General features: G+C 36.0%; 15 protein-coding genes across 17 annotated transcripts; 8 read left to right on the forward strand and 7 right to left on the reverse strand.

Annotated features, from left to right (window-relative positions):
* Positions 1 to 41,985: 41,985 nt before the first annotated feature.
* On the forward strand, positions 41,986 to 44,570 carry LOC131802373 (thialysine N-epsilon-acetyltransferase-like). Its single transcript, XM_059122561.1, has 4 exons — positions 41,986 to 42,288; positions 43,868 to 43,919; positions 43,991 to 44,072; positions 44,213 to 44,570. Exons 1-4 carry the CDS (start codon positions 42,214 to 42,216, stop codon positions 44,526 to 44,528), a joined length of 525 nt encoding a protein of 174 aa, XP_058978544.1. The 5' UTR covers positions 41,986 to 42,213; the 3' UTR covers positions 44,529 to 44,570.
* Positions 44,571 to 45,983: 1,413 nt separating this feature from the next.
* On the reverse strand, positions 45,984 to 51,314 carry LOC101898843 (uncharacterized). The gene is made up of 4 exons (XM_005187444.4): positions 51,028 to 51,314; positions 47,673 to 47,715; positions 46,855 to 46,939; positions 45,984 to 46,733 (listed from the first exon to the last, which is right to left on the reverse strand). Exons 1-4 carry the CDS (start codon positions 51,118 to 51,120, stop codon positions 46,472 to 46,474), a joined length of 483 nt encoding a protein of 160 aa, XP_005187501.1. The 5' UTR covers positions 51,121 to 51,314; the 3' UTR covers positions 45,984 to 46,471.
* Positions 51,315 to 52,417: 1,103 nt separating this feature from the next.
* Positions 52,418 to 56,669, reverse strand: LOC131802378 (trafficking protein particle complex subunit 10-like). Its single transcript, XM_059122566.1, has 7 exons — positions 56,509 to 56,669; positions 56,181 to 56,404; positions 55,849 to 56,120; positions 54,043 to 55,768; positions 53,351 to 53,983; positions 52,920 to 53,262; positions 52,418 to 52,862 (listed from the first exon to the last, which is right to left on the reverse strand). Exons 1-7 carry the CDS (start codon positions 56,531 to 56,533, stop codon positions 52,636 to 52,638), a joined length of 3,450 nt encoding a protein of 1,149 aa, XP_058978549.1. The 5' UTR covers positions 56,534 to 56,669; the 3' UTR covers positions 52,418 to 52,635.
* A 319-nt stretch (positions 56,670 to 56,988) lies between these two features.
* LOC101898508 (small G protein signaling modulator 3 homolog) lies at positions 56,989 to 60,540 on the forward strand. The gene is made up of 5 exons (XM_005187442.4): positions 56,989 to 57,239; positions 57,297 to 57,945; positions 58,011 to 58,486; positions 58,643 to 59,480; positions 59,542 to 60,540. Exons 1-5 carry the CDS (start codon positions 57,174 to 57,176, stop codon positions 59,919 to 59,921), a joined length of 2,409 nt encoding a protein of 802 aa, XP_005187499.1. The 5' UTR covers positions 56,989 to 57,173; the 3' UTR covers positions 59,922 to 60,540.
* A 745-nt stretch (positions 60,541 to 61,285) lies between these two features.
* Positions 61,286 to 62,405, reverse strand: LOC101898331 (DNA-directed RNA polymerase II subunit RPB7). Its single transcript, XM_005187441.4, has 5 exons — positions 62,249 to 62,405; positions 61,923 to 62,192; positions 61,802 to 61,852; positions 61,527 to 61,664; positions 61,286 to 61,460 (listed from the first exon to the last, which is right to left on the reverse strand). The coding sequence occupies exons 1-5, from the start codon at positions 62,258 to 62,260 to the stop codon at positions 61,410 to 61,412; spliced, it is 522 nt and encodes a 173-aa protein (XP_005187498.1). The 5' UTR covers positions 62,261 to 62,405; the 3' UTR covers positions 61,286 to 61,409.
* A 1,811-nt stretch (positions 62,406 to 64,216) lies between these two features.
* On the forward strand, positions 64,217 to 64,750 carry LOC131802381 (transmembrane protein 141-like). Its single transcript, XM_059122571.1, has 2 exons — positions 64,217 to 64,437; positions 64,524 to 64,750. The coding sequence occupies exons 1-2, from the start codon at positions 64,323 to 64,325 to the stop codon at positions 64,718 to 64,720; spliced, it is 312 nt and encodes a 103-aa protein (XP_058978554.1). The 5' UTR covers positions 64,217 to 64,322; the 3' UTR covers positions 64,721 to 64,750.
* Positions 64,751 to 64,754: 4 nt separating this feature from the next.
* LOC131802380 (putative GTP-binding protein 6) lies at positions 64,755 to 66,558 on the forward strand. The gene is made up of 3 exons (XM_059122570.1): positions 64,755 to 65,020; positions 65,093 to 65,710; positions 65,780 to 66,558. Exons 1-3 carry the CDS (start codon positions 64,755 to 64,757, stop codon positions 66,516 to 66,518), a joined length of 1,623 nt encoding a protein of 540 aa, XP_058978553.1. The 3' UTR covers positions 66,519 to 66,558.
* Positions 66,559 to 66,738: 180 nt separating this feature from the next.
* Positions 66,739 to 74,510, reverse strand: LOC131802379 (dihydroxyacetone phosphate acyltransferase-like). Of its 2 annotated transcripts, none has more exons than XM_059122569.1 (6): positions 74,382 to 74,510; positions 70,569 to 71,111; positions 69,962 to 70,512; positions 69,333 to 69,905; positions 69,105 to 69,266; positions 66,739 to 69,041 (listed from the first exon to the last, which is right to left on the reverse strand). In XM_059122569.1, exons 2-6 carry the CDS (start codon positions 71,059 to 71,061, stop codon positions 68,733 to 68,735), a joined length of 2,088 nt encoding a protein of 695 aa, XP_058978552.1. In that variant the 5' UTR covers positions 71,062 to 71,111; positions 74,382 to 74,510; the 3' UTR covers positions 66,739 to 68,732. The 2 variants fall into 2 exon arrangements, with proteins under 2 accessions (XP_058978552.1, XP_058978551.1); XM_059122568.1 differs by lacking the exon at positions 74,382 to 74,510 and adding an exon at positions 74,101 to 74,307.
* A 989-nt stretch (positions 74,511 to 75,499) lies between these two features.
* Positions 75,500 to 77,769, forward strand: LOC101897523 (transcription termination factor 5, mitochondrial). The gene is made up of 5 exons (XM_005187436.4): positions 75,500 to 75,615; positions 75,674 to 75,940; positions 76,003 to 76,981; positions 77,041 to 77,265; positions 77,328 to 77,769. Exons 2-5 carry the CDS (start codon positions 75,811 to 75,813, stop codon positions 77,647 to 77,649), a joined length of 1,656 nt encoding a protein of 551 aa, XP_005187493.2. The 5' UTR covers positions 75,500 to 75,615; positions 75,674 to 75,810; the 3' UTR covers positions 77,650 to 77,769.
* A 123-nt stretch (positions 77,770 to 77,892) lies between these two features.
* On the reverse strand, positions 77,893 to 79,166 carry LOC131802402 (putative tRNA (cytidine(32)/guanosine(34)-2'-O)-methyltransferase 1). The gene is made up of 4 exons (XM_059122593.1): positions 78,980 to 79,166; positions 78,657 to 78,905; positions 78,191 to 78,597; positions 77,893 to 78,132 (listed from the first exon to the last, which is right to left on the reverse strand). Exons 1-4 carry the CDS (start codon positions 79,098 to 79,100, stop codon positions 77,971 to 77,973), a joined length of 939 nt encoding a protein of 312 aa, XP_058978576.1. The 5' UTR covers positions 79,101 to 79,166; the 3' UTR covers positions 77,893 to 77,970.
* Positions 79,167 to 79,420: 254 nt separating this feature from the next.
* Positions 79,421 to 80,680, forward strand: LOC131802384 (ribosome production factor 2 homolog). The gene is made up of 3 exons (XM_059122576.1): positions 79,421 to 79,549; positions 79,617 to 79,832; positions 79,897 to 80,680. Exons 1-3 carry the CDS (start codon positions 79,530 to 79,532, stop codon positions 80,603 to 80,605), a joined length of 945 nt encoding a protein of 314 aa, XP_058978559.1. The 5' UTR covers positions 79,421 to 79,529; the 3' UTR covers positions 80,606 to 80,680.
* Positions 80,644 to 81,545, reverse strand: LOC101897179 (COMM domain-containing protein 2). The gene has a single exon (XM_005187434.4). It carries the CDS (start codon positions 81,367 to 81,369, stop codon positions 80,695 to 80,697), a length of 675 nt encoding a protein of 224 aa, XP_005187491.1. The 5' UTR covers positions 81,370 to 81,545; the 3' UTR covers positions 80,644 to 80,694.
* A 248-nt stretch (positions 81,546 to 81,793) lies between these two features.
* On the forward strand, positions 81,794 to 85,010 carry LOC131802382 (ralA-binding protein 1-like). Of its 2 annotated transcripts, none has more exons than XM_059122573.1 (5): positions 81,794 to 82,051; positions 82,113 to 82,135; positions 82,319 to 82,882; positions 82,947 to 83,255; positions 83,924 to 85,010. In XM_059122573.1, the coding sequence occupies exons 1-5, from the start codon at positions 81,968 to 81,970 to the stop codon at positions 84,798 to 84,800; spliced, it is 1,857 nt and encodes a 618-aa protein (XP_058978556.1). In that variant the 5' UTR covers positions 81,794 to 81,967; the 3' UTR covers positions 84,801 to 85,010. The 2 variants fall into 2 exon arrangements, with proteins under 2 accessions (XP_058978556.1, XP_058978555.1); XM_059122572.1 differs by having other exon boundaries at positions 81,799 to 82,051; positions 82,113 to 82,245.
* A 111-nt stretch (positions 85,011 to 85,121) lies between these two features.
* LOC131802383 (fatty-acid amide hydrolase 2-like) lies at positions 85,122 to 87,023 on the reverse strand. Its single transcript, XM_059122575.1, has one exon. It carries the CDS (start codon positions 86,883 to 86,885, stop codon positions 85,329 to 85,331), a length of 1,557 nt encoding a protein of 518 aa, XP_058978558.1. The 5' UTR covers positions 86,886 to 87,023; the 3' UTR covers positions 85,122 to 85,328.
* Positions 87,024 to 89,439: 2,416 nt separating this feature from the next.
* LOC101896470 (malate dehydrogenase, mitochondrial) lies at positions 89,440 to 92,566 on the forward strand. Its single transcript, XM_005187430.4, has 4 exons — positions 89,440 to 89,613; positions 89,903 to 90,110; positions 91,469 to 91,665; positions 91,728 to 92,566. The coding sequence occupies exons 1-4, from the start codon at positions 89,548 to 89,550 to the stop codon at positions 92,265 to 92,267; spliced, it is 1,011 nt and encodes a 336-aa protein (XP_005187487.1). The 5' UTR covers positions 89,440 to 89,547; the 3' UTR covers positions 92,268 to 92,566.
* Positions 92,567 to 103,523: the final 10,957 nt, after the last annotated feature.

The following is a 103,523-nucleotide window of genomic DNA, read 5'->3' on the forward strand; positions in this document are numbered from 1 at the left end:
TTAAATAGAAATTAGGTTTTTTTTTGGTTCATTCATAAATATATGTTTTGCTTGCAACGAAAATGACGATGATGAGGTGCAGAATGAGATGAAGAGATATGTTATTTGTATAAATAAAAATAAATACCAATGAGCAAATTGCCATAACGAAATAAAAACATATTAATATGCAATTATTTGGAACATAAGTTTCGAAAGCTAATAAGAAACATAATGGGTTTATTGATCGAAAACTATAACCATTATATTGTAGCGGGCGAAGGGCCACTGAATTTTATTTGGGAGGGAAAATTAGAGGATATAGTTATAAATATGGCGCATATAAAAATCAATAGTTTCTCAAATTAATATCGGGGGGATTAGTGGCAAGTTGTCCTTTAGATTTCTTGAAATTCTTCTTCTATATGTATAAGAGAGGAAAATGTTTGTAATTTATGGACTCAAAAACCGCTGCACAGATTTTCCTAAAAATTACCAAGCATAATACAACATCGCCTGATAGAAACATAGGCTATATAAATTTTTTAAATTCCATTGCAACTGGAGATATAGCATCAGAATCGGAGGTATCTCTTAAAAATTTAGTTTTTATATGCACAAATGATCTTTTAATTTGGAATCCGTAACGGAATTTGAAATAAAAATAAATTTGCCAAATTATAATGAAATCGGTTCAGGTTTGAATATAGCTCCCATATATATTTTCAGCCGATTTCATGTATTTGATACACCAAACACTCTATGTACCTTCAATTTCAATGAAATTTGGAAATGTGTGACGGGATTTCATCAGAAAATAAATTTGCCAAATTATATTGAAACCGGTTCAGATTTAGATATAGCTCCCATATATATGTATGTCCAATTGCAATGAAATTCGCACAGAGAGACGAACTTTGGTACCAAAAAAATTTTCCCAGGGTGATATAAAAAAACTGCAACCAACTTCAGACTGCTGTCATTTCTAAGCCACTCATCCGACAGTTGTTAAAATGATACCAGTGGCAGCTCATTATATTGTTTACAAGCGTACAAAAGCTTTTCGGTGAGAACTTCTCAGAAAAAAAGTTATTCGTGATGGAATGCAAGCGTGATAGTGTGATTTCTTTATATTTGGCGGGAAAACCACAAGTGGCTATCGTTAGAGCACTCCAGCATTTAAATGTGAATAGATCTTTTGTGTCTCGTACCATCGCTGGTTACCGTTATATTGGTAGCGTAGCCCGACGTCAAGGAAATGGACGGAAGAAAACAGTAACATCAGCAGAAATGGTTCGAAAAGTAAAGAAGCCATTTGATCGAAAACCGTGTTGCAGTGGCCGAAAAATGGTTCGTGAGCTTAACATATCGCAATATTCCATTCGGCAAATATTGAAAAATGAGCTCGGGGTAAAGCTGTTGAAATTCAAAAAAGTGGAAGAACTTACACCCCAATAGACACAAAAGAGCTAAAGAGTTGCTTCGTTTGGCCGAAAGTGGTGAACTGCCGAATTTAGGTTTTGGCAACGTTCATAAAAATATTTTCTTGAGATACAGTGGAAATAGAGGTTCCTTGTCTTTGGTGGCTTATAGTGAATTTTGACGGAGAATATTTCTTCCTTTGACACTTTTCTCAAAAAGAGAAGTATTACGGTGATTTTGAAGTTAGAATGGAATGGTGTCAAATTATTTATTATTATTATTTTTTTTTTTTTGTAAAATTTAATGAAAAAATTTCTGGGGGTGGGGGGAATTTTGCCGAACTTTAAATACCGTCTACTAGAAAATTGCCAAAAAATTTCGCTAAAATCCCGAATATCAGGTCCTACATTTATATGCTTCGCAAAATTATTGAGTATTGATGCACTTGACTTGATATATAATAATTATTGTACGCTTCTTTATAAATAAGTTTCGTATTTAATTAAAATTTAATACTCAATACTTAGCTTTGTGAATGCAATTAATGACGAAAAAATTGTATTATTCATGCTTGCTGCAGGCATTTGTCGATCATTCGTTCTGCTGCTGTTGTATGTGTCAGTGTAGAGCTTATTTTGCTGAATGTATGTCTGAAAGACGACAACGAATTAAAACTTGAATTAATGTTCATTTGTTTGTGTGTCTCTGAGCCTGCTCGCCTGCTCGCCTGCCTGCTTGCTTGTCATCCAACCCAGACGTGTAATTCGAATTTTCGTACATATATGTACAGTTTGATTTTGTATTTTCTGTGTACCCTCCGTGCCACATACAGACACGTACGTATGTGTACACACATAGATACATAATGCAGTTGTACTTTAAGCACCACTCACCAGCGAGCCAGCCAGCAGAAGCCAGCCAGTCAGTCAATAGTGAATCCACCCATCCAGCCATACCCAGCAGCAGCAAAATTCTTATCAGCTGAAATGGAGGAAAAAAAGAAAAACATTTTCTTTTTGTTGCTTTTTTTTGGTGGGTTGGTGTCAGCAAAGTTCAAAATAAAACTGAATTGAAACAAGAAAAAATACAAAATCGAAATATGAATTTATTTATTTTTTTCAATATTCCATTCCGTTCATTAAAGTGTACAGTTTAGTTTTTTTGTTTTGAAATATGATTTATAATTTTCTCTCAAAATCTAGACAGTCACACTCTATTTGGGTTTCATTGGGAATTAATTAAGATTTTATTTTTGTTTCGTTTTCATTTTTTTTTTTCTTTTTTTTTTTTTTTGAAATGAGTACATGACCCCTTCAAAACATAAAACGAAGACACATTTTCAAATGGCGGTTTTATTGAAATTGTTGTAACAATATTTGCATAATTTACGATGTCAAACATGTAAAAGTGGATAAAGACAGGACAGGAAGGGGCTGGTTGTGGTCTACCTCAGTGCGGGGTGACAATAAAAATGGAATTTAATTCTGTCTTTACGTGGCGTTAATTGAAAACCTCAGTTTTATTTAATTTTAAATTTAATTGTGTGGTTTTTGAGGTATGCTAACCAGGTTTACACTCTCCTTTGGCAAACGTACTGATAACAATTCAAGAGACACCCAAAGAGGTATTTTTACTCTTTTAATCGACGTGGACCTGCATAGGCAACCTTTGTGATAAGTCATTACAACATTCAAATGCGAAACTTGAGAAAAAAATCGGTGAATAATGTAGCTAAAATCATTAAAATACCGAATATAGGGAGGTTCCGTTATAGGGGGGGTCTATACGAAGACGTGAAGCTGCATGAACAATTTTCTGCCATACGCTGTAGTATCCATTACGAACTTCAAATACCAAATTTGAAACAATTCCGGTGAATAATGTCGCTAAAATATCGAATATGTGAAGGTGCCGTTATATGAAAGCTATACGAAGACGTGAACCTGCACAGACAATTTTCTGCCATAGGCTGTAGTACCCATTACGAACTTCAAATACCAAATTTGAAACAATTCCGGTGAATAATGTCGCTAAAATCATCAAAATACCGAATATCGTGAGGTACCGTTATAGGGGGGCTATACGTAGACAAGGACCTGCACAGATAATTTTTTGCCATAGGCTGAAGCATCCGTTACGAACTTCAAATACCAAATTTGAAACATTTCCGGTGAATAATGTCGCTTAAATCACCAAAAATACCGAAAAAAGGGAGGTACCATTATATGGGGGCTATACCAAAACGTGGACCTATATGGCCTATTTTTAATACCAAAAGTCCTTCGGACATAATATACATTTGAGTAAATTTTTATCAACCTACTTTATTTTGATCGGAAGCTAGAATGATGACGAGCGGAGACCGACCATCGGCTGTTATGGCGGCCCACATCATCACCATGGCCGGCGCTTGAGTTCTGGTGGCCAACCGAATGTGCACATTTTCACCTCACCTCTTTGGCAAGTAAACACGCTCATTATGTTTGTTTACAAACTTCTGGACAACGAATTTTTTCTCATCGGAGAAAACAAAATTCGACAGTTTACCACTTTCGGCCAAGCGAAGCAACTCTTTAACTCTTTTGAGTCTATTTTCTTTCTTCGGTTGCGGTGTAAGTTCTTGCACTTTTTGGAATTTCAATGGTTCTCATTTTCAGTATTTGCCAAATGGAATATTTCGATATGTCCAACTCACGAGCCATTTTCCGGCACTGCGACGTGGGTTACGATCTAGTCGCTTCTTTACTTTTCGAACCATTTCTGCTGATGTTGCTGTTTTCTTAAGTCCACTTGCTGGACGTCGGGCTATGCTACCAGTATCACGGTAACGAGCGGTGGTACGAGACACGAAAGATATATTCACATTTAAATGCTGGAGTGCTTTAACAATAGCCAGTTATGGTTTTCCAGCCAAATATAAAGAAATCACACTATCACGCTTGAATTCCATCACGAATAACATTTTTTCTGGAAAATTCTCACCAAAATGCTTTTGTACGCTTGTAAACAATATAATGAGCTGTCACTGGAATAATTTTAACAGCTGTCGGACGAGTGGCTTAGAAATTACAGCAGTCTGAAGTTGGTTGTAGTTTTTTCATTCCACCCTTTATTCGTCAACATATAATTTGCACTCTGAATATATTAACTTCAAACGTAATTTTCTTAAAAACTGTTATTCCTAGATGAATGATTTATTCTGAAACTAGTAACGAAATTTCGTGTAGAATTTTCTGTCTTTTGACACTTTCTGTATAAAATCAAGACTTGCGGCATATTTAGACTCAGATCAAAAGCGTAGAAATTTTAAAGTGCAAAAAACCTTAACATAAAATTTGCATTTTTAATACATACATTTAGAATGCAATTTTCTTAAAAACTATTATATTTAGACATAAGGTTTATTCCAATATTTATAGTGAAATTTTGTGTAGAATATTTTCTTCTTTGGTAGTATCAGCCTAAAATTATATTCTGCAAGAGATTTTGACTCAGATTAGAAACCTATACATTTAAGAGTGAAAAATACGTAAACATTGAAATTGCACATTTAATATATGAATTTGGAATGTAATTTGTTTAAAAACTATTATACCTAGATCTATGACTTGTTCTGAAACTTGTAATAAAATGTCGTGTAGAATATTCCGTCTTTTGAGACTTTTTCTCTAAAATAAAGTTCTAGAGGAGATTTTGACTCAGATTAAACACGTAGAAATGTAATAGTGAAAAATACGCAATTATAGAAATTGTGATTTTCTTAAAAACTATTATACCTAGATGTTTAATTTATTCTGAGACTTGTAATGAAATTCGGTGTAGAATATACCGTCTTTTGAGAGTTTTTGTCAAAAATGAAGTTTTACGGCATATTTTGACTCAGATTAGAAACGTATAAATTTAAGAGAGAGAAAAAACGTGAACACTCAAATTTGCACTTTTAACATATTAACTTCGAACGACATTTTCTTAAAACCTATTATACCTAGATGTCTGATTTAGTCTGAAACTTGTAATGAAATTTCGTGTAGAATATTCCATCTTTTGACACTTTTTGTATAAAAGCAAGATTTGTATCATATTTTGACTCAGATTGAAAACGTATAAGAGTAATAGTGAAAAATACGCAATCATAGAAATTGCCCATTTAATATATAAACTTCGAATGTGATTTTCTTAAAAACTATTATACCTATATGTTTAATTTATTCTGAGACTTGTAATGAAATGTGATGTAGAATATTCCGTCTGTTGAGACTTTTTACCTTGAAGAAAGTTTAACGGGAGATTTTGACTTAGTTTAGAAACGTATAAATTTAATAGTGAAAAATACGTTATCAAAGAAATTGCCCATTTAATATATGAACTTGGAAGGCAATTTTCTTAAAAACTATTGTACCTAGATGTTTGATTTATTTTGAAACTTGCAATAAAATTTCTTGTAGAATATTCTGTCTTTTGACACTTTTTGTATAAAATCAAGATTTGCGGAATATTTTGACTCAGATCAAAAACGTATAAATTTTAAAGTGAAAAAAAACATTAACATAAAATTTGCACTTTTTATAAGTAAATTTCAAATGCAATTTTCTTAAAAACGATTATGCCTACACATATGATTTATTCCAAGATTTATAGTGGAATTTTGTGTAGAATATTTCCTTCACAGACAGTATCTGCCTAGAATATAGTTTTATGGGAGATTTTGACTCGGATTAGAAACGTATACATTTTAGAGTGAACAAAAAAACGTTTATATAAAATTTGAACTTTTAATTTATAATTAATATAATTTAATTTTCTTAAAAACTATTATAGCTAGATTCAATATTTATACTGAAACGTATAATGAAATTTAGTGTAGAATGTACCGTCTTTTGAGACTTTTTGTCTAAAATGAAGTTTTACGGCATATTTTGACTAAGATTAGAAACGTATACATTTAAGAGAGAGAAAAGACGTGAACGCTCATATTTGCACTTTTATTATATTGACTTCGAACGTAATTTTCTTAAAACCTATTATACCTAGATGTTTGATTTATTCTGAGACATGTAATGAAATTCGGTGTAGAATATTCCGTCTTTTGGCACTTTTTGTATAAAATCAAGATTTGCGACATATTTCGACTCAGATCAAAAACGTATAAATTTTAAAGTGAGAAAAACCTTAACATAAAATTTACATTAATATATAAATTTCGAATGTAATTTTCTGAAAAACTATTATATCTAGACATATGGTTTATTCGAAGATTTATAGTGAAATTGTGTGTAAAATATTTCCTTAATTGACAGTATCTTCCTAAAATTAAGTTTTACGGGAGATTTTGACTCAGATTAGAAACGTATACATTTTAGAGTGAAAAAAACGTTAACATAAAATTTGAACTTTTAATATATAATCTTGGAAGGTAATTTTTTTAAAAACTTTTATAACTAGTTTTTTTATTTATTCTGAAACTTATAATGAAATTTGGTGTAGAATATTCCGTCTTTTAAGACTTTTTGGCCCGAATGAAGTTTTAATGGATATTTTGACTGAGATTAGAAACGTATAAATTTAAGAGAGAGAGAAAAAAAAGCGTGAGCTCTCAATTTTGCACTTTTAATATATAAACATCGAATGTAATTTTCATAAAAACTATTGTACCTAGATGTTTGATTTATTCTGAAACTTGTAATGAAATTCCGTGTAGAATATTCCTATTATATCTAGACATATGGTTTATTCCATGATTTATAGTGACATTTTGTGTAGAATATTTTCTTCTTTGGTAGTATCAGCCTAAAATTAAGATTTTGACTCAGATTAGAAACCTATACATTTACATACGTAAACATTGAAATTGCACATTTAATATATGCATTTGGAATGTAATTTGTTTAAAAACTATTATACCTAGATGTTTGATTTATTCTGAGACTTATGATGAAATTTGATGTAGAATATTCCGTCTTTTGAGACTTTTTGTCTAAAATTAAGTTTCACGGGAGATTTTGACTCAGATTAAAAACGTATAAATTTAATAGAAAATAATAGAAATTGCCCATTTAATATATGAACTTGGAATGTAATTTTCTTAAAAACTATTATACTTAGATATTTGATTTATTCTGAGTCTTGTAATGAAATTTTTGTAGAATATTCCGTCTTTTGATATTTTTTGTCTAAAATGAAGTTATGACTTAATTTGAAAAATCGTTGAGAAAAACATAAGAAATACTTTTTATTTTATTTATTTTTTTTTTATTTTCTCAATATAATTTTTTTATTTTCTCAATATAATTTGGAAAACACTCTCCAGAAATAACAAATATTTACACAACAAATTTTCAAACATCAACAAACATTGTTATATGCATCGAAACCCAAGGTATGGAATGAAAATAGTTTTCTTCTTCCTCTTCGAATTTCCACTTTTGTCAAATATTACATCAAACTACGTTACGTGCGGATTTAATCTTTTAAATACACACGAAGAGCCGAGCAATCTTGGCTGCAGCAAGCGTTTAACGTAATACCAGTCTTAGTCTGTTTGTTTTTCTCGCTTAGAGCGGCTCTTTTGGCCAAACCAATACTTTGAGATTTAATAATGAGCCCTAAGCCGGCTTTAGATGACAAATTTGTTTGTTTTCATTTACAAAGTTCCGGACATATGGCGCTTCGTTCGGCTTGTTTCGGATTAACTTTCGGTTTAGAAAATTTTCACATTTTTCGAAAATGTTTTTCTAATAAATTTAAAAATTCCAAAAGTTAATTATTAAATAAATATACAAATTGATGATGATGATGATGTTTGTGTGTTTACTTTGTGGAGAACAAAAACAATGGTTGGTAGATAGAGAGAGAGAGGAAGAGAGTTAATGATGAGATGATCTGCCATTTAATTGAAAATAAACAAATAAATGGGATTTGTAAAACAAAGTGGTTATGTAAGATTTGGAAAAAATTTAAAAAAATTATTTAGAAACTGAAAAGTGTGAAGAAGTGTACGTCTCCCAGACTAAAAGCATGCTCCCAAACTAAGAGCATGTTTTAATATTTATACAGGGTGAGACGAAAAAAAACTGCAACCAACTTCAGACTGCTGTCATTTTCTAAGCCACTCGTTCGACAGTTGTTAAAATTATTCCAGTGATAGCTCATTATATGGTTTGCAAGCGTACAAAAGCATTTTGGTGAGAATTTTCCAGAAAAAAGGTTATTCGTGATGGAATTCAAGCGTGATAGTGTGATTTCTTTATATTTGGCTGGAAAACCACCACAAGTGGCTATCGTTAGAGCACTCCAGCATTTAAATGTAAATAAATCTTTTGTGTCTCGTACCATCGCTCGTTACCGTAACACTGGTATCGTAGCCCGACGTCAAGGAAGTGGACGAAAGAAAACAGCAACATCAGCAAAAATGGTTCGAAAAATAAAGAAGCGACTTAACCGAAACCAGTGGCCGAAAAATAACTCGTGAGCTGAACATATCGCAATATTCCATTCGGCAAATATTGAAAAATGGGATCGGGGTAAAGCCATTGAAATTCCAAAACGTGCAAGAACTTACACCGCAACAAAAAGAAAAAAGACTCAAAAGAGCTAAAGAGTTGCTTCGCTTGGCCGAAAGTGGTGAACTACCGAATTTGGTTTTCTCCGATGAGAAAACATTCGTTGTCCAGCAGTTTGCAAACACGCAAAATTATCGTGTTTACTTGCCAAAGAGGTCAGCTGAAAATGGGCAATGCTGTGGGCCGCCATAACAGCCGATGGTCGCTCTCCGCTCATATTAATAGAATGTGACATCAGAATAAATGCCGAATATTATCGCAAAATATTCTGGAGGGTTACAAAATGAGGTTCCAGGAATGGGACAAAATACAAAATGAGGTTCCTCGCTTCATTTCCACCGCACAATGGCCACCAAAATCTCCGGATACCAATCCGTTGGACTATTGTGTCTGAAGTATTTTGGAATGCAAGGTTGGCAATACCAAAAAATACCAAAGTGTCGATCACCTCAAGCAAGCGCTTGGCCGGGAATGGGTCAAATACCGCAGAGCAACATTCGGGCAGCGTATGACGGTTTCATTGGCCGTTTGAAGACCATATTTCGAGCCAAAGGTGACCAAATCGAACAAATGTAATCTTAATCTAAAATTTGATGATATTTCCGAGATTTTTCGCTTTCATTCAATCAAATTGATGGTCATATTCTGTGAAATTCTCTGACTATTCATATTCACTACAATTCATTCAATATTAGTAGATTTCAAATTAGTTTTAAATTCTCAATTAAAAATAAATAAATCAGCGTTTTATGAGTTGTGGCATTTGTTTCCCCATGGCTGGCAAACATTTAGTTGACAGGTAAAAGCGTTTTGTTTTGGACTCAGTCAACAAAGCGCATTCTCTTTGAGCATGTAACATCATGCATTCTGTTTTGGCCTTTGACCATCTACGTAAACAGGATACACGCGATGTGTGTGTGTGTGCGTGTCATCACATTTTGGTAAATAACAAAAAATCCCAAAACATCAAAACAAATGCTTGTTTTGGTAAACTAATTGTCTGTCTGTTTGTTTGTCTCTCTGTCTTTGACGGCTCGAATTCAAAATTGGAATTCCAAATCCTGTGTTTGTATTATTTTGGTTCAAAAATTAATATCTAATAAAAATAGACAATACAATGTGGTCACCAATTGAAAAGAGATCTTTTAATGAGTGTCCAGCAAAAAAAAATAAATAAATAAAGTAAAATAAAAAAGAAAAAAATTAACTTTACCCTGTGAAATATTCAAAATTGGTAGATGTGACCCAAGGGCCCCAACCATGCCACAAAGTGGTCTTTTTGGTCTTTTTTATTTAAATTTGCATTAAAACTACCCTTAAACGACATCGTAACAAGTCAAAATATTTTACAAAATTATTTATCATAAAATTCTAACATAGGTCTCAGACGACATCAAAACCCTAAAGGGTGAAATACATAAAGGGCTTATCTGGCTGGCTTAAGTCATCGGCTGGCTTCTTCGTAGATGAACAAAGGAGTTTTAGGTTGATCTAGTTCGATTTTGGCCCTAGACTCCTTTGTTCATTTCCGAAGAAGCCAGCCGATGACTTAAGCCAGCCACATAAGCGCTTTATGTATTCCCAGCTTAAATCTTACACAAATGCCAGGAATTTACAGGGTGAGATAAAAAATGCAACGCCACAATTTTTAATTTTTTTTTAATTGAATGAAAGCATAAAATGTCGGAAATAGCATCCAATTGTAGAATAAGTTTAGATTTGTACGAATTGGTCACCTTTGGCACGAATTATGGCCTTCAAACGTCCACACTGCCCGAATGTTGCTCTGCGGTATTTTGCTTGAGGTGATCGACACTTTGGTATTTTCTAGTGCCAACCATGCTTTCCAAAATACTCCAGACACAACAGTCCAACGGATTAGTATCCGGAGATTTTGATGGCCATTGTGTGCTGGAAATGAAGCGAGGAACCTCATTTTGTAACCATTATTGGGTGGCGCGTGTTGAGGGCGATGGTGCTGAGTTCTGTTGTAATGTACAATGTCTGCGGCCAAAATGTTTGTGTGGCCAAGGCTTCAATATACCCTCCAGAATATTTTCGCGATAATATTCGGCATTTATTCTGATGCCACGGTCGATGAATACGAGCGGAGAGCGACCATCGGCTGTTATGGCGGCCCACCGTGGCCAACCGAAAGTGCTCATTTTCAGCTGACCTCTTTGGCAAGTAGACACAATCATTTTGTCAGTTTATAATGTTTTCTCATCGGAGAAAACCAAATTCGGCAGTTCACCACTTTCGGCCAAGCGAAGAAGCGAGGCAACTCTTTAGCTCTTTTGAGTCTACTTTCTTTCGGTTGCGGTGTAAGTTCTTGCACTTTTTGGAATTTCAATGGCTTTACACCGAGCTCATTTTTCAATATTTGCCGAATGGAATATTGCGATATGTTCAGCTCACGAGCCACTTTTCGGCCACTACGATGCGGGTTTCGATCAAAGTCGCTTCTTTACTTTTCGAACCATTTCTACTGATGTTGCTATTTTCTTCTGTCCATTTCCTTGACGTCAGGGTACGCTACCAGTATCAGGGTAACGAGCGATGGTACGAGGCACTGGAATAATTTTAACAACTGTCGGACGCGATGCTTGGAAATGATATCAGTCTGAAATCGGTTGCAGTTTTTTCATCTCACCCTGTATAGGGAGGAACAGGCTGCAAGCTGTAGCATCCATTACGAACTTTAAATAGGACATCTCAAACAATTTCGGTAATTGTACCTAAATCGTGGGGCATATTCGAAGACCTGGACCTGCATAGACAATTTTCTCTCACAGACAGCAGTTCCTATAACGAACTCTAAATACGTAATTTGAAACTACTACGGTGAATAATGACGCTAAAATCATGAAAATACCGAATACAGGGAGGTACCGTTATATAAGGGGCTATATGGAAACGTGGACATGGCCTCTTTACAAAACTTAACCTCCCTACTGGCAAAATAATTCGTTCGAAAGATAGCGTGATTACAACAGACAGACAGACGGACATCGATAAATCGACTTAGTATTTTACGCTGATCGTCTTCGTTGGGTCTGACATAAGTATTTCGAGGAGTTACAAACGGAATGATAAAGTTAATATACCCTCCATGGTGGAGGGTATAAAAATCGAAACAAGAAGATCTGATGCATTTCAGTTTTTTATTGAATTATGGAACGCTAATACAGGCAATGAGCGTGTTTTCGTTTCATTTCATATTGTTTTGAAATGCAATTAAATAAATTAAAATCGAAATCACAGTCGCTACAAAATCCGTGGACAAGCGGCCACAAAATAATGATCCCCCTCCACTCGCCTCGCCTCTTTTTCATTCCATGGTCATCAAAAACTCATAAAATCTTATGAGGCCTCACTAAAGTGGCAATCAACCAAAACGTCGTCTAAAGACGGCAAAAATAAAACAAGAAACACAAACATAAATTACAACAACATCGAGCAACACACACTCTCCGCTCTAAAGACTCAAATCACGAGGGCACTTGAAAACATTCCGGAGCACCGTTCAGAGAATGGCCATTCCGATACGACAATGAATGAAGAAAATTGGAAAATTTGGCGTCACAAAACGCATAAAGTGTGGGAAATTTCTTCCAGAAAAAACAGAGGAAAACTTGTTCATTATTTATGAGTGTTTGCAAAATATGAGAGCATGCGTGGCGAGCAGCCAGCCAATCCAATTTACGGCTTCTTCAAATGTCGGGAGGGAGACACATGAATGGGGTGTTTTATGGCCCGTTTTGCTGCCATCCCTGAAAGTGAAAGTAATAAAATGTTCATTAACAGTAGTCAGCCAGTCAGTCCACTCATATTCATATCCAAATCCATATCTACATACAGTTATATGTATGTGAATGTATGAAATATGATCTCCTGCTCTCCTCCTCTCTCCCTCTCTTTTGCAAATTTTATAGCATTTTTATGGCTTTTCAATGATTCTAAACGATTTGTTTAGACTGTTTTTTAAATGGCGTCAACATTTTCCCGACGAAATTTTCATGAAAATTCAGCGACAAAAAATCCATAAAAATATTTTAATAAATGGTTATTATTTGTTGTCGGTAATAAAAATCAAAAAAAAAAAATTTGAATCCTGTCTCGATGGTGGGTAGTTCTGGAGTCTGTCTCTTTTAGGCGGCAGCAGTTCAGAGAGAAGTTCTCGCCAGGAAAATGATATTAGGGCCGTCACACAGACAAGTGCTTTTCTCCTTAAACACCCAAACCGATGCCATAATCGGGGTGGATCCACTTGATATCCTTGCAATAAAAAAAATATAAATAAAAAAATAGCTCTCCATGGACCATAAACTTATGGCTATGGCAGCAAAACAGAAATTGAATGGAAATTAATTTTGAATGAAAAAAGACAAATCTAGATAACTTTTTTAAGAGAGTTATTAAAAGAGCGGGAAATTAGGCAAATACGGTCCCATGGAAATGAGAAGACATAAAGAAGTCTCCTAAAAGGAATTTTTGGTATAGAAGCCCCCTAGGAGGTCTTATACGTGTAGAAGACCTCTAGAGGGATTTCTATGTGTACAGAAGATTTCTAAAAGGTCGTCTACCAATTGAAGACTTCTAGGAGGTCTAAAGAAGGCTCTTAGGATATCTTATACATGTAGAAGACCTCTACAATGCATTCTACATACAGAAGTCCCCTTATATGTGTAGAAGACATCAAGGAAGTCTTATACGTGTAGAAGACCTCTAAGAGATTTTAAACGAGTAGAAGGCGTGTAAAAGCTCTAGAAGACTAGAAAAATGTTTCCTACAGAAACCCCCTAGGGGGTCTTATACACGTATAAGGGAACTTCTGTACGTAGAGGTCTTCTACATGTATAAGACTTCCTAAGAGTCTTCTTTACTAGAAGAATTCTTAGAAGTCTTCATACGTAGACGACCTTTAAGTGGTCTTCTGTACGCACCTTTAGAGGGGTTTATATGTGTATAGAAGACCACTAAAAGGTCGCCTACGTACTGAAGACTTCTGGGAGGTCTTCTAGCAAAAAAGACTCTTAGGAAGTCTTATACATGTAGAAGACTTCTACAATGCCTTCTACGTACAGAAGTCCCCTTATATGTGTAGAAGACCTAGGAGGTTTTAAACGAGTAGAGGACCTATAAAGGTCTTCTGAGAGTAGAAAACCATTAACTTGTCTTATACGCAAAGACGACCTTCAGAAGGTATTCGATGTGTAAAAGTCTAAAAAATGTATTCTCCGTACATAAGCCCCTTAGAAGTTCTTATATCCGTAAAAGACCTTTAGTAGAGTTTCTATATGTAGAAGACCTCTAGGAGGTCTTATACATCTAAAATGATTTTTATGTGTAGAAGACCACTAAAAGGTCGTCAACCTACAGAAGTCCTCTTATAGAAGAGTTTCTTTGTTTAAAAGAGCACTAAAATGTCTTTTACGTTTTGAAAACCTCTAGAAGGGCTTCGACGTGCCGTGGCCATTTAAAGCTTTTCTACACACCTAAAAGGTCTTATAGGTGTATAAGACCTCTAGAAGGACTTCAATGTGTAGAAGTCCTCAAGGAGGTTTTATACGAGTAGAAGACCTACAGAAAGTCTAGAATACCATTGAAATGCCTTAAATGTATAGAAACCCCTAAAAGAGACCTCTAAAAGATTTTATACAGTTGAAAGACCTCAAGAGGGTCATCTATATGTAGGATAACACTAAGGGGTCTTCTACGCACAAAAGACGTCAATGGGGTCTTATACGTATAAACACCTCTAGAAGTGATTTTATGTTTAGAAGGAGTTCTTATACCTATAGAATACCTCTGAAGGGCTTCTATGTGTAGAAGACCATTTAAGGGTCTTCCACGTACAGAAAACCTCTAAGAGGTCTTATACGTGCAGAAGACCTCTTGAATGACTCCTAGAAGAGTTTCTACGTGTAAAAGACCTATGGAAGGGGTCTTGCCGTCTCCTACACTTTTTTCCTAATTTTATTTTATTTATTTATTTATTTATTTTTTTTTTTTTGAAAAAAGTGGACCCTCCGACAGATTAGTGGGCAAAAGGACAAATGGAGGGGGAATAACGAAAATCGCCTCCGATTTTTTTATGCTCATTAAAAATATCTTTACATTATGGGGTCTCAGATGGGTATTTCGAGGTATTGCAAACGGAATGATAAATTCAATATAGCTTCTACCTACCACCCCCTCCCCCTTTGTCCTATGACGAAGCGAAAAATTAAGCTAACAATGACACAATTTAGTGTTCCCAAAAGCAGGTTTTTTATATGCCCTGTTAAGTGCCACATAACATTTGATAAGAATGCCAAGAAACTCTGCCAAACAAAGGCAAGACAACGCTGCTGTTACAACTTCATAAAAAATATAAGTTCTCTGCCCTGGCACCGCTGTATTTAATATGTAATGGGAGCAACAATTATTTGGTGGGCGACACCCCGAACGATAGTTAGACGAAAAAACCTTTTTCTTGACAAATTAACAGGCCAAACATACGAATTTCCAGAACACCCCCTGCTTCACCTCTCCCCCCTCTCCCAAGTCCAGCAAATGGTTTTCATGTAAACTCGGTTTGGAGACATTCACAGGGGGAATGGATACAAATGGCAGGCAGCCAACCATGAGAATTCAAGTCAAAGTCGAAGTTGATTTTTGTTTTGCTTTTCGAAACCACGTAAACCACAAAAGGGAATTGTGGAACAGCAAACACTTGTTTTTTGTTTTTTGGTAGAGCCAAAATAACTCCACAAAATGCACGACAGGGAAACCAAAAAAAAAAAAACTGCCTCAATAAATCATTAATGAACCATGAATTGACACGGACAAACACACACACACGGACATCATACAAAAGTGTCAATTTATTCGTGTAACTGAGAGAGAGAGAGAAAGAGGGGTTCTCTTGAGACCGCTAATTTCCACGAGAAAAAGGATACCAGAGAATGTGTAAAATAATGATTTATTACTTAAATATTTTTATTGACTTGAACAAAAAGGATTTGCTGTAAATAATATCAGGGATACGGAGGTGGTAGTTGTTGTTGTGGTTGTTGTTTGTCCTCGATTGTTGTGATACGTTTCACACTTGAGTTGAGATATTTGTCAAATACAAATATTAATATTGCTTCCCAGAAAAAAAATCACATAGATCCTGTAATGATTTTCGTAAAATAAAAAACGAAATTAAATTTAAAGAGCAACAAAAGTTTATTAAAATTGTTTGAATCTTGAAACTTGAAAGAATTTTATAAAAAAAAAAAATTAAAAAGTATGCGTCGCCTCCGTTCGATTATTTAAAAAAATTTTGACTTCTGTTAGGATTATTCAAATCGATTCAAAAAAAAAAACTGTGAATAAAGTCCCTAAAATCATCAAAATACCGAATATCGGGAGGTGCTGTTATATAGAGGCTTTATGAAGGCGTAGACCTGCCCGGAAAATTTTCTGTCTTAGGCTGTAGTATCCATTACGAACTTCAAATACAAAATTTGGAACAATTCCAGTAAATTATGTCGCTTAAATCATCATAATATCGAAAATCTGGAGGTACCGTTGTATGGGAGCTCTACGAAGACGTGGACCTGCACAGATAATTTTCTGTCATAGGCTGTAGTATTCATTACGAACTGTAAATACTAAATTTGAAACAATTCCGGTGAATAATGTCGCTAAAATCATCAAAAACCGAATATCTGGAGGTGCCGTTAAATGGGGGCTATAGGAAGACGTTGACCTACATGACCCATTTTCTGTCTTAGGCTGTAGTATCCATTACGAACTTCAAATACCAAATTTGGAACAATTCCGGTGAATAACGTCGTTAAAATCATCAAAATGCTGAATATCGGATGGTGCCGTTATATGGGGGCTGTACGTGGGCCTTCAGAGACAATTTTCTGTCTTAGGCTGTAGTATCCATTACAAACTTAAAATACCAAATTTGAAATAATTTCGGTGAATAATGTCGCTAAACTCATTCAAATAGCGAATATTGGGAGGTGCCGTTATATGGGGGCTATATAAAGGCGTAGACCTGCCCGGACAATTTTCTTTCTTAGACTGTAATATGCATTACGAACTTCAAATACCAGATTCGAAGCAATCCCGACGAATAATGTCGCTTAAATCGCCAAAATACCGAAAATAGGTAGGTATCGTTATATGGGGGCTATACGAAGCCGTAGACCTGCATACGATATTTTTTCAAATCTTCCAATTTGGAAAAAATACGGTTAATAGTGTCGCTAAAATCATTAAAATACAGAATATCGGAAGGAACCGTTGTATGGGGTCTATACGAAGACGTGGAACTGCAGAGACTATTTTTTGTCTTAGGCTGTAGTATCCATTACGAACTTCTAAAGCCAGATTTGAAACGATTCCGGTGAATAATGCCGTTAAAATCATTAAAATACCGAATATGGGGAGGTACTATTATATGGGGGCTATATCAAAACGTGGACCTATACAAACACTTTTCTGTCATAGGCTGTAGTATCCATTACGAACTTCAAATACCAAATTTGAAACAATTCCGGTGAATAATGTCGCTAAAATCATTAAAATACCGAATATCGGGAGGTACTATTATATGGAGGCTATAGCAAAATGTGGACCTACACAAACACTTTTCTGTCATAGGCTGTAGTATCCATTACTAACTTAAAATACAAAATTTAAAACAATTCCGGCGAATAATAACCGAAAATATACCATTATATGGGGGCTATACTAAAATGTGGACCTACATGGCCCATTTTCAATACCAAAAGTCCTGCAGACATAATATACATTTGAGTAAAATGTTATCAACCTACTTCATTTTGTTCGGAAGCTAGAGTGATTTTCACGGACGGAAGGACAGACTGACGGACATCTCTATATCGAGAATATATATTTTTTGTGGGGTTTATATATCTCGAGGTGTTACAAACGTAATGACAAACTTTATATATCCTCCATACTATGGTGCAGGGTATAAAACCCCGAAATTGAGGCTATAAATCTAAGCGACAAATTTAACCGAATCAATGATAATTGGTCGGGGACAACTCTAATACCAAGGTGAGAGAGAGGGGGACAGACACTTCACCACACGCTGTGTCATTGAAAAAACGACAATTACAAACAGAGACAGAGATGGAGAATGTATTGGAGAGTGATTGATTTGGTTGTGCTCTCTTCCATTTACCTGGCTCATTGGCCCATCTCTGTGAATGTCTCGAATGTCTACCTGTCAGTTGGCTCTCTGCCAACTCCAGTTGTTTGTCAGGAGGACAAATACGACCATACAACAATAAAAACAACATGTTGTCTTCTAATTGTTTCGAAAACCCAATTAAATAATTATTTCGTTTTGTGGTTCCTTTGTGTTGTTGTTACTGTTGCTGTTTGTTCGTATGGCGGTGTTGGTGTTGGTGACGGTGGTCGTGGTTTTTGTGAGTGCGGTCGGTACTATTTTTTTTATGGCTTTGTTATTGTTGATTTATTTATTTTGAACACTTAACAAAATTAGGAATTTAGGAAATTCTAGACTAAGTCCAATTTTGAGTCTTTGGCAATTTTATTGGCAGCAGGTCGTCGTCGTCATTGTTCTCGACACGTTCCTCTCTTCCTCTCTCTCGTCTTTGTTTTTTGGGACAATTATTTGAATGGGGTCTGTCTTCTCTCCGGTGTATGTTTGGAAAATTAGTAAAAACCAGTGAATAATGATTTGTTGTTAATGGAAATTAATGAGTGCCGTTAATGTCTGGCACTCATTCATTCATTCATGGTGTTCATGTCAAGGAAAAGGGAATTTCATGAATTGTGGGTTTTCCCAGTAAACAGAAGGAGGATTAATGAGTTAATTTGGAAAGGAGATACATTGATTGATCAGTGATTTGTACATGACTGGCAAAGTGTGCCAGTTTAGTGCGAACAAAGTCAATTTCAACAATGCTCATCAAAGGAGGTCAATTCAATAGATACAAATTTATGTATAATTTTTTCAGAATTTAATTCCAAGGACGTTTTTTTTTTTTGTTTTGCAGAAAATTGTTTGCGAACTAAGAAAATTTTTTTCTATCTGATCAATGATGTGAAGTTATTAAGAAAATAATTTTTAAGACTATTTAAGAATTTTTTTAGAAGAAAGTCAAGAATTTAGATCGGATTCTCCGTGAAATAACTCACAAACTTAGATCAGATAATCCTTGAAATAATTTTCTTGAAAAGGCCACGAATTCTTGAAATAATTTTCTTTAAAAAAATCCCGAATTCAGATCAGATAATTTTTTAAATATTCTATTTTAAGACAAGAAAAAAAGCTATGAGACCAAATCTTGAATACCCTGCACCATTTCGAGCGAATATGGCAATGTAAAAAAAAAATCCGATAAAAAATCTGTCAAAATCTTAAAAATACCAAATGTAGCCGTATTAGGGTCTAAACGACGACGTGAATAGACAACTTTTGCCAAAAGCCATTACAATATTCAAATGCGAAACTTGAAAAAAATAAATCGGTGTATAATGTAGCAAAAAACATCGATATAGGGAGGTACTATTATATGGGGGCTATACCAAAATGTAGACCTGCAGAGACAATTTTCTGTCATAGGCTGTAGTATCCATTACGAACTTCAAATGCCCAATTTGAGGCAATTCCGGTGAATAATGTCGCTAAAATTATCAAAATATCGAATATCGTTATTTACCTTTATATGGGGGCTATACGAAGACGTGGACCTGCACAGACAATTTTCTGTCATAGGCTGTAGTATCCATTACGAACTTTAAATACTAAATTTGAAACAATTCCGGTAAAATCATCAAAATACCGAATATCAGGAGGTACCGTTATTTTTTAAAAAACATTCTTTCAATCATGGATTTTTTAATTTTTTTCCAAATGCAGCTGACTAGAAATCGTGGAATTTTTTTCACTTTTTTTCCCCAAATTTTTAACAAATTTTATTTCAGATTATTAGGCGTTTAGATTTTTGTGAATTAAAAAAATCAAGGACCCACCTACCGTAAAAAGTTAAAGTTTTTAAAGGATCTCCCGAACAAAAGTACTTTTTTTTGTTTTCTTTTTTTTTTTTTTTTTTTTTCTTTGGAACAACCTACTGACAAATAAGCGAGGATTTGTCAGAAACCTCCTGTTAAAAATCGTGTATTTTTTAAAGAAATTCTTTCAAGGACCTCCTCTTTGGAAATAATCGTAGATTTATGATATTCTTACAAGCCATCAATAATCGCGGATTTTCCAAAGAACTTCAAATCAAAAATTGTGATTTTTTAGACAATATTTTTCAAGCATGGACATTTATTCGTTGAGTTTTTTTTAGTTATTGATTTTTTTAATTTTTAACAACATTTATTACAGATTTTTAAGAATTTGGATATTTGTGAATTCAAAAAAAAATCAAGCACCACCAGATATCGATTCTTTAAAAAATCCTAACTAACAGTGTTGGCTTGTTTGTTCGGGATACCATAGTATTTTGTTGTTGCAAAATGGTCAGACTTAATCCCATTATTGTTGTTTTTATAAAAACAACGTTTGTTTATTACTGGAGAAGAAAGGCCTCATCAGTTCCCTCTTTTTTTTGTCTGGAATATTCTCACCAGGAGTTGTTTTATGGCTAACCTTTAGAAATTCTGACCAACAATAAGAAATCGTTAAAATTGACGATTTTTTCATAACTTATTTTATTGTTCTCCTGGGTGAAAATTATAGAAAATCCTTTAGAGATTCTTTTTTCCCACATCCATTTTTCCTAAAATTTATGAGAATGATATAAATCTCCTGCAACCTCCTTGCGAAATCCTTTCTATTGCATTTAACCCATTTCGAAACACAGTACCTATAACAACCAAAAAAGAAAAAAAACACTATTCTTATCACCCCTCATTTATGGGCGAACGGCACATTATGCGGTAGACCTAATGGTTGAGTTTATACTTCATAAAAAATATTGATAATGACCCCACCATCGATTGAAAACAATGTAAATATTTACGGAAAATTATGAAATCCTACTCAGCCCATAAAGTGGACAAGGAAAATGAAAGTGAGAGCCTAAAGTGTTGCTCGATGGGGTTTCTCCGGGAAAACAAAAAAATATTGGGTGCGAAAAAATTCAATATCGTATTTCAAGTGGACATGGACGGAACAAGTGTTGTTGGTTTTGTTTCTGTTTTACAGAGAGAGAGCACACTTTATGAAATTATTAAAAAAAAAAAACCAAAAAGATGAGCTGAGGATGATCTCCATAATTCAATGTAAATAAAACATAAATTTCATAAACCACACAGACGCACAAAAAATATGTTTCAAAAAAATTAAAAAAATACTTTGTGTTTGGTTATTGAAATGCAATTTAAAACCCAAATATTTGTTCGAATCGAAACGGCAATGGTTTGAGTTTGAGCTGGGAAAACTCATAAATATATCAACAGAGATAACATGAGCGGGGAGTTGGATACATTTTGCCTATTGCCGAGAGTCATGTGTCTTATGACACACACGCACACACACACACACAAATACTTATGTATGTGAAGGATATCATCGGTGTGTGTGAATTCATGTTTTCCATTTTTTTTATAGTTCCCAAGAAAGGCTTTAGTTTTCGTTGTCGTTATTTTTTTTAATATTAAGTCTCATTTTCCCTGATGTTACATTGAGACAATTTGAGGTTTTTGTTGCCTCATAAATATGTCAAAATATTCACTTGACTTGTGATTCGGTTTTAACTACTCGCTTACTCGCCATCGCACTGTCATTGGATACCACTTTATGATTTTCCAAGAGTTAACACCTTATTATGACGCGGTTATAGCATCACTTTCGTGCCTTGAGAGAACATTTTTGAGAGCTATTTATTTCGTTTTTTAATAGACCAGTGTCAGATTTTTAAGATTTTTTTTTTTTGAATTGGGTATCATTTTCAATTTTTTAGGGGGGAATTTAACAAAACAAATGAAGTAATTAAAAAAATTGATATTTTCCTTAAACATTGGCCAGTTAGATTGTGGAAATAAATTCCGCAAAAAAAGAGAATATTTCCTACAAAAAAAAATATCCAAGAAATGTGGATTTCTTTAAAGGGCTCGCTGTTCATGAATCCTGGATATTTTAATTAATTATTTTCAAGGACCTTGAATAGGATTTTTTCATGGTGGATTTTTTAGAGCAAAACTCATGGATATTTCAAAGAAACAAGTAAACAAAAGCAGCTTTTATACCCACCACCATTTGGAAAAAACTTTAAAAATTTAAAAAAAAAAAAAAGACAAGTTCAGCCGGGCTGAACTTTGAATACCTTTTACCATTTGGGACGAATTTGAAAATTTTCCAAAATATAAAATCCGTTAAAAATGCTGTTGAAATATTAAAAATACCAAATATAGCAGTTTAATCTTTAAATTTCTTTTTAAATTTTATCAAATGAAAGCAAAAAATGTTGGAAATAGCATCAAAATTTAGAATAAGTTCAGATTTGTTCGAATTGTTCACCTTTGGAACGAATTATAGCCTTCAAACGGCGAATGAAACCGTCACACGCTGCCCGAATGTTGCTCTGCGGTATTTTGGCCCATTCCGGCCAAGCGCTTGCTTGAGGTGATCGACACTTTGGTATTTTTTAGTGCCAACCTTGTTTTCCCAAATAATCCAGACACAATAGTCCAACGGATTGATATCCGGAGATTTTGGTGGCCATTGTGCGCTGAAAATGAAGCGAGGAACCTCATTTTTTAAACATTCTTGGGTAGCGCGTGCTCGTGAGAGCGATGGTGCTGAGTCCTGTTGGAATGTCCAATGTGTGCTGCCAAAATGTTTGCGTGTCCAAGGCTTTAATACACCCTCCAGAATATTTTCGCGATAATATTCGGCAATTATTCTGATGCCACAGTCGATTAATCGAGCGGTGAGCCACCATCGGCTGTTATGGCGGCCCACACCATCACCATGGCCGGCGCTTGAGCTCTGGTCGGAGATAACCAAATTTACCAGTTCACCACTTTCGGCCAAGCGAAGCAACTCTTTAGCTCTTTTGAGTCTATTTTCTTTCTGTTGCGGTGTAAGTTCTTGCACTTTTTGGAATTTCAATGGCTTAACCCCGAGCTTATTTTTCAATATTTGCCAATTTGAATATTGCTATATGTTCAGCTCACGATCCATTTTTCGATCAAGTCGCTTCTTTATGTTTCGAACCATTTGATGATGATGTTGATGTTTTCTTCCGTCTACTTCCTGGACGTCGCGCTACACTACCAGTATCACGGTAACGAGCGATGGTACGAGACACAATAGATTTATTCACATTTAAACACTGGCCACTTGTGCTTTTCCAGCCAAATACAAAGAAATCACACTATCACGCTTGAATTCCGAATTCACGAATAACTTTTTTTCTGGAGAAATCTCACCTAAATGCTTTTGTACGCTTGCAAACAATATGATGAGCTGTCACTGGAATACTTTTAACAGCTGTCGGTAGAATGCCTTAGAAATGACAGCGGTCTGAATTTGGTTGCAGTTTTTGTCATCTCACCCTGTATTTCTTAAAAAATTCATGATTTTTGGTCAGGAGATCCTCCAAATTTTTTTCTGAAAAAAAAATCCATCACTTTTGGGATGGGAAGTCTGCTCGATTTTTTATTTAAATTCCAAATTTTAATTAAAATACAAATTCCTAATAATTTAAAATTTTAGTTATGTTTTGCTTTGCATTAAAAAATCTTTAAAAACCAATGATTGAAAAATATTTCTTAAAATATCCAAGATTGTTGGTCAGGAGGTCTTCTAATATCAGTGCATTTTTTTGAAATAGTCTCCTATTAAGGATAAATCCGATTTCAAGGATTTTTAGATTTTAAGGTAGAAACAAAAACTATTACGCCAGGCTAAAACTAAACTGAAACTGTGTTCAATAATGTTTTTGAAAAATATTTTTATTAAATCCAATAATGGAAAATATCAAAAAAATCCAAAAACTGAAAGATATTTGTTATTTAAAAAAAAAAATAGGAAAATAAAAATGAATTTCAAAATATATTTAACAATCATCCTTGGGTTCTGAATGGTTGGATGGCTCATATACTTTACGAATTCAATATTATCACAACAAAAAATCCATTTTAAGTGGATGTACCACAATTATATATATACACACGTTTGTATGTATGTGTGTATGTATATATGTAATATGTTTATTGCATTTTAACAGCTCATATTAAGAATATGTAAAAAAAAGTTAATTATTTTTTTTATAAAACTACAAAAAAAGAACATGAAATAAATGAAAAAAAAACGCCCAACTGAACTTTGACAGGAAGTGTAGACTACAAAAAAATATAAATATATGAAAAAAACAACAACGACAACAAACAGAAAAATTAAAATCTCGGGGACTCTTTTGTGTTGTCGTTGTTGACGTTGATGTTGGTGATGATGATTTTTGTTGTTGTTCTTCTTTTTTTCTTCTTCTTCTGTTTCACTTCGATTTCATTACATTCTTGAATGATTTATAAAAAAAGAAACAAAAAAAACGAAAAGATTTCTTTAGAATTGTGGAAAAACATATGAATTTGTTTCATTTTTTTAAAACAAAACAAAGTCAAGAAAGTCGCAACGGGCCAGCAACAACAACAACAGCAACAAACCATTATGGCAGGCTGGCTGACCGAGCGAACAAAACAAGTAGACGGAATTTTAAGCGCGTTTTATAATTTTTTTTTATTTTCTTCATTCTTTTGTTTTTATTTTTTCGTTGAGCTCATTGTACATTTGTACCGATGACATTTCCACAAACATACATACACACATACGTACATACATACAACCATTAAACTGGCACTTTGTATGGCTGTTGTTGGCTTCTTCTTCGTTTTCGTCAGCGTTTTGCTGCTGGTTCGAAACAGAAAAAAATAAATGCAGTGCAGGCAGGCAGGCAGGGCTCACAGGCTGGCTTTGGGTTGTTGTTGTCGTTGTTGTTCTTGCTGTTGCTTTTGCTGATAAGAAACAAAATGAACTCGTTGTGTTGTTTTCTTCAAGTCTTTTGGGTTCAAGTCGCGCCACATATGTATATATGTATATTTAAGCTATGTACAATATATGTATGCACATACATACATACATACATATATGTACATTCCCCTGGTTATATACACACCTAATGTATACATGTGTATATTTCACTTGAGTCAACAATATATATTTCTCGAACAAAATGAAACCTATGGTCCGGTCGGTCCCTTCGAAATTCGAATCAAAGAGTATTGAAATGTTGCTTTTTGCCCTGGGGAGCCAAGAATCCACACATTTTTCTTAATTCTTTGGAACGGGTATTCATTGCAGGATTATTGTGGTCCTTCATTTTCTACCCGGTTTAAAATTATGGAAAAACTTGCTAGAGGATCTTCTAGAAAATTGCTAGAGGATCTTCATTCCGTTTGTAACACCTCGAAAAATACATTTTAGACCCCACAAAGTATATATATTCTTGATCAGCATAAAATTCTATGTCGATTTAGCGATGTCCGTCCGTCTGTGGAAATCACTCTAGCTTCCGAACAAATTGAAGTAGATTGATAAAATTTTACTTAAATGTATTTTATGTCTGCAGGACTTTTGGTATTGAAAATGGGCCATGTAGGTCCACGTTTTGGTATAGCCCCCATATAAGGGTACATCCCGATATTAGGTTCTTTGATGATTTTAGCGACACTATTCACCGGAATTGTTTCAAATTAGGTATTTGAAGTTCGTAATGGATACTTCAGCCTAAGAAAGAAAATTGTCTGGGCAGGTCCGGGTCTTCGTATAGCCCCCATATAACGGTACCTCCAGATATTCGGTATTTTAATGATTTTAGATACACTATTCACCGAATTTGGTTTTTCAAGTTACGCATTTGAATATTGTAATGGCCTATACGGGTCCATATCGTAGTATAGACTCTAAAATAACAGCTACATTCGGTACTTTTAAGATTTTAACAGAATTTTTAACGGATTTTAGTGTTTTTGAAAATTGCCAAATTCGTACTTGTTTACCTCTACTTTCATAATCTGGTGGATTTTCCCCGTAATTATTGAAAAAAAGAAAAAAATATTTTGTCGCACATTGTAAACATGAATATTTTTTTTTAAGAAATTTTCATTCACCCTCGTCTGAAGATTTTTTCTTTTACCTCTCAACGTATTTCTGTTTCATTTTTTTTAAGCTATGGATTTTTTAGAGACACATTTAGGTCCTCTCAGAACTTTAAAAAAGATTATAAACGTGGATTTTTTTTAAATAGTTTTGCAATGACACTTTCGTACCATAATCGTATTCAGATCCCTAATAAAGCATTTATTCAAGATCTTTTCCTGTAGTCTCAGAATGGATTTTCTGAAGAATTTTTCCTCCACCCTCAGCGAGTATTATTTTCAAATATTTTTTTCAAGCGCCTTAGCTCACACAATCGCGGATTTCTTAAAGATTTTTTCCTGCTCTTTCTGACGTTAATCAGAGTTTTTAAGAGATTTTTTTCAATCTCTATCAGAGCCATAATTGGGGATTGTTAACGTTTGTTTCAACAACTCTCAGGGATACAACCGTTTATTTTTCCTTGCTCTCTCAGGGTGGATATTTTACAGAATTGTCCATGCTCGAGAATTTTTCAGATATATTTTCCCTTATGATGGATATTTTGAATGCATTTTTCAAGACGTTTCTCCAATCTCTCTCCTCATGGAATTTTTAAAATATTTTCAAGAATGTTTTCTATGCTCTCTCACTCTCTCTCTCTCTTTGAGCCTTAAACCCGGGTTTTTAAAGAATTTCTTTGCAAGAATCAACCGATCTCCGAACTAAATTTGTCAATTTTTATATTATTTTGAAATTGAATAATTTAAAAAAAAATTGTACTTCTAGAAACGCTGCCTTGAAACAGGCATTCCGACAACAACAATAATGGAAAATAATAAAAATGTTCGAACCCGCAGGAATATTAAATTGTTTCCTCCCCTGCAGATTTCCAAATAAGAAAAAAATATTTTTTTCTTATACGCCAAATGGCTGGCTGATTACCTGTGAACCCTTCACCCATAATCGATCTACCAAAGGGTGAAATATTAATCCAAGATTTAAGGTCAAAGTCAAAAATAAATTCCAAAACTTTGGGGATTTTGGCCATAATCACATGACAAATATGGCTGAAAGGACACATCCCTGCCTAGAGAGGGAGGGAGAGAGAGTGAGAGGCAAATGTTAGGGGAAACACACGCTCAATAAAGAGATCAATTTGATGCGGTGTGGATTGCGGTGTGATCGTGAACAAATCGGACGACACCAACACTCATCGCGGTGAGGGTGAGGGCTAATCATTTGCTTTGGCAAGTATCTAAGTGAGAGCTTAAACTGATTAAAGGGGCGTTTGACAAAATGTTTCAATATTCTATGTGCCTCTATGTGTGTTGGTGTGTTTGTGCACCAGAACTTGTTGTTGTTGTTGTTGTTGTCGTTAGCTGAAATCCCACATGGGACAACTCATTTCACATAATGATGATCATCTATGAAATTTTAGATTGTCACCAGAAAAATGAAATCGTTGGATGGATGGACTCTCGGGGCCATGTGTGTTTTGATTTTCGGAGATTTTTTGGTGGTAAACCAAGCATTACATGGATCATTTTATGGGATTTCGTAGGCGTTCTCGTCATTTATGAGCCATAAATGGATGACAACTCTTTCGCTAGTCTCAAGTGCGGTGCGGAGGGTGTGAGCATGAAATATTGACGAAGCCGCTGCTGATGGTTGAGCGTGTTGTTGGCTAAACTGAGCAGCAGGCCTGGTATCTGCCTTTCATTTCTTTTTTTTTCCAACTGGCAAAAGTTTTTCCCAAACGGCAAATTGTCATATTGGACATTGAGACACACACACAGACATTCACTTACCCTCTAACCCACCATATGCAAATGAGTAGAATGGAAACTATTGAATTTCCCTTTGACAAAAGGGTTTTGCACATTTTTCCCCTGGGGTTGGAGGGGAGGGAGAAGTGAAGACTGCAGACTTTATGCCGGCGGGGGAGTAAACCGCAAAACCAGTGACCACCTCCGGGCCGAACAGCTGCAAATGATAAGGCCACTAGCTTCTTCTGCTACCTTTGATAACGTGCTGCAACATGTCATCATAACACGTGAGCTGCCCGCATCATCGCCCTGGCCAATGTCATGGCCCATGACTTTCTAATACCTTTGCGTGTGATGTCCACACTTTCGTTGTACATTTCAAATAAGAATTTTCCAAAAAAAATTTTTCAATGTTTTTTTAAGGTGGTGGGGTGAATGTAATTAAGCTGCTGGTTCTGCTGCTGCCTAAGATCACCCAACGCACAGTTAACTAAATGGAGCGGCAAATGGTGCCACCGCGCTGCTGTTGGTGTTTCCGTTATTCCCACACTCAAAAAAGGTTATCAGCACGATTTCGATTCGAATTTTTGGGAGAATTCACCTTCAAGCGAAATAAAAACTCGAAAAAAATTCCAAATTTTGTTCAACAATTCCTTCTTGGCCTTTTTAGGAGTTGATGCAGAAAAGTAACATAAATATTCGTCTTAGGCAAAATGTGTCAAAAGAAGAAATATTCTACACAAAATTTCACTATGAATCTCAGAATAGACTATATACCTAAGTTCAACAGGTTTTAAGAAAATTTCATTCGAAAAAAATTTCATTACAAGTGAAAATTATGTGTTTGCGTCTTTTGCTGCCAATTTAACATGTTTCCAATCTATGTCAAATTCTCCCTTAAAACATAATATTTTAGAGAAAGTAATTATTGTACACCAAATTTCACTATGGGTTCCCAAAGTAAAGAAATCTATATTTCCATTATATATCTTTAAAATATTTGAATCAATTTAGCCAAAAAATGAAACAAATATTTCAAAAATAATATTTTTTCAAACATTTTTCTTTGACCTTGATTCAAGTTTATGCATGAAAGCAGCTTTAAATTTCGATTAAGTCAAAAAGTGTCAAAGGAAGAATTATTCTACACAAAATTTCACTCTGAATTTCGGAATAAACTATACATCTAACTTCACCAGGTTTTAAGAAAATTTCATTCGAAAATCTACGTATTACAAGTGAAAGTTGTGTGTTGACGTCTTTTACTGTCAATTTAACACGTTTCGAATATAAGTCAGAATTTCCCTTAAAACATCATATTTTGGAGAAGGTATTAAAGGACGAATTATGGTACACCAAATTTCACTATGGGTCTCCAAAGTAAAGACGTCTATATTTCCATTATATATCTTTAAAATATTTGAATCAATTTAGCCAAAAATGTAAAAACATTTTTTTTTAATTTCTTTGACTTTGGTTCAAATTTATGCATGAAAGCAACATAAAATTTGGTTTTAGGCGCAAAATGTCAAAAAAAGAAATATTCTAAACAATATTTCACTATGAATCACAGAATAAACTATATATCTAGGCTGAACAGATTTTAAGAAAATTTCAATCGAAATTTGTGTATTACAAATGAAAATCATGTTTTAATGCCTTATACTGCCAATTAAACACGTTTCCAATCTGTGTCAATATCTCCCTTAAAACATCATTTTTGGAGAAAGTATTAAAGGGCGAATTATTGTACACCAAATTTCAGTATGGGTCTCCAAAGTAAAGTAATCTATATTTCCATTATATATCTTTAAAATATTTGAATCAATTTATCCAAAAAATGCAAAGATATTTAAAAAAAAATCAAAAACATATTTTTGACCTTGGTTCAAATTTATCCATGAAAGTAACATAAAATTTGGATTTAGGCAAAAAGTGTCAAAATAAGAAATATTCTACGCGAAATTTCACTATGAATCTCAGAATAAACAATATATCTAGGTTCAACAGGTTTTATGAAAATTCCATTCGAAATCTATGAATTTCAAGTTAAAGTTGAGTGTTTACGTTTTTATTGTCAATTTAACACGTTTCAAATCTAAGTCAAAATCTCCATTAAAACATCAGTTTTTGAAGAAGATGTTAAAGGAGGACTTGTTGTACACCAAATTTCACTATGAGTCACTGAAGAAAAGAAATCTCTATTTCCATTATTTTAATCAATGTAGCCAAAAAAAAAAAAAAAAAAAAAAAAAAGACAACAAAAATTTCAATTTTTTTTACCAACTCCTTCTCGTTTTTTTACGAATTAATGCAGGAAAGTACCGTAAAATGTCGTTTTAGTCGGAAAATGTCAAAAGAAGAAATATTCTACACAAAATTTCACTATGAATTTCAGAATAAACTATATATCTACGTCTAACAGATTTTAAGAAAATTTCATTCGAAAATCTGTGTATAACAAGTGAAAATTATGTGTTTACGTCTTGTACTGCCAATTAAACACGTCTCGAATATAAGTCAAAATCTCCCTTAAAACTTCACATTTTGGAGAAAGTATTGAAGAAAGAATTATTGTCCATAAAATTTCACTATGGGTTGCCAAAGTAAAGAAATCTATATTTCCATTATAGTACGTTTATATATATGAGGGTTAACCCACTGGGTTTGGATTTAAATTGTCATATCCATTATTTTTACTTCAAATAAATCCTCTCAAAGTAGGTTAACCCTACAAAAAGTTCTAACGTAAACATGGCATTATATATCAATAAAATATTTTCATCAATATTGCCAAAAAAGGTAAAATTATTTCCCATTTTTCATAAAATTTCCCTTGACCTTTTTTGAATTGATGCACGTTAGTAACATAAGATATCCTTTTAGGCAAAAAGTGTCAAAAGAAGAAATATTCTACACAAAATTTCACTATTAATCTCAGAATAAACCGTATGTGTAGGTTTAATAGTTTTCAAGAAAATGACATTCGAAATATATGTATATTACACGTGATTAACAGGGCAGAAATCATGAATTATTTCTTAATATTTTGTTTTTTTTTTTTTTTTTTTTTTTTTTTTTTTGAAGGACTTCCTGCCAAAAGGCTTGAAGAGCCAAAGAGTCTTCTACGACCTCCACTTTTATTAATTTTCCATTCCAAACCTATTGCTATCTCTTTTTTCCAAGTTCAAGTTCAATGTGGCACCAAAAAAAACGAATATTTCTAAATATTATTTCAAACAATAACCGGTCATTCAATAACTGATTAGAAATCATGGGTTGGAAAATCAGGAAACCCCTCTTTGTCATAGTGACCGATCGCAACAGAAAAAAAATAAAAAGCGATAGCACGGATAGATGCAGCAGCCGCAGCAGCGGCACCGGCCATCATAAGGGTACATTATTATTTTGCAAATATGAGGAAGGCATTCCCATACTCTAATTCGCTCTCTCGCTCCCTCTCTCTTTTTTCCTATATAGAATTCCGATAATGGTTATCGCGACGACAACAACAGCAACGGCAGCGATGAAGGAAATCGCCAAAACCCAACCACATCCATCCGTCCATCTATCCGCCCGCTTGACCGCCAACCAGACCAGACCAGCCAGACACACCTCCAAATAATGATGACGAAACTAACCAAACGGACGGACGACACAAATAACATTTTTTTGATAAGGACTCTTTTTTTTTTTGTTTGAAGATAACGAGAATTATCGGAATCAAGAAAAAAGTCAATCTACATATGACGTTGCCGCCCGGCTGCGGGTAGGGTTTACTACCATAGAGGCCATGTTCATATCGCTCAAATAACAACAGCAACACATTGCGGTTATCTACTACTACGAGAGCCGAATGACTTTTCACAGCAGCATTTTGAAAATTAAAAAAAAGTGGATTTAGTACTGCACTCCCATATAAAGCCCTGGGGGATGAAGGGGGAGGGTTGGCGGAGATAAAGCCATTTGTGGGGTCATTGCTTAATAGGTGTAAAAATTTAATAAAATACTAATATAAGGTGTATAAATTTAGGCCATCCAAATCTAAAATGGCGCCCAACATAAATAAAGACTTGATCCGAATAAAATTCTTAGTTAAGTTTAATATGTAACCTGTTTCGTGAATTAGTTTAAATATATTTCTAAGGACCTCCTTTTTTTGTAGATTTTTTTTAATATATTTCAAAGGACTCCCTTTTTCGTGATTTTTTTTTAATATATTTCAAAGACCCTCCTTTTTTTGTTAATTTTTTCAAATATTTTTCAAGCACTCCCTTGAGAAAAATCGCGGAGAATTTCACCTTCCACAGGTTTCGTGCTTTAAAATGGTCTCCATAACACAATATGCTATATTGCGTAAAAATCTGTGAAATGGCGCCCAACGTAAATAAAAACATTAATTCCATTTTCACGGTAAGGAGCGATTTTAGGTGTTGACTCAAAATGTGTTATTGATTTTTTTATTTTTTGAGCTCTAAGGAGTATCTCCAAACTCCTTCGACTCTCGTTACAATTTGTTTAAAATTAAAAAAGGCCCCGTAATATTTATGGCAAATCAAATTTGTAACAGTAGTAGCTGCCCATATTGTGGGATGGACTCCTACACGTGATTAGACAGCGTTTTCTTTTTATCGTTTTTTTTCGTTCAGTTCTGAACCGTTATCGGTTTTAACATTTGTTTATACATTTCAATTCCCGTTTTCATTTCTCGCAGGCGCTACTACCGGCAGACTTGCCGGCAGTTTAAACGACGGCAAAATGATTAAAATTATACAGCAACAAATATGTCTCTATATACGTAGTTTTCAGTTTTTATTATTGTTTTTTTTTTTTATCAGTAGCTGAAGGTCGTTCAGTTAATCTTCTGATAAACCGGCAAATGTAAACTCCTTCAAACACGAAATGAAACGAAGTGAAATGCATTTGACATCTGATTTGATAACAACAGCAGCAGCCAGAGGCAGTAGGTATTTGGATTTTCATTCATAATTTTTTCAATTAAGAGAATAATAAATGAGCGAGAGAGAGAGGGAGAGAGAGAGAATAAAACTAGATTGAATTTATTTTCTATTAAAGGACTTAGGAAAAAATATTATATAACAGGTAATTCGGTGAATAATCTCGCTTAAATCATCAAAATACAAAAAATGTCTCTAAAGTCATCAAAATACCGAATATCGGGCGGTGCCGTTATTACGTTACGAAGAGCCAGACCTGTATAGACAATTTTCTGGCATAGGTTGTAGTATCCATTACGAACTTGAAACACCAAATTTGAAACAATTCCGGTGAATAGTGTCGCTAAAATCGTCAAAATACCGAATATCGTGGGGTACCGTTATATGGGGGCTATACGAAGACGTGGACCTGCACAGACAATTTTCTGTCATAGGCTGTAGTATCCTTTACGAACTTCAAATATCACATTTGAAACAATTCCGGTGAATAATGTCGCTAAATTCATCAAATTGCCGAACATAGGGAGATACCATTATATGGGGGCTATACCAAAACGTGGACCTACATGGCCTATTTTCATTACCAAGAGTCCTACAGACATGATATACATTTGAGTAAAATTTTATCAACCTACTTTATTTCGTTCGGAAGCTAGAGTTATTTGCACAGACGGATGGAAATTCGGAAATAGCATCAAATTTTAGAATAAGTTTAAATTTTCCTTCAAGCGCTGCCCGAATGTTGCTCTGCGGTATTTTGGCCCATTCCCGGCGAAGCGCTGGCTTGAAGTGATCGATACTTTGGTATTTTTTAGCGCCAACCTTGCTTTCCAAAATACCCCAGACACAATAGTCCAACGGATTGGTTTCCGGAAATCATGGTGGCCATTGAGCGCTGGAAATGAATCGAGGAACTTCATTTTGTAACCATTCTTGGGTGACGCGTGCTGAGTGCGATGCTGAGTGAGTCTTGTTGGAATGTCCAAGGTCTGCGTGCCCAAGGCTTTAATACACCCTCCAGAATATTTTGCGATAATATTCGGCATTTATTCTGATGCCACGGTCGATAAAGACGAGCGGAGAGCGACCATCGGCTGTTATGGCGGCCCACACCATCACCATGGCCAGCGCTTGAGTTCTGGTGGCTAACCGAAGGTGCACATTGTCAGCTGGTTTACAAACTGCTGGACAACGACTGTTTTCTCATCGGAGAAAACCAAATTCGGCAGTTCACCACTTTCGGCCAAGCAAAGCTACTCTTTAGCTCTTTTGAGTCTGTTTTCTTTCTGTTGCGGTGTAAGTTCTTGCACTTTTTGAAATTTCCATGGCTTTACCCGAGCTCATTTTTCGATAATTTGCAGTTTTTTCATCTCACCCTGTACTTGAGAGCTGTCGTTTCAGCTATAATTCGTTTTCTTCCCCAAGTACTTAACCAGCTGTGGTTTGCCCTACTCTAATTATTTCGTCCCTGCTGGTATTTTCTGTTATTCTGTTATTATTTCAGTTTCTCCTTCAAAGACTTTACGGTGTAGTTTGCTTGGGTACTTACTGCATGCGCACTTTCCTCAGTAGCCACCATTTCGGTCTTGAGTTCCTGCACTTGATTTCGTAGGACTGGGCATTTATATTCATTCACTTCATCCTTCCATTTTAAATCTGGTTGAACCTGGACGTACGATAACAGCAAAATTTCTTTAAGGTCAACATTGCAATCCACAGCAACCTTCAGGCTACATTCAAGTTTTATGTTCGTTGCTCGCATTTCCACTATTTCTTGCCTTTCTTCCTCTAATAACTGGGCATGTTTATTAGACACAGATGTATCTATAGCTACAGCCACAGACTTTTTAGATTCTTATTTCAACTTCAGCTGCCATCCATTCAGGATTTAAAGCCTCCCATGTTCACGTGCAATATGGAATTGCATATTTGACGCCTGAGACATCTTCTCAATTGTTTCGCATGGATTTTTCTCTCAGCTGGAATATTCCAAAATTCTCCACCTCTTCATTGCAGGCATTGTACGACACCTTTCTCAAACTTCGTCATTGGCGATTATTCAACCGATTCGTCCTCCTGGGCATTTGGACTTATAGCCTCACCCCTTCTGTCTGAAGATCTCAGATATGAAGCCCTCTCGGTAAGTGTGTACACGACCATCACAGTCTTATCTGCCGAAGTCTCATTCTCACTCTACATCATTTGTATAAAAGACCTTTGAAAGGTATTCTCTATACCGAACTATTTTGAAATATCTTGTGCTACGAATATTCTGTAGACAGAAGGCCTTTTCGAAGACCTTTCATGGTGAAGAAGAACTTTCATATGTCTTCCAGAAGTTCTTCTACACACAGAAAGGTGTAAAAACTTGGATGGAAAGAAGAATTTATAATGATTTTCTGTCCGTAGGATAGCTCGAAAAGATCTACCGCCTGTAGAGGAACTTTTAAAAGACCTTTACTCAAAAAAAAAAAATTTAAAAAGTCAGTTTGAATTCTGAATCTTACTCAACTTGTTTTCCATATGAATTACATATATTTTCAATTAACCAAACCCCATGACGTCACTCCTAGACTGCCAAAATTTTAGAATAAAAAAAAAATAAATTCAAAACATTACTCTTTGAGCAACTATTTTTAAATGAAAACAAATCTGATGACCTCTTGATAAGAAAAACAATTTGGTGGATTTTTTTGGAAATTTATTTTTTTGACCATTTGACAAAAAAAAATGATTTATGTTTAGATTTTTTTCAAAAATTTCAATTCTCAATTTGCGGTCATGTCAATGCCTTCCACATTTCATAAAACCCAAGGCATGGCCTTATCTCCTCTAATCATTTTATGGACCATCCAATGTTCACAGCATCATTTCTTTTGGTTTCAGTCGCGACGGTGGCTGGCTCATCATTGGTGTTGATGTTTACAACTGGCTGACAAACTGCTGATGATGGGTGGTGTTGAAGCTGCTGTAAACGAAGACATTGATATTCATAAACACTGTCCTTACTGTCAGATCAGTTGAAAAAATATTGAAGAAAACCCTTGCTGATGCCAATCTATCGATCGATTTGTATTTGTTTGACGTCAGTCAGACCTAAGGCATGGCTTAGAATTCAAATCTATGTCGGTGTAGACAGAAGACTGAGGTGACCAGCTTTAAGACTATGGTCTTAATGCTCTCACTCAGTCTTATGTGATTATTTTCAAATGTTCTCATGGAAATTATGACTTCCATCAGTACATGTTGCCGCTTTGGACGAAATCCGTTTCCATTTTCTGACCTTTAAAACTATAAATTTTTAATTATTGTGTTTAGTATATAAGTTAAATTGTGTTATTAGTAATTACTTACATACACGCTGAAATGAAAAAAACAGCAATCAACTTCAGACTACTGTCATTTCTAAGCCACTCGTCCGACAGCTGTTGAAATTATTGCAGTGACAGCTCATTATATTGTTTACAAGCGTACAAAAGAATTTTGGTGAGAATTTTCCAGAAAAAAAGTTATTCGTGAATTCGGAATTCAAGCGTGATAGTGTGATTTCTTTATGTTTGGCTGGAAAACCACAAGTGACTATCGTGAGAGCACTCCAACATTTAAATGTGAATAAATCTTTTGTGTTTCGCCCGACCTCAAGGAAGTGGGCGGAAGAATACAGCAACATCCGCAGAAATGCTTTGAAAAGTAAAAAAGCGACTTGATTGAATCCCGCGTCGCAGTGGCCAAAAAATGGCTCGTGAGCTGAACATATCGCAATATTCCGTTCGGCAAATTTTGAAAATGAGCTCGGGGTAAAGCCTTTGAAATGGCAAAAAGTGCAAGAACTTACACCGCAACCGAAGAAAGAAAATAGACTCAAAAGAGCTAAAGTGCACTGTGGTGCACTGCCGAATTTGGTTTTCTCCGATCAGAAAACCATTCGTTGTTCAGCAGTTTGTAAACAAACAAAATGATCGCTTTTAATTACCAAGGAGGTCAGCTAAAAATGTGCACCTTCGGTTGGCCACCAGAACTCAAGCGCCGGCCATGGTGATTGTGTGGGCCGCCATAACAGCCAATGGTCACTCTCCTCTCGTATTAATCGACCGTGGCATCAGAATAAATGTCGAATATTATCGCGAAAATATTCTGGAGGTTGTATTAAAGCCTTGGGCACGCAGACCTTGGACATTCCAACAAGACTCACTCAGCATCGCACTCAGCACGCGCCACCCAAGAATGGTTACAAAATGAGGTTCCTCGCTTCATTTCCAGCGCACAATGGCCACCAAAATTTCCGGATACCAATCCATTGGACTATTATGTCTGGAGTATTTTAGAAAGCGAGGTTGGCACTAAAAAATACCAAAGTGTCGATCACCTCAAGCAAGGGCTTCGCCGGGAATGAATCAAAATGCCGCAGAGCAACATTCGGGCAGCTTGTGACGATTTCTTTGGCCCTTTGAAGGCCATAATTCGTGTCAAAGGTGACCAATTCGAACAATTCTAAACTTATTCTAAAATTTTATGCTATTTCCGACATTTTCGGCTTTAATTCAATAAAATTTAAAAAAAATGTAAAACTTATGGCGTTTGACTTTGTTGTAGTTTTTTATTTCACCCTGTATATATTCATGATCAGCATAGATTTCTATGTCGATCTGTCTATCCGTCTGTCTGATACAGTCCACATTATTTGATGAAGGGCTTCAAAATTTAGCACAAAAATTTGTATTGTGTCTAGGATTGTTGGTATTGAAAATGAGATTTATCGGTCCACGTTTTCGTATAGCCCCCACATAACGGTACCTCCTGATATTCGGTATTTTGATGAGTTTTGCCAAAATTTTCTACGGATTTATCTACAAATTGGAATTTGTAGGCCATAATGGATTCTAGCTCCGGTGGTAGAACATTGAATATCCGGTGACGGAACCTTGTATGTCTAGGTCTAAGTTTTCGTGTATCCCTCATATAACGGTACCTTCCGATATTCGGTATTTTGATGATTTTTGCCAAATTTTTTTACGGATGTATCTACAAATTGGAATTTGTAGGTCATAATGAGTTCTAGCTCCAGTAGGGGAACATTGAATATCGGGTGATATAACTGTACCTCCCGAAATTCGGAATATAGATGATGTTTGCCAAATTTTTCCACGGTCTAAAAGTTTGTATTTGTAGGTCATAATGTGTTCCAGCTCCGGTGGCAGAACATTGAATATCTAGGCCCATGTTTTCCTATAGTCACCATATAACAGTATCTTCCGATAATCGGTACTTTGATGATTTTCGCTACGTTTTTCCGAGGATTTGTCTAAAAAGTGGTATATATAGTTCACAATATGCTCTAGCTCCGACAACGGAACATTGTATGTATAAGTCCATGTTTACGTATAGCCCCCATATATTTTTATGATCTTCACCACATTTTCCACATATTTGTCTAGCTCCGGTGGCGGAACATTGAATATCTAGGTCTATGTTTTCTTATAGCCACCATATAACGGTACCCACCGATAATTGGTATTTTGATAATCCCAGTCACATTTTCCCACGAAATATTTTTTCCAAATTTCGTATTCAAGGGTAAGCACCACAGTAGTTGTAAAGTATAAAATTGCCTATGGAGGTTCCCGTTTTTGTATGGACCCCATATAACGGCCTTACCCACTTTAAAATTGTTTAAATAAAAATGTAATGGCTTAAAGGCCTATTAAAAGGGTGGTGGTAATGAAATAAAAGTGTTAAGTTAAGGGTCAAATGGCAAGAAGTGTTCTCTGTGGAAAAAGTGTTCTCCTGGTTGGTCAGCCTCTAGGAGTGCTGTTTCTGTGGCGATACATGACTTTGGGATTCAATTTTATTTTAGGTGATCGTTTCTATCATTTTTCCTTCGACATGTTTCAGGCTTCCTTTTAGCCACTTTTTTTGATTTTGTGTGAAGTCAGGCATAATTTTTTTTGTTCAACCGAAAAAGTCTGCATGTGACAAGAACCAACCGGCAACGCCACTAAGAGATCACCAGAGCGATTTTTCGTTCGTTTTCTTGGAATACGGTTATTACAATCTGGTATTATTGGTCGGCGGCAGGTTACAATCAGGTAAGTGGTGTGTGTGGAATTTTTGGAGCCTTTTATAGGGATAATGAGGATGGGCGAGCAATAAACGCCAAGCTCCTTTGTCCCTCCTGAGCTACTGTGGAACCCTGAATACAATAATCATGGTAGAAGAATACACGTAGTTACATGGACACAGCTGCTGGAACAATGAACTGTCAAAGAAATTTTGGAATTGAAATTTTTGAATGAAAAATTGTTCAAATTTGTAAAAAATTCAAATTTGTAGAAAAACTTACACAATTCTATTTATTTGTTTTGAAGAAAGATTTACAAAATTTTGACGTTTCAATACTTCCAAGCGTTGATGCTTCTACCTGTATTCTTCTACCATGCCACTAATAAACAAATAAAACAAATGGCTTAAACTTCATTCATATAAACGCGCTATACGTCTATGGGCAACCTCAGCTATTTTATTTTTTTTTAAGTCTGGTCGCCCTCAAATAACGTCGAGCCATGTCCACCCGGCCACTTGGAAAGGGTGAGCAAGTTGAAAGATTTTAATGTCACTCCTTATCTCTGTTTGTTCGGTTGAACCACAATTATTATGTGACTTTTTTGTTGTTGTTGTACTTGTTCTTTCTTTAAGTTTCAATTTAGTTGCTGTCGTGGTTGTTGCTTTTGTTATTTTATTAAAAAAAATCTACAAGTAGTCACTTAAAAAACAAAAAAATAATAATAATTTCTTATCGCTCTTAAACTCATTGCTGCCATTACAAGATAAGGCCTTACGGGCGTATTTTGTTGTCATGTCATGAAACTCAATGTTTCAACATTCTCTTCTTTTCCCCATACCCTACACATAAACAAGCGGGGCCTCAGCAACAGTCCTTTCCAGATGGACTCTGAAACCATAATAGAAATCCCAAAGGAGTTATTCCATAGTCAAATTAAACAAGTAAAAAAGCTGTAAGTTCGACCGGGCCGAACTTTGAATACCCTCCACCATTTGGGACGAATTTGGCAATTGTCAAAAACAAAAAAAGCCCTTAAAAATTCTGTTAAAATCTTAAAAATACCGAATGTGACTGTCATATTAGGGTCTATACGACGACATGGACCTGCATAGGTAACATTTGTCATAAGCCACTACAACATTCAAATGCGAAACTTAAAAAAATCGGTAATAATGAAGGTACCCGTATATGGGGGCTATACGAAGACGTGGACCTGCACAGACAATTTTCTGTCTTAGGCTGTAGTATCCATTACGAACTTCAAATACCAAATTTGAAACAATTCCGATGAATAATGTCGCTAAAATCATTAAAATACCGAATATCGGGAGGTAACGTTATTTGGGGGCTATACGAAGACGTGGACCTGTACAGACAATTTTCTTTCTCAGGCTGGAGTATCAATTACGAACTTTAAAGACCAAATTTGAAACATCTCCGGTAAATAATGTCGCTAAAATCATCAAAATACCGAATATCGGAAGGTACCCGTATATGGGGACTATACGAAGACGTGGACCTGTGCAGACAATTTTCTGTTATAGGCTGTAGTATCCATTACGAACTTCAAATACCAAATTTGAAACAATTCCGATGAATAATGTCATTAAAATCATTAAAATACCGAATATCGGGAGGTTCCGTTATATGGGGGCTATACCAAAACGTGGACCTGCAATAGCAAAAGTCCTGCAGACATAACATACATTTGAGTATAATTTTATCAATCTCCTTCAATTCGTTTGAAAGTTAGAGTGATTTCCATAGCCGGAAAGACGGGTAGACGGACGGACATGGCTAAATCGACTTAGAATTTTATGCTGATCAAGAATATACAGGGTGAGATGAAAAAAAACTGCAACAAAGTCAAATACCATAATTTTTGACAATTTGTTTTAAATTTTATTGAATGAAAACAAAAAAATGTCGGAAATAGCATCAAATTTTAGAATAAGTTTAGAGTTATTCGAATTTGTCACCTTTGCCATGAAATATGGCCTTCAAATGGCCAATGAAACCGTCACACGCTGCCCGAATGTTGCTCTGCGGTATTTTGACCCATTCCCGGTGAAGCGCTTGCTTGAGGTGATCGACACTTTAGTATTTTTTAGTGCCAACCTTGCTTTTCAAAATACTTCAGATACAATAGTCCAACAAATGGGTATCCGGAGATTTTGGTGGTCATTGTGCGCTGGAAATGAAGCGAGGAACTTCATTTTGCAACTATTCTTGGGTGACGTGTGCTGAGTGCAATGGTGCTGAGTCCTGTTGGAATGTCCAAGGTCTGCGGCCAAAATGTTTGCGTTCCCAAGGTTTAATGTACTCTCCAGAATATTTTCGCTGAGTCCTGTTGGAATGTCCAAGATCTGCGACCAAAATGTTTGCGTGGCCAAGGCTTTAATACAACCTTGAGAATATTTTCCCGATAATATTTGGCATTTATTCTATTGCCACGGTCGATTAATACGAGCGGAGAACGACTATCGGCTGTTTTGGCGGCCCACACCATCACTATGGCCGGTGCTTGAGTTCTGGTGGCCAATCGAAGGTGCATATTTTCAGCTGACCCCTTTACCAAAAGTAAACACGATCATTTTGTTTGTTTACAAACTGCTGGACAACGAATGTTTTCTCATCGGAGAAAACCAAATTCAGTAGTTTACCACTTTCGGCCAAGCGAGGCAACTCTTTAGCTCTTTTGAGTCTATTTTCTTTCTGTTGCGGTGTAAGTTCTTGCACTTTTTTGAAATTTCAATGGCTTTACCCCGAGCTCATTTTCCAATATTTGCCGAATGGAATATTGCGATATGTTCAGCTCACAAGCCATTTTTCGGCCACTGCGACGCGGGTTTCGATCAAGTCGCTTCTTTACTTGAAGTCATGGCTAGGTATATTAATGTCAAATTATATTGGAAAACGACGGCAGGATTTTAGTGCGGCTCTGTAATCCTGGCTTTGAGGTTCTTATGTACTTGGACCTTAATTTTCTTTACGAAATATATTTGTTTCTCCCAAATTCGAAGAAAGCTTTACCATTCTTCCTTCAAACAAACACACACACTGTTCCCACAGAGTCACACAAGGGTTAATGTTCGGATTTGATAACAAAAGAAAAAAAAAAACAACTCAAAGCACTCACACACCCTCGTGCGAAAGATTAGATCAAAACATTGACTATTGACTAAACGCACAGACGCCGCCGTTAAAGCAAACAATCCATTCAGTAAGTTTCCATTAGTGGACTGGACATACATCTGAACAACACCTGCAACACACCAATTAGTTTGACTTGCAAAAAAATCGATCCGGAAAGTTACCGCAATCCTATAGCACAATGGCAGAAAACAAAGATTTAGTGTTTCGTAAAGCTGAGAAAAAAGATCTTAAAGTTGTTATGGAAATGATACAGGTGAGGAAATGTAGAGAATTATATTCTCATTAGAAAAAAATGAGAGTGAGAGAGCAAGGAGGAGGGAGTCAATAATGCCACCACAAAAGACGAAAACAATAAAAAATAAATTAACAGCAATGAGTCCCCAGCATCAGCTGAGCGCCGCCATGTGTTTACGCTGCAAACAATAATAGGTCTGTCTGATTACCTTAAAAATGGGTAACAATTTTCGCAAATTGTTTACTAGATGTTGTCTATCAACGCCATAGTTCTGCGATTCTAGAGAGAAATTTTGACAGGGATTTTACTATGAGTTTGCAATGATCTGATCATACTTCTTCTGGTCTACTTTACTGTTACTCCTCCTCCATTTTCAAATAATTTGGTCAAGCAATTTGAAAACATTGATATGTTCTAGTATTGCAAAAACTTGAAAATGTCTACTATGATAGCCGATTTTTATACCCTCCACCATAGTATTGAGGGTATATTAAGTTTGCCATTCCGTTTGTAACACCTCGAAATATACATTTTAGACCCCACAAAGTGTATATATATATATATATATATATATATATATATATATATATATATATATATATATATATTCTTGGTCAGCATAAAATTCTATGTCGATTTAGCGATGTCCGCCCCTCTATCCGTCTGTGGAAATCACTCTAGCTTCCGAACGAAATGAAGTAGGGTGATAAAATTTTACTCAAATGTGTATTATGTCTGCAGGATATTTGGTATTGAAAATGGCTGATGTAGGTCCACGTTTTGGCATAGCCCCTATATAACGGTACCTCACGATATTCGGTATTTTGGTGATTTTAGCGACATTATTCACCGGAAATGTTTCAAATTTGGTGTTTGAAGTTCGTAATGGATACTACAGCCTAGGACAGAAAATTGTCTGTGCAGGTCCACGTCTTCGTATAGCCACCATATAAAGGTACCCCCTGATATTCGGTATTTTGATGATTTTAGCGACATTATTCACCGGAATTGTTTCAAATTTGGTATTTGAAGTTCTTAACAGATGCTACAGCCTACGACAGAAAATTGTCTGTGCAGGTCCACGGGTTCATATAGCCCCGGTACCCCCCGATATTCAGTATTTTGATGATTTTAGCGACATTATTCACCGGAATTGTTTCAAATTTGGTGTTTGAAAATCGTAATGGATATGTTCACGTCCTCGTATAGCCCCAATATAACGGTACCTCCCTATATTCGGAATTTTGATGATTTTAGCTATATTATTCACCGAATTTTTTTATTCGAGTTTCGCATTTAAATATTGCAATGGTTTATGACAAAAGTTGCCTATGCAGGTCCACGTCGTCGTATAGGCCCTAATATAACGGCTACATTCGGTTTTTTTTTTTAAGATTTTAACAGAATTTTTAACGGATTGCCAAAATCATTTCACATGGTGGAGGGTATCCAAAGTTCGGCCCGACCGAACTTAGCTGATTTTTTATTTGTTTATATTTAAAAAATGCACACTTCGCGCTCATCTGTTCGCTGGCAGGTCTTTACCGACTATTTACAGGCAGATGGACCTAATTCTCTTTTTGTGTTGTGATTTTAGGAATTGGCCGATTTCGAAAATATGAGTGATGGACCCGAACTGACGGAACAAGGTATAAAAAATAGAAATCGATATATATGTGTGTGTATGTATTTCCAGTAATAATTTACAACATGTTTTCAGATCTTGCCAGAGATTCCGGTCTAGATGGAGGACAAGAATGCTGTCACATTTATGTATTGGATTTAAAGGAAAGCGATAAAGTGTGAGTTCAAAAGAAATAATATTTTCTATTTTCATTTTTGTCAATGGTAAAATTAAATGAAGCGAGGAACCTCATTTTGAGATGAACCTCAGATGAGATGTTTTCCGTCTAACCCCTTTCATTTTTCTTTTATTTTTCAGTACAACAATTGGTTATGCCATTTGCTTCTTTGCTTATTCCACATGGAAAGGTAGATTCTATTTCCTCGAAGATATTTATGTTAAACCCGCCTATCGAGGTATTGGAGCTGGTGCGCGTATTTTCCGAGAAGTGGCCAATAAGGCCAAGGAATTTAACTGCAAAAGAGTAGATTTTCATGTTCTATCATGGAATCCTGCTTCGAAATTCTATCGAAAATTGGGAGCATCCGATCTGACGGAAATTGAACAGTGGCATCTTTACCGTTTGCACGAAGAACAATTGGATACCCTGTCAAAGGAGTTGGAAAACAAATAATATTTTTTTTTTAATTTATTTTTTATTTTTGCTTTTGGTTACAGTTCTTGTTTTTATAAATAATTTTAATAAAAATAATGCATTTAGAAAAAAATTTTGTTTTATTGGTGGCATGTTATTGAAGCGATTAACATTAAAAAACCTGGTGGAATTAAATAGGTAACGTCAATAATTTTATTTGCATTTTTTTTTCAAATTGATACGTTTGGCAGTTTCTCATTTTCAAAATGTTTATTTACAAATCCAGAGATGGGATTCAGTTTTTGAATAAAGTTAAATGAGTCAAGGTGAATTACCGAAAAATGCTGAGGGAAATACTGATATTTTACAGAGAAAATTTACTCTGCGAAAATTATCAATTTGTCAAACAGACCTATTGTTACCAAGAAAATATTAAAAATATAATAGAATTAAGGAGGTAACGTCATTTCAAATGAGCAATTCCATCCCAGCATTTGGTGTGTCTGGTTACTTTTCCTGTAGGAATTGTCCAGTAACGTCTTTCAGAGAGAGAGAGAGAGAGAGAGAGAGAGCTAAGAAGTTTTATTCTCTTTTGCAAGAAAACTGGGAATTTGCCAGCAATCAGAAATTAAAAATGAGCCGAAAAAAACAATTAAGGTGCGTGCATGGTAGAAGAATACAGGTAGCGGCATCAACGCTTGGAAACATTGATATGTCAAAAAATTTTAAATGTCATTTCAAATATAAGCAGATTTTTACATGTTTCCTTATACGACGTCATTCGGAGGTTATTATAATGCGCATTTTTCAACAATTTTTACAAATTTCAAAAATTTTCAATCAACATTTCCAATTCCAAAAAAAATTGTCTTGACAGTTGTCCCAGCAGCTGTGTCGATGCGTCGACCTATATTTTTCTACCATGGGTGATTGTGCATAAAACCTTTTTTTTTTTTTTGACTGGCTTAAGTCATCGGCTGGCTTCATCGTAGATGAACAAAGGAGTTTTAGGTTGATTTAGTTCGATTTTGACCTTACGCTCATTTGTTCTTTTCCGAAAAAGCCAGGCGATGACTTAAGACAGCCAAAAGGGAGTTTTATGTATTCTCACCTTTACATTTGCGATTTCCAAAATATAGATTCTTCTCAAATTGCTTGTCCAAATATAAATCACCGAAAGGGTAAGAAGAAGAGTCACAAGTGATTGACAAGAAGCAATTTGCAAACTCTCAGTGAAAGAGCTGTCAAAATTGTTCTCTCTTTTGCAGATGTTTCGTGTTAACCGCTGACTTTCAGTAACAATTTGCAACAATTGTTACAAACTTTACAGTAGCCAGACACACCTATTTTCTGTCATTTATCTTGTCAAATTGCACTGCATAGGAAACATATTTCCATGTCTAATTTGTGAGAATACCATGGTAGATGCATCAAGGCTTGAGAACATTTATATGTCAAAAATATTTTATTTATTTATTGATTTTTTTTCAAGAATAAGTAGATTTGTACAGGATGAGATAAAAAAAACTGCAACAAAGTCAAACGCCATAATTTTTACATTTTTTTTAAATTTTATTGAGTCTAATTATTTTGAGTCTATTTTCATTCTGTTGCGGTGTAAGTTCTTGCACTTTTTGAAATTTTAACGGCTTTACCCCGAGCTCATTTTTTAATATTTTCCAAATGGAATGTTGCGATATGTTCAGCTCACGAGCCATTTTCGGCCACTGCGACGCGGGTTTCTATCGCTTCTTTAGTTTAGGAATGACAGCAGTCTGAAGTTGGTTGCAGTTTTTTCATTTTATCCTGTATATATTTTCTGATACGATTTTTTTCGGATTTTTTTTCGATATCATAAAGGGAAAATCGGGTGTCGAAGTAAAAAACTTTAATTTTCTTGCAGTTTTGGAACAGACCAATTGTTGTAGAGATGTTGCAAAATTAATATTTTAACATATGATTGGATGACTAAACCTTCCTAATTATTTTTCTGCATGGCTAAACACCCTTATGACATCAATGAAATCTGCTGATCCTAGTTTCGCACGGAAAAAATCTTCCATCGAATATTTAAAAATGGCAGAACGGTTTAGTTTCTTGGCTGTCTCGCAGATTCCTACGCCAATTCGCGCCCCAACACCTACGTAACGATAGTCCGGTTTTATATACATGTCTTTCAAACAGTATTGTCTGCCTTTCCATACAGAATCTTCAGGGTAGCAAAAGGCACATGCAACTGTTGTACTGAAAAAAAAAAAACAATATTGAAAAGCAAAAGTTATATTATTGAAAATATTTTCGGGTGCAATCATAAATTATAGCCACTGATGGCAGATGAAGTTTTTTTTGAATGTTTTAAACTCACACTTCATCGTTTACAAAGCCTTGCATTAAGTAAATATGAACTTTTTCATCTCCTCCTTCGTCCATACCACACTTTTTCACAAGTTCTGAAAACAAAATTATTTTAAAAACATATATTCCCTTAAATAAAATAAAAGTACAAACTACTCGACGTACGGCATAAAAATACTTTTAACTTTTCCTACTTTTAACTTATCTTCAGGTGGGAAAAAAATATCTAAAGGTGGGAATACATAAAGCGCTTATCTGGCTGGCTTCTTCGGAAATGAACAAAGGAGCCTAGGGCCAAAATCGAACTAAGTCAACCTAAAACTCCTTTGTTCCTCTACGAAAAAGCCAGCCGATGACTTAAGCCAGTCACATATGCGCTTTATGTACACAAAAAGCTTAATTCCATGGCTAGGCATATTTTGTGACATTTGATAAAAGGATTACAGAGCCGAAATAAAATCCAGCGGTCGTTTTCATTTATAATTTGACATTAATACACCTAGCCATGACTCGTGGTAGAAGAATACAGGTAGTCGCATCGACACAGCTGATGGGACAATAAATTGTCAAAAATTTGGAATTGAAATTTTTGATTGAAAAGTTATTCAAATTCGTTAAAATTGTTTGAAAATGCATATCATAACAACCTCCGATTGGTGTCGTTTGGGAAAACATATAAAAATATACTTATATTTGAAAAAACATTTCAAAACTTTTGACATATCAATGCCTTAATGCATCTACCTATATTCTTCCACCATGGTAAAACTCTTATCTCTTGATAGCAGCATAGGTAGATGTATGAATACACAAATGTTTTCTTTGTACCTTCTTCCGTTGGTGGCTCCAAACCGAGTATTTCACATATTTCCTGAAATATAATAAATCGAATTATATCTTGCAGTGTGAACTCATAGCGGCACGCAAGGCCTATATAAAAGTGGTTTTTGAAGGTAAGAATACATAAATTACATTATACCCTCAGCCATATGTGCCTTATTGAAAAAACGGTTTTAGACCCTAGGTCTCTTTTGATCAAATCCGTTCTAGCGTTGTCCGTCTGTTTGGTGCGTACGATAACTCTCGCAGGTAAAAGTATTCGATTTGATCCAAACTTGGTACATCGTAATATTATTGTCAAACTTAGATCCAGTACGGAGATGGGCAATATCGGTCCACTGCTTCTGGTACGTCCCTCACAACATTGCCCACATTTTTTAAAGAAAACCTGTAAAAAAGCTGTAACTTCGGCCGGGCCGTACTTTGAATACCCTCCACCATTTGGAACGAATTTGGCAATTCTCAAAAACAATAAAATCCGTTAAAAATGCTGTTAAAATCTTAAAAATACCGAATGTTGATGTTATTTTAGGGTCTATACGACGATATGGACCGGCATAGGTAGTTTTTGTCATAAGCCATTACAATATTCAAATGCGAAACTTAAAAAATCAGTGAATACTGTAGCTAAAATCATCAAAATACCGAATATCGGGAGGTGCCGTTATATGGGAGCTATACGAAGACGTGGACCTGTACAGACACTTCTTTTGTCTTAGATTGTAGTACCCACTACGAACTTCAAATACCAAATTTGAAACAATTCCGGTGAGTAATGTCGCTAAAATCAGCAAAATACCGAATATCAGGAGGTACCGTTATATGGGGGCTATACGAAGACGTGGACCTGTCTTAGGCTGTAGTACCCATTACGGACTTCAAATACCAAATTTGAAACAATTCCGGTGAGTAATGTCGCTAAAATCATCAAAATGCCGAATATCGGGAAGTACCGTTATATGGGGGGCTATACGAATACGTGGACCTGCACAGACAATTTTCTGTCTTAGGCTGTAGTATCCATTTCGAACTTCAAATACCAAATTTGAAAAAAATCCGGTGAATAATGTCGCTAAAATCATCAAAATGCCGAATATCGGGAGGAACCGTTATATTGGGGCCTCTACGAAGACGTGTACCTGCACAGACAATTTTCTGTCTTAGGCTGTAGTATCCATTTCGAACTTAGTTGCAAGCATGGTACAATGAAGAGAAGGTAGGTCAACTTTGAAAAAATTGCAAGTATAGAGGTCTACCTGTTTGGCTTGTACTGTCAGAATTAGTATCAAAACAATAAAAAAATCAAACAACTTGTTGCATTTATTTTGAATAAATAATTGAAAAAACGCGATAACTGAATGAAAGGTCAACACTTCTTTTCAAAACCATGTACTATATATCTCTGAAGGAATATTTCGCTACGAAAACTCTAGATTTTGTCGATGCATACGTTGAAATAAACATTTTGAAAACACCCAAATTTGAATATTTTCTGAACAATTTTTTTTATTGAAAGGAAAACACATACATAAACAAATAAAGATGACATATTAAGCCAAGAAAATAAAAAAATTGAAATCATATGGTAGTTCTGCCCTACCTTGATATCATTGTACCATGGTTGCAAGCTTCTGCTAAAATAATCAAAATACCGAATATCGGGAGGTACCGTTACATGGGTGTTATACCTATTTTCAATGCCAAAAGTCCTGCAGACATAATATATATTTGAGTAAAATTTTAGCAATCTACGTAATTTCGTTCGGAATTAGAGTGATTTTTACAGACGGACGGACATCGCTCATAAAACACGAATTTAACATCCGATTTCATTCAGACTTCGTACATCGCAATATTTCCATCAACACAAGATCTGTTATAAAGATGGTAGAGAACGGACCACTCCTTATACCTCCCCCTCAACGTGTCAAAGTTTTGAATAACCCAAAGGATCACAAAATCCGAAATAAGCATCCGGTTCTCTTCAAATTACACACATCACAATAGGTGTGTCTGGTTACCCTAAAATTTGTAACAATTGTTACAAATTTTTACTGGAAGTCATCTGTTAACCCGAAAGTTCTGCAAAAGAGAGCGGTTGGAGAGAGAAATTTTGACAGTTCTTTCAGTGAGAGTTTGCAAATTCTTGCTGGACAAATTTCTTCTTGCAATCTCTTGCAACTCTTCTTCTTCTCATTCATCGACATTCAATCAGATGTTTTCTATTGTTTATTTATTTCTTTTTGTGATTTTAATTTGAAAATATTGTTTTGGAATTAGCAAGACTTATTGTTTTTGGAGAACAACTTTACAAAATTTAAAAAAAATAAATATTAATATGTAATAAGAAAACAAAACACTATTTCCAACATTTTTAGACAAATGCCATTAGCAACAAGTTTAAAGGATTCCGCGGAACACATTAAATCTATCTTCCTTATATTGGTCATATTTTTATTTTATTGTCAATTTTCTTTTTATTTATAAAACTTGTGAAATTGGTGGTGGTTCCTTTCGTTTAATTCTTTTAATGGAGACAAATTGGTTTGTTTTGACAAATCAGCTGATTAGTTGCAAGCTTCTGCAGGAATACCGTCTGTTTACCTTTCGTAATTTCCTTGCAAAAGAGAGTAAAACTACCTTACTCGCTCAGAAAGATGTTGCTGGACAATTCCTGCAGGAAAAGTAACCAGACACACCTAATACCTTTCTTAACTCAAGGTCTGGTGTGAAGATGGAATATATATGTCCATTCCTTCTAGTACCTCCCACACAAAGGGTTAAATTTTTGAATATTCATGAAGCTCATAAAACACGAAATTAATCTCCGATTTCATTCATACTTCGTACATCTCAATATTTCCAACAACACAAGATCTGTTATAAAGATGGTAGAGATCGGACCATTTCTTCTGATACCTCTCCTAAACAGGGTTAAAGATTTTGTAAAACAAAACGCTCAAAGAAAGCAAAATAAGAATCCAACTCTCTTCCAATTTCACACATCCAAATATAATTGCTAACGCAACGCGCCAACTCCTTCTGGTATCTCACACCCACAAAGGGTCACAATTTCCAATACTTATATTGTCAGTCTATATCTAAATATTGTTCTTAACCAGAGATCGGAGCCCCAACCATAAAGGGTCACCAGTTTGAATAATCATAACTCAAGGCTGGGGTATAAACATCTTTCGGACCGACTGATACTATTTTACTTGTTTGATTGGCATTAGTCATCGGCTGGCTTCTTCGAAAAGAACAAAGGAGAGTAATTTATTTTTATTTTGTAGTTCTTTACCCTTAACTTCCAACATGATATGAACTTAATGCGTTTCCTTACCGCCATCATTTCCAAAACAACCTTTAGATCGCTTCTCTGAGCTCTACGAAATATTCCTCCTCCAATCATTGATGCCTCGGTGTTTGATGCCATATTCTTGGTGGTAAGCTTTCCTGATCGGTTTATCCGCACTCAAAGTAGTAGGTGTGTATGCACCAAGAGAAACAAAGTGAATGTGGTAATTGTTTCGTGACTGCAGTAGTAGAATCATAGACTAATGAACATATAGACAGCGATAGCGACAGCTTTCAATATCGCCTGCTGACGGATGTGACAACAACAATGAACTGTCAAACCAATTTTGGAATTGAAAGTTTTGAATGAAAGATTATTCAATATTATATCATTATCATGTTATCATTAGAGCACTCCAGCATTTAAATGTGAATAAATCTTTTGTGTCTCGTACAATCGCTTGTTACCGTGATACTAGTAGCGTGGCCCGACGTCAGGGAAGTGGACGGAAGGAAAGAGCAACATAAGCAGAAATGGTTCGAAAAGTAAGGAAGCGACTTGATCGAGACCCATGTCGCAGTTAGCGAAAGATGGCTCATGAACTGAACATATCGCATTATTCCATTCTGCAAATATTGTAAAATGAGCTCGGGTTAAAGCCATTGATATTACAAAAAGTGCAAAAACTTACACCACAACAGAAAGAAAATAGACTCAAAAGAGCAAAAGAGTTACTTCGCTTGGTCGAAAGTGGTGAACTGCCGAAATTGGTTTTCTCCTTCGGTTAGCCACCAGAACTCAAGCCCCGGCCATGGTGATGGTGATAAGAGTCGATGGTCGCTCTCCTATCGTATTAATCGACCGTGGCATCAGGATAAATGACGAATGTTATCGCGAAAATATTCTGAAGGTTGTATTAAAGCCTTGGGCACGCAAACATTTTGGCCGCAGACATTGAACATTCTAACAGGACTCAGCACCATCGCTCTCAGCACGCCCCACCTAAGAATGGCGAGGTTCCTCGCTTCATTTCCAGCACACAATGGTCTCCAAAATTGGCACCAAGCGCATCGCCGGGAATTGGCCAAAATACCGCAGAGCAACATTCGGGCAGCTTGTGACAGTTTCATTGGCCGTTTGAAGGCCATAATTCGTGCCAAAGGTAACCAATTCGAACAAATCTAAACTTATTCTGAAATTTGATGCTATTTCCGACATTTATTGCTTTCATTCAATAAAATTTTAAAAAAAATGTAAAAATTATGGCGTTTTACTTTGTTGCAGTTTTTCAACCTGTGTACGCAAATAATTCCTCCTCAATTAAACATGATTGGAATATTGATCTCCCGAGAAAAATACATTTCGTTTCCGAATAGAGAATCGCATCGATAGAATTATAAAAAAAATTAACATGTTATGAATATGCTTAGCTTAGTTACTATAATCACTTTCTTTTGGGTATATTTAGATAGATTATAAATATATTTAATAAAAATTATAATTAGAATATTTTACGTTTTTTTTTTTTCATATGAATTTTAAATGTTAATGATTAACAATAATACAAATTGTTTTCACATTTTTGCTTTTAAATAAATATTTTCAAGTCAAACACTCCATACATACTACATAGTATATGAAAATAAATTAGTATTACTGGTCACCAGCTGTGGCTATGACATGGATTTGCATCGATTTTGTTGAATTGTATAGTTGGCCCGGTGGGAATGGTGAAACTTTCGAATGAGTATCAGTTTTAGTTTTGCTACATGCTATGTACTTGGACAAACGTATGCTTGGCATTGGCAAAAATCCAGTACACAATGGCATAACATCCAGAGAAATTGAATGACTTTCGACATCTTTCATGGAAATGATACCTTAAGTAAATTTTATGTTATTGCAAGTGGATGGAATTTATTTTCACTGAAACTTACCCGATGATCGACCACACACCGCCCAGGAATTTTGATCGGACAACACCTCATACATTAAATCACTATAGGGATTTGCGTGTATTTTGGTTATTTTCAAATTTAAATTGCACACCGATTTCAAGCGACACAACTCATTGGGTTCCAGCTGGGCTTGGATTTTGAACAGTGTCACATAGTCGACCAAATCAAAAGCACAACCAAAATTACGCAGCAAATAGGGTTTCTCCACACTCGAATATTTTGTCATGAAATGCACTTTGATTACTGGGAACTCTGATTCCGTTCCCAAAGGCTCTACTTGTATTTCATAAAGGAAAAACACGGTCAGGGTTTTATAAATCTCCTTAAGAGAAAGAAATGAAAAGAAAAAAATTATTAGTAAATCTTCCATCACTATTTGCTTTTCAATTTGAAATCATTGGATTACACACAATTTTTTGTTGTGTTGCAGGATTCAAATCGATCAAACGTACACCAGGCACATCGCATCGCACCCGTGCCTCTGTCAAATACAGATGCGCCTCTAAACCCCTAACAATCACTTGCAAAAACTTCTGAGTACCACAGGTGTGCAGGTGACAGGAAGCCTCTATGGCTGGCTGGAATTCAATGGGTATCTGTAACTCATTGCGCGACCAGGGGCAACTCAGTGTAATGTGATGTTCCAGGTGTTTGGTCAATTTGCGCCCAGGCACATCCGTCAACACTTCCAATGGTATGTCACGTTCTTCGAAAGATCTGAAATTCGTCAGAGGCACATGAAGCACACTTTCGAACGAAGTATCTTCATCGGGGTTTTCTTTGTTGGTATCACAATCTTCCTCCTTTACTTGGTTCAGCATCCGTATTCGAAGGTTTTTTGAGCATTTAAGTGTTATTTTGGCATCTGGAGGAAATATAAAGCTACCACCGGAAACATGTAAGCGTATGGGTTGTTCTATGCCTGCTATAAGAGTTTTGAAATGTAGAACGGCCGTGGCCGGTTTTGTTGTGATGTCGAATGGCTGGACTTTGACAGGCAAGTGTTCGGACAAAAATTCCAATTGAGACATACGTAAACGTAGCTAAAAGAGGTCATAAATTAAAAAAGCCATTTTGCATTGGAAAAAATGCATTTGCTCACCTGCTTAAATTCCCACTGTCCCACTCGAGTACCCTTTGTTTGCAGCTCAATTATATTGGCTCCTGGCTGTATAATAATATTCTCCACTGTCACTGAATTACTAAAATCCGATTGAATACTGGGCGAAAGTTTGCGTTTAGTACTACTTGTTCTTCGAACAGGCTGTTTGGGCTTCGGTGTGTCACAAGCCACCGAAGCACAATCTAGTTTATTGTCTTGTTTACGATTCAATAGCAGAGAGAATTTCATACGATTGTCTTTGATGTAACCAGCTGCCTTTTGGGCCATTGCATTTGGAGTATTCACTTGATTGGGCAGTGGGGCTATGTAACGTTCAAACGACAGCTTAATTTCGTCCACTAGAATTTCTCGAGGATATAGACTTTCGAATTGCACCTCGACCCGTATTATGTCATCTTGAATGATGGGTTTTTGATTCAACACCTGGATATTGTTGATGCGAAAATGATCTTCCAGAACACAAAAATTGGCATTTTCCAAGGATGGTTGGGCGGAGAGGGCAGAATTGAGAGATTTTAGAGATTTGAGAAATTCATCGAAATAAAATGAGCGCACCAATGTTTCCAGTTCTGGACAACAGGAAATGGCACTACATGTCTTGGTGTAGGCCATGGCATCACCCATTTTGCGATAACAATTTGCCAGTTCTAGCAATGTTTGAGAACAGAGCGATGGCCAATTTTCGGCCTTAAGCTCTCGCAGCAGGTCGGTAAAAAATCCCACAGCTTTGTGTGGCTCATTTAGGGCACAATAGAACTTGCCCAAGTCCAGGCCAACCAAACGTGCTGACCTGAGACGCGATACATGTTTGTATGTGCTAATGGCCAATTCAGCTAGTTCCAAATATAGTTTTTGAAAGGCCTGGTTCGAACCCAAGGCTTCCTTTAACTGCTCTGGGGCCGATTTTCGTGGTTTGCGGGCAGGTGAACGATCTCTTTGTTGAGGTGTGGGATTTAAGAATTGATGTTGCTGATCCATGGGGGTATCTCCAATACCTGCAGACAATTGCACTACAATGTGTAGCTGGGCAGAGCTTGGAGTATATCCTGGCAAAAGACCACAAAGTTTTCCCAATTCGTATAACTTATCCTTGGCCAAATTCCAAATAGGAGCACAATGTTGAAAGCAGGTGACTTCTTGGGGTTCCATTGACATTTCACACACTTGCAGTACCTCCAGGGCACACACGAACTCCCAACAGGCCAACGCACCTTCCTGGTATTCCAATTTAACCAATTCCACTTCTCTCAATGTGGAAAACAAAAAGGCTAAGAGCCTTTTTGCTATACATGGAGTGTCATTGCTCTGCTGCAACAAATAAGCTTGTCGTTCGAATAAATAATTTCGAAATTCCAACAACGATACGCCATCATTACGAATTTTCTCTCGCAACTCAAAACGATCCTTTCGCCTAAGGCAAATGCCGTGGAAGGACGTAAGTGGTTTGCGGAAATATTCCAACCATTTTTGTTTTTCACCAAAACTAGAGTTTGTTATGAACTGTGAGAAAATTGCATCCAGTTCATCGTATTGTATCAGGGCCTCTGTGTGTAGCTCCAACTTTTCAAAGACCAGTGCCAAGTCTTCTTGCATAAAGAAATATTGACGAAAGTCCCAACCATCATGATTGCGTTTTTCACGTTTTGAACGTATAAGTTCTTCATATTTGCCTATGTTACGATTATAACTGGTCAGCATTAGGAACCTGTAAAAATTTAAACATAAAAATGTGTTCATCACGATGGGTATTGATTTAGCGATATGTATTGGAATTTATAGTTATACCTAATGCGCTGCACTAGACATCTGAAACTCTCCGTGGATTTCTGTTCAAATTTGGCAGGATTTAGTACCGAAATACAACGATCCTCATTCTTGGCACCAAAATCCAAACGTATCTTATCCAATACTGTTGTTCGCTGTAATAAGTTTTTGGTCTTTCGTACATCTATGGTCTCGACCAGAAGTATCATCCAATCACTAATGTCATAGCTGGCCAATAATTTTAACCATTTTTCTATTTCCTCATGGGTAGTTTTTTTGTAGTTGTCCACATCCTGGAAAGATATTTTTGAGATATTATGCGGAAATCTCTTTGTTAGGCATGTTCAACTTACATTACATTCCGTTACATAAATATGCAGTATGGGATGCTCCAAAATGCTCCATTCACCTGTTTTGTACTTTTCCAAAAGTTTCTCATTGAACGGCTGAAACTGGGCATCAAGTCTTACATGTTTTGTGGGTCGATGTAGGGTACGACGCCACTCACAAGTGTCCAGGGGTATAGCATTTGTTATTTGGCCCTCCAATGACCTAAATAATGGAGCAGCACCCGTATCTTGCAAAGAAAGGATAAGATTATTTTAGAGAGACTCAGTAAGGGGTTTGCTATGCGTAATTACTCAAACAAAAAAACCCCGAAAGGCAAATTGTGAAACTTACAGGTTATAATGGGTTTAAAATTCATATTTTATTGTAAAACGTTGCAGTTATTTGATTTTTTTTTTTTAGTTTTTTATTTTTTCAAGTTTTTTCATGACGACGACCGTCCACTATAAAATCAACAGCTGACGTGAAAACATACACATAAGAGAAGAAGAAGAAGATTACATTTGTCACTTGGAGTCGTACATTAAGACCGTCTGCTATATCATCAAATGACATTTATTGTAGTTGGCACTTAGTTCTTAATTCTACTAAGCTATTAAAATTTTATAATTATAATAACATTAATATATTAGTTTGTTTTAATTAACAATTTCACAATTGAGAATCCATTGGTATAGAGATTACCTTCTCTCTCTCCCTCTCTTTGACATGTTACGTGGGAAGGCTAAAGAATATCAATGTTTATAGACGAAAGAGAGATAAATCAAGAACTAGCAAACTATGAACAGACAAACCTATATTCTTCGTATTCCCTGTGTGTCAGATGTTTTGTGAAACGTCAAATTTATTATAGAGTGAAAATATATTTTTTGTCGTCGTCATGTTTAGGAAATAAAAAATCCGCTTGTTTAACTAATTAATAGAAGACCAACTTTGAAAACTTATTCCTCGTCTAATGCTGTAGCCCCCAGATTGGCCAATTAACAAATAGGATCACAATGGAAATGGCAAAAAGTTTATTTGGAAGAGATCATGATGGTTATGTCTCTTCCAAAGAACATACGGTAAATATTGTAAATTAGCATAATGAGGAAACAACACAATATTGTTTATATTTGCAGAAAAAGCTACAGACCCTCAATTCGGAAGATAGCATTGGCGAAGAACTTATCACAACAATGGAGGAATTGAGTGTGGTTGATGGACTAAGACCCAATCCGGGGGGTCCATTTTCAGCCCTGACACCCTCTATGTGGCCACAGGAAATTTTGGCAAAACCCGAATCCGATAACGGCAGTGGTCCCAATGATCAACCCGATTATAGATTTGATGAATTTGGATTTCGTGTCGAGGAAGAAGACGGACCAGAGCAAAACTCCAAAAAGCTCTTAAGTATTCCATTTGTCGAAGATGCCCAACACCGTTTGCAATGGATTGCCCACTTGGAGTTTTCTCACAATAAAGAGGCCAATGAATTGACGTGGGAGAATGTGGGTGTAATGTTGCCACGTACCGAAAAGTTACGGAATATGGTAAGAGAAGGCATACCCCATTCCCTAAGGCCACAAATGTGGATGCGACTCTCAGGGGCATTGTCCAAGAAGCAAAAAAGTGAGACCAGCTATCAGGAGATTATAAAGGCATCGGCCAATGACCAATTAATGACATCGAAGCAAATTGAAAAAGATCTTCTGCGGATTTTGCCAACCAATGCATGCTTTAGCAATCCCAATAGTACTGGTATACCCAGACTTAGGCGCATATTAAGAGGTAACCAAATTACATTTTGCTTTTTTAAAGCTATATGCAGTTAGAATTTAATATTTTCTACACAGGTATTGCATGGCTTTATCCGGATATTGGCTACTGCCAGGGCACGGGTGTAATAGCCGCCTGTTTGCTTCTCTTCATGGAGGAGGAAAATGCATTTTGGATGATGGCAACCATTGTTGAAGATCTCTTACCAGCCTCATACTATTCATCCACATTGTTGGGCATTCAGGCCGATCAGCGGGTCATGCAAACACTTATTGCCAATTATTTGTCGGCCGTTGATGATAGCTTGAAAAAACATGACATTGAACTTTCCCTCATTACCTTGCACTGGTTCCTTACACTGTTCGCCAATGTTGTTCACATGAAAATATTGGTTCGCATTTGGGATTGGTTTTTCTACGAGGGAAGTATTGTGCTATTTCAACTTACATTGGGTATGCTCAAAATGAAAGAAAATGATCTGCATAATTTGGAAAATTCAGCTCAAATATTTAACTCGCTTTCCGATATACCAGGCATGATAGATGATGTTGAAGTAAGTAATTTTTTTAAAAAATATTGAGTATCACCTTCAAAACAAAACATGGTTGTTGTGAGGCAGTGCGACAGTAAAATAATTCCTGTACTGGTGGCGTTAAGAATATGTGTGTGTGGAAAAAGAAAATATTACCAATTATTTTGTGCATTCTAGGTTTTATTTAAAATTGCCTTGGAAGTTGGTGGTTCTTTAAGCCAAACGGTGATTGATACACATCGACGTCGCCACCTTGCGTATCTAATGGCAGATCAAGGAGGCCTTGTGGGCAATCCAAATTCCCTACCCAACTTACCAAAACAGCATTTAGCTCGCCGACAGGTGCGTAAGTCGAAATCAATACTTGAGACTTTGTTATTCCGCGGTGATAACGGTACGGAGGAAGTGAAAAATAAAAATATCAGGCAAACCGAAATATTGGTAGACTTACGTGAAGCCATACTGAAAGTAGCTCGACACTTTATTGCCATAGAACCGAAGTTGGCAAATCACATCCAATTAACGGCAGACTACAGTACCCAATCGCATGCTAAGGATCATGAGAATTTTATAAATGTGGCACGAACGCGTAAACGTAGGGCCAAAGCATTGCATGATTTCGAACGGCATGATGACGACGAATTGGGCTTCAGGAAAAACGATATCATAACAATAATTAGTCAGAAAGATGAACACTGTTGGGTGGGAGAGTTGAATGGTTTACGTGGTTGGTTTCCAGCTAAATTTGTGGAGTTATTGGATGAACGTAGCAAACAGTATACTTCTGCTGGAGATGATGCCATATCGGAGACCGTAACCGATTTAGTTAGAGGAACACTAGCCCCGGCGGTGAAGGCGTTTTTGGAACATGGCATGAAAAGGCCAAGCTTTTTGGGAGGTCCCATACATCCATGGCTTTTTATTGAAGAAGCCGCCTCAAGAGAGGTGGAAAAAGACTTTGAATCGGTATACAGTCGTTTGGTGTTATGTAAAACATATCGTTTGGATGAGGATGGTAAATTTGAATGGATTCTTGTAGAGAGCTTTTCTAACTTTTTACTTGTTTTCTTTTTTAGGCAAAGTATTGACCCCCGAAGAATTGCTATACCGCTGTGTCCAATCCATTAATCAGTCCCACGACGAGGCCCACGCCCAAATGGATGTCAAACTACGTTCTCTGATTTGTTTGGGTCTTAACGAACAGGTTTTACATTTATGGCTGGAAGTCCTATGCTCTTGCCAAGATATTGTACAAAAATGGTATCACACCTGGTCATTTATCTTCTCACCAGGATGGGTACAAATTAAATGTGAACTCCGTATACTGGCACAATTTGCCTTTAATCTCAATCCCGATTGGGAATTGCCGCCAAAGCGTGGCAAGGAATCACAACCCCTTAAAGATGGTGTGCGAGATATGTTGGTCAAACATCATTTATTCTCATGGGATTTGTGAGATTGTGTACAAGAAGAAATTTAAATGTTAATTTGATAGTTTTATTTTATCAACTCGAACGAAAGAAGGACATTCCCGAATTTGTTGTAGCTTTCATGTTTCTTTTTATTTAGTTTAAAAGTTATTTTATGTCTAATAAGGATTTTAAAAGAATATATTTTTTCAGAAAAGTTATTATTTGTTAACATATAATATGTATCAATCTACATATAAGATGAATGCTTTTACATCTAGAATTATATTTAATTTAAATTTTTGTTTGTTGTTGAACATAATTCTTCTACCACAAAAATGTGCATTTATGTTAAATTAAAAATATTATCAAAAACAGTCTAAAAAATAATCCATGTATTGCAGCTAGCATACAATATATATATATGTAACAAGAGATTTAGATAAGCCTATCATATGAAAATCTAATACCTTGCTTGTAATTTTCCTTTGAAAATGATATGCAGAATTTGAAATCTTCACTTAAGTGCTTCAACTTACTTATATAATGTTGTCGTCAACCCCCCAAGTTATTATTTATTTATTAAACTACTAAATATATATATGTACCTTTAAAATATGTACTTCAAAATCATATTAAAAATAAATATTTATAATATAAGCATTATATTGTACAACATATATTCTTTTAACCATTGGGACAGTGAGCGCATTTCCATTTGAGAAATATTAATTCCTTGTCCCTTGCGACGATCACTATGTGCAAGGGAGATATAAGTCGAATTATAACTCGAATTGACGTAAATCTTACCACACATAGGGTGACCAAGGCTTTAATACACCCTCCAGAATTTTTGATGCCACGGTCGATTAATACGAGCGGAGAGCGACCGTCGGCTGTTATGACGGCCCACACCATCACCGTGGCCGGCGCTTGAGCTCTGGTGGCCAACGGAAGGTGCACATTTTCAACTGACCTCTTTGGCAAGTAAACACGATAATTTTGTTTGTTTAAAAAAAGGGCTGGGCAAGAATGTTTTCTCATCGGAGAAAACCAAATTCGGCAGTGCTGCGGTGTAAGTTCTTGCACTTTTTTGGAATTTCAATGGCTTTACCCCGAGCTCATTTTTCAATATTTGCCTAATGGAATATTGCGATATATCCAGCTCACGAACCATTTTTCGGCCGCTGCGACGAGGAATTCGATCAAATAGCTTTGTTACTGTTTACTGTTTCTTCTGATGTTACTGTTTTCTTCCGTCCATTTCCTTGACGTCGGGCTACGCTACCAGTATCACGTTAACGGGCGATGCTACGAGACACAAAAGATTTATTCTAGTCTAAGGTTGGTCGCAGTTTTTCATCAGCATTTCATCTCACCCCGTACTTCATAAACATAACGTTCAAAACAATTGCTATTTAAATAGAAATCATTTTATTTATTAAAACTATTATACATTTTCTAAAATACGTATGAAACATCCATTCCAAATATATATTATTGATATTATTCCTTTAAAAAATATGCAGTAGGAATTAACTGCCCACTAGACCCAAATAGTCGTCCATCAATGTTCCAATTGCAAACTACAAAAAAAAAAAAAAAACAATTTATTAAATTTAGAAATTCTGATAATGAAATGCAAAACTTACAATGCCAGTGGCGTCGACACGTGTACCCACAATTTTTAAGCGAATTTTATCTTCACCCGATATTACAACATCTTCGTCTTTCGATTTGTAACAAGGAGGATTGCCATTGGGACAGAATTGCATATCGGCAGGGATGGACTGAAATTGAAAATGGCATATTTATATAGTCATGGTGGACGTGCATGTTGTTTAAAATCACTGGACAGCAATGAAACCAGCAACATATTGAGAGGATCAACTTGACAAAAGATAGATCAAATATAAAACATACTTACATGGTGAGATATAAAGCACGACAATGGTCCGATTTCGGCAAACATGCCCACCTGTTACCAAGAAATAAACCAAAAAAATAGTGAATTGTGTTTCACAATTTGCAAACAACAAACATTTCACCTTATTAATTTGTTTAACTACGGCATCAAGTACCTCTCCCTTAAATGGCCGGAATACAATGGCTTTATATTTGACCGGATAAACCACAAAGCCCTGACCCGGTAATATGACACCAGAACCAATTTGATCAATTGTTGTCACAGCTATAACAAAACCATATTTTCCGGTACATGTTCCCTCAACTTCTGTGTACAGTTTCTGCTTGACAGTTTCCAAGAGTTGCGGTCCGAAGTAACGTGGATGTAACAAAATTTCATGTTCCAGAGAAATCTAAAGATAAATGAAATAATGTAATAGAATATGGACACAGGGAATGTTATACTTACATGATAAAACATTGTGTTAAGCTAGTAATAGAAATAATTCAAGTGCATATAAACAATTTTTTGGATTCCTCTGCAAGAATAACCGAGTCTGTGTTAGGGAGAAGTAAATCGACTATGGACTGTCAACTTCATTTTTCAACTTAACTACACATCCCTAGTCCAGTGGTGCTAACTACTTTTTGAAATAGTAATAGTTGTGTTCCAGAACCTGCAAATTAGTACTAATTAGCAATAATTCTGCTACAACGCGTTCCCGTACTCCAAAAACTAGCAAAACTTGCAGCTCTCTCGAGAAAAAAATGGCGCTGAGTGGTGCACATTTCTGCTTGTTTTAGCTACATGAATTTGGCCGAGCAGAAATGTGCATATTGTAAATTTGACATTTAATTGGCAGGGCTAACAAGGTTGAAAAATGTATTGATACATTTCAATAAAGAAAATGATCAACTTGAAAACTAAAGGAAAAACTAATATTTGTCGTGCAAAAAACAAAAAGAGAAAATATGGAGCAATTGATGTATTCACTTTTGGATGATTCCAGCAGTGAAGAGGACTGACTGAATGAGGAATCTGATTAGTAATTATTATTATAAATTATTAATTTTAACTTATCGTCTTCAATACTCATTTTTTAAATGTTGGCGCCCTTTTCAGTAAGGTTTCACCAGTCCGGTTTAGGCTGTTTACTTTTGGAACTTTGAATTTTGACATTTTATCGCATTTCTGCTAATTTTCCGTTCCCTTATTTTTTGAGCAAACCTAAATGAGAATGACATTTCGAACTGTTCTCTCTTCTGCTAGTTTTACTACTAAAAAAGTACTGGAACACAACTAATGGTAGCAATAGTGGTAAACTGTTAATGATTTTCTCTTTGAATTGTGTTGTTGATTGATTTAACAGCACGTTTACATGTAAAAGTATTATCCCAATGAATTTAGATTAAAATTGTCATATCCACTACGCATACTTCAAATAAATCCTGCTGAAGTGGGTTAACCCTGCAAAAATTTCTAACGTAAACATGGTATAAGGCTCCGATGGTAAAAAAAGACAGGTCCTTAGAAGAAACACACATTTGCAAATTATAAATTATTAGTGGCAAAGAACCGAATGGATACAAGTAAAATTACACTCAAAAATGTACGATAGTCAGAAGTAAAGGTGAGAACACAAAGTTTTTTAATGACTTAAAGGTGAACAATGAACAAAGGGGTTTTCGGTTGACTTAGGCCAATTTCGGCCTATTGTTCTTCTACAAAGAAGCCAGCTGATGACTTCAACCACTCAAAAAAGCCTTCTATGTATTCCTATCCTAACAAGTATAAATTATGGGCCGTTCTTTTACGAAAAAGCCAGGCGATGACTTAAGCTAGTTAAAGAAGCATTCTGTGTACTTGCACCTTAAAAACTTTCAGTAGTCGTTTTGCACCCTCAAACTGCTATAAGTTCTGGATGAATATTGTTTTGAATAAAAAATACAATAACTTTCGATGTTAATGGGCAAGGCATTGCACAATATTGGGAGAAAACTTTACTGTCCTACTATTTTACATTCAAACTTAATAATTTTTTTAAAAAACAAAAATAAAATAAACAAAACCAAATGTTGCATATTTAAAAGTCTATTTTGCACTATAAGGCCCCATCACAGAGTTGCATATTTCTAGTTTCTTTTAAGTTGAGCAACCTTTTTATGTTTCTTCAAAAATAAGTAGATTTGTATATGTTTTCCTATGCGACCCCAATCGAAGGTTGTTATGATTTGCATTTCTTGACAATTTCAAAAAATTTGAATAATCCTTCATTCAAAAATTTCAATTCCAAAATTGGTTTGACATATCATTGTCCCATCACCTGCATGGATGCGTTTACCTGTATTCTTCTACCATAATGTTTGATGTGGCCACTGAGCTAGGCTGCCATATTGGAAATATGAGAGACTTTTGCTGTCAAAATAAAAACAGCTGTGTCACAACCCAACATACATACGAACACAACAATCATATCGCATTTAATTGATGCATTCTTTTCAATTTCTATAATTTCACAATACGATAGGTTCTCCAGAGCAGAATGAATGACATCAGACGTCTGAAAGATCAGCAACGCGAAAAACATCCTGGATTTGATGCCTATATGGAATGTATGACCCGGTCATTGTTTACCGGTTTGGCATCATTTTGTCTTGGTAAGTTTTATTTTGTTGTGCTAGTTACGAAGAAGAGTTGTAATTGCTTGCATAATTTTCTTTTGGCATTTTGCGTTGTTTTCAAGGGTTTTCCGGTTTCTACTTCGCCCAGAAGATCGTACAATCAAAAATACGTTATCCTCAACAATATAATATCCTGATCTCCACTTTGGCAGCAACGGTGATAGGTTACGAGGTGACAAGTAAAAGAACAAAATCGTGTCAAGCAGCTTGGATGGCAGCGGAAGATAAACATAGCATACTTAAAGAAAAAGATTATTAATAAAAAAAAAAAACAGTTTACACAAACAAATATCATGCTTCTCAAACAATTGGCTAATAGATTATTATCCTTGAGGTCCGTGTCCGTACAACGCTTTTTGCTAAATCCATGTGGAAGTTATTACACTCCGATTGCCTGTTCCTTACAATGTGTTCGTTTCAAATATACACCAAATAAAGGAGTACAAGGTATACGCAATCGAAAGAGTCAATTCGAATCGAATGCCAATCAACAAGAAAATGAGGATAGTGAAGATCAAGAAAATGAAGAATTTGGTCAATCGTTGAATTTGGACGATAGGTAATGTCCTTAAATTGTATTATTGATGAGGTAGCTTTAAAAAAATTCGTAATAATACTCCCATAATTGCAGTGAATACGACCTAGTTGCCAATGGGGCCATGCGGGTTACACGAAAATCCACACAACCCCAAAACGTACTGGTCATACAACCATATGTCAAGTGGTCCGTTAAACGTACCACCAACATCACTCCAGAAGACCAAATACAAGAAGCTGAAGCTCTGATCCATTCAATTACCAATTGGCGGGTGGCAATGTCCATTAAAGTTCCCCTCGAATCTTTGGAAAGAAAAACTTTGTTTGGCAAAGGAAAAATGGAAGAACTGAAACAAATCGTCAACGAATTGCGCTACAACAAAAGTCACAATCAACAACCACTTACCTGTATATTTGTGAGCAAAGGAACCTTAAGTTTTGCCCAGAAATCTCTGCTGGAAGCAACTTTCAAGCTTCCAGTAATGGATCGTTATTCGGTGGTAATACAAATATTACGTTTGCATGCCGCAAGTGCTGAGGCACGTTTACAGGTGGCAATGGCCGAGATACCGTACATATGGGGTCAAGCCAAAGATTACAACACCTCGAAATCAACTAAACTTGGCTATTCACTAACGGACACACAACGTGATATTTTGAAAACTCGCGAAAAGAAATTAAAGTCGGAATTGGAGCGAATAAGAACACATAGGTGAGAGAAGACATTAGAGTATTTTTCAAAAAAAAAAAAAGTAAATGAATTTATTTGTTTATTTAACAGAAAACTTTTGCGCAATAAACGCAAACAAAACAACTATCCAATAATTGCCGTTGTAGGTTACACAAATGCGGGCAAAACCTCGCTAATCAAGGCCTTAACCCAGGAACAAACCATAGAGCCAAGAGACCAGTTATTCGCCACCCTAGATGTTACGGCCCATGCTGGGAAGTTGCCATGTAATTTAGAGGTTATTTACATGGACACTGTGGGTTTCATGTCAGACCTACCCACCGGCCTGATTGAGTGTTTCGTGGCCACCTTGGAAGATGCAATGTTGGCCGATGTTATTTTACACATACACGATGTATCGCACAATTGTTATGACTCACAAAAGCAACATGTTGAACAGACTCTGAAAAGTCTAACAGATAACTTGATTGCTTCCGGGGCGGAAGAACCCGCCACATTACCAACAATCATTAATGTTGGCAACAAAATCGACCTATTGGCCAGGGGAAAAAGAACGATTGAAGAATTCCAAGGATTTTTAGTTTCAGCCAAGAAACAAAATGGTCTGATGCCTTTACTCGAAGAAATCGAACAACAGGTACTCAAAACAACGCAACGTAAAAAAATTACAATACGCGTGCCCAATGGCGGTGCCGAAATGTCTTGGCTGTATAAAAACTCGGCCGTGGTCAATATCAAGGTCGATCAGACGAATGCCCAAATACTCTTAATGGATATCATAATAAAAGAAAGTGTTTTGCAACAGTTTAAGAAACAATTCTGCAAATAAATACAATTTATTTTTTCTTTAATTTTAAGTCTCTGTAATTGAGGAGAACAACGCAGTAAATATAATTTTTTTTTTTAATTGCACTAAACTATACACAATGTGAGTATAATAAATACAAAATGTCCTAAGGAAACTTGGTATTTTTTTCTTTTATATAATAAAAAAAAACACATTAAAATTGAAGATAACCACACACACATTAGAGCTAAACGATGGCGTATTGTTTTTGTACATAATATTTTTTTTATTATTAATGTTTTTTTTTAAATGCATTATATTAACTAATGACTTGGTAATGGAATTTCATTTTTTTTCGTTTAAATGCACGGCCAAAATGTAAATGAGAACAACTTGGGACTGGGGCTGGACTAGCAAGGAGGAATATTTTTGAATGCGTGCGTGCCTTTCGTAAAACGTACTTATATTTTGAATATTTTGTAATGCCTGGGTTGTGCAACAACACGTTGCAGCACAATACAACACTTTTAAGCTACACCATCTTTCTACTTTAAATCATCATCATCAAACAAAAAACCAGGAAAATTAAGTAATTAATAATTAGTCAAGTGGAGATCATTACAGGGTGAGATAAAGAAAACTGCAACCAACTTCAGACTGTTGTCATTTCAAAGCCACTCGACCGATAGCTGTTAAAATTATTCCAGTGACAGATCATTATATTGTTTACAAAAGTATATTGGTGAGAATTTTCCAGAAAAAAAAAAAAGTTATTCATGATGGAATTCAAGCGTGATAGAGTGGTTTCTTTATATTTGGCTGGAAACCACAAGTGGCTATCGTTAGAGCACTCCAGCGTTTTAATCTGAATAAATCTTTTGTGTTTTGTACCATCGCTCGTTACATTGATACTGCTAGCGTAGCCCGACGTCAAGAAAGTAGACGGAAGAAACCAGCAACATCAGCAGAAATGGTTCGAAAAGTAAAAAAAGCGACTTGATCGAAACCCGCGTCGCAGTGGTGGAACATATCGCAATATTCCATTCTGCAAATATTGAAAAATTAGCTCGGGGTAAAGCCATTGAAATTCCAAAAACTGACACCGCAACAGAAAGAAAATAAACTCAAAAGAGCTAAAGAGTTGTTTCGCTTGGCCGAAAAGGGGGGAACTGCCGAATTTGGTTTTCTCCGCTCCGATGAGAAAACATTCGTTGTCCAGCAGTTTTTAAATAAACAGAAGGATCGTGTTTACTTGCCAAAGAGGTCTGCTGAAAATGTACATCTTCGGTTGGCCACCAGAACTCAAGCGCCGGCCATGGTGATGGTGTGGGTCGCCATAAGAGCCAATGGTCGCTCTCTGCTCGTATTAGTCGACTTGTTATCAGAATAAATGCCGAATATTATCGCGAAAATATTCTAGATGGTGTATTTCAACCTTGGGCACGCAAACATTTTAGCCGCAGACTTTGGACATTCCAACAGGACTCGGCACCCTCGCACTAAGATTTCTTGGTGAGGTGAGGTTCCTTGGTTCATTTCCAGTGCACAATGGCCCCTAAAATCTCCGGATACCAATCCGTTGGACTATTGTGTCTGGAGTATTTTGGAAAGCAAGGTTGGCACTAAAAAATACCAAAGTGTCGATCACCTCAAGCAAGTGCTTCGCCGGGAATGGGCCAAAATACCGTAGAGCAACATTCGGGCAGCATGTGACGGTTTCATTGGCCGTTTGAGGGCCATAATTCGTGCCAAAGGTGACCAATTCGAACAAATCTAAACTTATTCTAAGATTTGATGCTATTTCCGACATTTCTAGCTTTCATTCAATAAAATTTTAAGAAAAAAAAAATTCAAAATTATGGCGTTTGACTTTGTTGCAGTTTTTTTTCAACTCGCCCTGTATACATAGTACCTATATATACTAACCAATAATCTCTTCTCAATAGGTGTTTGGACTTGATTTATATAATATCTACCGTCATGGTAGACGTGTGGTGTACTGTGTAGACATATATGGAATTATTTGCACCATAAATACAATAACAAAAAAAAAAAAAAACAAAACACCTTAAAACTTAAAAATTAATTTAAATCTAAATGATTACATATGAAATGAAACAATGGCATTACCATGACAATAACAACCAATGTACCTAGAATGCGGGCATATGTGAGCAATGAATGAACGACCTTCTTAACTCTCTGCAGAAATGAGGTGATTTTGTTGTTGGCGGTCTGCTTCAAGTCGGCTGAAAGTTATAACTTTGATGATATGGCGCATTGCCAATACTGTTTAAATGGCATCAAATTGCAAAATGCCAGCAGAAATTCCTCCAAATCATGCAACGACTTGTTTGGAGATATTTTAAAATTACCCGTTTCACGATTACGCAGCAAATACGAACTCTGTACCAGAGAGTGTAAGGCTATGTTTAGATTATCCAATGCCAAACAATAGGGATGGACGTGTAATGGACAGCTATTTGTTAACAGCATTGATTCAATGTGTTTTTGTACGGCTTTCAAAATGGTTTTTGGCGAGAACTCATCATTCTCCGTGGCAAGCTGTGGGCAGAAGAAAAACCATTAATTTTCCGAAAAAATAAAAATACAAATGGCAAATACTACCGTATTCAAGGCAACAACAAGTTGATAGTAAAGACACAGGAATGGTGAGAGGGCCGTAAGAATACTGCGGCTACATTCATTATGTTGAACTTGCACAGAGCCCATCTGAGAGATGTGCAAAACTCCATAGTCTTTTAGAAATTTCAAATTATGCTCAAATTCCTAAGAAATAGAAGAAAATAAATAATCTCCTCTATTGTTCTTGATGAAATGACTCAGAAACCTTACCTCCAATTCCCGATTAGATTCGACAATGAATTCATGTTTAAATACCTCATCCAAGGCATCAACTTGTTGGGATAAACGCAAAATAGTTTCCTCGTGTGATCCTGAGATTTGTTTGCTCATTTTTTGCTGTTGCTCCTCCAATTGTAGTGCAGCCATAATCAGATAGCCAGGCCTGGCAAGCCAAAACAGACAGGGATTCATATACAACTGCAATGCCATACTGGGCACAGCCACAGCCATGGTCCGAGGTGATAGGGCGTGGGCTTTCAGACGACTGATATCAATTTCCTGGGCCAACAATTCTACCGGTACTTGTGTGAACTCCAGACGTCCTTGCTTAAAATGCACAATATTTGAGTGTATTTCAACGGTTTCAATAATTTCCGGTTTTATGCAATTCACATCTGTGGCCACGTGGGCGCCCAACTTCTCAAACATATCCTTGAGCATAATAATGCCACGCGAGATTTCATCAACATTCAAGGATTTATCCATATAATATTGACTGGCAAAATATAGGCTTATCATATTAAAAGTTGTTATAACAATGCGTCTTTGTTGTTGGTAGATAATCTGAAAAGGGGGATGGTTAAAAAATTAAATATTTAATTGAAATTTATTTGTCCTACCTCCGTGGCCAACTTCTTAACCAATTCTATTTCATGTTTATTTAATTTCTGCAAATGTGAACCCAGTGTGGCCCTTTTCATTTTATCCAAACTGCAGCTTTCGCCAAAGAAGTCCTTTACCGAAATGGGCTCACCAAAGTCCAAATACATTTTACCAAAATTCTCATCAATTATTTTCAAGGCCTTAAAGAAGCCCTTTGTCGACTCTTTAGGCTTGGGCACACCCAACAGCTCGTAAACAAACAATTGTTCCTCCAAAACTCGTTCATATGAGACGCTGACGGGAACTATAGTTATGTCCGAAACTTCTCCTGTGAAAAAGGGTTGTAAGGCCATTGACAGCAATCCAACTTTCGGTACCAAGGCCTTGAAGTTGCGACTTCGGGTGCCCTCAATAAAGAACTCCACACCTATGTGATAGGAACCAACCAAGGCATACATATATTCGCGAAATATGTCCCAATACAACTCATCATTCGAAAAGGAGCGTCGCATAAAGAAGGCACCGGTTTTTCTCAGCATTGTGCCCATGGCAAACATGGAATGGAAATCTGCAAAAAGCGTATACATTATGGATGATAATTTTTCTAAATTTCACGAATCTTACCCATTCCAGCAGCAATTCCCGGTATTTCAATGTCATAATGAAAACAAATATATGACATCAATATAAAATCCATGTAACTTCGATGACTGGGCAAATAGAGTACGGGATTTTTGCCCAAACCCTGCTTCAGGTGATCCATGCTGGCCTTGTTCACATAGATTCCCTTACAGATGCGTTTGCCAATGGCTGTTATGGCAATGCCACACCAGCGTATAATGGCCAAATTGCGATCCAAACCAATTTCGTCCAATATCTCAGACACCAATTGTTGCATCTGTTTGGCGGGACAGTTTTGTTTGGCCGCATAGTAATCGATTAGCTGGCGTATTCTTTCACTTTGCAAGACATGTTTTTTCAGTTTTGTTGGATCGAGATTCTTTTCTAATTTAAATGCTACCAATGGATTGTATTCTTTGGTCATAACTGGTTCCTTGCCAGCTTCAAGGATATTCTCAAAATTCATCATATAATTGCCATTGTCATTGCCAGCCATTGTGTGGGTGTGTGTGTGAGAGAGAGTTTGGGGTAAGGCGATTTATTTAACTAGGATTTGAAGGTAGAACGATTTATTAGTCACTCTGTTTCCAAGCTAGACAAGCAATAAATTTATTTTTAAGGGTAATGTGTTTGTAGCTACTCATTAATATCTATTAATGGCCTGGAGGTAATCTTATCAAAATGACAATTTTCGCCACTAAATGGTGTTGGTTGTATGCACTAATTAAGAGTTTTGAATAGGTTTCGTCAGATACATACCGGGGTATTTTTTTGGAAAACAAAAAATAAACACCGATAAGTTTGCTTGATCAAACACCTGTCACAAATAACAAAACACTATGACTAAGCTATAAAATACTCCAAAAATCTTCAAAGGGTAACGAGGCCCATAACGACATTGTGCAGTGTAGAAACAAACATACGACTGAGAAATCAAAATATAAGCAATCAGCAGCCGTATTGTAAATCGTCCCATATGTTATTTTGAAGGACCTTAAAAGTGACATTTTAAAGGATTTTTCAAAGATAACTATACGCCTAAAGTCAAATTTGAAAAAATAATTTCAATATTTTAGGGATTCATAAAACACGGATTTTAGAGGAATATTTTCAAGGTTATATAAACGTGGACTTTTAAGAAAACCATAAGATCTATAGACCCATGTTTTTCAAAGATACAGATTAGGATAAAAAACAGCAACCAACTTCAGAATGCTGTCATTTCAAAGCCATTCGTCCGACAGCTGTTAAAATTATTCCAGTGACAGCTCATCATATTTTTTACAATCGCACAAAAGCATTTTGGCGAGAATATTCCAGAAAAATAGTTATTCGTGATGGAATTCAGGCGTGATAGTGTGATTTCTTTATACTTGGCTGGAAAATCACAAGTGGCTATCGTTAGAACACTCCAGCATTTAAATGTGAATAAATCTTTTGTGTCTCGCACCATCGCTCGTTACCGTGATACTGGTAGTGTAGCCCGATGTCAAGTAAGTGGACGGAAGAAAACAGCAACATCAGCAGAAATGGTTCAAAAAGTAAAGAAGCGACTTGATCGAATCTCGCGTCGCAGTGGCCGAAAAATGGCTCATGAGCTAAACATATCGCAATATTCCATTCGGCAAATATTGAAAAACGAGCTCGGGATAAAGCCATTGAAATTCCAAAAAGGTCCAAGAACTTACACCGCAACAGAAAAAAAATAGACTCAAAAGAGCTAAAGAGTTGCTTTGCTTGGCCGAAAGTGGTGAACTGCCGAATTTGGTTTTCTCCGATGAGAAAACATTCGTTGTCCAGCAGTTTGTAAACAAACAAAATGATCGTGTTTACTTGCCAAAGAGATCAACTGAAAATGTGCACCTTCGGTTGGACACCAAAACTCAAGCGCCTGCCATGGTGATGATGTGGGCCGCCATAACAGTCGATGGTCGCTCTTCGCTCGTATTTACAGAACGTGGCATCGGAATAAATGCCGAATGTTATCCCGAAAATATTCTGGAAGATGTATTAAAGCCTTGGGCACGCAGACCTTGGACATTCCAACAGGACTCAGCACGCGCCACCCAAGATTGGCTACAAAATGAGGTTCCTCGCTTCATGTCCAGCGCACAATGACCACCAAAATCTCCGGATACCAATCCGTAGGACTATTGGGTCTGGAGTAATTTGGAAAGGTTGGCACTATATAATACCAAAGTGTCGATCACCACAAGCAAGCGCTTTGCCGGGAATGGGCCAAAGTACCGCAGATCAACATTCGGGTAGCGTGTGACGGTTTCATTGGCCGTTTGGAGGCCATAATCCGTACCAAAGGTGACCAATTCGACCAAATCTAAATATATTCTAAAATCTAAAAATGATATTTCCGACATTTGTTGCTTTCATTCAATGAAATGTATAAAAAAATGTAAAAATTATGGCGTTTGACTTTGTTGCAGTTTTTTTTATCTCACCCTGTACTTTCAAAGTCGTTCAGGCTTTATGAAAAAGATATGTTTAAAACATTTATTAAAAGTATCCTTTCCTATCCTAGGTTAGGTTAAAGGACGCACGGTCGCCGTTTGGTAACCGCTCCACACAGAGACCTGCTGTTCCAGATCTATGAGTAAGTTGTTCAGAACCAAAAATTATGGTGATAGAACACCACCCCGTGGCGAGCCCCTGGTGACCGATTTCCTGCATTATATAAAATAAAATCAAGACTACAGAAGTTTATATAAAAGTGGATTTTTGGAAGAATACTCTAAAATGTGCGGAAAGGTTTTCAGGGTCCTTTGAATGTGGATTTTTAAGTGGATTCGAGGGAACTGCAAATTTGCACTGTAAACCATTGGCTCTCAATATATCAATATATTCTTCATTCCCAAAAAATATTGCGACATTTGTGTTTTGTGTTGACATTCCCCCATTCTGTTTAGAGAGTGTTGACTGTATCCGTAGATTATGAGAAATTAGAAAAACAATATGTTAATTTAGTGAAATACAAATAAAAGCCCCCAAAAGCAAAGAAATGCAAATTGGCAAAATATCCACTGGCACTGGAAAGATGATGTCGGTGTTTGTTAAGTAATATGTAAATTGTTGATTTGTTAATTTAAAACCCCACTGATGCGTTCATCTATTTGTTTTAAATACAAAATGCCATTTCAACAAACAAGTTTCTTTTTTAATTCTAGCTTTAGTAAATATTTACAAACCAAATAAATAATTCCAATCCGGTTTTACAATGCATTTCCTTAACTTATCGCACTTATGTATTATTAAAAAAAAAAACACAATTATTATATTTGCAACAACAAAATCAATTGTGTTTCAAAATATCTCGCTAACGATGCCAACTTTGAATGAGATAAAAAGAGCCAAAGAGAAAGTGAAAGAGAAAACTCACAAACATAAACACCAAAGAGAGCCATATTTAAAAACCAACCAACCACCCACCACCACCCCTTGCAAATACACATGTTTACATACCGAGAAAGTAGTAATGTAAAGTTGGTAGTCAAAAATTACTTTTACACAATTAACAATTTACCTTTAGCACAATAAAACTGCATAATTAAAATAACAACATTTACATGCATTAACTTTATAACAACAACTAAAATTTGTTATTGCTTACAAAAAACACAACAAAAACACAGTTTGTTTTCATGTTTTACACGAAATTTTGATGATTGTGCTATTCATTCATCGATTTTTCTCAAAGTTTTGTCACATCAAAAAACCTTTTTCTACATAATAGTAATTTAGCACCACAGATGTTTCATTTCACATTTAATTACTTTACTAGCGTTTGCTTTTTTCGTTTATTACCTGACAATTAGAAAGCGTCTTTCACCGAAGTATTTTTTTCCAAAAAAAAAATTCTTGCGTGCAACGGTCCGTGTTTACGTCGGTTTGCAAAAATATTGTATATCAACTGACGCCGATAAGGCTAAATCGACAGCCCCGAAGTGTAAAATTCTGCGATTGAGAGGGAATGAACAAATGTCAGGGATGGTAACACCAAATGTTTAATTTAATCAATGTACTTTTCCAAACACTAAATACAAATGGAATGTGATATAATAGTGCATTTAAAAATGAAAAATTAAATAATTAATTCTACTGCATGATAGAATTAAGAAGTCAATATCATATAAACATGTGTTAAAAATTACTCATTTGTTCGCCTCATTGTCAAAATGCATATATATGAGTATTTTCTATGCAGTACATTTTTTCAAGGTAACTTACGAAAAAGGCTGATATGGAATTACTTATTTGTCTATACCTTCTTAATTGTTCCATGGTATTAAGTTGAATGGCTCAATAAGAAAGGTTGCTCAACTCCAAAACAAGAAGGAAATTTTCGCGGATATTCCAAAAGATTGAAATGGAAATTTTTTATTCAAAACAATATATACACAAAATGTGTATATGTTTTGACAGAATAATGGCACCAAAAGAAAAAAATATTTTGTGACATATCATAAAGGAATGCCAGAATCGCATTTATAATTTGACATTAATATGCCTAGCCAGGATGCCAAGCTGTTTATATACCCTCATCTATTGTCCATCGTAGAAGACATGGCAGAAGAATACAGGCAATCGCTAAGACACAGCTGCTGGTGCTATGAACTCTCAGACCAATTTTGAAATTGAACATTTTGAAAGAAAAATTATTCAAATTGTTAAAAATTATTGAAAAATTTATATCATAACAATCTCAGATTGGTCTCGCATAAAAAAATTATGAAAATCTTCTTATTAAAAAAAAATTAAAAATGACATTGATATGAAGCGTTGATGCATCTACCTGTATTTTTCTACCATGGTAGAACACTTTACCCGACCAGCTGTTTAATTATTTTTTTCGATTTGTAGAGACCTAGTTTTCTTCATTTGTTTTGAATAAAATCCTTCATTACATACTGTTCATTAACGGCGCTGACTTTAAAATGGGGCTTTGTAATCTCGTCGAACCTCATTATACGGTGTTTACCTCTCGTTTCGTTATTAAATAATTGAATGTTTATAAAGAAAAACTTACAACGTACATATGGTAAATAATAATATTGATATAGAGGATAATTTACAAATTGTTTGTTTATATATTTCAGATTTTTTGTTGCTATTGGTCTGAACACGTTTAAGACGAATTCGCCTACGATTGTTCATAACTGTTGAATGCCGGGTTAAGTGGAAATTGGGAAAGCTTTAAATTAAATATTTTAAATAATTAGCAAATGAGCTAAAAATGTATATGCGTAACAAATTCCTACGCAGCTTCATTGCTGTGCTCCCAAGAAGTTACGCCACGAAAAGATCCCAGGCATCATTGGATACGAACGATGAAGTGGGTGCCAGTTTCTTTGCCAAACATATAGGTATGAAATGCGACGCACATTACAATTTTTACTTTATTTTTACACGGCATGGTTTCCTGCAGGTTCCAACTACTGGAAGTGGCATGCGGCATTGCACAAGCATCCCGAATTGAAAACGTTGAAAAGCAAAGATATCTTAAACTCGGCAAAGGCATTGAACAAACTGGATTTTACGGTTGATGATATTCTAACAAGACCCATGATTCTCTATACAAATGAAATGACATTGGAGAATCGTTATGTTGTGCTAAAGGAATGTGGCTTTGTGGAAATAACAATTCCATTATTATCCAAATTTGTTGCTGCCATGAATCGTAGTGTTGTATCCCTAAAATCATTTCGATATATATCGTATGATACAGATGTTGTAGAACGTTTACGCACAACCTTTAGCGATGTAGATGTTACATTGTCGCCAGATTTGGAATGCAATGAAAGTTTAGAATTGAAATTGCTTCGGCAACGCATTCTCAATTGTTATCTTAGACAGAAGTTGGGTGCATCTTCAAACGATATTGAAAAGATTTGGAAGACATATGGACGTCTACGCCATAAAAGTTTTTCTTCTATACAAAGTGTTATTGAAGTTCTTACCAAGGATTTAAAATTCTCCTACGAACGTATAATTAAGAACGCCTTTCTTCTGTATGCTGATGCGTGCAATGTGAAACGCATAATAAAGGAGGTGCCAACAATTGATGGTCAGGATATAAAGGAATTATTGTACAAACGACCCAAGATCATGATGACGTCCTGCGATGGCCTTTTAACCACCATGCAACACATTAGAGAGTTTGGCATTGAAGAAGGTGCTATTCTGAGATGTTTGGAAATTCTAACATTGGGCCCAGATACCGTACTGGAACGTTTAAAAGATCTTAATGAAGTTGAAGAGTTCCAAGTCCTAAGCTCAAATCCAAGAGTGTTGCGATTGGTGCACTATCAAAATAAGGCCAGACTGAGATTGGACTATTTGAATCAATTAAAAGTTCGTTGTGCTTCCCTGCATATATTATCGTGTAGCTCGGAGGCATTTGCAAGGTAGATTTAAGGAAATTTTCGGTAACAGGCCTCTTTACAAATGACCGCTATAATTTCAGATTTGCACGTGACGGTTCAGACAAGACGAAAGGTCGCGACGTTGTTGTATATCTTTCGAATGTCATGAATAAAAACGAAAGTGATTTACGTAACCTGCTCTCCAGGCATCCAAATTGGTGTCATATTCCTGCCATACAAGTCAAGCAATGTTATGAGTTTTTAATAGAAAATAAGTTTTGCACTCAGGACATTTACAACAATATTCATATGCTGCTCTATCCAATGTGAGTTGAATGCCTGTTTGAAAATTCCTAAATTAATCGATTTTCTATTTGCAACATTTCAGAAAACGCATAGAGGAAAAACTGAAACAGCTGAATACAACGGATTTTGTAAAAGAAATCAAAACCATAGAGAACTGTGAAGAACTCACAGCAAATGAGGTGCTCACTTTAGTTTTGTATTTAATTGAGAGTGAATTTCATTTCACCGGAGATGGCATTTGGACTGAGCAGCACACCCAGCATGTGGAAAATTTCAATAATCTACTGCCCGATTTTCCCGAAAGTCTTAATAAAATCTATAAATATGGTTTGAAATCAGGGTCCGCATCAATATCTTCCAAAAAGGAATCGAAAGATTCATTTAAAGAATATGTCTTTAATTGAAAACCTTTTGTACATATACACTTATTATTTATAGTTAATTATTGGCTAAGCTAAAGATATTGTTGTTATAAATTTAATTAAAAGAAAACCAAACGATATTTTCAGCACTAAGTGTGTTAGATTTCAAAAATATTTTTCGGTTTGTATCTCTAAAAAATGTTTAACAATTTGATATTTGTTAAAAGGGCCGAGGTGATGAAAAGTATAAGATATACCTTTAAATTCCTTATCCAATTGAGCTACTTATCTTTAAGAGATTTGGAAATCGTTAAACATTTTTATTCTTTGATTAAAATTGATTGCTTTAACTTTATTGTTCACCTATTTTCCGCTCTCCTCCATATTTGTTTCATTGTCATGTTTAACTGTTATGGCCTTGTGTTTTATGGAACAATTCTTTAATTTTTCCAGAATTTCCTTATAAGCTGGAGATATGGGCTTCTGCACAACTTCACGGTACGTGTATTCCGAATCATCGTCCAGCTTGAAAATAAAACGCAATTAAATCACAATTTGTTAAAAACAAAAATGTCAAACATACATTTAAACTATACGACATATCTGAATCGAATCCTCTTAAATCGCCACATACAACGAATGGTATCAGTGTACGATTCACTTCAGACTCTGTGGCTTTTTGTATGACCTGGACATCATCGATCATGGGATTAATCATCTGCGGTATGTAACCATCTGGACAACGGTAATTTTGACACACCACAAAGGCTTCTATGCTAGAATTTCTTGAGCTAGCCGGTTTAGCAATGGAAACTTTTTCAAAAAATATTCTCAATTGGGAATAGAGTAGGCTAGTATCTTTGCCCCGGAATATTTTGGCAACAAAATTTCCTCCCGGCATTAAAACATGGGTTGTTATGCTTAATGCAGCCAACAACAATTGACTTTGTATGTACTCATCAATATCATGCAGGCCGGTTACATCTGGGGCTGGAAAAGTAACGAAAAATATTTTTTGGAGAGGTCATATTGTCAACATAATACCTTACCTCCATCACATATAACCAATTGCGCTTTTAGATCTTCTCCGCCAAAATGATCAATAATGGCTTGGGCTGTTTGAATTTTGGTAATGTCTCCCTGGATTTGTATGATGCCGTTTAACGGGGCCATGGCCTGCAGGTCAACGGCAATGATCTTCACCTTTTCCTTGTCATTGCTGTTCTCGTACAAACGTTTCGAGAGAACTTGAGACCAGCTACCAGGAGCCGCACATAAATCAACGGCTCTTGTGATTCCTAGAAATCGTTATCAACAGGAATTAATTGACTTAAAAGCAGCCTCTTATTGTACTATCCGTCATCACACATACCATCTAATATATGAAATTGTTCATCGATTTGTAACAGCTTAAAAGCACTTCGTGCCCGCCAGCCTTCTTCCTTTGCAAGGCGGTAGTATATATCACGTTTATCCTTGGAAGTTTTTCCCATTGCGTTGATGTTTTCCAAAGTAATACAACTTAACAACTTTGACTTCTCTACAATTGCTGAACTCAAATAAAGACAGAGAGAGAGAGAGAGTGTGAATATTATTATAACAGAGATGCCAGACTGCAAACAGGTGGTAAGTGCACATTGTGTTTTACGAATTTTAAGAGAAAATAATAAAAATAAACTTATTTATTTTTAAGTACTAAGTAAATATTTAAACTAGAATTAATTCAATTCACACCCTTATTAATTACAATGAATACATTGTACTTTGCTTCCCTTAATGAGAGGGGAATCATTGAAAAATGCCGACAGCAATTCATATTTTTTCACGGGTGGCAACACTCCCAAGTAAACAAATAAATGCTCTCTGACTTTTCTTCTGTCAGAAATACACGTGTATAGTAGTTGGGAATTAAAAACAAAAGCATGTCTCTGTTAAGAATAAGGTATATTTTTAAATTTTTTAATAAATAAGTAAATATAAACAATAAAATTTGTTTTCTATCATTCAAGGAAACCCAAAACCCGCAAGGGTAAAAAGCTGTTATTGGCTCGCGAGCCACAATTGATAGAAGGTCCCCGGAATATGCTGTTCTTGGATGGGCGAAAATGCGGTGGTGATGTCAAATCTTGCATGAAGGATATGCAACAGCTTAAGAAGCCTTTGGTAAAGGTATTGAATAGAAACAATGATATTACACCATTTGAGGATCCCACATCTTTGGAATTGTAAGTTTTGTCCCAAAAAATGAAGAGAATCCTTTAAATTTATTCAAACTCTCGTTCATTTCAGTTTAACCCAGAAAAATGATTGTGCCATGTTTGCATTTGGTTCAACGTCAAAGAAAAGGCCAAACAACATTGTATTGGGGCGTATTTATGAAAACGAAATCCTTGATATGGTTGAATTGGGTATCAAGCGCTACATGGCAATGTCTGAATTCAAAACTGAAAAAATTGGCACCTGTGTTAAACCTTGCCTGGTCTTCAATGGCCCCAAATGGTCACAATCCGAGGAGTTAAGACGTTTAAAAAATCTGCTAATCGATGCCTTCCAGAAGGACAAAGTTGAAGCAATCCGTTTACAAGGCATAGAACATGTTATGAGTTTTACATGTACTGAGGACCTGAATATCTTACTACGTTCCTATAAAATTCTACTCAAAAAGTCGGGACAAAGAACACCCCGCATCGAGCTAGTTGAAATTGGACCCTCCGCAGATTTCTCCATTAGACGCACCAAAATTGCATCCGAAGATCTGTATAAGCAGGCACGCAAGCAGCCCAAACAACTTAAGGTTACCAAGAAGAAGAACATTACCCATGACGAGTTGGGCAATACCCATGGTCGTATACATTTAGGAAAACAAGAACTTGGTAAAATTCAAACACGTCGCGTTAAGGGTCTGAAGAAATCACCAGAAGAGAAAAAGGCTGATCGTCAAAAGAAAAAGGATCTAATGAAAGCCGCAGCCCAAGAACTATTAACAAATAATGAATAGATTTACATAAGTTATATAGAAGAAAGGAACTTTAAATGTAAGTTTTAATAAAATATATACTTTTATTTACACTAATTCTAGGTTGATATTTAATGTATTGCTGATATTATGTTGCGTATACGTCGTGATCTAGATTCCATTAGGGCCTCTTCCAAAGATTGTATCATGTGGACAAGAGAATTTATATCAGTTTGTATTAATAAATCCTTACGATTCCTTTTCTCATCTTCATGTATCTCTTCACATGGATTTGGCGAATCTTCCAACAAATCTCGGTTTTCATTCTTTGGTTCTGTATGCAAATACAGTTTCATGGTTACAAACACCTGGCGCTGTTTCATTAGAGCTCTAGATGCTAAACGAACTTCAAGTCTCCACTCAAGATTGACTAGCCGGTATGCTCTAATGTTCGCAGATTTGATTGATCCCTCTATGAATTTCTTTTTGCTTGTCACAAACTGTGCTAAAATATCGGTGACCTCCTCCTTGAAGCCATCTAACTGCATTAGGGGTTTTTTGACACCATTTATGTCTGCATTACATTTGGTTGCTTCGATTAGTATTGATATCAACGCCTCCACAGCCTGCTGCACCTGCTGGGGCGTTATGTTATATTTCTTGGCTATGGCTTCATAAATCTGTTCTTGGGGACCATTTGTTAAGTAGTCAAAAGCTATTTTGCACAGTGCTATAACATCTTGAGGATCACACATCCGTAGTGGCTCCAAGTGCGACTTTTGTAAATTTTTTATAATAAATGGCATGATTAAGTTTTTATTGACGAAATATAAACACAAGGTACGAGAAAAAAAACGTTGTTTTTATAAAAACAACATTTATGGGATTAGTCCTATTTTCCAACAAGAAAAAAACATTTCTTTTACGTTTGCCGGCTATCTTGTGGGATTTAACGCCGTTTGACTATTTTTTGTGTGGCTATGTTAAAGTTCATGTCTCAGTTTGATGCGAATAGAACAGTGTTGGTGCATTTTTTTCGATGACGGCGGCGTCTCATTAGCTGCGAGATTTCGGCGCCTATTGAAGGTAATTAAAAAATTAAAGTAATATTAAAAAAATAAAACTTTTTATTAATTGAATTAATATTAAAAAAATAAATCTTTTTATTTTTTTTTTAATTTTCATAAAAATTTGACGAAAAACACCGGCGTGCCATATTTTTTGGTGGAGATCTTTAGCCGATAGAATTGGCGGCGGCTTACAAATGAAAAATAGGCCGGCACGTCGCCGTTTCACAATCGACCTCTGGCTCAATCCCATAATTGTTGTTTTTATAAAAATTGCAATAAAACAGAATATAAAAATTAAAATAAAACAACAAAACAATGGACCTTGATAGTCCAGATGTGGAAAAAGAATTTCCTGGCCTATATGCGTCTGACGGAACAGAAGGAAGCAAGTCAAGGAAAATTAAAGACGAAAGTGACTGTAAGTATCATGCACCTCACAACTAGGAACTCGAAATATAAAATTTCATTCATTGGAATAGACAGCGAAGGTGATCACGATAAGGTAAGTAAGAAAGTTATTGGCCGCCGCAAGGACAAAAAGGATAAAAGCAAAGATAGAGGATATGCCGCTCTAGAGGGAGAAAGTTCGCCCGAAGAGGAATTAGATGCAAAGTAAACGTCTACATTGGAAATTTAAAAGGTCCAAACAATATACATGGAATCTATAATTGTATTTTAATTTCAGAAGCCCATCTAAATCGAAAAAATCGAAAACTTTCAAGTTCACATCCTCCAAGAGCAAGGACAAAAGGGAAAAATCTCGAGATAAGGAAAAACTTGACAAGGCGGATGACAGGCAAAAGGATAAAATAGACAAGGATAAGCACTTGGATAAGGACAAAGAAAAGGATCACAAGAAAAAGGACAAGGATAAGAAGGATAAAAAAGAAAAATCCAAAGATAAAGAAAAGGACAAAGATCGAAAGGACAAAAAGGAAAAGGTGAAACAACAGTCGAGCATTAATTCGGAAGAAGTATTGGAATTGTGTTCGCCGGTTTTTGGAGTCTCCGTCAGTTTGGCCACAGAACGCAGCCGGTGTCATGACGGCCTTGATTTGCCATTGGTTGTGCGTGATTGCATTGACTATTTGCAAGAATATGGCTTGAAAAATGATCAAATCTATAGGGTGGAGCCGGCAAAAACTCGTCTTCAACATTTCAAAAGGCTTTACAATAATCGCGAAAGGCTCACCGAGTCCGATGAACTAGATGTGGCCACAGCATGTGGTCTGATGAAGTTGTTTTTAAAGTAAGTTCCTAATTTTGGTGTTTTAAAAATGGGGTCGATTCAATTGCAATTTCTCCATTTACAGAGAATTACCGGAACCAGTTTTAACAACTGATCTCATTACGAGATTTGAGGAGGTGGCCTCTCACCCCAAGGTCACAAAACAGCAGGAGGAAATTACTCTACTTTTGGAACAAATGCCAAAGTGTAATAAAATCTTATTGTCCTGGCTACTACTACACTTTGATTCTGTTATACAGCATGAAAAGTATAACAAATTAAATGCCCAGTCTCTAGCCATGCTGTTGAGCCCGCCTCTGCAGATGTCACATCGGCTCTTAGTGACATTACTTTGCTATTGTCCCACCCTGTTTCCGGACGTTCAACTTGTCAAGTGAGTTCTTTAAGAGGCCAAAAAGGCCCCAATGTTTGTAATTTACTTACTCGAAAGTCTGACAGAAAAAAATGCATAGATCATGGAAAGGAGGTGAATAAGACAAAGAATGTCACACTTCTCCCTCTTAAGGGCAAACAACTTTTTCTTTATCGCTTCCAAATTTTGCATGATTTCCTAATTTGTGGTTAGACATGTAATATTTATTTAATATTATTTAAAGTTTCTAAAAAGCTATTTTCGGATACTCTTATAGTTTATATACGATATATATTTTATTACCAAATGTATATATCCAAAGAAACTTGAGAAGACTTTTGACAGTAACACCAATGTGTCAGTCGTAGTTACGTCGCAACAACTAAACTCTAAAAAATCAACATATTAAGGTAAAATGTATGGAATGTGAATGCATTCTCCCACATCTCCCCCAATCGCCTATTATGAAGATAAATATAATGTTTTTGAAAGATAAACTCATGAGAAGATAAGAAAAATGATGCTGCTAAATAGAATAGATCAGCAGTTATTAATTGTATATAACATGAAGAACATCCAAAAGCCAATGCGTTTTGCTAAAATTGTGAATTTTTTAGTCAAGTAAAAATAAAAAGTTCTGTCATTTTCACACACAATTTTCATCGTTGTAATTTTGTTCATTTTTTTAGGTATGTACCACCCATAACATCATCCAGCCCTAAACTACCAGACACCCCGGATGAAATACAAAAAGAGCTATGTAAACAAGAGAGTTTATTGAATCAAATTCATTCTGAAATGAATGCTGGCTATGTGACCAAGAAACGTGAGGAACAGCTGTGGGAGGTGCAGCGTATAATAACCCAGCTAAAGAGAAAACTGAAGACATTTGAAAGGGGTAAAAGTGAAAAATCTATAGATGAGGTTGAAACGAATGATGATGCTGTAGATTCCGCTTCAAGGTCACAAAATACAGAGAAAATGGCAACATTGAACAAACCAGATGGAGATTCAGCCAAGTTTCAGAAAGTAGTAGCATTGGAGATAACTGATAATAGTATATCTCCGAAAAGTAATAAAGATATGCCAGATGTTAACAAAAAGTTTGAAGAATATGTCTCAGTGGCACCTCCAAACAACACCACCGAAGTCATGTATATGGATGAGGATACTGGTCTACTAATGGTTTCAAAATCTCATCCCGATTATGCCACTTTGCTCAGATTGCAGTTGGAAAATCAAGAATTATTGGCATGGAAGTCCCAACTTCAGGCACGTATAAGTGCCGAAAGAGCTGAAATGTTGCAATTAAAGCAGTTATTACAGCAACAAATGAAAAATAAAACAGCTGCTGTCGCCACCACCACCACCACAAATTCGACTCAAGACAATGTCATATCCCCAGCGCCCGGAACCGAGGACTATGAACGCATTGTTGAACATTTCATGCGTGAAAATGCTCTGCTGGAAAACAAAAAGTTGATGTTGGCCAAAGAAATATTCGAAGAAAACAAACAATGTATAGCCTTGCAGGTTGAACTGGCAATGCAAAAATTTTCCATATAATTCGCACACATTACCATCACCATGGACCCATCAAAAATACTCAAACATGACACAAATAACATTTGTTCTAACCCTATACTATACTCATCTCACATTAGCAAACTAAAACTCCTCCTATAACCATGAATGTAATTCTAATATTTACGTAATTTCAATTTAATTGTCGATCAAAGCGAAAGGCTAAATAAAAGTAAACACAGCTGTAAAATATCTTTGCTTTCATCATTAGAATTTTGAATATGTGGTTGGAGAACTTCTGCAAGCATTGTTGTTGCTGTTTTTGTTTATATTTTGTATCGCGTCAATTCAAAACAGCTCTCATTATATTATTAGTTTATAAAATATATTTATTGATTGCATACGTAAATATATAACAGTCATTGTTTTCTGAATACCTTTACCATTATGTACATAGCATTAGCTTATAGCTCTTCAAAACGTACCTCTACCGATTTTTCAACAACTCTGTATAAAAAAGGGGATGGGGCGGAATGTGCAAAACAACTTTCCTCATCATGACATCGCGGCTTAAGGTTGCACCCAGCCACCAAATTGTCGTTCAAGCTCTTCGGCAACAGCTATGCAAAAACGATCATTCATATCGCTTGCAACAACTTGAATACCCAATGGCATGCCATTTGAATCTAGACCCATAGGCACTTGAGTTACGGGAGTTTGCAAAACATTAAAAATGGAGAAGTAACTGAAATCGAGGAATTTCACCAGAGGATAGTAGTGGAATGGCGCAGTACGCGGAGAACTATGATAGAATAAAACACCATCATCACCAAGAAGATCCTGCAAAGCCTTCTTTAGCTCTTGCGTGGCCGAGCGTATGAATTCCTCTTTCTCCTTGGGCAAAATACTGTCGATTAGAGAAAATATGGCTGCCATTGTAAATTCACTTTGTCCTATCAGTTTCTTGAACAGCTCTACAAATGGATTAAGCTCCACACCATTGCCCAGGAGATTGTTGAAATTGGCCGGTTCCTGGGTCATCCAATATCTCCACATTTTGCCACTTATTTCCAGATGGGGCAATACTGCCAATTTCACTTCGGCCCCAGTAATATTTTGAAAATGTTTGCGTATTTTATACATGACCATTTGGGTTTCTCTATTCACGGGATTACATTGTTTCATATTGTTACATGGTATATAGAAAAAGCGCAGCTTTTTCAAGTCAACCGGTTTAGACAGTTTCAATTTCTCAGCCATAACAGGCCCTGTCAAAACCTTGAATATAGGCATCAAATCTTTGGCATATCGTGTCATGGGACCGGCAGCGACCATCGTATGTTCCTCCTTGCCAGTACGGAATGTGCAGCCACGCATATTTACCACATTGCGTGTGGGCTTATGACCAAATACACCGCAATTGAATGATGGTATACGTATGGATCCTCCAATGTCTGTACCAAGACCAAATGCCGTGGAACATGATGCTATGAGGGCAGCTTCGCCACCACTGGAACCGCCCACTGAACGCCTTAGATCATAGGGATTCTTTGTCTGGCCAATAAGTTTGTTGCGAGTCTCAATCCATCTATTGACTTCGGGTACACTACTGGTTGCTATAATTATGGCACCACTCTCCTTCATAAGTTTTACACATTCAGCATCTTCGGGGGCTCGTTCATTTTTGCGTGACACCAGACCCAATGTGTGAAGTTTTCCTCCCACAGCTGTACTGTCCTTAGTTGTAAATGGTACGCCCAAAAATGGTTTGGCCAGCAATTCTTCCTCTGTGTATTCGCCATTATCCAATTTACGATCAATTTCTTCGGCCTCCTTTAAAGCTTCGGCTGTAAATGGACCATCGACCACAGCATTGAGTTGTGAAATGCCCACCGCTTTGATGCGCTCGCAATATACTTTCACAACATCATATGCTTTGAGTTTCCGCTGGCGAATTAAGGTCGCCAACTCAACAGCACTTTTCGAAACAACTGGTTTCTCCTGTTCGCTTGGTGGACTACATTCTTTTTTCACTCCCAAATACCAACCCAGAATAAATTCCAATAAGGAATCTATGACAATATGGACAATGGTCAGTAGGGTGGTGACAATTTTATTTTCCGCCATTATTTTAAACTTGATGGAACTCTATGACGACGTTGGACGAACTTTGCTCTACTATTGATCGTAATCCATGAAAAATCAAAAAAAATCAATGTCAATGAAAAGAGACGAATCAAAGAGTAAACAACAAACGAAGATGATTAGGAAAGACACCACTACCATTACGTTGCACCCGGTATTAGTGAAACAGGTGTCGCGTCAGAGTTGCCAATATTTATAAATATGCATTCATATGCAATAAAGCGTTTCTACAAAAATAAGTTGATTTTTATCAAACCATTGTTAATTTTTTATAAATTTTCATTCATTTTAAGGACATTTTGATTGTTCATTGCACGGTACAATGCTTTACAAGGTAGGGCCATTGCACAAGAGTAAAAGTAGTATCCATTGTAAAATAAAGAAGGTAAAGTAAATTCAAATAAGCATTCCTATCCAATGACTGATTTTGGAAATACTTTGTTTTTATTTTTTAGAACAACAAATACATACACAAAATTGACAGAAGTCGGGCACATTTGGGAAAAAATTGTCACCAGCTGGTAGCCCTACTTTAGCTTTTTAGTTTTTTTTTCTAAGTTAACCATTATGTCCGTATAATAAGGTAAATTTAAACATCTTAATTTAATTCTACCACGATTTGATAACATCTCATTGTCAGAATATATATTTATAAATCCATTGTACGTACACAAGTCAGACATGGGAACTTGTTTTCTACGTAGTGAAATATGACAAGTTAAATTACAGAAAATGCGGAGATGGGTATGCTTATTGGAAATGTCTTCACCTTTTTAATTTTACCATTGTAATGCAAGAAGTCTTTCAGGCCAAAATTGTTGGTTTTTGGCTTTATGATGAATTTTAAGGAAATATGTGTTGTTTAGTTTGTTGTATTTGCTTTTCTTTGCTGTTATGTGTTTTTTATGGTAAAATTAAGAAGGTAAAATCATTTCCAATTGCAAATCCTTACCTTGTCAAAATTCATTGCATAGAAAAAAGGTTCACATCTCTGATTTGTGTATTTAAAATGGATTTGTAAATATAAATAAAATGTATAGTTTTGACAAAATTGTAAACATATAATGCATGAATTTACCTCCTTATATCAACATGATGATTTTTGTAACTTTTTTTGGTTGCCGTTGTTTTGATTTCGCTTAAGCTGGCCATAGACGAACGATAAATTCGAGCAATTTGTTGGGTTTGTGGTCGCGTTTTTACGTCTGTGGGGTAGTTTGCGAACAAAAAATTTTCAAAAACTTGCAATTTGTTGGCAAACAAATCATACGTGTGTGGGCTACTGCGCAAATTTTAAGCCATTTTGCCATTTCAGTTGCTCTTCAACCATTGTAACGAAAGCTCGTGTAGTGCACACAAAAAATGGCAAGCAAAGACTTTATGATAGAATTTTTTGATGTGTTAAAAAATGAAAATGCCATTTGGCAAACAAAAAGTGAAAAATATAAAGACAAATTAGAAAAACAAAAATCATGGGAAAAACTCGTAACAAAATGGAAAGAGGTTGACAAAAATGCTTCAGTGGACGTAGTAAAAAAAATATATAATTGCCTACGAACAACGTACAGAAGGGAGCTTCAGAAGATGCGCAAAAGCGAAAGGTCAGGTGCAGGTGCTGAGGATATGTACGTGCCATCGCTGTGGTATTTTGACCATCTTAATTTTTTGCTCGACCAAGAGACACAGTAAGCATTTCCATATTTTTGAGCGTTGCTACATGGGAATGCTTTTTTCTTTAGAGCAGCCACTATTCACTCAATTTTCTTTTTCTTTTTTTTTCGATTTTTTTCTTTTCTTGTTTTTTATTTTCCATGTCGAAACATGTATATATAATTAAAAGCGCAGCTGCATCAGCCGCTGCATCGTCGCACATGTTTTTTTAAGTTTCCTATCAACAGAAAAAACCAATTGTTAAATAAAAAATTTTCTGCCACAAAATTCAAACAGAAGCACAAACCGAAGTTCAAACACAAAATGAACATCATCCGCTTCGTAGCATATGCTTACTCTTCAACGTCGGCCGAATTATGATTTGTTCGAGCGTGTGTGGAGAAACGATATGCAATAAATCGCAGCAATAAATTTGCAAATCACACCAACAAATCGTTCGTCTATGGCCAGCTTTACACATTTCAGAGATCAAACGTTAATTCTTCCATATAAACTTAGCCTACAATAACGGTCATTTTCTCCCCGAAGCCTTCAAAATAAAACTTAATCGGCGTTAACGTTATCGTGATATGACTTTCGGTGACTTTGTAGTCTGCCTAAACTTCAATGGGTACTTTTTGGTAATTTTAACCAAACAGCAATAATATAATTTAATTTTTAACATAATTTTTTGTGATAATTAAGAATATTTGTATACGAATAAATAATTCAATTAATTTCTTTCCCATAGCAACAATATACACAGCGTTTAATAAAACATGTGCGGCATAAATGAGGCTGTACTAATTTTTGTACATTTTCAGTACTAACCGAATGTATCATCCCTATAGCCAATAATTTTCACGCCGATAAAGTTTTTTTGTTTCGCAAAAATCAAATCAAGAACTCAGGGAAAGTGTGCAGGGCAGTCAAGTTCAGGCAGACAAATAATTTGCAGCATAGCAGCGGGAGTTTCATTCTATAGAAAATCAAAATGTTGAAGCAAGCTACCAAACAATTGGCCATCCAATCCATGAGGAGTTTCTCCACTTCCAGACAGGTGAGAAAAATCTTTGTTGCAAAAAAAAACATATATTACCAACAGATTCTAGATTGTGTATGTGCTGGGCCTTCACATGTTTGCTCAAGTGTCGGGGGGGATTATTTGATATTAAGATGACATTGCGGGCGTTTGGCTCGCTTATATTGTAATACAATGTGAATGCATGTTTACGTAATTTTTCAAATTAATGCATAAAACAAAATCTGGAAATTAACTAAATGTTTTGTGATTTCTTAAGTTTTTGCCATATGGAAATTGATGTATATTTGTTTTCTGTTCCCCTTAGAACAACTACAAGGTTACTGTCTGTGGTGCCTCCGGTGGTATTGGCCAACCATTGTCATTGCTTTTGAAGCAAAATCCTTTGGTCACTTCCTTGTCGCTCTATGACATTGTTCATACTCCCGGTGTGGCTGCTGATTTGTCTCACATTGATACCAAGAGCAGCACTCATGGTTACATTGGTGCTGACCAGTTGGGTGATGCCTTGAAGGGTAAGTGTTCTAATGCATTTTACATTACATTACAACTATGCGCGAAAGGTCGGTCTGCTGTTTATTTGCATAGATGTAGCACAAAACGGAAATATATTTATTAGAAACAGTTTGAGGTTATGGTTATGGTTCAATCAAATATTCCGTTTAAAATGATAAACTTTTGTTACGTGTGTCTGGCTGGCTGGTGTTGATGACGTATATTACAGAGCGGCATGATAAACAAATAGTTTTTTTGTTTCTATTAATTATTACAGATAAATCGTAGCATTATAATTTTTACAATATTCTGGGGTAACAAAGAATTGTGACGTATATATTTTTAGTTGAGAATTTTATGATTTTTTACCTATCTTATCTTTCAATGAAGTGTTAACTTTTGCTGCTCTACATCTAATCCAAAAAATATATCTATTCGTCTTGTCGACTTTGCAAGCACTTTGAACCTTCTAGAACAGAAGTGGAGAATATTTGATGTTGATTGCAAATATGAATTAATAATCTTTGCAGATCTAATTATCATAGTTTTTTGTTGATTTATTTGACAATAACTAAATACATAATATGTGACATTTTGTGAATATAATAATTTGTCTTTGGCATATCATATGCTATCCCAATTGGAATTTGGTCACATGAATTTTAATAAAATACATTTTTCACTTTTGTAAAAACGTTGAGATATGTTACCTATCCTTTAAAATAATTAAGAGATGGAATTTTAGATAACTGAATATGAAATGTAACATTAGTGCCGTCTCGGCACACATTTGTCCTACCTAGGAATATTGGTAGGATTCCATTATTTCAGATAGAGGTTGTTATTAAATTTGATCCTCCAAAAAAGTAAATTTTTAGGGAATAAGGTAACGATAAGAAAATATTCATTTCGATGGACAATGGGTTCATTGAAACCATTACTCTTTAACATAACCTCTTCTTTTTGTATTGAATATCATTCAACTCCCATCTGGTCATTCAAGATTTGTTTGTATCAATATTTTGCATGACAACACGGGAACAAACTTGCATTAATCGAACACAACGTTATTGCAATATTTTCTGCCATTGAGAATTGTGTTGTTTTCAAGCTGAGTTTAAAGATTATCAACCGATGGAAAAAAATAACATAATTCCGTAAGAATAATAAAAAACGCAAATCATAAATGTCGTAAATAGAATATTGACCAGGGTGATAACAATGTTAATCGTTTTAGATAAGTTCAATACGTGTGCCACCTATCTAGATAGACTAAATATTGAACAGAAGCTTGTTTTCCTTTCTTATCGTGTACATATTTTTTTTTTATAAATTTATCGCATATACAGTTTCATTGAACTTGTTGTTATTGTTATAGGTGCTGATGTTGTCGTCATTCCCGCTGGTGTGCCACGCAAACCTGGCATGACCCGTGATGATCTTTTCAATGTAAATGCCGGTATTATTAAGGACATTGCCGCCACCGTTGCCAAGCAATGCCCCAAGGCCATGGTTGCCATCATCACCAACCCTGTCAACACTTGTGTACCAATTGCCGCTGAAGTCTTGAAGAAGGTAAGCAAAGGTTTTTAGTTCTGATAGTCTTATATAACATGGAAATCTTATTTTATGCTTAGGCTGGTGTTTATGATCCCAAGCGTTTGTTCGGTGTGTCCACCTTGGATGTTGTACGTGCCCGTGCCTTCATTGGTGAAGCCTTGGGTGTTGATCCCCAACAGGTCAACATTCCCGTCATTGGTGGTCATTCCGGTGTAACGATTATGCCCATTTTGTCTCAATGCCAACCCACATTCAAGGGCAGCGCCGATACCATTGACAAATTGACCAAACGCATCCAGGAGGCCGGTACCGAGGTTGTTAAGGCCAAGGCTGGCGCTGGTTCTGCCACATTGTCCATGGCCTATGCCGGTGCCCGTTTTGCTGGCTCCCTGCTCAAGGGTTTGGATGGCCAAAAGAACGTTGTCGAATGCTCCTATGTCCAATCCACTGTCACAGAAGCTGCCTTCTTTGCCACCCCCTTGGTTTTGGGCAAGAACGGTATTCAAGAAAACTTGGGCTTGCCCAAATTGAACGATTACGAGAAGAAACTCTTGGAAGCTGCCATTCCTGAACTTAAGAAGAACATTCAAAAGGGTGTTGATTTTGCCAATGCCTAAATTTAGCAGCTACACCACACATGCATTGACAAGAACGCGTTTATCTATCCACCTCCCTCATCTTTATACCTATGTCTATTTGGCAGGAAAAGTGTAGACATTAGAATAATTTATATAATTTCTGTTAAAGAAATAATCAACAACAACAAAACATTATGGCATAATAATACATACATACATATATGAAAATGTTTCCAAAGATATTATCTCAATAATAGAATAATATTCGAAATAACTTAAAATAAAAAACACATAGAGAAATTGATCATCTGGTATTGAAAAGATCTATCGAAATAGAATTATGAAGTTTTATTTAAAAAAAAGTAGATGTGTGTATGTTGAGGCGATCTGGTTTTTTGTGTGTGCTGCTGCACATGTACAGAAAGCTTAAAAAGCTTTTCCCAATGTTGGGTGATGCTTTCAACAAGTGTTAAAATAACATGAAGAAGTGTTGTTACGACAGATGCAGATAGGGGGCGCTGAGATGATGTATGCAAAAGAAATATGTAACAAAATAGGTTGGGAACCAATGTTATGTTATGTCCTGGGCACGGTAGAAGAGTACAGGTACATGCATAAAGACTTGGGAACATTGATATGTAAACAAATTTCAAATATTCTCTTACACATAAGTAGATTTTTATATGTTTTCTTATATAATTTGCATTTTTTGACAATTTTTACAAATTTTAATAATTTTTCATTCAACATTTTCAATTCCAAAATCAGTTTGACAGTTCACTGTCCCAGCAGCTGTGTTGATGTGTCTACCTATATTCTTCTACCATGTCAACCTATATTCTTCTATTGATAGGGCGAATTTAAATTATATTTTGACAGAAAACTTGGCCGTCAGATGGTCTTACTGGCCTACCTTATATGGGGCTTGTTTACATGTTTTAGTGTTAGAATGGTCTTAGCATAATTGTTATAAAATCAAACCCTTTCGAATACAAAGGGATATTGAAACAATGACCTACAACACCCATCTCAGAAAGGTTTTGCTCCGAACCATATTGTATTCCATCAATTGACTTACTGCCTTAATATAATTAACAATACCATGGATTCCGCCCGGTAAGGCATTGTAAACAATAAAACGCCGGCCGGCCGGCTTTTTTTTAATGAATGTAAATTTAATTTTTGATGCAAACAATTTATTCTAGACAGAGTCATCATTCCGTTTTGTGATTCCAAACATGAATTGAGCGTAGTATTCAATATAATCAACATATCATAATCAACTTTAATAATCATAAACTAACCACCGAACAACAACTGTCCCGACCAACTATCCAGCCAGCCATTCATTCATTCACTCATTGATGATGACAGGCCCAGGCTGTCTGCCCGTAAACCAATCGAGGGGATCATACCAAACCAAACCAAACGGCCTTGCACAATTTCATTTAATTACCGACAATTGAAATCGAAAGAAAGCAAAACAAATCAAAAGCGAAATTTCTTAATTGCTTGTTTATAATTCTTTCGGAACGAAATTTAATTATTGCAAGCGTTTTGATTTAACAATATAATATAATAAATGATGATTTCTTCTGAAGTGGTGGGTGTATATATGAATGTGTATATCGACAATGCTAGTTATCAATAATGGATATTTATTTGGGGTGTAGCAATAGGAATAATCTTCTGTAGTTCTAATTGTAAGGTACTATTTCTGCTCTAAGTGAATAATAAAACGGTTTTTTTTGTTTTAACTTAATTCCTCTGCCCTTTCACGTTACCTTATTGACAGTTGAGCAGAGGGCGAGTCCCGGTTTAGTCTTCGGGTTTTATAGAATTCTTAACGTGGGTTGCTAGCCTTAAGTCTATTATTCTTTGAACTTATAAATTGATCGAATTTGTTGTTTATTAGGGTATTATTAGAAATTAGAGTTATGCTCCCTGTGTGAACTTTTTTATTTCGCTGCATAAAAAATGAGTTAGAAGAAATGACCAACTGAAACCAAACGATCTGTAAGAAAAAAGTTAACAGTTTGAAATATTGAATAATACAGAGTGAGATGAAAAAACTGCAACCAACTTCAGACTGCAGTCATTTATAAGGGGGACATACATAAAGCGCATATTTGGCTGGCTTGAGTCACCGGCTGGCATCTTCGTAGGAGTTTTAGGTTTACTTAGTTCGATTTTGGACCTAGGCTCCTTTTTTCATTTCCGAATAAGCCAGCCGATGACTTAAGCCAGCCAGATAAGCGTTTTATGTATTCCCACCTTAAGCCTCTCTTCCGACAGCTGTAAAATTATTCCAGTGACAGCTCAGCCATATATTGTTTACAAGTTTTGACAGCCCATATATTTTTTACAAGCGTACAAAAGCATTTTGGTGAGAATTCAAGCGTGATAGTGTGATTTCTTTATATTTGGCTGGAAAACCACAAGTGGCTATCGTTAGGGCACTTCAGCATTTAAATGTGAATAAATCTTTTGTATCTCATGCCATCGCTCGTTACCGTGATACTGGTAGCGTAACCCGGCGACAAGGAAGTGAACAGAAGAAGAAAATAGCAACATCAGCAGAAATGGTTCGAAAAGTAAAGAAGCGACTTGATCGAAAATAGCTCGTGAGCTGAACATATCGCAATATTCCATTCGGCAAATATTGAAAAATGAGCTCGGGGTAAAGCCATTGAACTTTCAAAAGTGCAAGAACCTACACCGCAACAGAAAGAAAATAGACTGAAAAGAGCTAAAGAGTTGCTTCGCTCGGCCGAAAGTGGTGAACTGCCGAATTTGGTTTTCTCCGATGAGAAAACATTCGTTGTCCAGCAGTTTGTAAACAAACAAAATGATCGTGTTTACTTGCCAAAGAGGTCAGTTGAATATGTGCACCTTCGGTTGGCCACCAAAACTCAAGCGCCGGCCATTGTAATGGTGTGGGCCGCCATAACAGCCGATGGTCGCTCTCTGCTCATATTAATCGACCGTGGAATCAGAATAGATGCCGAATATTATCGCGAAAATATTCTGGAGTGTGTATTAAAGACTTGGGCACGCAAACATTTTGGCCGTAGACCGTGGACATTCCAACAGGAGAGGACATCGTACTCAGCACACGCCACCCAAGAATGGTTAGAAAATGAGGTTCCTCGCTTCATTTCCAGCGCACAATGGCCACCAAAATCTCCGGAAACTAATCCCTTGTACTATTGTGTCTGGAGTATTTTGGAAAGCAAGTTTTGCACTAAAAAATGCCAAGCTGTCGATCACTTCAAGCAAGGGCTTCGCCGGGAATGGTCCAAAATACCGCAGAGCAACATTCGGGCAGCGTGTGACGGTTTCATTGGCCGTTTGAAGGCCATAACTCGTGTCAAAAGTGACCAATTCGAAAAATTTAAACTTATTCACAAATTTGCTATTTTCGACATTTTTTGTTTTCATTCAATAAAATTAAAAAAATGTAAAAATGATGGCGTTTGACTTTGTTGCATTTTTTTATATCACCCTGTATGTGCCGTTACCAAATAAAACCATCTCCATCTTGAGTGTATATATTAAGGTGAGAGCATGGTAGAAAAATACAGGTAGATGCATCAGCGCTTGGGAACATTGATATGTCAAAATTTTTTAAATATTTCTTCAAAAATAAGTATATTTGTATATGTTTTTCTACACGACGCCAATCGGTGGTTGTTATAATATGCATTTTTTAACTATATTTACAAATTTGATAAATTTTTCATTCAACAATTTCGATTCCAAAATTGGTTTGACAGTTCATTGTCCCAGCAGCTGTGTCGAAGCGTCTACCTATATTCTTCTACCATGGGTGAGAGGCTATTTTGACTGGCTTAAGGAGTTTTAGGTTGACTTAGATCGATTATTGTAATAATAAAAAAAAGAAACCCATGGCACAATGAAATAAAGATAACCTCATTTCAAATTAGCATTCCCAGCTCTGTATTTTCTGTAATTTACCTTGTCAAATTTCAAGGCATAAAAAATACTTCCCATCTCTGATTTTGTGTGTATACAATGGATTGATGAATATAGATTTTGACAATGAGATGTTGTCAAGTGTATAAATTTGAAAAATAATGTAAACATGTTATTACATGACTTTTCCTTCTTAGTTCTACCATGCATTTAACTTGCAAATGGTACAGATATAAAGGTGGGAATACATAAAGCGCTTATTTGGATGGCTTAAGTCATCGGCTGGCTTCTTCTTAGAGGAAAAAGGAGTTTTAGGTTGACTTAGGTCGATTTTGGCCCTAGGTTCCTATGTTTATTTCCGAAGAACCCAGTCGATGCGCTTTATGTATTGCCACCTTAAAGGTACATGTACATAAAAAGCTTGAAGTCATGGCTAGACATATTAATGTCAAATTAAAATGGAGGACGGCATGATTTTAGTGCGGTTCTGTAATCTTAAGTCTGCTGAACATGCTATCAATATTTTTTATTATGAATCCCTGTAAGTTTTTTTCTTTTTGGGACATTTCCAAATTATTGTCAAAGAATTTTGGTCAACTTTCCATTTCATTATTACAGCTTTGATTTCTCCAACCAAAAATTCAAAACAAGAATAAAAGTAATAAAACAAATAATTTATGAAACCAAAACGAATTCCAAACATTGTATTCAGTCTACGACGACGACGACAACTTGCTGTTGATGATGTACCCTCCATACGACGACATACCGTCCGTCATATATGCGGGACATATTTTTTTAAATTGATTTTAATGAATCTTAATTGATTGCATCTGTGGTAGTAGCAACAGAACAACAAATGCTACTTGATACACATATGCATATGGCTGGCGATTTATGGGTGCGTGTGTAGATGTCTGTTGCATCTACGGCTCTGTTCATAGTACACCTCCTCAAAAGTCACAGAAGTAAAGTTGTTTTTCCTGGTTCTCGAGAAAAAAAAAACAACAACAACTAAACATGTAACATATTCTACAGATTCCATGCACGTTGGGAAAATTTTGATTCGATTTTTTTTTTTGGGTTTTCTGTTATGTAAAATAATTTAATTGGTTTTAGACAGCAGTAATGGTGGAATTAAAAAGGATATCTCATTTGCCAAATCGGTAATGGTAAACTCTTTTATTTATATTGGAACACATTTAATATGTAATGCCGTAACTACAGGGTGAGAAAAAAACTGCAACGAAGTCAAACGCCATAATTTTTAATTTTTTTTTTTTGAATGAGAGCAAATGTGTCGAAAATACATCAAATTTTTGAATAAGTTTAGATTTGTTCGAATTAGTAACTTTGACAAGAGTTATAGCCTTCAAACGGCCAATGAAACCATCACACGCTGCCCGAATGTTGCTCTGCGGTATTTTGACCCATTTCCGGCGAAACGCTTGCCTGAGGTGATCGACACCTTGGTATTTTTTAGAGCCAACCTTGCTTTCCAAACTCCACATACAACAGTCCAACGAATTGTACCCGGAATTAAGCGAGGAACCTCATTTTGTACCCATTCATGGGTGGAATGTCCAAGGTCTGCGGCTAAAATGTTTGCGTGCCTAAGTCTTTAATACACCCTCCAGAATATTTTCGCGATAATGGTCGGCATTTATTCTGAGGCCTCGGTCGATTAATACGAGCGTAGAGCGAGTTCTGGTTTCCAATCGAAGGTGCACAATTTCAGCTGATTCTTTGGCAAGTAAACACGATCATTTTGTTTGTTTTCAAAATGCTGGACTATGTTTTTTTCTCATCGGAGAAAACCTTATTCGGCAGTTCACCACTTTCGGCCAAGCGAAGCAACTCTTTAGCTTTTTTGAGCCTATTTTCTTCCTGTTGCGGTGTAAGTCCTTGTACTTTGTGGAATTACAATGGCTTTACTCTGAACTCATTTTTCAATATTTGCCGAATGGAATATTGCGATATGTTCAGCTCACGAGCCAAATCGCTTCTTTACTTTTCGAACCATTTCTGTTGATGTTGCTGTTTTCTTCCGTCCAATTCCTTGACGTCGGGCTACGCTACCAGTATCACGGTAACGAGCGATGGTACGAGACACAAAATTTGAAATGCTGGAGTGCTCTAACCATAGCCACTGGTGCTTTTCCAGTCGAATATAAAGAAATAACACTATCACGCTTGAATTCTGTCACGAATAACTTTTTTCTGGAAAATTCTTACCAAAATGTTTTTGTACGCTTGTAAACAATATAATGAGATGTCACTGGAATAATTTTAACAGCTGTCGGACGAGTGGCATAGAAATGACAGCAGTCTGAAGTTGGTGGTAGTTTTTTCATCTCACCTTGTACACAGAAATCAGAGATGGGAACCTATTTTTTATTCAGTGAAAATGTAGAGATGAATAGTTTCATTTGAAATGACTTCACCTCATTAATTTTACCATGGCTATATCTAAACACACAGGACTAAAAAACTTGATCTGTTAATGCAGCTTGAAGGGAATGCCGGAGTCGCACTCGAATTCTACCGTCGTTTCCCCTTATAATTTGACATTAATATACGTAGCCATGATGCAATTCTGCTATGTACCCTTAAGTTGCAAGTACATAAGGAGCTTGAAGTCATGGCTAGGCATATTTTGTGACATTTCACAAAGGGAGTACAGAGTCGCACTAAAATCCTGCCGTCGTTGTCCATTATAACTTGACATTAATATGCCTAGCCTTGACTTAAAGCTTTTTATGTACTTGCACCCTTAAGGTGGAATTACATTAAGCGCTTATTTGGCTGGCTTCTTCGTAGAGGAACAAAGGAGTTTTAGTTTGACTTAGTCCGATTTTGGCCCTTGGTTTGTTCATTTTAATTTTAGTTTAAAAATAAGAAACAAAATGCGAATTTTTAATTAATTCTGTGAAATAAATTTACAATTCAGTTCTTCAATATAAAATAAACGATTTGCCTTGTCCATTTTTTTATTTAAATAAATTTTGCTGTTATTGCCATATTATCAATAAAAATATGGCCACATGAATTCAGTAAACCTTATTTTAAAAGATAAAGGGAAGATGGTTTGACCTTTTGCTTATTCATACTTAAATGAAACTTGTAATAACGCAAAACGATTTATGTGTCCGACAACATCACTTTTTTATCTATCGGAATGATGTAATAACCGGCCTATATATTCCCACCTTCACTTTTAAACCCTGTGAGTTAATCTTCGATAGTACAAATTTGCTATTATTAATCGTGCGATATAAAACCGAAAACTTAAGGTGAGAATACATAGAACGCTTTTTTGACGAGCTTAAGTCATCGACTTGCTTTTTTCGTAGAGGAAAAAAGTAATTCTTAGGTTGACTTAGTTTGATTTTGGACCTTCGCTGCTTTCTTCTTTTCCGAAGAAGCCAGACGATGTCTTAAGTCTGTCAAAATAAGCTTTTTATGTACTCTCACCCTTAAGCTGTCAATTTCCTACAATGAATTTATTGTCTAATTGCAGAATAGTATTTCAATATTTCTCTGAGAATATTTTCTCCATGTATACGATTGTAGAACGCCCTTAGTATTGTTGCCAAGAGTACACTCGAACAATGGATGACAGTAATGTTACCCCATGAACGTCATAAGGGGTCGCCACAAAAAATAAATAGAAAAAAAAATTAACGGGATCACTACCATCGTCATAGCACATTTGTAGTGATAGATAGACGTGAATGAAAAAAATAACAAAAGACATCAAATAATGACCGGTACCGCCGCCATCCATATATGATGTATACATATGTATGTCGGTATGTACGTACATCTTGTGTGTGGTTCGTTTTTATTCATCTTTTTTCTATGTAAACGCTAAAGTGTGCAATAATTTTGTAGAGAATTATTTTTTTTTTATATTTCTAAGCTGACAAGAAAAAAACAAAAAACAAAAAAAAAAAACATTGCTGATCGAGGGACAGACAAAAATGGTCCCACAGACCAAGTTCCCGTCTTGAATGGTGGATGGACGCATGACTAGCTGAATGAATGTCTGACTGGCCGGTCAACAAATGACTGACTGTTTGTTGTTGGTAAGGCTGTTTTGGAAATTTTACGGCTTTGTTCTTGCATTATTCTCGTTCATCGCTTTGTTGTTGTTGGTTTTTGTTTAAGAAGACAACAGAACTATTTTGTTATTTTATGCGGGATTTTTTAAATTGATCTTAACGAAGCTTAATTGATTGCCCTGGTATTGGTGTATATCCATGTAGAGCATGAAAAATGTGTGCGTGTGTGTTTGGGCAAGTGTAAGCCATGGAGCACAGTGATATATCGAAGCTGTGAAATTTTTATCCCACTGGGGAATGGATTCAATAAGATCAGTAATGTTGATGTCTGTTCTTCGTAGAGGAACAAAGGCGTTTTAGGTTGACTTAGTTCGATTTTGACCCTACGCCCCTTTATCCTTTTCGAAGAAGCCAGTCGATGACTTAAGTCAGTCAAAACAGCGTTTTATGTATTCTCACCTTAAAGGTGGGAATACATAAAGCACTTATCTGGCTTGCCTCTTAAGAAATGAACAAAGAAACCTAGGGCCAAAATCGAACTAAGTCAACCTAAAACTCTTTTGTTCATCTACGAAGAAGCTAGCCGATGACCTAAGGCAGCCAAATATGCGCTTTATGTATTTCCACCCTAGGGCTCTATCCATGGTAGAATTATGGAGGTAAAGTGGTTTAATCAAATGTTTATTTTTTTTTACAAAATTACTTATTTGACAGCATCTCATTGTCAAAATGTAAATCAATTGTATATGTACAGAAATTAGAGGTAAGAGCCTCAATTCTTTGCAGTGGAATTTGACAAGGTAAATTACCAAAAATGGCGAGATGGATATTCTTATTCGAAATGACTTGACTTTCTTAATTTTAACAATACAGCGTGAGATGAAAACACTACAACCAACTTCAGACTGCTGTCATTATATTCCATTCGGCAAATACTAAAAAATGAGATCGGGGTAAAGCTATAGAAATTCCAAAAAGTGCAAGAACTTACACCGCAACAGAAAGAAAATGGACTGAAAAGAGCTAAAGAGTTGCTCCGCTTGGCCGAAAGTGGTGAACTGCCGAATTTGGCTTGATGGTCTCCGAGGAGAAAACATTCGTTGTCCAGCAGTTTGTAAACAAACAAAATTATCGTGTTTACTTGCCAAAGAGGTCAGCTGAAAATGTGCACCTTCGGTTGGCCACCAAAACTCAAGCGCCTGCCATGGTGATGGTGTGGGCCGCCATAACAGCCGATGGTCGCTATCCGCTCGTTATTATCGACCAGCATCAGAATAAATGCCGAATATTATTGAGAAAATATTCTGGAGGGTGTATTAAAGCCATGGGCACGCAAACATTTTGGCCGCAGACCTTGGACACTCAAACAGGACTTAGCACTATCGCACTCAGGACGCGCCACCCAAGAAAGGTTACAAAATGAGGTTCCAGGTGAGGTTTCCAGCCCATAATTGCCACAAAAATCTCTGGATACCAATCCGTTGGACTCTTGTGTCTGAAGTATTTTGAAAAGCAAGGTTGGCACTAAAAAATACCAAAGTGTCGATCACCTAAAGCAAGCTCTTCGCCGGGAATGGGTCAAAATACCGCAGAGCAACATCCGGGCAGCGTGTGACGGTTTCATTGGCCGTTTGAAGGCCATAATTCGTGCCAAAGTTGACCAATTCGAATAAATCTGAAGTTATTTTAAAATTTGATGTTATTTCCCACATTTTTTGCTTTAATTCAATAAAATTAAAAAAAAATATATAAAAATTATGGCGTTTGACTTGTTGCAGTTTTTTTATCTCACCCTGTACATGGCTTTTTCTTCGAAAATAAGTGATTATTGAACAGCTGATGTTACTGGATAATACTTGCAGGGGGAAATTTTTTCAGTAAGAATTTGCAAACTCTCTGTAACTCAAATCATTTGAGTCAAATGTCAAAACATTTGTCTCTCTCTCTATATCTCTCTCTTCGCTCTCCCTTGCTAGACTTTTGGGTAAACGAACAGCTTGCAGTAAAAATTTGTACAAATTATTGGGAAAACGAACACTCCTACTGATAATTTGCAAATGTTCTGGTCCAGAACCTCAAGAACCTACCAGTATTGCATTTTTTTTTTTTTTTGAGCAATTTCTTATCGTAGTAAAAAACTTTTACATTCTTGCAGTTCTGGAACAGACCAAAGCCGGTAAAGAAAGTCTTAACGTCAGGCGGGGCCGATTTTATGATACCCTACACCACTTTGCTAATTAAGTAGAGCTCCACATAACAATTAAAAGTTTTTATGGGAGAATTCAATCATACACGCTATGATTATAATTATAATTTAAAGTTCGAAAGACTAAATATGCCGAAGCATTTGTATCTTTTAAATTCGGACTTGTATTGCCAATTTGATATATATATGGGAGCTATATCCAAATCTGAACCGATCTTAATAAAATTTGGCAAAGATATTTCGGAGCTGTATTTCATATATTTCCCTGAATATCGTTGTTAAGGAGTGCATATTACGGCTGTGGGTAACAAATATGACAAATCGGATGAATCGTATATATGGGAGCTATAGCTATATCTGAACCGATTTTTGAACCAAATTTAACATACTAGCTTCTAGACTCAATTCGGCCTTAAGTGCCGAATTTCATCCCATTTGGGCAAATATATAGACGTTTGGTGCACAATAAACAGTAAATCGGACCAAGTTATATGTGGGAGATATATCCAAATCCGAACCGATCTCGATAAAATTTAGCAAAGGTATTTCTGAGCTTTACTTGATATATTTCCCCAAATATTGTTGTTACAGAGTGCATATTACGGCTGCGGAGGACAAAAATAACAAATGGGATGAACAATATATATGGGAGCTATAGCTATATCTGAACCGATTTTGATCAAATTTGGCATACTTATTTTCAGGCCTAATTTGGTTATATGTGCAAAAATTGCATACTATTCGGGATGATATTACACGTTTGGGGCATAATAAAGAGCAAATCGGACGAAGATATATATGGGAGCTATATCTAAATTTTTACCGATTATCTCCAATTTCAATAGGGATCGTCCTTGGGCCAAACAAATGATTTGTGCAAAAATTTATGGGGATCGGGTAATAAATGCGAATTGAACTTTGTTCATAAAAATACATGGACAAACGGACGGACGGACGGGCATGCATAAATCGACTTAGAATGTGATTCTATGCAGATCATAAAAAGGAACTATGGCCTATTACAAACAAATGCACAAAGACATAATTCCGTGACCACCTTGTGTTGTAAGGTATAAAAATTTTAAGATG

Source organism: Musca domestica, unplaced genomic scaffold (assembly GCF_030504385.1).
Source record: "Musca domestica strain aabys unplaced genomic scaffold, Musca_domestica.polishedcontigs.V.1.1 201, whole genome shotgun sequence".
NCBI lineage: Eukaryota > Metazoa > Arthropoda > Insecta > Diptera > Muscidae > Musca > Musca domestica.

What these genes read in the sequence shown, in the direction of transcription:
- LOC131802373 (XM_059122561.1), top strand. Translation starts at nt 42,214, where the DNA reads ATGGCAGAAAACAAAGATTTAGTGTTTCGTAAAGCTGAGAAAAAAGAT. An exon ending in TTGTTATGGAAATGATACAG is followed by an intron (nt 42,289 to 43,867) that starts GTGAGGAAATGT and finishes TTGTGATTTTAG; the next exon opens with GAATTGGCCGATTTCGAAAA. An exon ending in ACCCGAACTGACGGAACAAG is followed by an intron (nt 43,920 to 43,990) that starts GTATAAAAAATA and finishes ACATGTTTTCAG; the next exon opens with ATCTTGCCAGAGATTCCGGT.
- LOC101898843 (XM_005187444.4), bottom strand. Translation starts at nt 51,120, where the DNA reads ATGGCATCAAACACCGAGGCATCAATGATTGGAGGAGGAATATTTCGT. An exon ending in TTGTTTTGGAAATGATGGCG is followed by an intron (nt 47,716 to 51,027) that starts GTAAGGAAACGC and finishes ATTATATTTCAG; the next exon opens with GAAATATGTGAAATACTCGG. An exon ending in GGCTTTGTAAACGATGAAGT is followed by an intron (nt 46,734 to 46,854) that starts GTGAGTTTAAAA and finishes TTTTTTTTTCAG; the next exon opens with TACAACAGTTGCATGTGCCT.
- LOC131802378 (XM_059122566.1), bottom strand. Translation starts at nt 56,533, where the DNA reads ATGAATTTTAAACCCATTATAACCT. An exon ending in TGTCTAGTGCAGCGCATTAG is followed by an intron (nt 55,769 to 55,848) that starts GTATAACTATAA and finishes AAATTTTTACAG; the next exon opens with GTTCCTAATGCTGACCAGTT. An exon ending in GACAGTGGGAATTTAAGCAG is followed by an intron (nt 53,984 to 54,042) that starts GTGAGCAAATGC and finishes GACCTCTTTTAG; the next exon opens with CTACGTTTACGTATGTCTCA.
- LOC101898508 (XM_005187442.4), top strand. Translation starts at nt 57,174, where the DNA reads ATGGAAATGGCAAAAAGTTTATTTGGAAGAGATCATGATGGTTATGTC. An exon ending in TCTCTTCCAAAGAACATACG is followed by an intron (nt 57,240 to 57,296) that starts GTAAATATTGTA and finishes TTATATTTGCAG; the next exon opens with AAAAAGCTACAGACCCTCAA. An exon ending in GCATGATAGATGATGTTGAA is followed by an intron (nt 58,487 to 58,642) that starts GTAAGTAATTTT and finishes TGTGCATTCTAG; the next exon opens with GTTTTATTTAAAATTGCCTT.
- LOC101898331 (XM_005187441.4), bottom strand. An exon ending in TAGTTAAACAAATTAATAAG is followed by an intron (nt 61,853 to 61,922) that starts GTGAAATGTTTG and finishes TCTTGGTAACAG; the next exon opens with GTGGGCATGTTTGCCGAAAT. An exon ending in GTGTCGACGCCACTGGCATT is followed by an intron (nt 61,461 to 61,526) that starts GTAAGTTTTGCA and finishes TTTTTTTTGTAG; the next exon opens with TTTGCAATTGGAACATTGAT.
- LOC131802381 (XM_059122571.1), top strand. Translation starts at nt 64,323, where the DNA reads ATGAATGACATCAGACGTCTGAAAGATCAGCAACGCGAAAAACATCCT. An exon ending in TTTGGCATCATTTTGTCTTG is followed by an intron (nt 64,438 to 64,523) that starts GTAAGTTTTATT and finishes GTTGTTTTCAAG; the next exon opens with GGTTTTCCGGTTTCTACTTC.
- LOC131802380 (XM_059122570.1), top strand. Translation starts at nt 64,755, where the DNA reads ATGCTTCTCAAACAATTGGCTAATAGATTATTATCCTTGAGGTCCGTG. An exon ending in TCGTTGAATTTGGACGATAG is followed by an intron (nt 65,021 to 65,092) that starts GTAATGTCCTTA and finishes CCATAATTGCAG; the next exon opens with TGAATACGACCTAGTTGCCA. An exon ending in GAGCGAATAAGAACACATAG is followed by an intron (nt 65,711 to 65,779) that starts GTGAGAGAAGAC and finishes TTTATTTAACAG; the next exon opens with AAAACTTTTGCGCAATAAAC.
- LOC131802379 (XM_059122569.1), bottom strand. Translation starts at nt 71,061, where the DNA reads ATGGCTGGCAATGACAATGGCAATTATATGATGAATTTTGAGAATATC. An exon ending in GGGAATTGCTGCTGGAATGG is followed by an intron (nt 70,513 to 70,568) that starts GTAAGATTCGTG and finishes CGCTTTTTGCAG; the next exon opens with ATTTCCATTCCATGTTTGCC. An exon ending in AATCTAATCGGGAATTGGAG is followed by an intron (nt 69,267 to 69,332) that starts GTAAGGTTTCTG and finishes TCTATTTCTTAG; the next exon opens with GAATTTGAGCATAATTTGAA.
- LOC101897523 (XM_005187436.4), top strand. Translation starts at nt 75,811, where the DNA reads ATGTATATGCGTAACAAATTCCTACGCAGCTTCATTGCTGTGCTCCCA. An exon ending in TTTCTTTGCCAAACATATAG is followed by an intron (nt 75,941 to 76,002) that starts GTATGAAATGCG and finishes GGTTTCCTGCAG; the next exon opens with GTTCCAACTACTGGAAGTGG. An exon ending in AGCTCGGAGGCATTTGCAAG is followed by an intron (nt 76,982 to 77,040) that starts GTAGATTTAAGG and finishes CTATAATTTCAG; the next exon opens with ATTTGCACGTGACGGTTCAG.
- LOC131802402 (XM_059122593.1), bottom strand. Translation starts at nt 79,100, where the DNA reads ATGGGAAAAACTTCCAAGGATAAACGTGATATATACTACCGCCTTGCA. An exon ending in ACAATTTCATATATTAGATG is followed by an intron (nt 78,906 to 78,979) that starts GTATGTGTGATG and finishes AACGATTTCTAG; the next exon opens with GAATCACAAGAGCCGTTGAT. An exon ending in ATTGGTTATATGTGATGGAG is followed by an intron (nt 78,598 to 78,656) that starts GTAAGGTATTAT and finishes TTACTTTTCCAG; the next exon opens with CCCCAGATGTAACCGGCCTG.
- LOC131802384 (XM_059122576.1), top strand. Translation starts at nt 79,530, where the DNA reads ATGTCTCTGTTAAGAATAAG. An exon ending in ATGTCTCTGTTAAGAATAAG is followed by an intron (nt 79,550 to 79,616) that starts GTATATTTTTAA and finishes CTATCATTCAAG; the next exon opens with GAAACCCAAAACCCGCAAGG. An exon ending in GATCCCACATCTTTGGAATT is followed by an intron (nt 79,833 to 79,896) that starts GTAAGTTTTGTC and finishes CGTTCATTTCAG; the next exon opens with TTTAACCCAGAAAAATGATT.
- LOC101897179 (XM_005187434.4), bottom strand. Translation starts at nt 81,369, where the DNA reads ATGCCATTTATTATAAAAAATTTACAAAAGTCGCACTTGGAGCCACTA.
- LOC131802382 (XM_059122572.1), top strand. Translation starts at nt 81,949, where the DNA reads ATGGACCTTGATAGTCCAGATGTGGAAAAAGAATTTCCTGGCCTATAT. An exon ending in AATTAAAGACGAAAGTGACT is followed by an intron (nt 82,052 to 82,112) that starts GTAAGTATCATG and finishes TCATTGGAATAG; the next exon opens with ACAGCGAAGGTGATCACGAT. An exon ending in CCGGACGTTCAACTTGTCAA is followed by an intron (nt 83,256 to 83,923) that starts GTGAGTTCTTTA and finishes TCATTTTTTTAG; the next exon opens with GTATGTACCACCCATAACAT.
- LOC131802383 (XM_059122575.1), bottom strand. Translation starts at nt 86,885, where the DNA reads ATGGCGGAAAATAAAATTGTCACCACCCTACTGACCATTGTCCATATT.
- LOC101896470 (XM_005187430.4), top strand. Translation starts at nt 89,548, where the DNA reads ATGTTGAAGCAAGCTACCAAACAATTGGCCATCCAATCCATGAGGAGT. An exon ending in GTTTCTCCACTTCCAGACAG is followed by an intron (nt 89,614 to 89,902) that starts GTGAGAAAAATC and finishes TGTTCCCCTTAG; the next exon opens with AACAACTACAAGGTTACTGT. An exon ending in CCGCTGAAGTCTTGAAGAAG is followed by an intron (nt 91,666 to 91,727) that starts GTAAGCAAAGGT and finishes TTTTATGCTTAG; the next exon opens with GCTGGTGTTTATGATCCCAA.